This window comes from Uloborus diversus, chromosome 9, assembly GCF_026930045.1.
Source record: "Uloborus diversus isolate 005 chromosome 9, Udiv.v.3.1, whole genome shotgun sequence".
NCBI classification, from domain to species: domain Eukaryota; kingdom Metazoa; phylum Arthropoda; class Arachnida; order Araneae; family Uloboridae; genus Uloborus; species Uloborus diversus.
Window position 1 is genome coordinate 46,250,915 of NC_072739.1, and position 144,179 is coordinate 46,395,093.

At 34.1% G+C, this 144,179-nt stretch overlaps 1 protein-coding gene across 1 annotated transcript; it reads right to left on the minus strand.

Annotated features, from left to right (window-relative positions):
* Window positions 1-56,512: 56,512 nt before the first annotated feature.
* On the minus strand, window positions 56,513-119,366 carry LOC129229504 (palmitoyltransferase ZDHHC6-like). Its single transcript, XM_054863822.1, has 9 exons — window positions 119,080-119,366; window positions 111,621-111,712; window positions 110,320-110,476; window positions 90,048-90,179; window positions 69,186-69,239; window positions 63,101-63,253; window positions 59,571-59,758; window positions 58,430-58,473; window positions 56,513-58,156 (listed from the first exon to the last, which is right to left on the minus strand). The coding sequence occupies exons 1-9, from the start codon at window positions 119,317-119,319 to the stop codon at window positions 58,059-58,061; spliced, it is 1,158 nt and encodes a 385-aa protein (XP_054719797.1). The 5' UTR covers window positions 119,320-119,366; the 3' UTR covers window positions 56,513-58,058.
* Between the last annotated feature and the right edge of the window lie 24,813 nt (window positions 119,367-144,179).

Below are 144,179 nucleotides of genomic sequence, written 5' to 3' on the forward strand. Positions count from 1 at the left end.
TTTTGCACAAATGATATGTCTGAATGACGATAGGATGGCTATTATTATTGCAGCGAGTGATGGCTTCCATTGAACTCTTGGAGTCCGTGAATATTACCCACTTTTTGTAAACAGATTGGGCTATTGATTGTAGAGATGAAAATATAGCTTTTATTTCTGCAGTAAATACCGAGCAAGATGTATTTAAATTTTCTGCCGTAACTTGATCATTAATTATTGTGGAAAAGCCGACGTGATCGTTTGCTTTTGATCCGTCAGTGAAAATGTGTTTATAGCCAGCATACTTGTTTTTGATGTCATAAAAGACTTGTTGATAAACTGTTTCAGCAGTAGTTTGTTTTGGGAATTTTGAGAAATCATTGATTATAGAAGGTTTGACTTCGCACCATGGTACAATTAGTTCTATTTTGTTGACAGTTTTGAAATCTGATAGCTGCAGGTCTGAGAGTACCCGACGCATTCGGATCCCAAATGTTGGGGTCATCGAAGGTCGGTGTAGAAATAAAGCAACATTAGGTGGATTAAAAGTATGGAGATGTAGTGGGTGATTAGTGCAAGGTTTTATTTTGAAGTAAAAATTTAAAGAAAGTTTGAGGCGTCTATTGTTTAGAGATTGTTCGTGTGCAAGGATATAAAGACTGTTGATAGGCGAAGTTCGAAAGGCTCCTGTGCAGATGCGCAGTGCCTGATTATGTATTGGATCCAGACTTTTCAGATAGGTTTTAGCAGCGGAGCCATAAATTTGACATCCATAATCAAGTTTTGAGCGTATCAGAGACCTTTATATTCTTAACAGAGACTCAGTATCAGCACCCCAAGCAATATTCGCTAAGACTTTAAGGATATTTAATTTTAATGAACATTTCTTTTTTAACTCTTGTATATGCGGTATAAATTTCAGTTTATTGTCTAGTGTGAGACCAAGGAATTTTCCTTGATCTTTTACAGCTATTGGTTGACTATTAAGGAGGAGATATGGGTCAGGGTGAAGGCCTCTTTTACGGCAGAAGTGGATACAAAAGTTTTTTGGGCAGAGAAAGTGAAGCCATTTTCCTCCGCCCATTGTGATACTTTATTGATAGCAATTTGAAGTTGTCGTTCAATGATACTCATGTTAGATGAAGAGAAAGAAATTTGAAAGTCATGAACGAACATGGTGCCCTTGACAGCGGGAGGCAATTGGTCAATTAAGCTATTGATTGCTATTATGAATAGAGTTACGCTTAGTACATTTCCCTGGGGTTCTCCTTCTTCTTGAATGAAGGTATCCGACAGAACAGACTTGACACGTATGCGAAAAGAACGATGTTTCAGAAAATTGGAGAGAAAGATGGGTAAATTACCTCGCAACCCATACTCGTGCAGGGTTTTTGAAGATTGTGAGTGTGTAAGTATTTCTTGATGTTCAATTAGTCTCTCTCTCCGCCCCCCCTCCACATTCTTAGTTTTATTTCTTCACAAAATTCATCAAGTTAAAATTGTACAGAATTTTTTTTCTTTTCGGGAAGATAATATCATAATTTTTGAAATCAATGTTGCTGCTACATTACAGCAATTTTAAAAAATATTTTAAAAACAATAAAAAGGTGCATTTTAAAAATAATAATGTTTAAATAATAACTTCCAGCTATTTTCTAAATTTTAATCTTCATGTATTCTTATCTTCAATTTTCTTTAAGCCTTATAAATAACTCCTAATTACTCATATCACAATCCCTAATTTATCAAATACTAATCTATTTATTAATTAGATTAGTTTTCATCCTCAATTTAAGGATTTTCCTATACACATAAATTTAAGTAATTATTTGCATTAATTAATTTTTCTTTGTTCCGAGAACACCTGAAGAAATTTTTTTCACAAAAATATCAATTATGAATTTATGTTCATGCTGCCTGTAAAATAAAAAACAATATTTGAATATCATATTATCAAATAATTGATAACAAGTATTGTTCCTATTTAAAGTTTTTGTTTCATTATTATTTGTTTCATTATTTGTATTATTATAGACATTCTGAGAAAAAGAAATGATTAAAATAACCACACCAATTTATAAGAGAAAAAATTTATTACTGAAACATATATTACAGAAAACATATTACAATAGAAAAATTTAATCATAATTATGAAGATCCAGAAGTTGCATCACTCAACTTTTCTGTGCCTTTCATCAACCCTGGATAGATAGAAGAAATATAAAAACAAAATTAGTTAAATGCCTTGAAATAGTAAAATATAAAGAAGTTGGGTGGGGTGGGGAGGGAAAAAAAGGAATTAATTTTATAAACTTTCTTTTTTGCAAGTTTTTCTTTTCCTTTCTTTTTTTTTTTTTTTTTTTGAGAATTTCTTGACAAACATAGATAAATGTTGTTGGAGATATAATCCATCTTAAAAGAGAATAAAGTTTTGCATTTGCAATAAATACAGTTGGTTCTCTGTCTAACGACTTTCTCTATTTAAAGACGATTGTTCATGGACTCCACGCTCTGTGCATAATGTGCAGAACAACTCGTTACCAAATCATACCGATCAAAATCAGTCTTACAATCATATGGGCCACACTCAATCTTTTTCAAATGTTCGGAGTGAGCCTTTGTCACATGGCAAGACTTTCACCAGGGGAAACCATATGTCCAGACGTCCATACCACAGAAAAGGATACACGAAATATTGTTCTTTTTGTAAACCAAACACACATAATTTTAAATATTGTTTTTGACACAATGTGGCCATTAATCAATTTCCCATCTCTGGGACCACGCGACAAGGTCATCCTATAACATACTCACAGATGCTCTGTCAAAAAAGAAAAGTATCATCAACATTCAAAATTTAGACCACAAATGTTTGATATGGTTAGTTCTAGCTGCTTTACGTTCGGCGGAGCATAATGTGTCTCAACATGGCCACCCCACTTGTAAAGACGTAACAGAATACATCTCCGTTTTTAAATTTCATGACGTAGTGCCTGATCAGTCTCGCATTCCAGAGGTAATTTTTAAGACATAGTTATTTTTGCATCCCCCCTGTCGTGAAGCTCGACATATATTTTACGGATCTCCTCTATTTCTCCACTATCCTTGATCTCTATGTACGCAACGCTGACCTCCATTGCTCTCGGACAGAAGAAGAAGCACTTCGGTCGAAATGTTTTAAAATGTGTATGGCAACACAGAGTTGAGCTCGGCTGTGGCGCACGTGGGAAAAAAGTCAGTTGAGCCACATCCGTTGCCTGTATCGTCGTGTCTCTTTTTTTTCTCTTCTTCAACAATTATCATCACCCGTGTCTTTTTATAAAAATGGAACATCTATAAAATAAGTTCTACATCAGATGACCTGCGGACATGTAAGAATCGCCTGAACGCTCCACTACGGTCCTGAATAGTGATAAAAATGATCCGCGAGCGTGGAATTTCGTGTGGACTCTTCAACTGCGCTTCGTGAATGATAGAGATGTCCTCTAGGAATGGATCGGGCAGGGCTGCCCGCTGCTCACCGGGATCCGAATTGAGCCATGCGAACTGAACTATGCCCAAAGTGATGTATATGAAGCGTTCCATTGTGTGATCGTCCTTTTTTTCGGGAGTCAGGATATATGTGGAGTTAGTGGAAGGAGATCGCCGGCATCCGCACTAGGCAGTCAAGTCCCCAAAGTAACAGTAAATGAATCGTCTTTTTATCTACAATTTGTGTCCTCATTTCTCCAGGTACCTTTTTTTATATCTCCAATCCCAGATGATAAGTCACCATGGATACATTACCTTTTCTATGCACGTGCACAAACTGGGGAGGATCGTGATACGAATGGGTTATACATACATATTTCGCACAACGCAAAAAATCTAAGTTCTTTAACAATTACATTTAAAATTCTACTACAACTTCCCCATATAAATTTGGTGCCGTTGACCTTCCTCAACTGTTTGTTTGCGTGCACGGGAAAAGAAAATGAGTTTTTATAGAAATAATGAACAATAGTAAAATGAAAGAACTCTATGATAATATTTTTTTAAAATGAACATGATCTTATCAGTATTATATGTCATCGAGAATTTTTAAATGTGATATATGATGTTTTTTTTACATGTGATATGTTTTAATTATTATTTTAAATAAGGAATGTGTTTTGAGTACGATGTATTTCATCTAAATTTTTTTTAAAAAAAGGGGAAAATTTTATAAGACTTGTAAGTCTTAAGTAAGAATATGCCTAATACTAGAAATCAGACACGGGATAATATGCCAACGGATGTGACTCACTCTTCGGGGACACCCAGTTCCTCCGACCGGCCAGGTGTACACCCACACTTAAATATATCAATTCAAAATTTTGACGGAAGTGAGGATATGATTAAATTTTTTTCTCTCCCAACTTAATGATGTCCAAACATATAATAATTATACCCAAGGCATGATGATCAGTTTGATGAAATCAAAATTAACTGGTAATGCTTTAAAATATTTCCTTGAGTGCCCCGAATTCCAAGAAATTCAGACCATTAAAGAAGCTAAGATCATATTTGAGAAATTCTTCTCCTCGAATAACAAAATAGTATCAGTTACAGAGTTTAATAACATAAAATTGTTACCAGCGGAATCAATTAAGTCTTTAGCTCATAGGATTGATGCAATGGCGGTAAAAGTTTATTACAACTGTAATAAAAAGGCACAATCACAAATAAAGTTTGTGCAGTTTTCTAATGCGTTGCCCTCTGATATAAAATGTAAGCTGTTTGAAAAGGATGTAACTCAGTATGAGGAGGCAGTAACATTCGCACAGAAATGCCAGGATGCACAATTGTCTGCGTGTATGTCAGTAAACCCACATACATCCACTCAAAATGAATATGAAACTCAAATTAAGGCAATGCAAGAGCAGATTAACAATTTACAGGCGCAAAATCAAATTGAATGTCAATTATGCGAAAAGAAAGGTCATTCAGCTAAACAATGTCGCGGCTCACAAAGACAATTTTCGAATGGGGAAAAATTTCATGGGAACAGAAACAGATCTGAACCATATAATGTTAGGAATAGGTATAACAACCATCAACAAAATTTTGGTTCTGAAAATAGGGGAAACAGGCAGAATATTGGTCACAGGGGACAATTTCGAAATAATATTTTCTGTCAATTTTGTAGTCGTCAAGGGCACACTTTGTTTTCTTGTAGAGAGTATTTATGTTTGAACCAAAGTTCTTCAAATTATCAGAATAATTCAAACTATCAAGGTTCGTCAGGTCGACAAAATTTTAGGGGAAGGGGCAATTTTAGGCAAAATAGGGGAAACACTAGAAATTGGGCTAGTAATTCTCAAAATATTTCAAATGGGGAAAATTTAAACTAGAAAAGAGACCTGCACTGGCTGATGAGTCAGGCTCTCAAAATTTTTTTTCATCAGCATGTCAAACTTCTAAAAATAAAAAAAAGTGTAGTTCAACTAATGCCATCGAGAAAACTGATACGGATTCACAGACTGAAATTTCCACAAAATATGAGTTTATTTATAATGTGGCTAATCATGATAGTGTTAACTTGCCCTTAATTGAAGGTTCTTTTAATAATCACAAAGCTTTGTTTTTGATTGATTCAGGATCGACAATTTCAATTTTGGCTAAAAACACATTTGAAAGCATAAAATCTGAGGTAAAATATAGATTTCTTTCTCGTAAAGTGTCGATTGCTACCGTAAACTCTTCGGTGGATTTCTCAGCATGTGCTGAAGTATCATTTAAATTGAACAAAATACATTTCAGACACACTTTTTATATTGTTGAACTTCCAAAAGAATCTAAATATCGAGCAATTTTAGGTTTTGACTTCATGTCCCGCCATAATGTGTGTATGCACATAGACAAATATTTGATTTCCATCAACAATAAGGATATTCCACTTGTCGGTGCATACCATCCAAAAGAAATTCATGCTCGTCTTGTTAAGAAACTCATAATTCCCCCAAATGAATCATGCTATGCTTTGGTTTCAATGTCTGAAAGGGTGACTACTGAAAACTTTTTATTTGAACCATCATTAAAATCGGTTGATCTTGAATGTGATCTTACCATTTACTCTTCAAATGATAATAATGTTAATAAATATCTAAATGTGTTACAATTTGATCAAAACACTTTTCCAATATCAAATTCTTCAAACAAATTGAACTCTGATAAAATTAATAAATCATCAAACCAAATCTATGTGTATATCAAAAATTTGTCCAAAACAAAAAAAATTCACCTAAATAAGGGGCAGGTTATTGGAAACATAATTTCAGACATTGAATTTGGAGCAGAGAATGATAAGGACATTCAAAGGGAGTATTTGAATTTAATTACTGCTAATGAGGAGGTTTTACTGAAACGCAAAGAGGAGTTAAAAGAAACCGATTTCGACTTAACCCATTTAGACAATGCACAACAAGAACACCTAAAGGACATTTTATGTCACATTCTGCTGCATTTTCTAAAAATTTGTATACAATGGGATGTACTGATAAGGTAGTACCAAAATTAGACTTTATTCACAGGAACCCAATTAAGACATTACCTTTCCCAATTCCGCAGGCTCTACAAAAGGAAGCTTTAGAGCAAATTGAACAATTACAGGCCGCTGATTTGATTGCTCGAACAAATACCGAGTGGTCAGCACCTATGCTCCTGGTTCGTAAGAAGTGTGTAAACAAAAATGACCCACCAAAATATAGACTAGCTATGGATTTGAGGCTAATTAATAGCATTTTAAAATCTTCGTCTTACCCTCTTCCAAAAATAGCTACCATTCTTAGCAATATTGCTCAGTACAAGTTTTTCACTGTGTGTGACTTAAAGAATGCCTATTGGCAAATTAAACGTCCTGAAGAGTACCAAGATATTTTAGCATTTACTACGCCTTTTGGTACATTTAAAAATAAGAGATTAGTTTTCAGACTCAAAAATTCGAGTTCAATTTTTCAATCTCTGATGAACTCTATTTTAGAGGAATTAAATCTCCCAGCTTTGTTTGCTTATCAAGATGATGTATTGATTTGTGCCCAGAGTTTCCAAGAGTCTGTAGACAAAATTACAGCAGTTTTGAACATTTTCCAAAAGTATAACGTAACCCTATCTCCTGAAAAATGTATTTTTCATAAAACGAATATAGCTTATCTAGGATTTAGCATAACACAGGGTATGGTGTCACCGGTTAAGTCCAACATAGTAAAAGTAACTTCATTTCCTATTCCCAAAACTTCAAAGCAAGTCAAGAGATTTGTAGGATTATGTGGTTACTACAGACATTTGATTCCCTCATATGCGGAACTTACTAAACCACTTACTGAACTAACATCTCATAAAAATAAGTTTAAGTGGACTTCTGAACACACTAGAGCATTTAATTTGTTGCAAAGAAACTTTTTCACTGCTCCATTTGTTAAACTTCCTGACTGGAGTAAGGAATTTGTACTCAATACTGATGCTAGTGGCATAGCAATTGCTGCTGTACTAATGCAGGAACATGACGGGAAATTACACCCGGTTGCATATTTTAGCAAAGCACTCTCCAAACATGAGAAAAGATATCCTGCAATTAAACTTGAGTTAATGGCAATTGTAAAAGGGGTACAAGCATTTAAATACCATCTTTATTCACGTCATTTTTGTATATTGACTGATACTGATAGTCTACCACTGCAGCATTATAAAAAGATTTCATCGCCTGCTGATTTGACTACTAGATGGCTATTACAATTAAGTGAATATACATTTACCATGAAATTTATAAAAGGGGAATTAAATGTGCTTTCGGATTTTATCTCTAGAATTTCTGAACAGTTACCAAATGAAAGTCTAAAAGAAAATCAAGATCTTTTAAATTCTAGTGCAATTTTACCCATAATAAATATAGAGGATGAGGACGAAACCGAGGGTAGTCTAGATAATTGGCAGGAAAATTTTAGAAGTATGACTAGTAGCTCTAGGGAAACTCAAAATTGTAGTAATAACAATCAGGAAAATAATGACACCTATGAGTTTGTAAATCAGCTAAATGTTTCTAATCGGAACCCACATGACCCTAAATTAGAAATTTCTGATGAGTCATTTAGACAAGAACAGCAAAAAGATTCTGAATTAGCTGTAATTTTACAAAAAATGTCGTCAAAACGTAGAACTAAAAAAGTGGACCAATATTTTATCCACCCTTCAAGTAAGGTACTGATGTATGCTTTCAAGGACAAGAAAAATAATGAAGTAGTACATACAATTGTTGTTCCTAAGTCACTGAGACCTAAGGTTATGGCAATTGCTCACTTGGCTCATCAAGGGTTAGCAAAAACTTATGAGTTAATTAAACAAAAATATTTTTGGGTAGGAATGTATGCTGAAACATTGAATTGGGTTTATTCTTGTGATAAATGCATTAAATTGAAGCCTTATGCTATGCAAAAAGCTCCTTTAGGCAAAAATTTTATTCCTCATGAACCAGGTCATCAAATTTCTTACGACATTTTGGGCCCCCTAGGGAATGGACAATATGTACTTACTGTGCTTGACAATTTCAGTAGACATATGCAATTATACCAAATGTCGAACATTTCAGCGGAATCTGTTGCGAAGCATTTGTTTACATACATAAGTATTTTTGGGAGACCCTCTGTCAACTTAACAGATTTAGGCTCACAATTTACAGCTGAAATGTGTGAGACCTTGTCAAAAACATTGGGTATTAAACTAAGACACACTTCTTCAGGTAGACCACAAGCCAACGGAAAAAGTGAAAGGATAAATACCGGAATAAAGGCCACTATTTTAGCAATGCAAGAAGAAGGGTATAATTTTTCACATGCGCTAAAAATTCACCAGAATTTGTATAATGGTTCTGTACACAGCTCAACGGGTTTTACTCCTAATTCTCTTCACTTTGGTAGGGAATTGGCTTTGATTTTTGACACATATAACCCTGATATAAAATGTGTTCAATTGGACAAAACTCAATATATGGCACATGTCCTTGAAACCTTACAGAAACAGTATACCACAGCCTTTTCAAATTTAGAAAGAAAACAATATGAGCAAAATGTGAAGCAACATGAAAATGCTAAGCTCAGGGATATCAAGGAAGGGCAAATTGTATACTTAAGGTCTAAGGATAAATTTAAACCAAAATTTACTGGGCCTTATGAAATTATTAAAAGATGTAATGCAGTGAATTATTTAATTAGGTTTGCCAACAACTCTTTTGCAAATACATTTAAAGTTCATGTTGATAGATTAAGACCTGCAATCCACAGGAAACAACATTATCAGGGAAATAGCTCTAATGTCGAGGAACAAACTCAAGTGTATAAAACAAGGTATTACTTAAGAAGTTGTCAATAATTTTTTTCACTTTTCTTGAGTCAGGGTGCACACTGATCAGGTTAAGGTTTTCTCTTCAATTCAAACTTTATTTGTTTACGTTTGTTATTTTGATGCTGGCATCATATTTGTTTTGTTTACAGATCTTGTTTGTTTTGAATTTTGGTTGTTTTTTTTTTTGTTTAAAAAAAAAAATCCCTCTGGTGATGGCAGCTTAAATTTTCATTATGAAGGTAATTTCTTGGTTTTTATTTGGTTTCATATTTGTTTCATACACTTTAGTTTACCTCTTTTGCAAAATTTTTAAGGGGAGGATATTGTGATGTTCTCCAAATGATTAATGTGATTTGTGTTTACACATAATCAGTTTGAACTTACAAATACACATGGCTGTGTTGGAGTGATCTGAAAACTGGTGTCTTCGAATATTTTGTACATAGTTTTTTTCAATATTTTAATTTGCATTGTTTGTGTATAATTTTTAATGTGTCTTTACAAAATTTGATTGAAGTACAGTGTGTATAAAAAAAATTGGTAATTTACAATCAGATGACAGTTTAATTATGAGCAATTGTGACAATCATCTTTCAACATCAAAGCCAAATGAACTTTTCAAAAAAAATTTGTTTTCTTCAAAAAAAAATTTTAGTGACTGAAACTAAGAACTTTTTTTGGTGAACTGTCAAGATAGTGTTTGCCACTAATGCAAATTTTGCAATTAAAATGAATACAAAGGAGGAGTATACATTCATAACAATTGTGAAGCATAGTCGAATATACTTTGATTAAATGTTAGTAAAACTTATACACTATTTTCACCATTTGAAAATGTTTGGTTGTGAAGATTTCAAAAAAAAATTTTTCTCATGTTTGTTTTAAAATTGAAACTAATATGTTTTTTCTGTTGAAGTATCAAAAAAAAAAAAAAAAAAAAAAAAAAATCAGGATTAAGATTAAGTACAACGAGTTGAACCTTCTTGAGTGAAGTACTCGAGTTATCACTTGAGGGTATAGGCTTGTGGAAAAATAATAATAATAATAATTTGTCATCAACAAATTATTTTCTGACATACTGTTCTGATGCATATAAGTATGTATGAATTTCTAGATACTTCCTTTTTGTATATCATGTATATTTTTATGATTGTTTAATCAAGCTTTTTCAAAGGTACCGTCTGAGGTACTGGTTTATGTAAGCACCCATGTAAGTGACTGGTTAATGCGAGATGTTGGTTAGTGATAAGGTTTCATATACAAAAAATTTTTTTTGGGGTTTTCGTTTTTTGTTTCTTTGGCTTTAAATTTTTCTTAACTGTGTCAGGGGGGAGAATATGTCGTGAAGCTCGACATATATTTTACGGATCTCCTCTCTTTCTCCACTATCCTTGATCTCTATGTACGCAACGCTGACCTCCATTGCTCTCGGACTGAAGAAGAAGCACTTCGGTCGAAATGTTTTAAAATGTGTATGGCAACACAGAGTTGAGCACGGCTGTGGCGCACGTGGGAAAAAAGTCAGTTGAGCCACATCCGTTGCCTGTATCGTCGTGTCTCTTTTTTTCTCTTCTTCAACAATTATCATCACCCGTGTCTTTTTATAAAAATGGAACATCTATAAAATAAGTTCTACATCAGATGACCTGCGGACATGTAAGAATCGCCTGAACGCTCCACTACGGTCCTGAATAGTGATAAAAATGATCCGCGAGCGTGGAATTTCGTGTGGACTCTTCAACTGCGCTTCGTGAATGATAGAGATGTCCTCTAGGAATGGATCGGGCAGAGCTGCCCGCTGCTCACCGGGATCCGAATTGAGCCATGCGAACTGAACTATGCCCAAAGAGATGTATATAAAGCGTTCCATTGTGTGATCGTCCTTTTTTTCGGGAGTCAGGATATATGTGGAGTTAGTGGAAGGAGATCGCCGGCATCCGCACCAGCCAGTCAAGTCCCCAAAGTAACAGTAAATGAATCGTCTTTTTATCTACAATTTGTGTCCTCATTTCTCCAGGTACCTTTTTTTATATCTCTAATCCCAGATGATAAGTCACCATGGATACATTACCTTTTCTATGCACGTGCACAAACTGGGGAGGATCGTGATACGAATGGGTTATACATACATATTTCGCACAACGCAAAAAATCTAAGTTCTTTAACAATTACATTTAAAATTCTACTACAACTTCCCCATACCCCCCCCCCCCAAAAAAAAACAGCATGTGCCTACGTGAAAAAGAAGCAGAGTTTGGACAAGCGTCATTGTGAAGTTATAAGTACTCCGTTGGCAATGTGGTTTTGATCAAACGAGCGTCAGCGTTGACTGGGAGCAGCACAAAACTCAAGGCAAATATCGAGGTCCTTTCGTAATAATTAAACTCTTACCGTCGGATGTATGTCAAGTAGCGGACTTCGGAACACAAGGACGCAAAAGGTGACCTCCCACGAATACAGAGCATGCTCCAAAAATTAAATTATTTCACTCAGTGAGCGAGAAAGATAACCCACTAGAGTTGGGGCAAACCGTAACACTTCACAATGCTGCTAGGGTAGGTTTGCCTCAACTCTAGTCAATGTGACACGTAGCTATTCAGAGGTTGAATAAAGAACTAATGGTCTCATCTCCACAAAAAATTACAAAATGTTTGTAGACAGTGTGTGATATGGATCATTTAAGAATGTTTTAAATAAACGTGTATTTCAAATCAAACTATATATTTCTTGCATTTGACCCAAACTCTAAGTACGAAAGGATTTTTGAGCAATAAAAGTAAAAACGGAGAAAATAATAGAAGTATTTTTGCAGCTTGAACAAAAAGGAATTATATATATTTGAAATTTATACATTTATGACAACTTTTACCAGAAATTTCCGAGAAAGAAATGTGTAACGAAAGAGAAATTCAGATGCTCACAATGTACTAGGAAATTTTTTTACGAATGTAGTCTTCACGGACATGAAGAAACGAAACATTTCGAAGCGAATTTCTAGTGTGATCTATGTGAAAAAACCTTTAACAGAAAGGAAATTCTGGAAAGACAGAAAAAGGATTTAAGGGAATGATACTCTCTATGTAACGTAGTTTTATGGATTGTTGTCGTCATTTAAACGGGAGTTTTCAATGACAGATGTGCTTACTCTGATTTTAACGGGATTTCGACTACGATCTTTTAGATGTTTTGAACGGGACTGTTGACGTTATTTCTTGGAAACTGTTCATTTCCTTTTCATGGTCCTTTTTCATAACAGTTAAAATATTTTGATTTTAATACTTTTCAATCAAAGAATTGGATTAATAGCCAAAATAAACACGCTAAAAATGATTAAAACAAAAAAAGCAATGGAAACAATCAAAGAGAGTAAATGATAGGTTGGTTGTATTGGTTTTAATGACGCAAGAGCCTAATAGGCTATACTGCGCCAAACGGTAGTATTGAAGATCTAAGAGAGTGAAAATCTGCCGAACGTGTGAAATTACTTGAACTATAAAGGACATAAAATTTCAGGGATTTAGAAGGGAACTTCCGAAAGAAACAGGAAAAGGCAGACGTTTCAGCGTTGTATGCATCTTTTGTTCAATTCCCCAACTTAATAACAGCGGAATTTAGCGTTTATAACTCGAATTTTTCAAGGCTTCGCTGGTCTTCAGGCACTACTTTCTTCCTTTAAAACATCAATAAAAAGTAAACGAATTGTGCCACAGTTTTGTTCCACATTTTGATTGCCCTACAATATTTGCTTCACTCCACAGCACTGGAGTCGCCTTCGGTCCAGGAATGGATCTATACCAGCATAGCATCCTGCAGGTTGCCAAGATAGTCATCAAACTTCAGGGATTTAGAAGGGAACTTCCGAAAGAAACAGGAAAAGGCAGACGTTTTAGCGTTGTATGCATCTTTTGTTCAATTCTCCAACTTAATGACAGCGGAATTTAGCGTTTATAACTCGAATTTTTCAAGGTTTCGCTGGTCTTCAGGCACTACTTTCTTCCTTTAAAACATCAATAAAAAGTAAACGAATTGTGCCACAGTTTTGTTCCACATTTTCTGTTCCACTGCAATATTTGCTTCATTCCACAGCACTGGAGTCGCCATCGGCCCAGGAATGGATCTATACCAGCATACATCCTGCAGGTTGCCAAGATAGTCAACAGTATTCTGGCACAATTTAACGATAGCATTTTAACTCGTGGACAAGACATCAATCAATCAATCGCCCAAAATTGTACAAAAATGTGAAATAGAACAACCAGCAAGAATATTCTTTGCAACAATAGACACATTGTTTAAACACAAAATATTTCAGTTATCAGTAACAATTAAAAATCCATTGTTTACGTACTAATGCAAAACGCTGTTGAACCTCCTTTCACGCAAAACTTCAAAACCAGGAGCATCATCAAAAAAACTAAGAATTTGTTCACAAATATTTTGAGATATTCTACTTATTTTTGGCAGATTTTTACGGAGGTAAGTTAATTTGCTCCTAGAGTTCCGCTTGAATATTATTCCGTTTGGAAACATTACATATTCCGAATAAATCATGGCGCTAACTTACAAGTAATATTTGAATCAATGGCGACTTTTTTTTGCAACTAGCGTAAAAAAAAGAATGCTAATAATTAATAGGATACTGTATATACATAATATACATAACTTCTACGTGTGCTTTTGTTTTAAAGAAAATTGAATTTTGTAATAAAACTTTAAAAATATTTTCCAAATGCGCCTTCTTTTAATAAGCGCTATAGTAATCACAATACCGGTAATTGCGGTAATTTTTGCAGATGAAATATATATTTTAATTGATGAGTTTTCAATCATTTTTATTAGACATCTGCTGTTATTTTTAATATGACATTCTTTTCAATGAGACTACCAAAATCAATCTATTGATGTAAGAAGTCCGCTTCAAAAAGACGAATTAATAGAATATCCAATAAATAAAAGTAACTGAGAGAATACAAAACGATATTGAGCCATGAAACGATGCAAAAGAGGCTTCATTTTTGTAGATGTTGTGTCCCCAACGAAGGCTGTCAAAGTTTTAGAGGTTACCAAAGATAACGTTCACTCGGTAAAAAAGAAAATTAAAAAACTTAACAAGAAAAACAATGCTTTGAAGAAGAAAGTAACATCACTAAATGAAATGCTGCATGATCAGCAAAGTAAAAACTTGATATCAGATTCAGCTTCTTCAGTTTGAAATGTAATGCTTCTTCCGTAAATGTAATTTTTAACTTTGCTTTTTTAAAAATTTATTTTGTTTATAATTATTTGAAGACACAATTTTGAATGACAAATTCCAAGTCAAAAATGTTTTGCAGCCGCGAATTCCAATGATTCCAAAGACGTTACCAATTGAATTCAAATGCGTTAGTATTTTTTATTATTATAGAGGGTTTTTTTTCTTTTCTCAAACGATAGCTTTTCTCTAGTTGAATTATTTTTCATACGGGGTACGGGATTTCCTTTTTGTTCTAGATGCACCATGTTTTATAACTACGTTATTTTGCGGTTGGGAAATTTTCGTTTAAACATTTTCGCTAGAGAGATTGGATCACTTTTTGGCCGGAGTTCGCTTCGCTCGCTAATTGGAAGGGTTACTATAGCACGGTGGCTTGGCCAGTTTGGCGATAAACAATAGACTTGTGGGGTTATTTTACAATTAGAAAATTAATGTTAGTGTAATTTTTACCTTTTGTTTATTTCGCGAAACATTTTTAATTGCAAAAAAAATATCCGCTTCGCTCGCAAAAGGGCTGGGTTCCGGTAGAGTGGTCGCTTGACGCGTGAAGCGATAACTATACAGTTGGAGGAATGTTTTGTTTTAAAGCTATTGTAAATCTAATTTAAAGTTGATTTTGTCACGGTACAATAACCTACCTAGTAGAAAAAACTACTGGGATTCCAGTGATGACATGAAAAATTATATGATTTCTGATTGCATGCAGAGAGATCGCTTTTGTGTCAAAATGGGATTTCTACATTTTGTCGACAGCTTAAAGCCGGTTTTCTAAGACCAAATGTGGAAACTGCGACCATTAATGTCGTTACTCAACGCAAATTTTTTAAAGCATTTTGTTCCTTATTGAGAGCTTAGTTATGATGAATCCATGATTACTTCGGGCGGCATGGATGCAAGCAGTTCATTCGAACAAAGCCAATTCGATTTGGCTGTAAAATGAAGCCTCAACACCCCGAAGGGCTATCTGGGAAATTTTGAAGTTTACCAAGGCAAAAACACGTGCCATAACGCCAAGTATGAAAAAAATTGTCCGGAAATCTGCCGCACCGTTACTGAGTACGATAGATGACTTTCATCCTAACGTAAAACGTTTGAAATTTCACTTTTATTTGGACAACTTGTTCACATGTGTAAACCTGATATACTTTCTGAAAACAAATGGAAATGAAAGGAGCTTACGTTTAAATAGAATTCCAGAAGATTGCAAAATTGCTATAAAAAAAGTGTTAGAAACGAAGACGGAGGGTACTTTTATGTGTTCCATATCAGATGATGAAAGTCTAGTTGCCAGATGGTATGACAATGCAGTTGTGAGCGCTCTAATGGATGAAAATATAAAATAAAGATATAGAATTAGTATACGGGGGGAAAAGTGGTATTGGGCAATTTTTAGCTGGCTTGTTGAATGCAGCACTCACAAATATATGGCCTTTGCACAAAATGACTGACAAAAATACTTCTCAAATAAACTATAGAAGAGAAATTGTAAAGAGTTTGTTGCTGCAAAATAAATAACCTTTCTTGGGGGTGCAGGAAGGCAGTGTTCTTCGAATGATCGATCTGCTTGGTGCCAAGTATATTTTTGTGTTGATTGCTTTCAACCTTTCCATTCGAAACATTAAATAATGTATTCAACACCAGTAATAAATATTTTTTACTTTTTTTTTGTGTATTAAATGTTATAATTTGTATATTTATTTGCTATAAATTTGTGTTGCTTCATGTCAAGAAAGATATCCAATTTTGGTTCTCGCAGAATATTAGCAACCAAAAGGTTTCCTCTGTTTTTTTGCTCTAAAATTATCAAGATTTTTGTATAATTGACTTTTAAAATTGTAGATAAGTTTTAAATAATGAATTTTTTATTGACTTAGTTCAAAGTTATCAGTTGAAACTCGTAAAATGTAAATACTTGATATGTACAAAAAAATTTAAAAGTTTTTGAACGAACAACCTAGCGTGACAAATATGTTAAGCAACAAATTTGACTCTAGTTTCTAATATACATCTTTTTTTTTGGGGGGGGGGGGATTTCTGAACAATCATTAATCTTTGATCTGTTAAATGCTTACAAATGTCCAAGCTTACAAAAGATACAATGATTCCGCATATAAAGGAACGACAGAGTTCATCCAAATAATTAACAAATGGTGGAGCATTATGAATGTGAAAAATCCTCACAAAGGCTATGGCAACAAATAGATGACAATGGAAAACTTTTAAGCTTATTTCAGATGAGAGATCGATTTTTTTTTTGGAAAAATGTTTAGAATGGGTCAGTGAATGGAAAAGGGTTACGATTCCAGGACAGAAAATGAAACTTGAGAAAATGACATCGGAAACATTTTGTTCAATTGAACATACCACAAAAACTATTGAAGAAATAATAATTCATCAACTGACATTATTCTCTGATAGTTATGTTTTAACTGGAAAGTACCAAACTGACCGTTTGGAAGCTCGGTTTCGTCAATATTGCCAGTTATATGGTGTAAACTGCAGTATTTCTGTTTTGCAAGCAACAACAAAAAAAAAAAAAAAAAAAAAAAAGAAGAAAACAAAACAGCTTATTGAAATTGCATTCAAAAGAATAAGGCGATTTTCATTTGATTTTGCGTTAGTTTTCTGAAAAAGATACACCGGTAGATATGATTGATGTTTTCATAAAAGGTGCTGACTTTTGTGACATGACTGAAGAAAATTAATACCTCTCTATATTTACCTTTCTGGATACACTGTTCATAAATTAAAACCTCATGTACAGTGCAGTGTTACATCACTGCACTGTAATGTCATTTCATATCAAGGAGAAATTTATTAGCAGGGTCAAAAGAGTTATTATTTGAAGTAACAAATTCTATGACAAAAGAATATTTGCTTGATATAGATAGAAGTAAACTGACTTATCCAGATTCAGATATTGTGAAAATATTTGTGACAAGTTTCAAAAATTTTTCAATTTATTTTATCAAGCGATGAAAATTTTCTCCACCGTGAAAATAAAAGACAAGAACAATGTTGACAAAAATCATGTTGCACAAAATTCCTGATTTACAGACATTACAGGAATGTGAAACATACAACAGAACAAAGGAAGAACAGGGCAAAAAATTAAAAAAAATTTCATTAACATATTTTTGATCAATTATTCAAAACTGAAAACTAGTAATGCTAAATTAAGGGAAGGCAAAAAGAAACAGAAGTTTCATTTGGTTAATGCAATAATCTTTAAAACAAGCTGCGGTTATTAAAAGATACGCTTTAATTATTATCAGTTTAGAAGAGACAATATGAAAGTCTAACCCATGAAACAGAAAAAAAACAAAAAAAAAAAACAAAGGGGATTTTTTTTTTTTTTTTTTTTGTGACGCGAAGTCCAACCACACCTCCTCGTGGTGCTCCCTGGTAAACACTAATTTGTATCACAAAAAAGCACTTTTAACTCTTAAGAAATAAATAAATATACACCGATCGTGGTTAAATTATAAATGAGAGTCAATTAACGCAAAGGTAAATACAAAAAAATCTCAAACGTTTGAGCAAGCGATACGAGAGGGCGTCAACATTAAGTGCGGCGAAAAACAATCATCGCTTAGTGGTTTTGGCATCTGTTCCAGGCCCACTCGAAGAAGAATCGCGGAGGCTCGGCTTAGCGCGGTGTCTGATTTAATTATAGCTCCACCAACGAGGAACAAATATAGAGCTCCAAAAGATACCATTGAAGTTAATTCAGAAACTTGTAAGATTAAATGTTCAAGTTGGTTTTGCAAAGTTGATATTTGAGTAAAATGTTCTTCATCGCTGATCTTCAGTGATTCTGAAATTTTGCAAACTGATGGTCCTATTTTTATTTCATGAGTTTCATCAGCTAAAATGGATAGCTCCAATAATTCTGAGAATGTTTTGCCAAACATTAAAACGAAATTGTTTTTAAAAGTTCGTTTTTAACTGAACTTCATGAAAGCTCCTTCATTTGCTTAATAGATGGTTTTTTATCACCTAATTTGAGTTCACACAAAAGTTTCCGCATCTGGCTGCTCTTCAAACTTGCCATTATCATCGACTGATAATACTTATTGGCGAGAGCTCTTTAGACAGATACGGCGCTCGTATAAAGTTCCTACAAAGCATGAACTAACAGGCTTTTGGACACATGGGGAAAAATTTAAAAAATCGCTGGAAATTATAAATCATCTTGTGCTCCCATTCTTATGAAAAATGTTCGAATTTTCTCAGATCAAAGAAGTTGCCGACTGCTTGGGGACTCATTTGCAGAGTGCTCCAATTCGGATAACTATAAACTAAAATTTTTGCTCTCAAATCAATTAACGACAAACGATTAATTCATTTTCAATCAAACATTGTGGATTCATATAATACAAATTTTACTTTAAAAGAGCTCAACACAGCCTTACAAAAAACCAAAAACAACATACCCGGACCATACGAAATTCACAATAGCATGCTAAAAATTTTAAATCAATCTTCTTTAGAAAATATTCTACACCTGTTCGATAGAATTTGGACTGAACATACTTTTCCCACATTCTGTACACAAACAAAAATAGTTAAAATACTTAAACTCAATTAACCTCCAGACACACAGGAGAGCTATAGACCCATAGCTCTTACAAGTTGTTTTTGTAAATTGATGGAGCGGATGGTCAACGCCAGACTGATGTACATTCTGGAGTCGAATCATCTGCTATTTTCAAATCAAAGTGGATTCAGGAGCGGCAGATGCAACATTGACAACCTGCTGCTTCTTCAAACATCGATTAGAGAAGCAATTTTGAAAAGAAAACACCCCTAGTGAGCGTATTCTTCGACATGGAATGGATTTCGCTTAAGAAAAAACACTTTTGTTTTGCTTAGAAAGATTTTCTTTTCAAAAGCATTCCAACCCTTTCTTTGCTATGAGCTGACGAGGGTGAAGAAATTCGTCCTTCGACACACTGAAAGTTTGACCCCCTACTGTTTCTCCGTTTGACGCATAGAGTGTGACTAACTCCCCTAATGTTTACTTTGGTGTCCAATGAAGTGTAAATTTCTCCTCTCGTCTTTTTCACTGATAAAATGAAAGGGAGAAAGCACTTAGTGCAGAATTATATAACATGTTTTAAAAGGGGGAAAATTGTATTTCATGTGTGTTCAGACTCGCGCAGGGATTTATTATTTTTGGAAAATTGTATTTATGTGTTTTCAGATTCGCGATAGTATATTTTATTATGAAATGTATACTGTGTTAGATTACTTTGTTAGGATTTTCAGGTCTGTGTTTTGGTAAGTCAGATATTTGTGAGGATGTGATTTTTAACTTTCGTTAGACATTTAATGGGAAATAAGCGTATAGAATAGAATTTCGTTATAAACTTTGAGAATAGTTCCGTTAAGAATAAACGTAGAGAATAGCTTCCATGAGGAGTAAAAACTTTGCTTTAGTTAAAGCTTGATTTTCTGAAAAATGTATTTTGAGGGAATACTTTGCTTAAGTAAGCTTGATTCTAAGAGAGATTTTTTTTTTTGATAGGTGTGTTCAACATGCAACAAGGTATTCGCATCAAAGCCTAATTTGACTAGGCATATAAAGACTCATTTGGCTACGAAGCCGTTTAGTTGCGAGGAGTGCGGCAAAGGATTTACTCGAAACTCGGATCTGACTCGGCATAAGATGAGTCATGCCCCTGCAACTGCCCCCATCACTCTACAATGTAAAGATTGTGATATGACATTCACTAGATTGGACAATCTGAGGAGACATGAACGTGCGGCTCATGGAGAGCCTATTCACAAGTGTCTCCAGTGTGACCAGGTGTTTCACCAAAAATCAAATCTCAAACAGCATATTAGAGTTTCACATGCCGCAGGTCCCTCAAAACGCAAGGTTACAGATGAAGTAACCACCCCGACCAAACGCGTAAGGAAAACCAAACGTTCGGCGGCCTTAGGTGTCTTCACATCTGAATTTCTCACGCCTAGTGAAGAAAATGAAGGAGATGTAAAATTATCTTTTAACGAATTGAGGCCACAAATCCACGACCTCATCGTTGAAGAAATAAGGGAGAAGCGCGCCCTGAAATGGCGCATTGTATTGAAGGCGCAATACACCCGTCTTACAATAAACGGGGAAGTGGAAGTTATAACATCTTTTCATGGAAGCATCACGCAAGTGGAAATGACGGAATACACCATTCCTGATCACATTGAAGAGGTCATTGCAAAGGTGGAAGAATGCGTGGAGGCATTTTTACAGCTTGGTTTGGGGTGGATGTTTGATAAAACCCTTTCAGTGGAAGTTCAGATGGCGAAATACGCTCCACTTGCGGGGAAAAGTTATATTCCTCTCTCAAAAAAAATACAAGCAAAGAAGGCTGTTTTGAATATTCAAAACGAGGATTCCAAATGCCTGCTGTGGTGCTTATTAGCACATAAGAAGAATCTCCTTTGGAGTGTGAATCCTGAACGTGTTTCCCACTATATCCCTCACGAACATGAAATGAAGATGGAGGGGGTGGAATATCCGGTTCCGGTGAACAAAATCGGAGCCATTGAGAAGATGAATAATTTGAGAATCAATGTTTTCGGATGCGAGAACGATGAAATATTCCCCCTGGATGTTTTGGAGCGTGAAGACAGTGATGTTGTCAACCTTCTTCTCATAAGTATGAAGAAAGACAGCACTTCTGTCTCATTAGAAGCATGAGCAGACTGCTTGGAGATCTGACGGATCACGATGGCAAGCGTTTCTACTGCTACAGATGCCTCCATCGTTTCTCAGGCGAGTCACTACTGAAGGAACATCTACAGTACTGTAAAAATGTTGCTCCGCAACGAGAGAGGCTTCCAAAGCAGGGGGAAAATATTTTAAAGTTCGATAAAGAACACTTCCAGCATCCAGTCAGCTATTGCATCTATGCTGATTTCGAGTCATTGATCGTTCCCATTCACTCTTCTGAGCCATCCCCTTCCCACTCTTACACGGAGAAAGTTGCTAAGCATGAGGCCTGCGGGTATGCGTATCTCATCGTCGGTCCGGATGGGAGGCAGACAAAGCCTATTGCTGTTTATCGCGGAGTGGATGCTGCGAAACATTTCATTGAGAAACTGTTGGAGGAGCGTGAAGAAATTGCGGAAAAGCTAAATGAAATTGTCCCAATGGTGCTCTCCCCTCAAGAAGAAATAAATTACAAAGGGGCAACACAATGTCACATTTGTAGTGGAAGATTGGGCAGTGATAGAGTCAGAGATCACGATCATCTGACGGGGAAATATTGTGGTGCTGCCTATCGTCTCTGCAATTTGAAATATCGCGTGCGAAAGATGATCCCAGTGATCTTTCACAATTTGAAAAATTATGATGTCCATCACATCATAAAGACACTGGGGGATTTCCCGGGATATGAATATCAAATAATTCCAACCAACATGGAAAAATATATTTCTTTCACCATATCAAACAGAGAAGAAAAACGAGGGGAGCGAGTACCTTTGGTATTTTTGGATAGTTTGCAATTTCTGTCAACTTCGCTGGAAAAACTAGTAGGAAATCTGCCCCCATCCGATTTTCATCTACTTAATGAAAATATTCCGAAAAACAAGGTCCACCTTCTATTACAAAAAGGGGTCTATCCATACGAGTATATGACAGGTTTTGAAAAATTTGAAGAAAAAATTCTCCCACCAAAGTCTGGATTCAACAGCAGTCTGATGGAGGAAGAAATTAGTGATGAAGCCTTCACCCATGCACAGACTGTATGGAAAGAGTTTCATATTAAATCGATGGGAGAATACTATGATTTATATGTAGCATCAGATGTATATCAGCTGGGAGATATATTTCAAAAATTTCGAAAAATTTGTCTGATATACTATAAAATTGACCCCTGCCATACGTACACTGCCCATGGTCTGGCATGGCAGGCATGTCTAAAGATGACTGACCAGCCCCTCGAATTGCTTACGGATATCGATATGCATCTATTCGTTGAGCGTGGCATTCGTGGGGGCATTTCAACCATTTCAAAAAGGCATGCACTTATGACTGGGAGAGAGTGATTCACTAATTGTTACTCTTTTCTTATCTATGAGATACGAAACCAGTTCACAATGTAGGATTTATCTCTATGCTTTGGGAAAGAAGATTTTATGTTTGAGTGTGCAAGGCGTTGTAGTGAGAGAGAAAATTTTTGCATCTACAATGGAGAGGTTATATCAACATTTTATTGATGTTTGTGAAGAGGCGCTAAGTATTACTGATCGTTCTTGTTTCAACAGAATCACCAACGTTCTAAGTAAGATGGACTATATTATTTGGAAAATTGGAGCAATTCAAGATGAATCCGATGCTGGGAGATACTGCATGAATTATACAAGGTATGTGTAAAGCGATGAGAACGATTGCTGCAGCGTATGCCTGGAGCTTGATGCCAAGCCATACGCTAAGTTAAATTGTGGGCATATCATCCACGATTCATGCTTATTACTTTGGGGTGTGACGAACCCCACATGCCCGATGTGTCGGCATGAATTTAGTGGGGACTATCTTCAATACATTGAGTATATGAAAAAAATGTGCAAATGTCATATAATTTCATCAACCGTGTATCGAATGATTCGCATAATTAAGCGATTTGAACTCGCAGAATGTGAGTATGAACAGCTATACTATCTGTATTATTCATTGTATTTGTATTTTATGAAACAAGTCGTGAATGATAATTGCAATTATCACAAAATTCTAAAAATATTGTTGTTATTGTAAATAGTTTTTAATATAACGTATAAACAGTAAAATTTTAATATTATTTTTAATTAAAATTAATTTGTGAAGGTTAATTTTATTTTTTTAATTATCAAATTTAATATTTGTGATGGAAATGTGGATACAATTATAATCGAAAACATGAACGCGAGAGTGTTTTATTTAGTGCATTGAAAAAAAAAAAAACAGAAACATACAAATGTTTTCTTTGATAGCAGAAAATTAGAAAAAAAAAGTTTGATATGATTATGATTTTTATTTTAGATGAAAGCACTGTTAGGATTTTTTCAGATAAATTGTTTTTGAGTAATCTTCCATTTCAGCATGAGAAAAAAAAATTATATAGAGTTGCATTTTAACTTCCTCTAGATCGAAAGCATTGGTGGCTTAATTGGCATGCGCGCGTCAATTAAAGCGTCAATGCTTTTTGGTGGACGCGTGTTCGATTCTCGGCCGCGACATTCTGTAAAAATAAAAATAATTAAATTCGCAGAAATATTCAAAAGTCCGGAAATAAAAATCAACCTCTCAATAGATGGCGCCACGAACGTTAAACATAGCATAAGTTAAAGCATAGCAACAAGTGTTGCCAACTGAAAACTAAAAAACTCTGGTTGTCATAACAACCAAAAACTTTGACGTTGCCATTCAAAAAGTGAAAAACCTCCTAGTCTTCTATGACTAGAAAAACGACAAGTCCAAAAGCGCGGGAAAAAAAGCGCGCGAAAATACCCCTGTAACTTTTCACGGCAAAGTCCAAAAACGCGGGCGAAAACATGGGTGGGCGAAAACGCGGTGGTCAGATTCGCAACCCCAAGGTCAGAGGCGGTGGGGAGGGGGTGGGAGGAAGATTGGCAGGCGGTGGAGGGGGTGGGGAGGCGGCTATGAGCCGGAGAGCCGCCTCTTGCAGGTGAACTGTCCTTTTCTACCTACTCACCAAGCACTGTTAACCCTGCTAATTTCATTACCCGAGCAATGCCGGGTACGGGAATGCTAGTGTCTTATAAATACTGTCAGCCCCGCTTAATCGGGTAACGGATAAACAGATACCCGGCTTAATTGAATAATTATCTCGGATAATCAAATAGATCAGCTTTTGCAAATATTTTTCTGCGAAAATTATGGGTAAATTAGAAATAAGTGAAATATGTTGTATAATATATTCAGACATAATTGGTCTTGCCATTTAAACAACCCTCTATTGTCATCATAAATATATACGTATCAATTTTCTCATTGTTTGTCTCACTGTCCGGTAGATGGCGCCATGAGTAGACATCAACTGTGTTTTTTCTGTGGGATATAAGAAGTAAGATCACAGAGGGTTTGTGTGGTATTTGGTGTGTGGCTATCTTGTAACATGGTGCTTTCTTTTCCTCATGTCCGAATGGGTGTATTATATAGAATATTCACCTTACAGGTATGTAGTTAAACGTTCATCCATCCTGTTTTGCAACGTACATTGTAATTTCTTTAACTTACTAACTATTTTAGACTTTTAAATAAAAGCTTTTTATAGCAGAAGTATCTTTCCTTGTAATGTGTAATATTCACTCTGCTTAGTGTTAGACAGTATTAGAATATGTCAGATATCTTCGCTAATGGCGTTTGATATTCTGTACATAACATTTGGTTATGGGCAGTTATCATGCTAGTTCTAGTATTTATTTGTATAAGTAAGGAAGAATATTTTTGAATGACCTTCATTATTATCGCTAGTATTTTGAGTAAAAGTGAAATTATTATTTGTTTTCCACTTAAACATACACCTATTCGGACTTTGAAGAGAATTGCACAAGATGGCCGCCAAGTATATACAAGAATGAAACGATGTATGAAGATGGGGAGGCCATGTTTTATCCCCATATAAAAGTTTTTATTTTAATAGTAATAGTTATTTCTCACAATTTTTTGAGAAACATTGAAATTTTAATGAGGAATTTTTCGGAAATTTTAAAAAAAAGTAGAAATTGAACTTTAAATTTTTTTTGAATTTTTTTTTTTTTTTGCTGGACTTGTCTGTCATTTCCCAAATTGAAATATGGCACTAATTCAGCCTGCAATTGAAAAGCTGAGTGCAAATAACTACGCAAGTTGGGCAAGAGACATTAAATTCGTACTTATTGAAAGAGTATTTACGACTGTTAATACTGACATTCCTGGTTGTTGGTTGGTTGGTTTGATTTTTATGGCGCAAGAGCCCTTGAGGGCTATACTGCGCCAAACGATATTTTATTATATGCTATTTATTTTTCTTTAAAGAATAAGGTAAATAAAAGCATATTTTGAAGAAGAAAGCATAAAACTTCAAGTGCTAGTGTTAAAAAGTGCAGCCGATAAAAACATTTAAACAATTTGAAGATAAAGACAAAATGGGCAAAACAATATCTTGAAAAACAAAGGAAGGACGAAATCACATAATGTCGAGACAACCACTAAATTAAAAAGGAGAATCCAATCTCCTGGAGGAAGGAGTACAAATTGCGATGGGGCGGCTCCCCCAGCAACTCCTTCAAAGATGGGTTAAAATTAAAATATTTATAACGAATTAGATTAAAATTTGGGCAGTTGCATAAAATGTGCAACACTGTCTGATTTACATCACATGTAATGCATGTTGGAGCTGGTTCATGACATAAGAGATATTTATGAGTAAATCTGGTATGTCCAATGCGAAGTCGAGCTAATAAGACTTGTTCTCTCCTGGTGATATTTAATGATTTAAAACCTCTAGTGGAGGGCTGGATCGAATGCAATTTATTTTGGATTTCTGAATTCCACGTCCCCTGCCAATACGTGTTGAGGCTTACAACGACGGCGTTTTTGATGTCATCGAAAGGGACACTATTATCGACCAGGATACTTGCAGCTCTGGCAGCTGAGTCGGCTGCCTCATTGCCTGCAATGCCTACATGACCAGGGATCCAACAAAAAAGAACACGAAAATTATTTTGCATGAGGTTTTTTTACAAAAGATATGACTGGATGACTATAGGATAACTGTTATTATTGCAATGAGTGATGGCTTCCACTGAACTCTTTGAGTCAGTGAATATCACCCACTTTCTATGAACAGATTGGGCTATAGATTCTAGAGATGAAAATATAGCTTTTATTTCTGCAGTAAATACAGAGCAAGATGTGTTTAATTTTTCTGCCGTAACTTGATCATTAATTATTGTGGAAAAGCCGACGTAATCGTTGCTTTTGATCCGTCAGCGACAATGTGTTTATAACCAGAATACTTGCTTTTTATCTCATGAAACACTTGTTGATAAACTGTATTAGCGGTAGTTTGTTTTGGGAATTTTGAGAAATCATTGATTATAGAAGGTATGACTTCGCACCATGGTTCAATTAGTTTTGTTGTGTTAACGGTTTTGAAATCCGATAGCTGCAGGTCAGAGAGTACCCGACGCATTCGGATCCCAAATGTTGGGGTCATCGAAGGCCGGTGTAGAAATAAAGCAACATTAGATGGATTGAAAATGTGGAGGTGTAGTGGGTGATTGGTGCAGGGTTTTGTTTTGAAGTAAATATTTAAAGAAAGTTTGAGGCGTCTATTGTTTAGAGATTGTTCGTGTGCAAGGATATGAAGACTGTTGATAGGCGAAGTTCGAAACGCTCCTGTGCAGATGCGCAGTGCCTGATTATGTATTGGATCCAGACTTTTCAGATAGGTTTTTGCAGCAGAGCCATAAATTTGACATCCATAATCAAGTTTTGAGCGTATCAGAGCCCTGTATATTCTTAACAGAGACTCTGTATCAGCACCCCAAGAAGTGTTCGCTAAGACTTTAAGGATATTTAATTTTAATGAACATTTCTTTTTTAACTCTTGTATATGCGGTATAAATTTTAGTTTATTATCAAGGGTGAGACCAAGGAATTTTCCTTGATCTTTTACAGCTATTGGTTGATTATTGAGGAGAAGATTCGGATCAGGGTGAAGCCCTCTTTTACGGCAGAAGTGGATACAGAATGTTTTTTGAGCAGAGAAAGTGAACCCATTTTCTTCTGCCCATTGGGTTACTTTATTGATTGCAATTTGAAGTTGTCTTTCAATGATACTCATGTTCGTTGATGAGAAAGAAATTTGAAAATAATCCACGAACATGGTACCTTTTACAGCGGGAGGCAATTGGTCAATTAAGCTATTGATTGCTATAATGAATAGAGTTACGCTTAGTACACTTCCCTGGGGTACTCCTTCTTCTTGAATGAAGGTATCCGACAGAACAGACTTGACGCGTACACGAAAAGAACGATGTTTCAGAAAATTGGAGAGAAAGATGGGTAAATTACCTCGCAACCCATACTCATGAAGGGTTTTGAGGATCCCATACCTCCAGGTACGGTCGTATGCTTTTTCAATATCGAAAAATACGCTCACAAGATGTTTTCGTTTAAGAAATGCTTCTCTTACTGATGTTTCGAGAAGCATTAGATTGTCGATTGTGCATCTGCCACGCCTAAACCCACTTTGATATGAGGATATTAGATGGTGTGACTCCAGAATGTGCATCAGTCTGGCGTTTACCATCCGTTCCATGACTTTACATAGGCAACTAGTGAGAGCTATAGGTCTATAGCTCTCAGGTTTATCAGATTGTTTGTTTGGTTTAAGTATAGGGATAACTATTGCTTGACTCCAGGATTTTGGGAATCTATGTTCAGAATAAATTCTGTTAAAAAGCTGCAGAATATTTTCTAATGAAGACCTGCTTAGATTTTTTAACATGCTATTGTGAATTTGATCTGGACCACGTGATGAGTTTCTTGATTTTTGTAAGGCAGTATTTAGTTCATGAAGGGTGAATTTTGTGTTGTATTGATTAAAAATGTTTGAATTAAAATCTAGAACTTTTTGTTCTTTGCGTGATTTGATGGTTAAAAATTTTGAGCAATAGTATTTGCACTGGAGACTTCTGCCAGATAAGTCCCCATGCAGTCAGCCACCTCTTTGTAATCGGATAAAATACGACCATTATTCTCCAGAATGGGTGCACAAGATGTATTGTAGTTGCCAACGATTTTTTTTATTTTACCCCATACGGTCTTTGATGGGGTGGACGTCGTGATTGTGCTGACATAGGTCTGCCACGAGTCCCGCTGGCTCTTCCGTCGAATCTTTCGAGCTTCAGCACGAGCTCGTTTAAGTGCCACGAGATTTTGTGTGGTTGGATAACGACGAAACGTGCTCCATGCCTTTTTTTGTTTCTTATGTGCCTCCTGACAATTAAGGTTCCACCAAGGCTTAGGAAACTTGATCCTGCCTTTAGTGGTTTTTGGTATAGCAGCGTTAGCTGCGTTTAAGATGATGTCGGTTACTCGCTTTACCGCTACATCGATATCAATATCAGTCACGTCTTCTGATTTAATTTCTGCCAACTGGGTAAATGCTGTCCAATCAGCTCGATCAATGCGAAGTCGAGCTTGCTGATGCTGCTGGTAGCTGCAGCGTCCAGTATAAGTTATTTTGATTGGAAAGTGGCCACTGGTGTAGAGACCACCCTGCACCTGGAAATCCCAAAGTGGCAGAAAGGAAGGTGAGGATATTGCAAGATCGATGGCATGGTAGGTTTGTGTAGGAAGGTGGAAATAGGTATTTTCACCGTCGTTAAGAACACATAGATCATTGTCTTCAATCAAGTTTTCAATAATTAAACCTCTGCTGTTGGAGGCTGGGCTTCCCCAGAGAGGATTATGGCCATTAAAATCCCCCAAGAGGACAAATGGGGGAGGAAGTTGATCTACAAGTGTTTGCAATTCCACGCCTCTCAAATCGTAAGAAGGTGGAATATATATAGAACAGATTGTAAACAGTGAGTGAAGGTGAACGCGCGCAGCTACTGCTTGCAGGGATGTGTTGATATTGAGCTGGCTGGATGCATAATCATTAGCAATGCCACTCCTCCACAACGACGGTCACCTGACAAGCAGTCCTTGCGGTATATGTCAAAACCTTTCATCCTCGGTCTAGCAGCAGGGGACAGAAATGTTTCTTGCAGACAAAATATGGCCGGTTGGTGGTATTCGACAAGATCTTTGATGTCTGTGACATTATGCGAGTAACTCTGACAATTCCAAGAGAGAATGCTCAGGGCCATGGAGAAAAAAGGAAGGAGAAACGGCCGGAAAGAGAGGGAGCAGCTCATGAGGGAGGATGGTCCGTCCACCCTTCATCGTCGGATGGCGGAAGATCTTCAAAGTCAACATCCTCGTCCTCCTCCTGAGGAGGAGGTTGTTGGAGTGTTTCTATGTGTGATTTGGTCAATTTTACTTTCTTGCTAGAAAGCAAAAAGTCCTCCTTTCTAAAGTTATAAAATTTTGGGGGCCTCTGTTTAGAGGCTACCCCGATTTTTGTGCGCGTTTGTAAAAGTTTCTTTTTTTCAATTAGTTTTTTCGAGTTCTGACTGGATGGTTTGTTTTGATTAACAATAACAGATACATTATCTGTTTTTTTTATTTGCTGTTGATTTTGATTAGTTTTCTGAAAAGAAGATTTGGGGCTATTATTTTGTTTATTTGATTTGGTTGTGTTTACAGTTATAGCATTAGGTGAGTTCGGTATTTTATTGCTGTTTACTTTGTTTACTGGAGGTTCAGTTTGTGTGCTTATGGAGTTGATTACTTTTTTTACAGCAGCAGAATATGAAAGTCCAGTTGTAGGTGTACGAGATTGGACAATTTTTCTCGCGTCTGGATATGATATTTTTTGAATGGTTTTGATGACCTGTACTTCCTTTTCGGTTAGCCATTTAGGGCACTTTCTAGAGTATGATGGGTGGTCTCCTTTGCAGTTGACGCATTTAAATTCCTTTGAGCATTCATTGCTGTCGTGGCCGGGCTCAGCACATCTGGCACAGGTTCCTGTACCACGGCATGACAGCTTGGAATATCCAAAACGCTGGCAATTAAAACATCGTAGTGGATTTGGGATGTAAGGTCTCACTGGACAAGAGAGATAACCAGCTTTGACACGTGAAGGGAGGATAGGCGTATTAAAAGTCAGAATGATGTGCTTCGTATTCTGCATTTCGCCGTTGCGTTTGATAGTTATCCTCTTCACTCCACTTACGTGTTGATCTTGCATTTCCTCTAGAATTTCCTTCTCTGATGTAAATAGAAGGTCCGGCTCCGAAATGATTCCCCGAGAAAAGTTTAATGTTGAGTGTGCTGAAACTGTACAAAGGTATGGGCCTAGTTGTTTGATTGCAAGAATAGGATGAACTTGTTTAGGATGCTTTATTTCGACTAATAATTCGCCTGTACGTAATTTTTTAACCGATTGGAACTCACCGATGAGATTTATTAAAGCTTTGTTAATTAAGAATGGGGAGACAGCAGTAAATGTTAGGTTTTCATTTCTTTTGATTATAAAAAATTTTGCAGAGCTGAACGAGTCTTTCTGACGCTCCCCACAAGGGGGAGAAGTGTTCTTTGAGTTTTCATCCATAAACAAACCAGAGAACTAGGGGGAAAAGATGGGGTCTAGCCCCTGTGTAGCCCCCCACACAGAGGTAAGGCTGCGTACGACAGGGTTCGCCTGCTATCCCTGAAGTCTCCCGTTTGAGGCACCGACTACCCCCGGTACCACGCAGCCATCGGCACGGTTGACACGCCTTGGCTTAGGGGTTTTCGTCCGCATTTGGTAAGTGTGATGAGGGAAGGAAGGGAGAAAAATCCCCTCCCGCCGATATTCTGTTTGAGCAACTGGGGGTTCACGACTCCTCCCAAGAGCTCGCCCCGAACTCACCACACCGCAAGCCCCCCCCCCCCACCACGACAAGGTAAACGGACACGGGGGGGCTGACATTCCTGAAATAAATAAAGAGACAAATATTACGACTAAAGAAGTTGATGATTTTATATCTAAATCGCAGACTGCACTTGCTCTCATCTATTTGAGCATTACTCCATCATACAGACAAATCATTGAGTCATGTGATACAGCGAAGGAAGCCTGGATTCTACTGAAGACACATTACGAACCAGATAATCGGTCCAGACATATGCAGCTCTTCTCTGAACTATTAGTTTGCCGTCTACAACCTGAAGAGAAAATTGACTTATTTTCGTCAAGAATATGTCACATCGCCGAAAGCTGAAATCCATTAAGCAACCAGTTCCTGAAATTTACTTGACCTTTCAACTACTAAGACATCTGCCTGATGCATTCCAGCCAATCGTCCAAGCTATTCTCAGATGGGATGACCCTAAGTTTACCTACAGAGATGTGCTCCTTGAGCTGATTTCTGAGGAATCCCGCCTACTCCTTAGAGAACAGGACAGGACCGCCAATTTTCTTCCAGAGGTCCAGTACACCAAGAGGAGGATGAGATGCTACAGATCTGGACGATGGGGACACAGTAAACAGCAGTGCCGTGTTCTGACAAAAGCCAGGAGTGACGACTCATCTTCAACGGAAGCTGACCGTACTACAGGTACAGACAAGAATCTAAACAAGAAGAGTAGAAATAAGAGTTTCAAAACCAAGAAAAGGTCCAAGAAATCTTCCAAAGGGCATTTCGACTCCAGAAGTTCTTCCGATGAACATTCCGACTCCAGAGATTTTTCCAGTAAAACAGGAACTCTTTCACTTTTTACACAGGCTAGCTATACAAGCAGCAAACAAACCCAAAATGCATTTGTGTTTGATTCGGCTTCTTCTCATCATTTTGTAAAAGATAAATCTCTTTTTGTGGACTTTACTCCAATAAAAGAAGAAATGTCAGTAGCTGTAAAGGGTAATACTTTTCCAATTGAAGGTAAAGGAACTGTAAAATTGAAAATAGGTCATCAAATTTTTAAATTTACAAATGTCATGTATTGTCCAAAATTGCGTAGAAACCTGATTTCTGGTCCTCAACTTGATGTTAAAGGAGCAGAATTTGCAGGTGGTAAGGGTAAGTTAAAAGTAACTCGGCAAGGTCAGTATCTTTTTTCAGCCACACTAGATAATGGTGTTTATTATGTTTATCCAAAGGTTCTTAAGAATATCCCTAAAAAGGTTCATTTCGAAGCCTCTGTTGTTGAAAATAATGAAATGCATAAATGGCATAAACGTTTTTCTCATGTTAGTCCTGAATTGATTGTAAATACATGTAATCACGAATGTGTCAAAGGTCTTCCTAAACTTAAAAATAAGAATTTTTTTTGTGAAACATGTCAAATTAACAAGCAAAGGAGAGTATCCTTTAAATCTTTAGGGGAGGTTACAACTAAAAAACCACTGTCTCTTCTTGTAATGGACATTTGGGGACCTGCCAAAACTGTAGGTAAAAAGGGGAAAGATATTTTTTGAGCATAATTGATGATTTCTCACGTAAAACAGCAGTTTACCCCATACGTAGTAAAAGTGATGCATTTAGAATTTTCAAACAACATATAGCTAGAGCTGAGAGGTTTCTAAATAAAAAATGAAAGAAAATTAGAACTGATAATGGTCGCGAGTTTGACAATGAACAGTTTACACAATTTTGTAGGGAAAAGGGTATCAAACATGAATTTACAAACACATATAGTCCAGAAATGAACGGAATTTCTGAACGCTTTAATCAAACTATTATAAATGGTGTTCGTACAATTTTAGACGAAAGTGGGTTAGATAGAAGTTTTTGGCCCGAAGCGGCATTGTATTTTTCTTATTCATGGAACAGATTATGTCACAAAAACCTAACTAAAACTCCTTTTGAATTGTATGGAGGAAGACAACCCTCAGTAAAGCATTTAAAACCCTGGGGGGTACCTGTGTTTATGGGAATTCCAAAACAACACCGGGGTAAATTTGATGCAAAAGCAAAGAAAGGTGTGTTTGTCGGCTATGCATTCAGAACCAAAGGTTATCGCATATGGCTTCCTAAAGAAGACAAAATTGTTGAGACTGACAGAGTAATAGTGGAGCAGTGCTGGGTTCCAAATGTAATAATGAATCTGATAGTTATGATTCTAATAATAAGTCAGAGGTTGTGTCAAATGACAGGTATTATATCACTTCTCCTCTTAGGTACAGTAAATCACCTTCGGATGAAGTATTAAAATCCAAAACAAGTGAAAGTACAACCCCTTGTACAAGTTTAAGGAGGGTTACCTGGGAACGAGAAGCAAAACCTCGACCAGATGGAACACGTACTGATATATATTACTATGAACATGGGGAAAGAGAAAGATTAAGATCACACAAGGATGTTGAGTCATATTGCAAACGAAACAATATTTTATATGAAAAAGAACTGTTTGATTTCAAAGGTAGTAATACAAGCCAAGGTATTGTCTCAAATATCCAATCTGTATATTGTCACTCAGACATTTCAGACATTGATGGTGATTCAATCTTATCTAGTTCAGATTCTCCTTCTGCTAACAGTTTAGCATGACTAGGGGAGGTCACAGTTCCCAGAACTTATAAGAAAGCAATAAAATCTTTCCAAAAAGACAGGTGGTATCACGCAATGAAAGATGAGTTAGAAATTTTTGACAAGAGACAGGTCTGGGAATTGGTAAAATTACCGGAGAAAGTCATTCCATTAGGATGCAGATGGGTTTACTCTATTAAGAGAAATGACCAAGGGGAGATTGCTCGATATAAGGCAAGATTATGTGCACAGGGCTTTAAACAAGTACAAGGCGAGTCTTTTGATCTCTCTTTTAGCCCTGTTGTCAATATAAGTATCATTCGCTTCTTCTTCTCTCTACTTGTGTCATGTAAAGGTTGGACTCATTTGCAATGTGATGTGAAGTCGGCTTATCTGTATGCCCCTTTATCTGAAGAAATTTATCTTGTTCAACCACCGGGATTTTGTGTAAAGGGAAAGGAGGATTATGTTTACAGATTAAAAAAGGCATTGCATGGTCTCCATCAATCTGGAAGAGTCTGGTATTTTGAAATCAACAAAATTTTAACAGAATTAGGTTTTGAAAAGTATAATTGGTGTAATTGTGTATATATATTCAAAAGTGATGTCATATTACTACTTTATGTAGATGATATTATCTTATTTGGTAGATCTGAGAAACATATTAACAAGGTTCTAAATTTGTTGAAAAAACATTTTGATTTAAAAATACTTGGTCAAACTAAAAAGTTATTGGGAGTTGAATTCGAGGAAAATGATAATTCTATCTTAATTCATCAATTAAGTTACATAAATGAAATATATGATAAGTATAAAGAGTATAATCCTCCTATCTCTTCTCTCCCTATAGCCAAGGGTTCTGTTTTTTCCAAATCTCAATCTTCTCAATCACAAGATGAAATTAATGAAATGCAAAATTACCCTTATAGAAATCTTTTAGGCTGTTTATCTTTTCTGGCAAGCCGTACAAGACCAGATATTTCATACGCTGTAAATGTTTTTAGCCATTTCCAGAACAATCCTGGAATGGTTCATTGGTCAGGTCTGTTAAAATTATTAGGTTATGTTTATTTAACTAAGAATCTAAAATTAAATTTGACTTGTACAAACATTCATATAATTACATACAGTGATGCTGATTTTGCATCTAATCGTGATGATCGTACATCAATGGGAGGACAACTTATACTATTGGGTAAAGCCCCTATAATGTGGCGTACTTCTAAGCAAAAAAGTATTTGCTTGTCTACAATGAAATCAGAATTTGTCTGTATGACTGATGCTGTTAAAGAACTAATATGGTTTGATCGCATATTAAATGAATGCATAGATAGAAAAGTTATCAGTGACCGTAAAGTTCAATCTTGCCTGTATGTAGACAATTTAGCCACTATTGATTTTGTTAAATCTCCCATACAGAACCATCGTACAAAGCATATAGATGTCAAACTTTTCTTTGTTCGTGATTTGTTCTTTAAAGATATTTTCAGCATAAAATATGTAAAAAGTAAAAATAACCTTGCTGATGCTTTTACCAAACCTCTTACCAAAGGTGACCTGAACAAATTTTTGAGTGATATTTTTGTAATGACATGAAGTACAATGTTTTTTTTTTGATATTTAAGTGTTTATTACATATGAATCTCACTTTGATACATTAATACCTGATTTTGTATTAAATTGATTATCCATAATCTTTTTTCATCCAGTTTGATACTTAGTAAACCAATTTAATTTCCCGTCTGATTGTTTCAACTGTGCTTGGTTTGGCCTACTCCTTCTGGCTTGAGCAGCCTCGGGAAACGTTTCGTAGGGGTGTTTTATTGTAAATGCCAGAAAGTCATTGGGTGTGGATTATCCAAGTATCAGGGTTACATGAGGGCCTTGCGCGGGCATGTTATTTTTAATTTTGTAAGACCCTATTTTGATAATTGGCAATGTCACTAGGTCCCGGTTTAACAGTATTATTGCTGGCTCTGAATTTTTTTTAATTGTCATAGTATCAATATGTTTATACAAATACATTAGTGTTTTTTACAATCAAATATGTATTAAAATAATTTTTGAAGTATTAATGAAAGTCATGTTTTTCATGTATATGTGTTTGAACGCAGGATATCATGAATTCTCTTATCATGGAAAAGTAGCTAAACATAGTGCAATATTTAAGTATTGAAAAAAAAAAAGGTCTTGGTCATGATTGTCCTTTATGAAACATAATAGTCTTTCTATTTACAGAGCTTATATAAGTTATTTCAGGACTTGTCTATATGAACTTTTTTCAGAAAAATGCTATTTTTGCAGAAAGAAGACGTTTGTAAAATGTTTCAGATATTTCATATGGTTATCTTGATGTTACTTGGATTTTTTCCATGGTAATATTTGGAGTTTAGTGTTATACAAGTTGTTGGTAACTTATTTTTATATGGTTAGCAGGATTAACCAGTTATAATTATTTACAGTTAAAAAAATATATATATATAATTTTAGTATTGTTATATTTATATGTTATCATAATTGATATATATTATGTTAAGTTTTTTATCTTTCATATATCTGTATTAAATGTAATCAGGGTTGGATTGTTCGAAACAGTTGTATAAGCTTATGAATAGTATGAATAGTTTTTTTAAAGTGTCAAGAGGGGAGGCCATGTTGTATAATATATTCAGACATAATTGGTCTTGCCATTTAAACAACCCTCTATTGTCATCATAAATATATACGTATCAATTTTCTCATTGTTTGTCTCACTGTCCGGTAGATGGCGCCATGAGTAGACATCAACTGTGTTTTTTCTGTGGGATATAAGAAGTAAGATCACAGAGGGTTTGTGTGGTATTTGGTGTGTGGCTATCTTGTAACATGGTGCTTTCTTTTCCTCATGTCCGAATGGGTGTATTATATAGAATATTCACCTTACAGGTATGAAGTTAAATGTTCATCCATCCTGTTTTGCAACGTACATTGTAATTTCTTTAACTTACCAACTATTTTAGACTTTTAAATAAAAGCTTTTTATAGCAGAAGTATCTTTCCTTGTAATGTGTAATATTCACTCTGCTTAGTGTTAGACAGTATTAGAATATGTCAGATATCTTCGCTAATGGCGTTTGATATTCTGTACATAACAAAATAAGAAACAATTTTGACGTAAAATATTCAGCAACATTTTTCGTCATCAGCGGAGAGGAAAAACATTCATAGTCTACCCAAAATATTTCCTCTGTTCTATCTTATTGCTTTTGTGGTTGCCATTACAAAAAAAATAAATAAATAAACCACTTTTAAAGAGTACTAAAAAAAGTTGCTAAAACAAAGAATTCACAACTCAAGTTGTAAGTTAATCTTTTATCATTTTCATCAAAACCTTTTTACCCGTAACATTCATTATTTCCTTTATTGATTTATTATTGCCTTTTTCAACAAACGTTGTCAACTTTCAAAGTTGAAGAAAATTTTTCCGCTTAATCGAATAATATTTCTTGGAACTAATGATATTCAATTAAGCGGGAGGAAGGATGGAATAATGGAAATGCATATTCATGTTTTGCATTATACAAGATGCTTTTTAACTGGACACACCAGTCTATAGTTATTTATCAGTTTTATTTTCATTTCAGAAACAAGAGCTGGAGAAACGGATAAAAGCTCTTGAAGTCGAGAATATGGAATTAAAAGCTGATGTAGAAAGAAAAAATGTCAGCCTGTCATTTCTGTCTGATGAACAGATTCAGTTATCTGGAATAAACAAACGAAGCATCCCCCAATGGTCAAACAAAGGTGTAATCAAAGGCTTAAAACTTCAGTTTGCCCTTGGCAAGTTTGGCTACAACTTCCTTCGGTCAATCGATTATCCGACACCAGCTTATAGCACGTTAAATCGACGGATTCAGAGTTTGACCGTTGATTTTGGAATCTTGCGGAATTTTTGAAAACAAAAGTCCTGAGTATGCCTGTTCTTGGCAGGTTTTGCTGTGTCCTTATTGATGAGATGGAAATAGCACCCAACCTAGACTTTGACACATCATCAAAGACATTTCTGGGACAAGTCACCCGAGGTAACTTGGACACTGTCGGGAACCACTACACGGTGGTTATGCTTAGAGGATTGAAATCCCCATGGAAGCAAGTGATTGCTCACGAAGTAACTGGTCCTGCAACGTCAGGACCGGTGATGAAAGAGCTATTATCTGAAACAATAGCCGCTGTCAGCAATATCGGATTGGTTGTTAAAGTCTCAGTTTCTGATATGGGCTCAATCAATCAAGCATTATGGAAATCTCTAGGTGTTTTTATTACAAGAAATGAGCGGAAAACTATCTATGAAATGGAGGGCACTGCAGTCCATAGCATTGCGGATGTTCCTCATTTATTGAAGAATATGAGGATCGCTTTCTTAAGTAGGCTTATAATTATCCCGGAAGAAATTCGCAAAAAGGAAAATCTTCCTACAATCGGCATATCTTCTGGTTATGTGAAACAGCTGTGGATCACTGAGCTAAGGAAAAACATATTTACGGTCACTGCATCATTTAAAGAAAGATTTTTCCCTCCCATTTTTCAAAAATGAATGTTGCAACTGCAGTGCAGCTTTTCTCTATCAAAACAGCAGCTGCATTAGAAAAAGCTGTGCATCTAAATCAGATTTCTAATGAAGCTCTCACTACTGCCTGGTTCATCAGACTCCTATGCACCTGGTTCGAAATGATGACTGCTCGACACCGAAAGAAGAAGTATCACCAAAAGAAACTATGGAAAAAAATTAGAGTTCCTAAATTCATTTATTTCCATAATGCAGCAAATTAAATTAGGTATAAGCTGGAAGCCCCTTCAAACAGGGATGATAATGACGTCTCTAAGCATTATAAATTTGAGCACCGAGCTTTTTGAAGCTGGGTAAGACTTTCTTCTGCCTGGGAGAATGACCCAAGATGCATTGGAAAATGTTTTCTCCCAAGTACGAAGAAAATCCGCAATGAAGCCGACCTCATTACAAGCCAAAAGGGCAATTAAAATGATATGTGTATCACAGTTTATCACTGATTTGAAGAACACAAATTATTCTTCAGACAGTGATCACCATTCACTGGATTTCACAGACAAGAATGCCAATGCTAGTTTTGATACTAATATTGAAGAAATGGATGAAAACCTCCCTGCACCATTGTCCATTGTAAATAAAAATGACATATTTTATATTGCTGGGCAGCAGTGAACTATCTTTTAAAAGGAAAGTTATGCAACACCTGTGTTGGAATCCTCATTGATGTTGGAGGACGGAATGTTATCCCGAAAGAGATTAAAGTGCTGCAGGATCACTGCAACATGGGAGGCCTGAAAGAGGCCACTACTTTAGTTTTCAGCATTTGTGAGCAAGCTGAAATAAACTTGCAAGCACATAGGAACTCTTTGCTTCAGGGAAAAATATCTCTGCATGAAATAAAAGACATTTGCAAAAATACTCCACCTGAAAGCACAATCCTAAGCTGCTGCAGTCTGTTTGACAAATTAGTAATCAGGTATCTATGCATACGATGCACAGGCATAAAGAACGGCCTTATCCAAAAGAAAGCTGAGGAAGCTATTTTTGGATCAGCATCCGCTGCCAAAAAGCAAAAATCTGCCAAGAAGCAGAAAGTTTCATGAAAAAATTGTCAGCTGATTAATTGTAAATGTCTGTGTAAAATATGTAAGTAGCTGTACATAAAACTTGTAAGTGTCAAAAAAAAAGACCCCAAAATGGACCCCCTTTGTGCATCATTTGCAAGGAAAATGAGGGTTTTTATGACCCAAAATAGGTTTCTCGATTCATTTTGCAGATTTCTGTTAAACATTGTTGATTTCATTTTGAATGTTAATGATTCTTGTAAATATCTCAATGGAAAATATGTAAGTTACTGTATGATGTATAAATTGTAAATAGCTATGTAATGTCTAATTGTAAATATTATCATTGTTGATTTCATTTTGGAATGTTAATGATTCTTGTAAATATCTCTATGTAAAATATGTAAGTAGCTGTATGTAAAATTTGTAAATACCTCCAATACATGTAAATGGCTAAAATTACTTTAAATTCAAGTTCATTATTGAATACCTTTTTTAAATTTTAAATTGTTCATGTGTTATATGCTGTTTAACTTTGTGCATCATTTACAATGAAAATGAGGGTCTTTGTGACCCAAAATAGGTTTCTCGATTCATTTTGCAGATTTCTGTTAAACATCGTTGATATCATTTTGAATGTTAATGATTCTTGTAAATATATCTATGGGAAATATGTAAGTTACTATGTGTATAAATTGTAAATATCTATGTAATGTCTAATTGTAAATATTATCATTGTTGATTTCATTTTGGAATGTTAATGATTCTTGTAAATATCTATATAAAATATGTAAGTAGCTCTATGTAAAATTTGTAAATACCTCCAATACATGTAAATGGCTAAAATTATTTTAAATTCAAGTTCGTTATTGAATGCCTTTTTTTAACTTCAAGTTTTTCATGTGTTATATGCTGTTTACCTTTGTGCATCATTTGCAATGAAAAGGAGGGTCTTTGTGACCCAAAATAGGTTCCTCGATTCATTTTGCAGCTTTCTGTTAAACACTGTTGATTTCATTTTGAATGTTAATAATTCTTGTAAATATCTCTATGTAAAATATGTAAGTAACTGTATGTAAAAATTGTAAATATCTCTATAATATCGAATTGTAAATATTATCCTTGTTGATTTCATTTTGGAATGTTTCTCGTAAAAGTGTGTATGTAAAAATTGTGAATGCCTCTGTGAAACATGTAAATAGTTGTATGTAAAATTTATAAATATCTCCCTTTCCATGTAATACATGTGAATGGCTAAAATTGCTTTAAATTCATAGTCATTATTTGTTTTTTTTTTCCCGATTTTCAAATTGTTTATGTGCTATATGCTGTTTACCTTTGTGCATCTTTTAACAATGAAAAGGAGGACCTTTGTGACCCTTTAAAGGGTTTTTAAATTCATTTTTCAGTTTTTTGTTAAAAATTGTTGATTTAATTTTGAATGTTAATGATTCTTTAGCCAAAATCAGGGAAGGGGCTGGTACCTGGGTGAACAATAAAAACCCTGATTAATGAAGCTTTAGATGAGACTCCAGGTATCAGGCAATTGAGCCGGTAAAAGCCCAAGCACTTAATGCTAATTTGCAAATGCTTCAAATGGAATCCCATTTTCACAATGGCAGTTTATTATCCATTTTTTCCCCCTTCTATCTTCATTTGTAGGGAACCTAAACATTCAGATTTTGTGCTTAGAGTAATTGCTACAATTTATTGCAGCACAACCACGCATTTCTCTTAATATACACCTACAAATTAGCTAGATATTTATTAGCTGGAAACACAGCAAGCATACTCACTGACATCAAGTAGATAGCTGACGGATTAGCTCCTAGAAAAAGTAGCGATATTTGAGAAAGGCTATAAATTATTTTCTCTCATTCTTATGAGTCTGAAAAGATTTTATTTTTAAATACTAATCTCTCATCTTAGATTTCTCATTTTGTTAAAATTCTTAGATTTACATTACCTTGATCTAGGTGATGAAAAGTTTTAATAGTGAAATCTCTTATGGGATATGAATTGTGTTTATGTGTACAGTTATCCAAGTCTTATTATTAACAAGAGCTTAAATATATCATTTATGTTGTAATAAAATGCTGTTAATGCTTAAATTGTGTTCATTTGTTTCTGTTGGTACATATATAAAATCAGTGGTGTTCCCAAGCGTATACTCCCCATACGCTGTATACTCTAAACATTTTTTAGACATACAGCGTATACCCTTCAACTCCATACATTTTCATTTATGACATACTATGTCTATTGGAAGTATACCTTCAAGATTACTGGAAGTATACCCTCAAGATTACTGGGAGTACTCTCAGAAAAATTGATGGGAACTCGCTGTTTAAAACTCATTTTTAATTAATATTAACTTCTTATTGCTAGTGCAACATTTGTATCTGTTGAAACATTATTTTCAATCGGTAGCACTACTAGGAGGAGATTTAAGAGCTAACCTCCCCTCTCCTCGGAACTCATGCGTTTAACACATATATTGCAAATCCTTATGAATTATTTTATATACAAGCATAAAGGCAGTTTTATACGAAAACATCACTCCGAAGAAGGTTACTTCTGGCTGTGCTACTGTTTTCTACTTGAACCTTTGAAACAAATTATTGAAGATTATTTTCCCCTGGCCAGTTTTTATTAAATTTTCATCTTTTGAAAAGGTGTTCAGTTTTCATGCTCTACGTATAGACTTATAAATTGTTTTTAGTTTGATAATTTTGCTCTGAAGTAAATAGTAACTGAGATTGATGTATGCATAAATTGCTTTTTCAGGCAATTTATGAAAAGTTTTGGTTTCAAAAACAACGTCAATGAAGAAATGTACTTTAAAAAAGCTTCATCTAATATGTTAGTTATATATTTCATAACTATCTAAGTTTTATTTTCGGGCATAAGTTCATAAATTTTTTTAGTGGAGGTATTTACTTATTTAATCATTCAGTTTTAGTAGTTACATTTCATATGAACTCACAATCAGGTTTTAGAAAGCCATTTTACTTGCCCTGGAATTGAAAGAAATGATTGTTTCCAGCTAGGAATCAACATGATTCTGACAAAATAATCATTCCCTCAAAGCCATCATATTTGTAAAAATTTGAGCCCCATGAACTATTTGAATTTCATATATAAAAAGAAACAGAAGTATTTTGCAAAATTCGCAGAATCGCTATTTTAATTTTTAGTGCCACGATTCGGGGGGGGGGGGGGGAGTTAACGCCACCTCCACTTTTTATGTTTTTTTTTTTTTTTTTCAATTTATGAACCAAAACTAGAAACTATTAAAAAAGCAGAAATGCCAAAATTTTCAGAACATAATATTGAAGTTTTCGATTTTTCAATTTTATTTTTATATGATAGAGTAACATGTATGAACATCATTGGTGAAAAAATTTTTGCGATACGATAAGTAGTTTTTTTTTAATTAATTTTTAAAGTTCAAGCGCCTGTGACGTCAGATGGCATAGGAAGTGACGTCCGATAGGAGAGAAACGCTAGCGAACCGGTTCCCATGTCATGGGAGAAACCGAAGAACGTGCATTCGACTTCGAAGATGAAACGTAAAAGGCTTATCTCCTCGCGTTTCTGGAACATTAAACCTCTCATCCTCTCGGAAATATTCGAATATCACCATTGATATTATTTGAGGAAGATTATTTAGATTGTGCTTTAACGAATCCGGCCTCCATAGTGTGTTCAAAAGGATTATTGAATTTCTAAAAAATAAAAATATCAGCGCGCTCAAAATGTCCCTAACGAAAACAAGGGATCTTCGGCGGAAGGCTGCCCATTCGCGCCCTGTGACGTAGGCTCGTGACGTTTCAGAAGAGCGCACTTTTGCGCGTGGATTTTTAAAAATTCATTAAAAACCAACCACGGTGTTTTAAAATTCGGCGATGGTGAATTTTTTAGTTTTGAGGGTCAATTAACAATATGCAATAGCCAAAATATGAACATTTAATAGGTTGCAACTTCCCTATTATTTGTTTTTTGTTGTATATCTGTTTATGAAACATTATTTAGCAAAAGCAGTAACTTTTATTTTTTTATTCATTGCTTAGATATTAAGTAAATAATAAGAAACACATGAAAAGCATGAACAAGAGTAACGATACTCATGTTCGATGATGAAAAAGAGATCTAAAAATTATCTACGAACATGGTACCTTTGACAGCAGGGGGTAATTGTTCTATTAAGCTATTGATGGCTATTAGGAAAAGTTTTACACTCAGCACACTTCCCGGAGGGAACTCCTTCTTGAATGAAGTATCTAACAGAACAGACTTGACACGTACGCAAAAGGTTCAAAGGATTTTTAAGGACTATCGAGACTTACCTTACGGCTGACTTGAATCTACCCTCACCGGATCTAGAAGCTCGCACTTTTAGGTTGAATATGTCTATTATTTTGTGGATATGTCTATTCATCGTTCTAGGCATTTTATATTATGATATAAATTTTCCCGTCTTCATAACATTTTTTATTGCTGCTCCACTCCTATACGTCATAGTGTGATGTTATATAGCCTATAGCCTCCTTATCTTACTTTTTTCGACCATGGTGTAAATTTTTCATTACAACATTGCATTTTAATTTACACTATGAAAAAACTAAAATTTTATGCATGAATAGTTCATTAAAGTAAATAAGAAATACCGATCTTGTTATTCGGAAAAGAGAAAAAAAAAGCGTAGCTTCAAGTTTAAATTGTATATAAATAAAATCAAAATTTAATGAATAACACAACCTTCATAACTTGTTTTTTCGTATATAGCTTTCAAGAAAAATAGTAATTATTATAAAAAATTGATTTTACTTCAGATTTTAAGTTTGATTACATTATAATTATTTTCAAAATTTGGATGAAAAAGTTATGAGTTTTCATATAATTTGAATTGGAATACTTTTTTGTATGCTTATGGTTGTAGAAATAATGATTTTAATTTTTTGCTATTAAACCACACTAGAATTTTAATTCGTAAAACTTATGATTTTAAAATTCAATTTCTTCTAAAATTCTGGAATTTTAGTGACTAAAAGTCATGCATAAAAATTTGATTACCCAAAAGTTCTTCCAGCATTTTAACAAAAGTGTTTTTTAAAATATAACTTGCCGATAGACCAACAGACTTTCTTCAGGTCAAAGCAATGGATACGTTAACTCTTTTTCCGAAGAGAGAGCCCCTTTCTTCCTTCCGAGATAACGTTTGTGGGTAGACATTTAAATAATGACCCTCCCCCCCTAACCAGAACCAAGATCTGCTATTGCAAGCATGTCCTGGCAAATCGTAGGAGTACAATAAAGAACATTCATTTTAACAAACAGATTCAACTAAGATTAATAGAATAGCTTTGCCTAGGTGAATGAAAGTAACCTTAGAAAGAACTTTGAAATGAAAGAAAACAAAAATTTTGAGATTGATCATTTGTACTTTTTTTACACACATATCTTTTCTACTGCATATATTAAATGTTTCATATATGTAGAGAAGATTTTTCAGGGAAAATGAATTAAAACTAATAAATTACAAAATTATAACTTTTAAAATTTCTTTCTTTTTTTCCAGATGTCTTGGGTAACAAAATTGGTTGGTTGATTTCACAGATTTTAATGATGAAAGAAGCACAATAGGCCATACAGCACCAAATGATTATATTAAAAAGGATATAACAAATTGAAACTAGAAGATTGTGCTCACAAAATTGGCTCTTTTGCCCCGTCGATAAACATTAAGTCTTCATTGAAAGCTTGAAAAACCAATACTAGTTAAATAGATATCTTTTACGGCTTCTGCTAGTTTCTGCAGGATTATTAATGCTATTTGAGAAGGAATTGAGCAGAGTTGCGAGGCGTATGTTTTCTTTTTTCTTCCACATGTGCCATTTGTAGAGGAAATGGTGTAATTTTAATGTATCCTTCAGAATTTGATTAATGCTTAAGTATCCAAAACTAACCCCAAAATCAGCCAGGAATGAATGACTTAAATGCAATAATTTTGGTTGTTTTCTAAGCATGATATATATTCTTTTTTAGTAAAATAAAATGAATGAAGATAAAACATTTTTTGAAAAGCAGGCAGAAGTAAATATTCTCACAAAAACAAATTGATATTCCTAATATCTCATCTAAACTCATTCTGATCAAAACGGACATCCAGATGGCATTAAAGCAGATAGAACTGCTGAGCAGGAACTGCCGGAGCACTAATTAAAATATTAGTATTGTTGTTGACAGGCATATTGATGAAGCAGGGGGGGTACCCTGTCCTAAGGTTAATACATCACAAGTACTATTATAAATCAACTAAAATGATACAAATCCTCAGAGTTTCAGCTCACAAGCAATACTGAGAACAAAAGAGGAAAATCACTGGGGCTCTCGGGATCGTGAACCCCGTACACACCTAAAGAAGGTGTACCCCTGAGAGAAGTCAACCAGATAACTTATAAAAAAGTTTAAAACTTGGACAAAAGTTAATTTAATGTGAGCAATTAAAAAACAAAAAACAAACAAAAAAAAAAAAACATGAATAAACCAGAAATATATTGCAAAACAAATCTTTTTTGTAAAAAATATGCTAACTTTAAAAATGTTTCAATACCACTGATTATTTGTTCACTATTCATTTCTAGTAAAACCCATGGATGAACTAAAAGATCCACATTGGGATACTGCTTGTGTTTTAATGATTTCAACTACAACATGAAGAATTTTGCCAAAAGGATGTACAGTGAGTGGTTTATGCTGGATTGTGTGAAGGAAATATAAAAAAAAAAAAAGAAAAGTATTTCAATGAAAGATACTGTCTGACCATATTTGCAATGAATTTTGTTAAGCAGTCTGTTCAAACAATTATATCTGAATGAGAGGAGAAATGAAAAATTTTATGAGTGCTGCTGTCAAGGGTTGTCTATAAAGGATGCCACCCGTTGTAGGGTGGAAAGGGGTCATGAAACTGACAAGGGGCACTAACTAGAAGTGTGACATCACACAACTTGTTTGAAATAAAAGTTCGTTAATGTAATAAAAACCTTCAGACATAACAGTGTTACATAAGACAGGGAGGAATGGGCTAAGGTGAAGTGTGACACTTGGTAACCAATTATATCAAACATGTTGAAAAAAAAGATTCTCTGCAGCCAAATTTCTTCAGTTGCTTTTTTCAATAATTTAAATGCTAAGGATTTGTTTTTAACTTTTAAATAATATACAGAGAAGATAGTAATTCAAGACTTTTATTGTCATCAGAAGTTTGCATTGCAAAATGAAATAAAGCATAAAGTACACTAAAAAAGTTTTAGCTTTTCCTGTAGAGAGCATTTTCAGCAGGTATGTGTCTGTACAGCTCAGATGTTAAATATTCAAAGATGGCAGTTAACATGGAATACTAAGAGAGAAACCTTAGTTAACAATGTTGAAACTGGAAAAGTCAGCTGACAAGAGAAGCACTGATACATCTCCCCCCCCCCCCCTTATATGAAACCATTCTTTAGGAGTGAAAAGTGCCAAGCGACAAATGTCAGTCAAAGAGCATAGAACAGTTTCTAAGCAAAGACTATAAATGCAAAAGATTCAAGACATTCCATCCAGAAACAAAAAGGTTCCCGGTTGTTTAGATAGTGAAATTGTGTAACAACCAACTTCAAGCAACCGCAAATTTTGTTTGTTGTAACGGAAATTAAGCAACGTAATGGGAATTAAATGGGGACAGAAAATTAATTTTGCCGACATGGATTTGTTGTAACATAATCCCACTGTATCTGTTACTAACATTTGTGACCAAATTATGTATATAGTTCGCTAAACTTCCAATTTCCTACTAGGCCATTATTTCATAAAACACAGCAAAAATATTTATTTTTTTAGTAGAAAAAAGTTCAAACTAACAGTTTACATCAAACATCAATAACAAAAACTTGGAAAAAAAATTATCGAAATAAATTATATATTAACAACTTCCAAGATAAAAATATTCTTTTCTCTATTGACTTTCTTTCAAAAAGACAGCTTTTACAATAAGTCTAAAAGGAAAACACTGGAGTTCATAAAAAATGTATTTATTATCACAATTAAAATTTAATCAACCATATAAAACATGAGCATTTATACATTTATTTACAACAAAATATACAGTTATAAATAAGTTAAAATAGCACAACAAAGTATTGAACATTGCCATAGCATACTCATTAATATATATCTCTAACATCAAAATATTTTCAATTCCATGTAAGAATACATGAGAGGGGAACACTATATTTTTCACTCGTTAATAAGTTGAAGTATTGGCAAAAATATATTCAATTTTTTGGATAAAAAATTAAATTTTACTAAGCTTAGTCTTGGCAATACTTGGTTATAAAAAAGTCAGTTCATTATATTATAGGGTTGCCATCCAAATTTTGCTTCAAAATAGTTGCTTTAGTAGCCTAATTTGTAAAAAAAAGTCGCCTAAATAGTCTCCTCAGCACAATGATTAAGTTGCATTTTTCACCCATTTAGTTGCTTTTTCCAATTTCTTTTAACTATTTACTAACTCAAAAAATACTTAGTGTAACAAAATCACACAACAGAAAATCTTAAAACATAGCTATTTATAGTAAATGCAAAAAAAGAAAAAAATCAAAACTTAATTTCTCAGATCTAACATGTGTTTCAACATCATTCAACATTTTTTACTGGAACTACTACTTCAAAAAAGCAACTCTCAGAATAGTAATGAAGTTGGTATTTAAATTTTTTTTTAAATACTTACAAATTCAAAAAATACATTGTGTCACACAATCAAAAGATGACTACCTATAGTAACTACAAGAAAATAAAAACTTATTTTCCCAAACATAATATTTTTTTTTCAAGATTAACTTGGTTTATTCAGCATTTTTTAATGGTATTAATAATAATAGAATTTAATGAAGATTTTTTTTTTTAAGTCAAGACAAAAGAATTATAAATTGAGTTTGAACTTGTAAAACATATTCATGAGTCTTCAAAGTATTTAAGTTGGGAGACAGTATTGACACTTTCCCATGCATTTTAAATTTTAAATTGTCAATACATTTAAATGTTGATTTTTTTTTTTTCAATGCTGATCGTTGATTTGTGTATTTCAAAGTTTAGTCGTTTTTAAAAATTAAGAACTGTGAACTAAAATGAGACAGTTTTTTCATACTACTATTTAAATGTAATAATTAAGCAATAGCTGCATAGGGAAAGTAATTAATGTAATAGGTAAAATGGCTTCTGAAATAAGCCAAGTAAACAACAAACTAGTATAGGAGGGGGGGACACATGTGAACATGGCACCATGACAACGTCAAGCAAAACATCTTAAAAAATTCTTAAATAATGGCAGGGCCAGTTCTACTTCTTAGCCTAACTTTTAGGGCAAGGACCCAGTTTATGTTCCTGTAGTGACAGGTTTTTTATTTTAGCAGATGCTGATGTAATGTTATCAGACTTCTACATGTGAAAACATATTTTAAATTACCTAATAAGCTAAACTTAATTATTGCAAACCAATACATGAACATTCAAGTAAATTTATGAGTTGTTAATTGTTAAATCAATTTTCATTTCATTTTTTTACATTTTATATTTTAGTGCTATTAGTGATCACTTGAAGCAGTTTCCAGCTAAAGGAGTCAAATTTTCATTTTCATATGAATTTCTCCTAGAGTTCAATTTTTAGTTACGTTCATTTCTATGTGAACTTCAAAAAAAAAAAAGAAAAAAGAAAATTAAATTAGAGTAGCTTTGAAAATATTTATTTTGGGAATAAATTTGAAGATAAACAAGTTTGCTAGTTTGATATTTCGTTTTTGTCCGAAAATACGTAACTAATAACAACTTAAGAACAAAGCTTTAAAAAAATTAGAAATTATTGAAATAAAAATCAAAATAAATCGCTTTAAGATGGCATAAGTTAAAACATCTAAGACCATTTAAAAATATTAAAACACTAACTGGATGCTAAAAGATTAAAATTTCGAGCGCGGCAAGACATTTTCGGCGAAGCACGTATTCAACGCTTGAGTGTTTGTTCTCTATATTTTCATTTCTATGTGAACTTAAAAACAGGAAAATTCAGTTCAAGTAGCTTTGAAAATATTTATTTTTGACATAAATTTAAAAGTAAGGAAGTTTGCTAGTTTTAATTTTCGTATTTTTACGAAAATACGTAACTAATAACAACTTAAGAGCAAAGTTTTAAAAAAAATTAAGAAATTATTGAAATAAAAACCAAAATAAATTGCCCTAAGATTGCATAATTTAAAATATCTAAGACCTTTTAAAATAGTTCAAACACTAACCGGATGCTAAAAGATTTCAATTTCGAACACGGCATGCAATTTTCGGCGAAGCACGTGTTCAACGCTAGAATGTTAACAAACAAGAACGGCTTTAGTTTTTTGCCGTACATATTAGGATATCTTAAGTCAAAGCACTGGAGATCATTATTAATAATGCAATTTTATTACAGAAAACGAAAATTTTGCATTTGAATTCGACCTCAGTAGATCGACACGTTCGCCGCGCGGCGAAATGCTATTGGCTGAAAACTGTATGATGCAATCTCCATAGTGTGTTGGAATGCAACTGATTGGCTCAAAATCGTTCTTCCTATTTCTTTTTCAGTGAATTTCATAAAAGATGAAAAAAATAGTCGCTTTTTATTGCAAAAAGTCGCCGTTTTTTTAAAAACAGTCGTTTATGGCCTGTTTTTTGCCAAAAAAGTCGCCATAGTCGCCTAAGGTAAGAAATAGTCGCAAAAGTCGCCTTTTTAGTCGCCAATGGCAACCCTATATTAAGGCAGGGCTTCCTTAACTGGTCTGCGGGACCCCTTAGGGGTCCACAGGTCCTTGACAGGGGGTTTGCCACAAGCTTCAGGAAAAAATGTTTTTAACACATGAAATGATGTTTCTGCCATGGGCAGGTAAGCAGCGGTATCTGCAGAAATAAGTTTTCGATATATTTCAAGAAATGCGTTTTGGATTTAATACTAACAATACGAAAACGTTGGAACTTGACAATACTTTCTTGCTTTGTTTTCAGCGAACACCTAATAAACACGCTTGTACAATAAAGCTAGCGTACAATAGATAACGAAATAGTAATAAAAGTAAATATTTACAGTTATTGCCCTTTACCTACCCTCGACAGATTTTATATACTTCTATATTTGAAAACCGGAATTTTCACCTTCCAAGTGTGCAGCTTTGAAAATCAAACTATGGAGTTCCTTGAACACTACTTCCCAATACCTCGAGATACAATGTTGTTGGATCCTGCAGCCACCACACTGTAAAATCCTAGTGCATATTGGAAACACATTTGGAACACTTTAATTCACAAAAATAAATTCCAGTTGTGGGAAAGTGAACTAAAATGTGCTCTGGATTTACTCCGTTAAAAACAAAGTGTTCTGACATCTCCAAAGTTGTTCCGAATGTGTCCCGCTTGGGATATTTGTTCAACTTAAGATTGGGAGCACATTTGAGAGCAAGTTGGGAACACATTGTTTTCTTTCACATCAATATAATCTTAAAATCTACCTTAGCTACCAATCAATACAAACTCTCAATATGATACTACTGCGAATTTTGTTGCAATTAATTGCTGTAAAAAAAAAACTTTCCTGGTTGAAGATCGTTTTTTGCCAATGACAATTGACAGTTGCCCCAGGTTATTGCTGTAAAGTTAACAGCAAAAACAACTGGTATAAACAAAGGGGTGGTCCTTAAGTGCTGCAATAGTGCCCCAACACCTGTGTTACAGAGTGTTCTAAAAGAAGAGACAGGTGTAAATATTCAAAAAATGTTCTCAAATGCTGCCCCAAAAGTGTAAAAATCTGTGATGAATCAAATAAGTGTTTTGAAAAGTGTTCTCCAAAATGTTTCGAAAGTATTTCAAAAAAGTGTACTTCAAAATGTTCTAAAGGGGGGGGGGGGGGCAAGTTAAAAAAAAAGGTGCAAAACGTGTTCAAAAAGTGTCCATAGTATCAAAGCTATCTAAATTTTGAACCTGGTATTCAACTTCAACAGTCAAAAATTAAACCCAATACAGTAAAATTGTGCCAGATAAACCAACCTCACTATTTCCATTAATTCAATGTACAATTTTGAATTTTCATTGTTTTGTAACCAACTGGTTTCTGTCTGATTAATTTGATTTTTGAATTTCAGAGTTTAAAAATCAAGTTAGGTCTTGTAAACTACCTACCAAGAGATCATCCACAAATGATGCTACACTTTGAAGGGGGAGGGGGTTTGGGAAATAGTTTTTTAGTTTGTGACAAGGAAAGTGAGGGGGTAACAAGAGGGACATCACACATATTTGTATAACAATATGCTTATGAAAAAAATTGTGACCTGCAACAAAGGGAGGAGAGGGGGTAAGGTGAAGCATGATGCTTTGTGACAAATGGGGGGGGGGGTCAAGCATGTCGGGGAAAGAGCGACATCATTTATGGACGCCCCCAAGAACTTTTTTTTATTTTAAAGGGGTCCACCCTAAATATTGGTCTACGAAAGGGGTCCACTGGCTATAAAGTTTGGGAAGCCCTGTATTAAGGTAACAAAGGGGTAAGTGACTAGAGTATTTTGACTAATCTTCAGGAATAATTGGAAAGACTGACAAAGAAAATTTCTTGAAAAAAAAAATATTTAATATTCATACATAATCCTTTCATATTTTAGTCTTGATTTTATCAATTTTTCCCCCATTGATACAGTATTAACTAAAGGTCTTATCGAAAACTGAAAGTAACGCCTGTAAAAGAAAAACTCGAGAATACCGTGATGGATGTTTCGAGGGTCAACTGCCCAGAACTTTTGGTTTTAATACATATTGTCAACTAATCCAATATGACAGTTTATGTCCATGAAAGGACCTATGACCAAGCACTCTCCCTAAAAATAATTGCTGACTGTTTTAGAGCCTGGCATGAAGTTGAAAACTGTTTCTTTTAAGAAATATTGAAAAGTGCACAGGTAGAAATGAATTAACATTAAAACAAACTTTTTGAGAAAAAGATTTTAAAAAAAGAAAAAGAATTATTTTTAAAACCAAAATAGTTTTTTTTAAATGAATTTTCTTTTTCAGGTCAAGGTTTTATAAACACATTGTATGTTGGTGTAGGTCTAAAAAACACCAATGCTTTCAACTGAAAAGAATTCAGCAGATTTTTTGCTCTAATTTCAAGTATAAATATTTAACCTAAATTAGTACAGAAGAATCTTGTAAAGATTCGCCTCAGTCAAGTGTTATACCACAGGTACCATCTTATCTGATGTTTAAAATATATTTTAAAATCCAGTTTTATTTCTTTTGTAAAATTTATACAACCTTGTGCATGCATTTAAAAAAAATTCCCACATCTGCTTCTGCATTCCAAGCTCTTTATGTTTCACAAAAATGTACATGTCAGGCCTCTGATACAAGTTTCAACTGTATCTAGGCTATAACTACTGCTCTTATGTGTTTATACTTTTACACAAACGCAGTATACTAAAGCACTATGTGTAGTAATGCGCAACACAATTTCAATAAAATTTGATAGGATATTGAACTGAAGGTCTATTAGTACTGTATTTTATTATATCCCAGTAATAGATTCATTCAATAAAAAGTTAAATTTTATTATAATGTGGTGGTGTCAGGGTTTGCCAATGTATATCAGTCAGTCTATATATATCATGATATATATCTGATATTTATTTTGAAAATATCATGATGTTTTGATATTTATTTTTTGAAGTGACATTTGCAATATAAAAATTAAAAGTATTAACCATATTAATATTACTCATTCATTATTAAAAATAATCAAAAGTAATATACAATATTTATATAGCATATTAATACATCAATTATCTAATGTAAATAATATAATGCTCCTTTATTTTATATTCATAAATTTATTAGTAATTTATGAATTTTAATATAAATTAAAAATGTCAAGTTAAAAGTTCATCGGAAAAAAGGAAAATATTTTATGGATGTGTACAGACTAATGCATATTTTTTGTTTCCGAACTATATAAAATTCATAAAAGTAGTTTAGCAAAAAAAAAAGGGTTTAGCAGTTAATGCTTTAGTCCTTTATTTAAAATTAACAGAAATTTAAAGAAAAATATTAATTCTTAAATACATATAAGTATTACATAATACAATATAACACACAAAATAAAAAAAAGAGCATATGGTTTAAAATAACTTTTTCATGTTTTAATATTACAAGATATTTTATATTTATGAACATGACTATGATATATTTCCCTGATTTTTACAGGGCAGAAGTGATCAGTTTTAGTGATCAGTATATTTTATTTCTAATACATTAAATGATCACATTTCAAATGTTTAAAAACATCATTTATATTTAAATGCTATTCAAAGTACGTAAAATTTAACATAGCATTTTATGAATAAAAATAATTAATGAAACATTAATTTTTCAGTTGATGCATTATAATTATAATAAACAACAGTGATTTGAGGAAGCAGTTACTATTTAAACACTTAAGTTTGTGCTGATTGAAAATAATGGATATTTTCGATATTTACAAAAATATCATGATATTTTCAAACCATGGGTAGTGTTATAGCGAGGGCCCAAAACGTGTTAATACCCTGCTGTGTTACAATGGGGTTCCAGCGTCTATTTCTGCATTAAAATACTATGGACCTTTGAAAAATTTTGACTCAGCATACGGAAAATTAAATACTTGTATAAAATATTTGCTTGGATCGTGAGAAGTGGTTATTCAATAGTCTAAATGATCTCTAAAAAAAAAAGAAAAAAAAGGAAATTTTTGCAGTGTTTTTTTTTTGTCTGAACTGGTAATATAATACTTTATTAGATAAAATCATGGGGGAAAAAATCATTCCCACATTCTAAGTTAAAAATAAGCAGTATAATTTTTTTTTTATCATTATCAAATCAATATGTCTAAGCACACTAACAAGTTAATTTAAATATCCATAATCAATATTTAATTTAGCACTAGAAAGACAACATTTTCTGTATACCTAGAAAGACTAGCAGCGGTCATTTTGACCGCTATACTTAAAAATGTGAAAATGATTTATTTTCGGGATTTTTAATCATAGGAAAGATTTGTTTTGATGCATTATAAATTCATTTAACGATTTAATCATAATATAACCTGTAAATTAGTCTGAGACAGCTTTTTTTTAATTTAATTTTATGTTCTATCAATTGAAAAGCATATATACAGTAAGTAAATGATATTGTGAAAGATTAAATTTGTACAAAAGAGAGGACATTTTCTAAGCATGTAATCACTAACAAGTATTTTCAGCTATTCATGTGATTCATTTCTTAAATGCATAAATATCGTAGCATACTTACATTACTTTTCTTTACAATATTTACAAATAATCATCTTTATCACTTTGCCTGTACATGAGCCACAAAATGTCTTACTGCAATCAAAACAAATAATCATAGTTTTATTTCCGCATTATTTCATTTGACATTGTTTTTGTTTTTTCTCTCAGGTAGAAACTTTATCATCATCTTTTTGAGCAATACTAGGTTTCGAAAAATTATCCCAATCAACTGATGAAAGTATATTATTTTCATCGCTAGGAATGTCTTCCTCCTCAGATAATTCAGATTACGCATCCAAATCAGAATCAATTTCAGGCAAATCCTGCAACAGTTGCAGGAATTCATTTTCTGATAAGTTTTCCTTTACAACGGTCCTTCGCAACATCATAAAAAGAATAATTAGGCTCGACCTTTCAAGAACATCGAAGAAAAGAAACGCCTATGTTTCAAGCCAAACACATGTTTTGGTGCACAAAATAATACCAGCACAAGTTTTTAGAATCCACCTGTTATAAATAATTTCCTTTTCAAAACCAAAAGAATAATATGTGTCCGGTCCCATGCTTTTCAAATTCACCTTTCTCAACTTCGCCCCTGCTATAACAGCAGAAAAAAAAAGAAGCATGTGACCACTAGGTGTTTCGCATTTTCCTAACGGCTCAAAGAACTGCACCTGACCAGCAGATGCTACTCAAACCCGCTAATTACAAAAGAATGCTATTCACCGTGACTAATAACAAAAAATCCTTAGTGCACATATCTGATAAGAGAAAAGTGAACAAAACTGGAAGCATAAATAACAGCGGTCAAAATGACCGCCGTGAGTCTTTCTAGGTATAAACACTTATAGCGACTGTAATAATGGACCTAAAGATATAAAATTTTCTTTTGTGAGATCTTAATAGTTAGGAAAAGTCAATAAAGGGAAAAGAGTGAAAATAAAACGCAGTAAATATGAGCGCTTGAAAATCGTTTGCGGTCAAAATGACCGCCTCTGTCTTTCTACTGCTAAATCCCCTCTGTAAAATATAATCTAGCACACACATAGTTTTTTGGATTCAAGTTGAATGCAAATATTATTATTAATGACACTTTTGCTAATAGCATATACAAAACTAAATCTTCAATTATTTTGCATCCATATCAAGCATTTTTTTTTTCTCTCGCAAATAATTTTACAAAAATCTTTAAAGTGTTGTTGAACAATTTTTGAAATTATTTCTACTTATTTTTTTCAGTATACATCATTATATCGTTGTATCAGAACAACAATAAGATATCTTACTGTTTTTCTAGGATAAGATGTCTTACTGTTGCTCTGAGGCAACAATATGTGCAGAAACAAAATGGTGAATAGCTACAAAAATTAATAGATATCTTATTTAAAAAATATATTAGGAATATTTTGTAGTAAGTTACTACAAAATACCATGCCTTGCCATCAATCTGAGTTGAACAGCACCATTCCTGTGGTCACTCATCAGGTGTGCTAATTCTACATTAGCTACCAGTTTGTTTGGCTCTCTTGGCTCCCTTAAGAGGATTTTCGCCACCAGCTCATGTGATTCCTAGTCCGGGCTGATGAGTGCTAAAAAGCACGAAACTGCAGTCCTCATGATGGAATAACTAAGCTGGTGGTGTATTTTAAGTATATTAGGAATATTTAGTAAATTCAGTGATATATAAGCAATTTTTTTAAAATCTAGATACTGCTTTGGAAAAAACACAACATAGAATTCAAATTTGTATGGAAATAAACAAAATGCTGAATAGTCAAAGTTCTTTTTTTTTCTCACTCCAAAAATCTCTTACAGCAACTGCCCTGCATTTTAAATTTTAGTCCATTATAAGAGCTACGAATGCTGAAAAAAATACACAGGAAAGGAAATTGTCAAGCAGTATTCAGCACACTTTTAAACTTGCAAAAGTTTTCGTGACTGTACAGTAAGAACAAGAACAATTAGATTGCAAGAAAAACAGAAAAGTATCAAATAAAATATAAACCAACCTTTAGAAAGACATCACAACCAGCAATCACCCAACATAATAAATATTACTCTAACCAGTACTAGCAAATAAGTAATAGGTGATAAAAGAGACTTTAAAATGCCTCAAGGAAAACTATGGTATAACATTTGAAAAATAGAATAAATTACAGTCAAATCTCAATAACTCGAATATTTCTTTATTTCGAAGTTTTCATCGGGTCCCAAACTAGATATTGTTGCGGAAATTTCCTATTACTCAAACAACCAATAACTCGAACATTTCAGCCGGTCCTTTTAGACTTCCGAGTTATCGAGAGTTGACTGTATCTGCAAACATTTAAGAACAAAAATAACTTCCACGCAACATTTTGGCATTAAATAAGCAACACAGTACACTCATTATCCTTGGAAGGGTTATCCACATGCCTGAATTTTCCATTTCTTTCAATTCCTATCCTTCAGATGAAATTTATTTTAGTGAAGCAAGATGAGCTTTTGAATATTTATTTTAAAACCTTGTTCCATTCAGGGCTGATGAGAGGCCATGTCAGCCCAGTCGGAAACTAGGGGTCCCTCCCTTTGAGGGGTCCGGTTCGGAATAGGAGTAGCATAAATATGGCAAATTTTAGTTGAAAAGCGGGGCCCAGCAACCGAATTGACAAGGGCCTTGGCTCTCGAAGTCCTCGTATTCCATTTAAATAAAATCATTGGCAGATTCTGAAAATACATCTGCTTATGATTTAACAGAGAAATTTGTAGCTCATGGAGAAAATGCTGAGGAAGATAATCTAAGTGCTTTGTGACATTAATGATCGAGGCTTCAAGCATGCAACTAATGAAAAAATGGGTAAATGATATGGAAGGTAAAAATTTTAAGAAAGCGATTATAAGACGGGGAAGTTTAAAGGTCAGTGTGCTCAAGTGAGCTCACAATATAGCTTTAGCTCATGTTAAAAGCATATTCCGCATTAAGAAATCTACACATTTAATAGCAATGAAATTAATCCTCAATTACTAGTTAATGTTACCTATTGTGTCAAATTGTCCAAATGCATATATCTGTCGATTTGCTACCTGTAAGGATTATACGTGATAGACGATTCAGCCACTTCCGAGGAAAATTGGGAATGTACTAAATGTAAAACAGAAATAAATTTGGATTAAAAATTATAGCTTCATAGCTTCAAAAATGAAAAGTATGATTTACAGTGGGGAAAAATCCAAGGAACATTTGTAGCAAAACTTTATTAAAAAATATAGATTGCATATATAGATTGCATACATCTTTCAAGAGACAATGCAGATTTTTTGGAAGATATTTTTTGATCAAATTTCACAAATTTTTTCATTGCACATAGTTATTTTACACAGCACATTTGCCATCAAGAAATCTTTTTTGCCAATTTCCCTACTTCGCATTCTGTACTTGTAAACTCAACAGCACAGCACCTAGGAAACCAACCTTTTACCTCAACATCACCTAGAATTGAATTAGAAATGTTGCATTTGCAGATCAAAATATTTAGCCAAAAACTACATTTTTCATAGATGGTTAATTTCATTTGAAAAATTTAGAAATTAATTTCTAACAAATCTTAAAGAAAGCTTTCAATACAGCTAGTACAAAGTTACAGTGCAAGGCAAGATATTTCAACTCCAATATTTGCTAGATTTTTTTTTCTTTTAAAAATGTAATTAAAAAAAAATAAAAGTTGAAAACACAAAAACATAAATGAATAAATAAATGACTTACCCGATTCGGTAGCAAGATTACATTTTTCACCATACAACCACCTTCTGTAAAAATTTAATGACAATTTACTTAATGAAATTCACTGTAATATCTTTTAGCATTTATTTACATTCAAAATCTAGCAACAGTTCTAAAAAAGCAAAAATGAGTTCAAGTTTTATTGAACAATTACTGCTATACAAATACATATTTCCATTTAAAAAAATAGGAAAAATGTGTACAAAGCACAAAATACATTTAAAGACTGAAATTGGAGTATTTCAACATTCACCGGTGATTCACCAAAAATATTCAGTCTTTCAGCTATGTGTACGCTACATGCACGTTACACATACAATTGCTACATGCAAGTTGACATTCACTGGTAAATGTTGCCATTCATCAGGTTATCATTTGGTCATTCTGTATGTAGGCGGTTTCGACAAGGGTCTGTGCAAGTTCCTATTCAATCTCAAAGCTCAACAAAAGACCAGTGTTGTAACAGCCTCATCCAACGATCTTAAAACAGTACATGTTTAGTAAAATTAATTCAACAGATTAAATGATTTTAGATGAAGGATACGTGTTAAGCCTAGTCTGTGACTATTTTACCTCATCATACTTGAGCTGTTCCAAACTGTTATACACCAAATGAATCAAGCTTAGCTGCTAATGCAAACATGTTCTTGAAAAGAGTGTATAGCTCTCTAAACAGATAATCCATGAAAATTGTAATAGACAAAATTTTACAGAGATGTTAAAAGAGGTGTTTGATTTTAAAATGTTTCACAACCACAAGCAAAAAAAAATGACTTTCTTTGCGAAACAAAGAGTTGCCAATATTAAAATTCTGCATTGAAAACTTAATTCCCAATTGTTAAAAACTAGAATAAAACGCTTCCTCCATTTATTTCAATGATATGGCCTTTTATTTGATGTATGGTCACTTGACATACCACCAGACTCCACATTTGGTAATGTAACTGGTGGGGTCAGACACCACTGTAACTTTTAAGGGCATGTTTGCAAGAGTATTTTTTATTTCTCTGGGGAGAGAATGTCATTCTTGGAGAGCTGGGGGGGGGGGGTGCACTATTGTCTTGGGGGATGGGCAAGACACCCCTGAATATTCAAAAATAATCTTCATGAAATGAAAACATACTTTCGCCATCTTGTTACATAAACTGCATCTCCTACACGCAACGGAATACGTGATTCATCACTACATGGTGGCGAAAGACAGGTCCTAATTCCTTTTGAAATTGGAAACCATGATCCATTATAATTTTCAACAATGGTATATTGTTTTTTTCTTGCTCTTTTGTCATCTTTCTGAATAATCTGTTCTATCTGCAAGAAATAAAATACCAGTTTAGAAAAAATTATGACTCTAAAATGCAATTATAAATAGATTTACGAGTGAATATCAGGAAAACAGCTAATATTACTTCCAGATAAATTTCACAGACACTTCCGATTAAAAACATTTTATTTTTCATGTAGTACTCTGTCTCATATTCAATCCATGTCAAAGGCCGTAACCAGGATTCTATGTTAAATCTTCCCTTGTGGCTTTTTTTACTCGTACTTGAGGGATCATTTTGGTGTCGAATAAAAATAATTTAGCCAAATTTTCATCTCTTTATCTCAAACAACCTGCGAGTTTTTCAAAAAAAAAAAAAAAAAAACTTGTTTTTTTAGTTTAATTTTTTTTATAGTAAAATTCAAAATTAATGAATGGTAATTTTTTTTACTTATTCTTAGGAATAAAATACGTGAAAACTTATTATAGTCATAATTTTTAAACGAAAAGTTGATTTTTGGTGCCAGAAATAAAATTTAAATATTTTTTTTTTCAATGCTTTTCTGAAAAGTGACACTCACCAAATTTGTCAAAAAAGGTCTTTTATACTCCTCTACACTCAGGATTTTGTTCGAATTTTTTGATACGATGGAACAATACGAGAAAAATTAAAAAGTGATTTTTTCTCGTAATTTTGCGTTCAAACAAATTTTAATTTTTTTTGTCAAAAAAATTTGTCTGAACTAAGTCAGTAAAAAATTGTCTGTGAAGTAAAAAAGAACATTTAAAGAAAAAAAAAAGAAAAAAAATTCCAAAATACTATCTTACCAGAGAAAAAATATAAAGAAAACCATTAAAAAAAACAGAGACCTATCCTTTATGAAATTATTAGGAATGTAAAAAAAAATGATTAAAGAGTTTTTTAATAAATATTATTCAATGTAAAATTGTACATAAAGGCAATTGTATAATTTGTCCATGCTATTTAGAATCATTTTTCAGTTTTGATCCAATAAGGGCAGAAGTTTTGAATATTAAAGTAACTTCATTATAATTTAGACATCAATTAACATAATTATTTCAAATAACTGACAGTTAATACAATAATTTTCAACAAGTCATGACTATTTTTTTTAAGTAAGGTTAGTCTTCATTCACAGTGACATTAACTTTTTATCAATGAACAGACTCAATATTTCAGCAGATAAATAATTTTATTTATTTTTGCCAAAAATCGAGCATGATACAGAAAATATATATCCACTATGTCAAAATCACATCTAATATCATAAAACTTGAAGTGAGATAGCGACATATTAAGTCATTTTCTTGATTATAATTCAGATTAGAATGACATAACTGGGATTACTCGGTATTGTTGTGACTGTGCTAATGGTAGGCGCAATGTCGGATATTCCTCACACATTGCTGCGATCATATATTTTCTGTCTCATGCTCGATATTTAGAAAAAATAGTAAAGCACGCTGAAATATTGAGTTCTTTTCATAGATGAAAAAGTCAGTTGCGTTGTAAATGAAGACAGTAACAAAGAATAACCTTACTTAAAAAATCAATATTAATCGTTTAAATTTTTTTATCTAATGTCAGTTATTTTTAAAAAATTATGTTAAACGACGTAAAAAAGTTACATTAATATTTGAAATTTTTGTCTTTATTGGATCCAGACTGAAAAATTATTCAAAATTGAGTGGACAAATTATATAATCTTCTTTATGTACAATTCAAATTGAATAATATTTATTTAAAAACTCTTTAATCATTTTTTACAATTCTAATAACTTTTGTGTTTTTTCTGGTAGTATAAATTTTTGTTAGTATTTTCAAAATAAAAATTTTCTTTTTAAATTTTCTTTACTTTGCGGACTATTTTTTTCTCACTTGGTACAAATGAATTTTTTGGCAATAAAAAATATATAAATTTGTTTAAATGCAAAATTATGAAAAAAAAATCACTTTTTATTTATTTTTTTTCTGTTTTGTTCCACCACTTCAAAAAATTCGAAAAAAAGTCCTGAGTGGAGAGATGTTTTTCCGACATTTTCTGACAAAATTTGGCGAGTGACACTTTTTCAGAAAAGCATTGAAAAAAAATATTTAAATTTTGTTTCCGTCGTCAAAAATCAGCTTTTCGTTTAAAAATTATGACTATAATAATTTTTATGTATTTTATTCCAAAGAATAAGTAAAAAAACTACCATTTATTAATTATGAATTTTAATATGAAAAAAAATTAAAATCCAAAAAAATTTTTTTTTTTGAATAACTCTAAGGTTGTTCGAGATAAAGAGCTGAGAATTTGGCTAAATTATTTTTATTCGACACCAAAATTATCCCTCAAGTGCGTGTTGAAAAATCCGCGAGGGCAGATTTGACATAGAAACCCAACTATGGCCTTTTCGGGTTTTACTTTAATCTACGACACTAGAACTCTTTTTATTGCATCAAAGTCAGATAGGCAACATGTGTCTCACATTTGAATCTGTCTTCAACAGGCAGAGCCCAAAGTGGTTTTTTGGGGGGGAAATGTAGGAATAATGAATCAAAAATCAAAAAAGTAGGAAAAAAATAACTTTAAAAAGTAGGAAAAAATAGGAACAGATATGATTACAAGAGGAACCAAATTTAACATAAATTTCATTTTCAGAAGAAAAGATAAAGTTAATAAAATTAATATACAAATAATATTTAATATAATATACAAAATACAACAGATATGATTAAACACGTCAAGGGGAAACAATCAAGTTTAAGATAAATTTTATTGGCGGGACAAAATATATTTATTCTTTATAACATTAAATAACATGCAGAAACCGTGTTAAGAAATATAGAAATGTATTTGTATATTCAACTCAGTTAAATATACAAACAAATGTTTGATTCATGTCAGTCAGGTATTCACACGAAATATAAAATAAGATTAGATACTTGTTTTTATACCCTATAAATTAATATACGGATAAAGTAATTTGGTTTGATTTTTTTTTTGGCATAAGAGCCTTTTAGTGGGCTATACAGCATCAAATGATTGTTTCAATTTGAAAAAGGTGTCAAAGAAAAGAAATTGTTTAAGGAGTAAAAGACATAAAACTACTGCAATTTGGAAAATTTTTGCTCAAATAAGCGCACAAACTAATGGCATTCTTTAAATTTTGAATGACAAGTCAAAAGAGTAAATAGAAAAATAATTCAGAGTAACATGAAAAATTTCTAACAGAACTGAGCAGAGATGAAAACAGGGACAAAAGGAAAAACACAAAAATCGGGGGGGGGGGGGGGGACATCTTCTGAAGGAAAGAGAACAATTTAGTTGCACATAAGTCATCTTCATTACTACAATAAATACAACAAGACAATTAACACTTACCGTTAGCGAATATTGGTGACAACCATCCACAAGAGGCCAGTCTGTCATGCCATTCCCAAGTGAATCCCAGAAAACTTGTTTTATATTTCTCCACCATCCAATATTATATGGATAAACAAACTGACTGTATTCTGGTCTAGGTCTTACAAGAGCCTAGAAAGTAAAGAAAAATCAACCTTGAGACAAATTATTTCTATACTGCCAAGCGTAAAATAAAAATTAAAAACACACACACACACACACACCCCTTATTCATATTTTTGTAAAACAGTAGTAGAGTAAAATTTTGTTGATTCAGATCATATTTGTAGATGCATATATAAATAGTTTTAAATCATAATAGCAAGAGCATAACTACATGCCAAACATTTGCTTTTTATTTTGATTACATGCACTGTTCCAGCATAGATTGTGCAATAAATTATGGCAATTTAGGAAACACCAATGCAGCTGAACTCGAAAGATAAAGCTTTAGATTGACCTTACTTCAAATGACACACGCGTTTGAAACAAAAGACAGTTGATAAAGTCTATTGAGAAGAGATAAAATGGAGGGAGTGAAGACTTTCATTCATGAAACCCAGACACCAAGTCACGGGATAGAATTCAAAGCAAAGCATTAGAAGAAATCAGGTTTCTTTGGCTTGTTTCATGCAAAACGTGCCAACCATTCGTTGTTGTTGTTGAGTCACGTACGTGACTTGGGGTCTGGGTCAACTTTTGCTAAGCCAATGATTGGACGTGTTACCTCCATTTTAATTCCTGCTCTAAGATAAATTCTTTGTTAAGAAATTAAGTGAGTAAGTGTTTTGATATTTTTTTTCTTTTAAATATTTCTATGTAATTTCCCTGCAAAAGATATATTTTTGTTGTAAAGAACAATAAGTTTGTTTTTGGCAACAGTCTTTACTTTTATGTCTTAGAGGAATTTTATAAACAGTTTGCTAAAGTATTTTTTCAAGTAGTGAGCCACGGAGCTGCCATTCTGCTTGATGAATATTCCTTTAACGGCTACAACTACTGACAACTACGTAAAACTCGCATGTGACAACTCATTTTACAAGAACTGACCAAACCTGCCTTCTGCAAGAAGATGATTCTGAAAATGTTAGTTTACTTCACGTTCATGTTTATACTATTATGTGCTTAACTTTCAGTTATGATATATTATAAAATTTGTCAAGTTACAGAAGTGACAATTTTTATAATATTTGTACAAAAATGCTCCAACTAATATAATTTTTAAAAGGAAACTGTACAAAAAACATTAAAATAATGTAACATAATTATATTTGATTAATTATTTTCCAAAATTATACTTGATCTATTGAATCATTTCATCAACTTCAAATATTTAAATGGGATCTAATTTTGAAAATGACGCCGTAGCAGAGTGCGCGGTTGGTCTGCCTGGGGGAAATAAAATAATTTCTCCAAACATAGGAAAGGATTATACAAACAGAGAAATTGGGCTACTTGGTCCAAGGACATGAAAATGGTACATTATAGAAAGAGATTTATGAGGAGGTAACCCAAAAAAAAAAAAAAAAAAAATTAAGAGGGGGAATTCCGGCACTTGACAGGAAAAGATGTGGTCAAGGTTTGGCAAATATTTATTTGAATTTGGAATGTGATTTGAAAAGATTAATTGATGACATAGAAGACCCAAGTGAAGCTTGGAACACTTTGAAAAGAAATTTTGATCTCCCAACATTGGCCAGAATGGCCGCAGTATGAGAATCCTTTCTCTGATGTAGAGTATATGAAGATGAATCTGTTGTGTAATTTGCTGTCGGGCTGGGGGAAATTTACTAACAGTTAGTCAAGAACGGCTATATTATGGAAGAAAAAATTTATACTTTTCAATGAATTAGATTTCTACCCTCTAACTTTGACAGTATAGTCCAAGCTATTTCCCGGTGGGAAAAAGAGAAGTCATTAGTCAAAGACGAGTTATCAGCCGAGAAGAGTAGAATCAAGTATTTAACAAAAGAGCCGGATTTACAAAAGTGCAATGAATGTTTTTTTCAAAACAAAGTAAATTTAGAGTGGCAAATGGGAAAAGTAAACCTTTTTTCAAAAGTAAAATTTGTCATTATTGTAAGAAATAGGGCCATATTGCCTCATGATGTTGAAGTCGTAATAAAGATAATCAAAATAAGAATTTCAATGTAGAAATGAAACAAGACATTCAGGCTGGTATGTTTTGTTCAGTGACTGACTGGAGTGAGTGGAACGGCCATCACCACCATTCCAAAATGTTAAAATTCATGGCTCCTGTATTCCAGTAGTAGAGCACATTTTTGCCAGAACAAAAGTTTATTTGCTGAATTAAAGCCGGTTCAGAATACCCAATTGGAGGCAGCTGTTGGCAACATTATACATAAAGTAGAGTGCATAGGGATTCAAAATAGAATCAGATGGAAAAGTAGTAACAATTACTTTAAAAAACGTCTTTTTCGCTCCAACATTGCAATGCAATTTGTTTTCTGGATCATGTATTGACAGACAAGGTTTTAAATTAAGATGTTATCCGAGTAGAATTTGTGTCTTTAATTTTTAAAAATGTCCAATTATTTGCAGCAAAATTAATAAACAAACTTCATTATGTTAAACTTGGTTTTTACAAGAATTGTGAGAATACCCGTTATTTCAGTACCTCTAATACCAACGGTTATTCTGAAAAGGTCAATGCTGTGAATGTAGACATGGAGCTGTGGCAAACATTTTGCTCACACACAAATATGGACACTATTCATCAGACAAGGATGCTGGAAGCTGCCCATGATCTTTAAATGAAGAAGGGACTCAGACCTGAATGTGAATTTGGAAGCAGGGCAAAAAGAGGAAGTGCTCATTCAAACCTGTCATTGAATGGCATTTACAAGTCCCTCTTGCTCTAATTCATGTGGATTTGATAAGGCCTTTTCAGACTGAATCCTTCAAGGGAAAAAAATACATTTCTTGCATTATTGGTGACTTTTCTCGTAAATCCTATGTGTGTTTTCTAAAATGCAAGGATGAGGCATTCAATGTTTTTGCAAATTTGGGATGTTTGGCATATATTGCTGGGAAAACTTGTACCAACATTTCAAATGCCGTAAATATTTTCTCATAATTCCAAGCCAATCCAGCTAAAAAGCATTGCATTGTTTTTTGACCCCCCCCCCCCATTAAGCTAAGTTACTCAAAATATACCTGTGAATATAAATGAAAATTAAGTGCAATCGGCAGGATTGTTATTGAAGGTTTTTCAGATTCTGACTATGCTGTAAATCGATAAGATAGGGCCTCAATTGTCTGAATTGATAAATTCCATTTCAATGGAGAACCTCCAAACATAAATAAGCGTTATCTACAATGGAGCCGGAATATATATCTCATTAGGAGAGACTGCAAAAGAAATAGTCTGGCTGAAAAGAATTACTGCAGAAATAAACGAGTAAAAAAGTAAAAGCTTTCAGCTCAAAAGCACTGTGGTCTATTGTGATAACACTACCACAATTAAAGAAAAAAAAAAGACCTGATTTCTTTTAGTGTTTAATGATTGACTTTGTCTATGCCTTAGGCTTTATTTTCCATAAAATTTGTATTTGTCTGAAAAATCTGGCAATGCTGTGGAAACTTGGCTTGCTCATGCAACTTGTTTAGGCATAGTTTGCACTCTCACACAATGCAAACGTGGAACAAGAATTTTCAATGGCTCACAATTTTTCTATTCTTGTTCTCACTTGAAGTATGGCACCCAAACGCTACAAAAGTTAAACATCTAACTTCAACTTAAGTGTTGTATCTTGGGTGGAAAGTATCAGAAAGGGTTGCAGCTCTTAATTCAAAGTTGATGAGAGGTGCGTGCGACAGTGGCGTTCTGAGAAAAAGGACTTGGAAATATACCCAAGTTTAAACGAACGAAAAGGACCGGCACCGTTAAGTTGTCACAGAATAGGTGCTTGAGAAGTAGATAATGAAGCAACAGCACGAATAAAGGAAAAGCCTTTAAAGCAAAGGCCAGAATTTTATTTGTTCATGTTCGAGGGAAAAATGGCAACAAATCTTTCTTCTCAATGATTTTCTTCACGCCACAAATTTGGATACAAGTATTGTTGTGGAAAGTTGAGATGAAGCACTGAATAATAATTTGAATGTAGGAAAGTTTTGAAAAATATGAATTTTATTTTGAAATCAAAGGGTCACAATTAATAGTTTTTAATCGATATCTCCGCTAATTATAATCAGAAGATTATGTTAAATAGCCAAACATAAAGATGGGGAAAATAAGAATCTAACGATACCTAGTTCGGTGGTCAGTTCATTGACGTTCGGGAGAAGTAACTTGGACATTCATAAATACATCCACTCAGTTTTTAATTATACAAGATTGTAAATGATTGCAGTATATTATATGCTTGCACTTTTTTTATTGATTGCAAAATCTATCTTGGAACAATATTCAATTTTTTACAACTACTTGATATTGGCCGAGTATCTGATCAAAATTTGGCTGAGTACCGAGTAGTTATTGAGTTCTCGGTACGTCTCTAGTTCCAATTCCTTTGAGTAGGGATCTCTATGTATTTGCTTCTTCTCTATGTATTTGCTTCTTATTATGGGACAGTGACAGAGAAAAAGTGCAAAAATTAATGCATAAATGGATAAAAAATATATTCAATTTAAAGGTAAAAGTTTGAGATAAACATACACAAAGAAGTAAGTATGCATTCTAAAATTTTTGCTGAAGCCTACATGCATGCTTTTCCTTCTCCACAATTTAGTTACATGGGCTCAGTGCTTGACAGATAAAGCACAGAGAATGACAAGCTTTGTATAGAGAACTTGAAATGTGAACAGTTATTGTAATCAACGTAGTATATTGTAATGCTAATTACTTGACATCAAACAAATCCATAGTAAACTATTTTAAAACAATTCCCTTAAGTTACAACACTTTGCTATTGCTAAATTATTCATTGAATTTTCATTTTAAAATAACTTTTCTTTTAAATTAAAAAAAAAAACATTTTTAGTATTAATCAAACATAACTAGTTTACAATTATTATAATATTATCTGGTGTACAAATAAATTTTAAAGGATTTTTTTTTCAAGTTTGATGCTTTGTGAAAAAATGGTTTCATGTTCATTCTTTGAGCATTGTCCATCATCTCGAAAAAAGGATGCATCTTTTGATAATATCCACTAATCAAACAAATTTTGGACTTCATCAAATGAGGGGAAGTGCTGATCCTCAAGAGCATGCGTCATCGACAAAACCAAATAGTAGTCTAAAGGGGCAAGGTCTGGGCTATATGGCAGATGGGGTAGGACTTTCCATTTCAGCATATCAAGGAAGTTTTGACTGGCTGCGAGACAAGTGATCGAGCTTTATCATGTTGCAAAATTACCTTGTCGTGCCTCTCCTTATATTGTGGCCATTTTCCCCTCAATGCTCGGCTCAAATGCATCAATGGAGTTCGATAAAATTGTTTGGCACTAGTTTTCGTCTAATATAGCTACAAGTTCGGCATCCTCAAACATTTGTGGCCATTCATCGGACTCTTTGCCATTGGTATCAAAATCACTACTTTTAAAAGGTCTATATTAAAATTCACAGGTGGAAATCGATGAAGCATGTTCCCATATGCTTCTGACAGCATCCGATGCCCTTCAGATGCATTTTTCTTCAAATGACAGCAGAAAAGTGAATTTTCCTGCAAACTGAGTCTTGTTGGCTTGGTACAATAGTTGACATATTCAAAGCACACAAAAACTATGTTGTTTCTACTTCAGCAAAATGCCACACGAAAGCATAACGATGAGGTTATAAAATAAAATTAGTTGCAGCATTGTCTGTTTCAATTAAATACTAGTGAAGCCATCTCTTAAAAAACCTTTAAAACTTATTTATGCACCAGATATATTAAGTTTTAGTGCAATATCGTAATTGTAATGTAAATATATTACATTTGTTTACAATCCATAAAAAATGAAATTACTAATTTGTTGAAATTATATTAAATTCAAAAGGGTTCTATTATTTTTCACACAATGTACAACGTTCTTCAAAAAGTAAATCTATAAAAACGTACCTTGGTAACAATCCAATTTTCAATGCTGGTTTCATTTCGAATAATTTGCTTCATCTGAAAGGAAAGACAAGGATAAAATGCAAACATTAAATTAGGAAAGGATACAAATGTTCAAATTTCCATTAAGTTGGCTCTGAACAAGTACTAGGAGCCATACTGTTTAAACCATCATGCCAAGGAAAGTGACACAACTCAAAAACAGCATTGGAGAAAATCAAGGCTTTACGCAATGGTAGTTTTAAGCGACTTCGATTTCATCTCAAAAGTTGCAGTAAGATCCAAAACCATTATAATGTCATGTTTACTGGATTTTGCTGTCAAAATGAAACGGCTAATGAATAAATTAGCAATTAATCTCATGTTAGAAAAAATTTTTTATAAAATACAAATGTGACAACCAGAGCAACAGGCTCTGAGCCCAGCTAGGCTGTTCCTAATCAGTTTATCAGTCCCCAATGAAGATCAATGGCCCTCTTAAAGCTATCCACTCCCTTACTCATTATAGTTTCTTCTGGTAAGCTGTTCCAAGTACCCACAATCCTACTAAAGCTATCCCATACCTGCCACCCTCCGAGAAAAAAAAATCTGAATGATTTTTTTTTTAATTCAGAAGTTTTTTAACGCAAAGTAAAATTAAACAGTACACTTTTAAAACATTAGTCTACCCTCTTTGCATTTAAAAATATAAAGTTAGTTAAGAATCTCATATAAATTGAACTTACTTTCGTTTAGTAAAAATTACTTGTATAGCTTTCTTTAAACGATCGAAACGTATACTCACCTTTTAAAAAAAGAAAAAACGAAGCAAGAAACAATACAGACTGAGCGAGCAAGAAAATTGATTAAATGGCACTGGAAGTGTTGGCTTAGTTGCCCGTCGAGAGGCTTGCTTCGATTGGATCCCAAAGAAGTCAAGCGCTGTACCACTGAGTGACGTCATAATCTTGCCTAACCTCTTCTCCTGCGATTCTACTACAGTAACCTCTCCTTGGCTACTTGGCCCGAAACACTGTGAGGTGTTCCGCAAAGGTACCATTAGCACAAAAATTGGCGAGATACAATTTTGTTCCAACACAACATGAAAAATCCTGAAGATTTGGCTCGTAACTGGAAAAGAGCACGAAAAGTCCGTAACACTTCAGCGAAGTCCGCAAAAGTTGGCAGGTATGCTATACTATTGCTAATTTATTCATTAGCAGTTTCATTTTGACAGTAAAACGTATTTTACAGGATTTTTTGGAGAAATGAAATGCTATAACGGTTTCCGTGACTTTTCCTTGATTAAGTTCATCAAATTTCCCTGATTTACGTTATTAATGATAGTGATTATGACTTTCTTTGCCCTACTTGAAAACAGGGTTGGGTTTTGGACTGTCCAAAACTGGTTTAGGACAGGACAGGTGTGTTTTACTGTCCAAAACTGCCCGAAACTGTCTTAAAATGTACAAAACTATGCTAAAGCTTTTAAAGGGATGTAATATAATCAATTGGTATTTACTGAATATTCGTAATGCATAAATATTAATGAGGTTTAATAAAAAAAATGAGTATTTGATAATATTTTTCTCCAAAATGTGCATTGCCAATAACTATCACATAAAAACTTTCTTATGTAACAGTTGGTAGAGTTATGAAAGGAAATTCACAGCACAATGAAGATAACTAATTTCAGTTCCATTTATAGCTCAAAGGAATGTTTTATATTAAATGTCCAATATTTAAAAAGGTTTTCGCAAATAAGTTCTCATGATGTTTTAATAAAAATTATTTTTTAAATCATAGATTAAAAAACAAGAAATTGATGATTAAACACTTATATTTTAAAATGTGTGCATTCTTTTTTAATTTATATTTTAAATATAATACATGCTGTAACTACAGAAAAATTGTCATTTATTGCATTTAAAATCAATTATTGCACTATATCTTGAACACTCTCTTTTGCACACATGCATAAATGTCAAAAAATTTGGTTTATGGAAAGAAAAAGAAAAAACTCATGCACATACATACAAATTAAAATACTTAATTTCTACGTAACTAGATTAAAATCTGCTATATAAATAAGTTATACAGTCGATGCTCCTTATAATGACCACACATTATAAAGACCATTCCATTATAACGACCAGTGGTAATAGTCCCAACTTTACCCTTATACTCCATTTTAATTTGCTTGTGGTATAACGACCGTTTTGTATTGCTTAATCCAATATAGCGACCGAGTTCAGCGAACACTATTTCCGGTATTTTTCCTAGTAGAACATTTTTGCACTCTGAAATGACCTTGATTATTGTTTAGAGATAAGCTGCATGGAGTCTTAAGTGTTCAGTCTGACTTTGACAGGTGGGAGGGGAATTCCCACTCACCACAGCACAGAAAGAATAGAGGGAAAGGAAACATGAAATTTCCGGGTTCCTTAGGAAAAGGGGTTGACAAATGTATTGGTATGGTAGTTTAGTGTTTAAACCACATGAGTTTTAAGGGTTGATTCTCCAAAATAAGAGGAGCCTTGCTGTCAGTGCAGATGTCATGTCAGCTCAGATGTTCTGCTTCCAGAAATGTGATAAGAGGTTCGAGGACAAATAACCTGCTCTTCAACTTGAACCTGGACAGGATCTAGGTCATATGCCTTGGATTAGTCATCCTCTGCTGGGGGAAGGAGTGAAAAGACTTGGGTAGATTCTTTGGTGAAATACCAACTGACCAAACACTATGTATTTCTTCATAATTGAATGAGATGGCAGCTTCAAATACATGTAAAGCATTAAGTTTAGAAACTAAAATTGAAATCTTAAGAGAAGTAGATAAAAGAGTGCTGAAAAACTGTGAAATTGAGAAGGCTTTTGAAATTTCCTAAAGGGTTTTAAAAACCCTATTTGGCATCATTAAGAGCCGGGATTCAATTTTGAAAAAAAGAAGAAATAGGAGTCAAATCATCCAGAAATAGTTCCAGCGAAGGGAAATTTCAGAAGCTTGAAGAAGGATTATATGAATGGCTAAAAATATTGCGATCAAAAACTGTTCCAATAGATGAAAATTTGTTAAACTCAAAAGCTCTAAGTTTTGCTCAAAAAATGGACAATGAAGAAACTGCATTCAAAGCTTTGGACGGATGGTTACAGAAATTTAAAACCAGACATGGTCTTTCATTCCAGAAGCTTTGTGGCGAAAGTGGTTCAGTGAATAAAGAAGCAGTGAGCAGATGGAAAGAGGAAAAGCTGAAAGAAATTATCGAAAATTATGCCCCAGAAGAACGCAGATGAGACTGGACTGTTCTTTATGGTGAAGCCTCATAAATTTTGTTTTGAAAAACGAAACTGCAAGTGGAGGGAAAGAAGCCAAACAGAGACTAACAATTCTTTTATGTTAAAATATGTCTGGTACCGAGAAACTCCCACTCTTAGCGATAGGAAAATAAAAAAAGCCAAGTGTTTTAAAGGCCTCAAAACCATGCCAGTCACTTATAAAAACAACACCAAACCGTGGATGACATCTGTTAGTTTTGAGGAATGGCTACGTCGCTTGGATAAGCAAATGACAATTCAGTGGAGGAAAATTATTCTCGTGATTGATAACTGTTCAGTTCATCCCAAACTAAAGGGGTCAAAATCAATTAGTGTGTAATATTTTTCACCTAATGCCATGTCTGTTCTTCAGCCTCTAGACCAAGGGGTCATCATGAGCTTTAACCATAATTACAGAAAGTTACTGCTGCGAAGGATTGTTTCTGCACTCGACGAAGGTGAGAAGTACGAAGCGGATGCCCTCACAGCTTTGCATCTGTCTAAAACAGCGTGGAATGCCGTCTCAGACAAAACCATCACGAATTGCTTTCATCATACTGGTTTTAAAAAACCCGAGGAAACAAAATCTACTGCTGAAATGATTTTTAAGCAATCGAAAATTTCGATGAAGAAGAGGAAATGTTGCAAGAAATTTCTAACAAAATGCAATTGGAGGAAACGCTAAACTTGGAGGATCATGCTAAAATAGATGACTTAGAATGTGTCGAACATTTGTCAGAAGATGAATTAATTACTCGATATTGTAGACAGGAAGAAATTGCTGTATCATCAGATGAAGAAAATGAAATTGTGACCAAAGCTCCAAGTATAAAAAAGCTTCTAATGCTATAGAGACTTTTAAAATGTTTTTTTGAAAGGCAAAAAAAATACAGAACACTATTTAACATCTCTTGCTGAAATGGCAAACTATGTTCTGCAAAAATCCCATGTGCTAAAAAGGCAAATAACTATTTCTGATTTTTTTTATGAAAAAAAAAAGTGATTTGAAAAGTACAAAACAATTTTTTTATCTTTACATTTTAGAGTCTTTTTAATATTTTGTTGTAATATTTTGCACTCATTTTTAAAGATAAAAAATAATTTAAGCATTTAATTAAAATCCTTGAAAGTTGCCAATTTTAATGGAGCTACCAAACATTCATCACGCATGTGTATTTTGAAAAAATTCTATCCCTTATAGCGACCACTCGTTATAAAGACCTTTTTCCGTGGAACGGAGATGGTCGTTATATCAAGCGTCGACTATATATTTATACAGTGAAACCTGTGAAGCTGACCATCCTTGTAAGTTGACCACCTGTCTAAGTTGACCGCTTTTTTTCAGGCACGGAATTAGCCCTTATCATATAAATCAACCTTTGTAAGTTGACCACTAAAGTAGTGCACCGCAAGTGGTCAACTTACACAGGTTTCACTGTACTTAAATGTTCACATTGAATAAATATATTTTTAAAAATAACATAATTTTGTCACATCTTGTTCTGTTTTTGATATTTTCTCACAAAATATGGTTTCTCAATAGTTTTGGACACTTTCGGACAGTTTTGGACATGGGTTTTGAACCAGATGGTAAAAACTTTACCAACCCTGCTTTCATTTGCACACATGCACTATAGGTAAATTTGCTTACAAATATCAAAAATAAATAAGTAAAATAAACTCATGCAAACAAATTGAAATTTAAATCAAAAATTCAGCTTCTGTACTAGATGAAAATCAGCTACATAAATAAGTTGAATGTTCACATTAAATAAATGTTCAATACAAAACATTACTTTGATACATTTTATTCTGTTTTTGATCTTTTCTCACAAAACACAATTTTTCTAAAAATAGTTTTGGACAGGACAGTAAAAACCAGGGTTTTTACATGGATTTTACCATAGTGTCCAAAACCTTGCTAACTCTGCTTGAAAACCATCGCATATTTAAAAAATGCAGTGCTTAAAACCGTTTTTGCTGTTCATTAAAAATATTTTTTGAAAAGATGCTCCCTTTTTTTTTAAGTAAAATTAGTATATTAAATTGTTTACAAAGAAATATTATAGGAAATCTAAAATAAATACTTGACTTCCAGTAACTAGTTATCATAAGAATTCTAAGAAATTATTAAAACCATTCTTAATCTTATTATGATCACACTAAAAAGTTTATATGGAAATAATCATATAGCAGTATAATTGTTGCTGCATGAATAACAAGTGATAATGAAAGAACAGAAGTCATGTAGTTCAACTTACGTAAATAATAGACCTATTTATGTAAAACAAATAGTAACCTTTTAAAAACCAGTCATATTAAGTTATTCTCTAATCAAGAACTTAGATTTAAATGAATGAATACAGCATTTTATACATTAAAAAATAACTTCATAAACTTAATTTTGAAATGAAAAATATTTTTTTTTACCTTCATTTAATCAACTTTCCATGTATTTTGGTTATTTTTTCAGAACTCTGATATGTATTTCCCCTATTAATAAGGTTCCTTGACTTCTCCCTGTATTTCCTTATCTGCCGCCACCCTATAATTGCTTTTTTGCTATTTAAGCTGTCTGCTGTTCATTCTTGTTGCTTTTACGAGATCTGTTCACATCCAAAAGCTCACCAATTTTGCATTGAAAAAGTGGCTCCTTGAAACTCCGAAACATATGTATGAAGTAATCTGTATATTTGTGCTCTAATTATGTTGGCTTTCACCAGTTAGAATAGTTGGCACGTTTTTCCAAGAGTTGTATCACTTTCCTTGCCAGTGTGCGATACAGTTAAATCCCATGACAACAAACTTCAAGGGACTGCAAATTTTGTTCCTTGAAATGAAATGGAATTGCTGAAATTTGACCTTTTTCCGTGCTTCATTTTCAGCAGAAACCAAATAAGCAAGCTTGTAAAATGAAGCTGCTTCCCTCTTATAGCTGTATGCCAAGTAGATGAAAAGCGTGAATCTGTGATGCACATTGTAGATTATGAGAAGAGCAAGACTTATAATACCCAATAAGTTTATATAATAATCATGTCAACCTAATATGAGCACACATGATTGCCCTGACATTTGCAAATATAACATTAAAGTACTTGATTAAGCTTTAGAAGAACTTTTTTTTTTCTTTTTCTAATTTAAATATACTTTTATGAAATTTTAAAAGTTGTGCAATAGAAAAGCCCTGAATCTGTTCCACATATTTTTATTAAATAATAAAAACTGATGAATTTTATTTATTCATTTTATAAAAAAAAGCAAAATATTTTTATAAATTTAATACTTTTTTCAAAGATCAATTTACACTCATAATGATCTTGATGTCTACTAAAACACTGAATGGTATAAGGCAGATTGCTAGGCAGTTTTTTAGGTGAGGAGGAGGGATTAGTAATTAAATACTCTTACATTACAATTCAAGGAATTTTGAAATGCTTAGGGTTACAGAATAAGCAGCTGAAATTATGACCTAAAAGGATGTTGAAAACATCTAAAGCCAATTAATTTCCAGCATTAGCAAATACTTCTTAAGAAGTGGGGAAAATGTGCTTTGTTGGCATTTGGAAGGGGATCAGCTAACCAAGGGGGTCAAGCTGTTCTAAAAGCAAGTGCATTTTCTGGATGGCAAAGTGACATTTAATACTGAAGTGGGGGGCGGATACAGAAAACCATTTTAGACGGGCGGGGGTCATGCTGAGAAATGGCCCTGACCCCATGAACGAACGTACGATTTTGGGTACGAAAATTTTCTGAAACTGTTTGGGGGCCAATGAAAAGCACCCCCCAGGGATAAGGCGCTTTATTGGGGATAACCATAACAAATTGATTTCATAAGCAATGAAACTGTGGTATAATTGAACGAAATATTATCTCTTTGGCAACACTTAATTACTGTAGTCTTTTACTTTGGCAACACCTTGTTACCTACTTGTATGTTGACGATGTAGCATATATACTTTGTGGAGTTTTAGTTTAACAGAGCCTCTAATATGGTGACAAACTTGGTAATTGATTTATAACAATCTATTAAACTAGATTTCGCACAATTGTAACGTTAATTTAGCGTGATGGAGCAACTTCTAAAACCTGAAAGGTTTGACATAGACCCAATGTGTGCGAATGCTGAATCGAAGTGGAAGCACTGGAAGAGAACATTTGCTAATTTCCTGGGCCAAGTACCACAAATTACAGATGAAAATAAATTGAACCTACTATGTAATTATGTCTCTGCGTCTTTCGATATATCAGTGACTCTGAGAGCTACTTTGGCGCTGTCAGAGTCTCTGTAACGAAATGAAATCTTTTCAAGACATTGTCTAGCATCTAGAGCCCAGCGAACTGGAGAATCAATGAATACCTCCAAGTACTAAAACAAATAAGTAAAGATTGTGATGTAAAGCGGTAACAGCAGATCACTATAAAGACGAGTATATACGAGATGCTTTTGTTCGAGGTCTCCAGAGCCCATATATTCGTGAACGCCTCTTAGAAAATGTCACTATTGCGCTGGAGAAAGCCTACAACCAAGCTCGGTCACTTGAGCTAGCTGAATTGCATTCTGCAAACGTATTTGAATACAGTAAATCCAACTCCTGTGTCTGTGTTGGTATATATAATTTTCGGGCATTGTTTAAAATCTTCAAGAAGAAGATTATTGCCTCATGTATGTAAATTAGTTTCACTATATAAGAAGAGACATTTCTGTGTTTTGTTGTGATTGAGATTCTGAATTGCTAGTATGCTGCCTTTTATTTACGTTGTAGTTGTTTTTAATAAAAATGGTATTGTTGTATAAATGCTTGATGTTTGTTTTAAACGACGAGACTGCAACTCTGCTATGTTGGAAATTTTTCCAAGTCTGCCATCAAGCATATAGAAGATTGCTCTGAAGAAGCCACGTAAATTAGTGTTGCCTCGGCCCGATCTGAGAAATGCTTTTTCTGTGGAAACGAACATCATCGACGAAATTCTTGCCCAGCCAAGGAAGCTACCTGTAGAGGATGTGGAAAGAAACAATACCTCTGGGGCTGCTGGACCAGGGATTGCTGGGTGTCTGGTCTGGTTTAAAAAATCAGAGCTGTCTTCAGGGTCCCATCCAACTGGTTAAGCCACAAATAGTGGTAGGTATGAGGGACTCTGGAGTGTTAAAGTGTTAAGTGTGGGAAGAAAGGACATTATCAGAGACTAAATCAAGACCCGCACGTCCTTCCTTAAATGCTACAGATTCTGCCCTGCTTTTGGCTTCCATTTCACCTACATCTCAGTGTCTTCAGAAATTTATCACTAAAGTATTAGTGAATGAAATAGAGCTAAATGCCCTAATTGCCTCTGGTAGTTCTTAGTTTTCTATAACCAATGTTTTGTGGATAAATGTGGAATAAATGTGAAGCCGTATTCTGGCAAAATAACCATGGCTAACTCATCTTTGAGGTCAGATGTTACCGGATATGGCTAAATTACCTTAAAGATGCAGAATTTTACTTATCCCTATATCGAGGTGCTGATTATGAAAAATCTGAGTGCCAACTTCCTGATTTGACAGAATTTTCAAAAAAAAACACTATTTAGTAGAAATAAAGTTCCACGGTGACAATGTCCTTATGAATTTGCTCACTGGCTACTGCTTGAATTCTAGCTGTATCCCTCTTTGCCAACCTAACACCCGACTGCAAACCGATCATCACCAAATCCAGACATCAGACAGAAGAGGACAAATTATTCATTGCTGCTTACCGTATTTTCCTGCGTATTATTCACGGGCGTCCTATAATCCACAGGTCCAAAAATCAGCCTGAAGAAAAAAAGCTTCGTATAATCCGCGGATAATACGATGTAAAAAAAAATAAAGTTTGAATTAAACATACCATTTCAGCAACTAAGCTAAAAACGTTAAATGGTAATTACTTTAAAGGCATAATCAAAATTAATCTGAAATATAATCAAAAATATAATGATTTCTTCTTGAAATCAAGATTATAGTACTCTAATTACTTGAAAAACAGAGTGAAGACAAAGAAGCAAACGGTCTACTCTTGTGCAAATAGCTTCCTAATTTACTGTTTTGCATGCCTTTTATCGTGTAAGAGGAACATTCAACAAGCAATGTAAAATAGTCAACAATACAAGCAGGCAGCGAGGAAGAACATGCAAGCTTTGTAAAATAAACAACATTCAGTTGGCGTACAGTCTCAATGGTCTCTATCGGTGAATCCTACTGTAAATATTGAGGTTTAATGCATTGGTGTTAAGAAATAAATTTTTAAAAAAGGCACAGATAATCTGCACCTCATAAATTTTGCCTTTTTTAACAGATAACCCGCAGATTATACGCAGGAAAATACGGTAAGTGGAACGTTTACTCCTGGAAGGGGGTGATTGAGCCAAGCAACTCACCATGGCGAGCTCAGGTTTTTACAGCAAAGGGAGAAAGTCACAAGTCTAGGATGGTAGTCGACTACTCACGAACTATTAACAAATTTACAATGCTTGATGCCTACTCTCATCCAAAAATAGAAGAGTTGATTCAAAAGATATCACAATACGAGGTATTTAGCACAATTGACCTAAAAAGTGCCTATCATCAGGTACCTATCTTAGAATCTGATAAGCAATACACGAATTTTGAAGCGGCAGGAAAACTTTACCATTTTCAGTGAATTCTATTCGGAGTAACTAATGGAGTCTCTGCTTTCCAGAGACACATTGATAAAGTAATCAAAGAAGAAAAACTTGATAATGTAACTGTGTGTGGTCAGGACCAGGAAGAACATGACCAGAATTTGGACAGATTTCTTACAGCAGTCAAGAAGTAAAATTTGACACTAAATCCAGATAAGTGTAACTACTCGACGAAATGTATTAACATTTTAGGTTATCTGATTGAGGATAAGGTTATCAAGCCTGAATCTATCCCAAAAGACACAGCCACTCTACAAAGAACTCTGGGTATGTTCGCTCATTACTGCCGATGGTTTCCCAAGTTTTCAGAAAAAATTCGCCCTCTTGTGACCAGGGCCGTCCCGAAGGGGGGGGCGAGCAGGGCAATCGCCCTGGGCGCCACAAGGCACCCGTCGTTTCGACGGAACACGACGACATTCACACGTAGCGGTGCCTCTCTTCGTATAAAATGCCTCGATTGTATAAAATTAGTGGCGCCTTGCGGCGCCCCCTCATTTCAGGTATCATAGATACGCAGTCATAGACACACAAAATAGAGAGTCATTGCAATGGTTCTCTATTTTGTTCTATGACATTAAAATATTCCTGTCTCTCGGTCTCCAATGCATTCGTTTCCTTTGTATCATTGAAACAGATACAATTTCTGAGAATATAACTGTTTAGAATCAAACAAAAGGCTCTTCTCTTTTGTCTAGTTCTCACCAAATTTGCTTGAGTTCTGCCCCTGCATGCAGTGACGTAACGAGAAAATTTTTTTAAGGGGTCACTTTGAAAAAAAAATGTTTTTTTTATTTATCGGATAGGTAAAAATGTCAAAAGGTGTCCGGTAAAAATTTTGAAACTTTTAGTTTTAAAAACGAAATTTTAGCCTTAAAATGCGATTATAGGCCAGGTTTATTGACGTTAGGGTAAGGGAGGGAGTTCAGAGACTGTTTCCGATCGATTTTTTTTAAATAGATTAAAATTAATTCCTTCTCCCCCTGAAGTTTTCGAAATTGAAGTTTCAAAAACGCAGCTTTAGACAAACTTTGAAGATTTGATGGATAGGAGGATCTGGAGCATCTCCCAGGAAAATTGTTCAAAATTATGGTCAAAAAATTTAAGCAGTGTTTTACTTTCAGGAGCTATCCTACTTAAATTTTTTGTAAGTGTCGTTTGAAAAACCCATTGCTTGTGATATTAAAAAAAGGCGGCATGGGGGCGAATATTTTCTTAAACTCAATTCTTAAAAGGAATTTGTTTGGCCATATTTTGTAACATTAGGGCCAGTGATTTTTCGAAATTAGAGCTCAAAAACGCAATTCTGAGCAATTTTCGGTGTTGTTGAGTATTTGTGGGCTTCTCCCTAAAACTTACAAATATTTGATGCAAAAGAATAACATTTTTGTTTATAACATATAAGAAAACCAATATTAAGGTACAAGTAAAACCAAAAAACTCTTGAAAAGAATCATTAGATGAGTTCAGATCGAAATTTAATTTTGATGTAATTTACTTTGATAAATACATTTTCCCTTAAAAACCAGTAAATTATATTCGTGTTCTTAGTTTGATTAATATGAATAACCAATTCAATTTTAATTGTTTGTTTTTTATCTAGTGGGATAACATTTTCAGACCCCGAAGTGGTTTTTTGAGGGGAAAAAGTAGGAAATAAGGAATCAAAAATTAAAAAAGTAGGAAAAGTAGGAAAAAAATCACTTAAAAAAGTAGGAAAAAATAGGAAGAGATAGGACTACACACACGTCAAGACGACTGACAATCATTAGTATGGAAAATAAACTAGTGGAAACAAAGATAGTAATTACAAAAATATGAAAATAAAATCTAAACAAAGAAACACCTTTCACCAATACTGTAATAAAATTTTTAAGTGTGAAAGAATAAAATGCAATATAGCGATCACAAATAAATAAAAAAATAAATAAATAATAATAAAACTCCTATTTTGGTTCAATAAAACCATTTTTGTTTCAGATTTGTTGTGTCAAAAACGAAAACATTCCTTCAAGGGCATCCATGTATCATTTAAAAATACTATCACTTTCAGCTCCTGTTATCATAAACTATGATACAAAAGCAAAGCAAATATTAAATTAGTTTTAGTCAAAAATAATCAGCAGTTGACATGCATTCTTGCATAATCAGAGGCAGATGTTTGAATTTGAAAAAAAAAAAAAAAAGGAAAACGACTGAAAATACAGAACTAAAATAAATGTGTTCTTAAATATGGGGCATAAAATTTATAACAAAATAATTAAACTAAATAACGAAATAAGTCAACTAAAGGGTTCGTACTATGTTATGTATTTTTAGCATTCAACATACATTTTTGTTTCAGGCACATCATTTATAGGGGTTAATTTCTCCCCTCCCTGGCTTTGGAAAATTAATGCTTAGCTATACATGTTTGTGCGTTTTTTTTTTTGTTTGCAGATAAAATTTGCATTCAGTATACATCCTTCGCTAGCCACCTCCGGGGGGGGGGGGGGGGAATCAAAGTGATGAGTCAGTTCTAATTTTAATCAAGCAATAAAAACGAATATTGTTTTAATGGTTTGATGATTTTTACCTCCTTCTTGTTCCGAAATTTTTTGGCACGAATATAAAAGGAAACATCCATGCATGGTAAACATAACATTTTTATCAAAGACAAAGATCAGTTACTAATGTTTCTATGTACATAAAAGGGAAGGCAAATAGTTTATCTCAATCCTCACCATACAACAAAAATATTCATTCGGAAATTGTTCACGAAATTGAGAGGGGGGGGGGGGGGTGAAAGCACTTGGCATCAAATGCCTGCATATATCTCTTTCTCCCCCCTCCCTTTGATCAGGCGCAATAAGTACAATAACTTACAGTAAATACGCCGCATCGGTATAATTACCGCACCCCGAAAAAAGTTAAGAGTCTGTCAAAAAAATTTTAAATGCCCAGAAATGTCGCATTGCCAGAAACACAGCACATAAAAATGATGAGCAACTCCTCGATATTGATGATATATTAGAGTAGAAAATACCCATTAAAAAGAAAAAAAATACATATTAATTTGTAGCTCTATCCCCCAACTTTTAAAAATGAGAAGAAATAAAAACGAAATATTGCATTTAAATTGATTTCCGATTTTTCTCCAAAAATCGGGAACGTTTTGCCCATCCAGGTTTTGCCGCTTTATTTATTAATTTTTTTTTTTTGCAAATACACTCTTTGCAAGGAGAGAAAATGAAATTTTATAAATTTTATAATCATGTTTACGATTTAGAATGAACAATAATCATATTTATGTACGAAAAAAGTTTCCGCGATTATTTTTGAAGTGGTCCGTTTTTGCGAATTTCTGTTAGATGTCGCTTTTATGTTATACGAACATCAATAAAATATGTACAGTATACAAGTTTCTCAGTTTTTGCTTCCTTATGTCCTTTTAAGGTTTTACATTGCCTTTCTGTTTAAATAGAGCTCCATTTCACTTGTAATCATACAAAAAATTGGCGAATAGGAAATTCGGTTTTTCCCGCATTTTTTGAACAGTCGGCCGTTTACTGTAATTAAAGCTTCTAATTGATGGGTAAATAATATATAATTGCATCAGAAAGTGCCAGTATCTATTTTTTTTAGTTTCGTTAATACAGTAGGACTGAAGTCAGGGCGATAAAAAGAAAAGTCAATCATAAACGCCGCAACAGCAAAAAAAGTCACTTACAAATACAAATACAAATACAAATACAAATGTGACGACCAGCAACAGGCACTGGGCCCAGCTAGGCTGGTCCTAGTCAATTAATTAGTCCCCAATGAAGATCAATGGCCCTCTTAAAGCTATCCACTCCCTTGCTCATTACCGCCTCTTCCGGTAAGCTATTCCAAGTGCCCACGACCCTGCTAAAGTAGTAGTTTTTCCTGATTTCCAAGTTAGCCTGAGATTTAAATAGCTTAAAACAATGACCCCTTGTCCTGCTTTCCCCGCAAAAATTTAATCCATTTAAATCTTTCATTTTGATAAATTTAAATAACTGAATCATGTCCCCTCTGACTCTCCTTTGCTCCAGGCTATACATGTTAAGCCTATTAAGTCTGGTATCATAATCTAAATCTGAGAGTCCCCTTACTAATTTAGTTACCCTTCTTTGAACCCTTTCCAATACAAAAATATCTTTCTTCAGATAAGGCGACCAAAACTGAACAGCATACTCCAAATGAGGTCTTACTAAACTCCTATATAAAGGCAGAAGAACTTTCTTAGATTTGTTTGAAATAGATCTATTGATGAACCCAAGCATTTTGTTGGCTTTGTTACTAGCAATACTGCACTGTTGACTAAACTTGAAGTCCTGATTTATAAAGACACCCAGATCCATAACATTTTCTGCCTGATTTATGACTGAACCCTGTAAACGATATCTCATACGCTTATTTCCATGACCTAAGTGTAGCACTTGACATTTCCCTACATTAACTGCCATACCCCATTTATCTGCCCACTTAGTAATATGATCTAAATCCTCTTGCAGCTGTTTTACTTGTTCTTCATTTTCGACAATCCCCATAACTTTTACATCGTCAGCAAAACAATTCATGCTTCCAGAAATATTTTCATTGATGTCATTCATAAATATAATAAACAAAAGAGGCCCTAAAACTGATCCCTGAGGAACCCCACTTAAAACGTCACTCCAATTAGAATGATTTCCTCTCACAACTACTCTTTGCTTCCTACCAGTAAGCCAATTTCTAACCCAAAGTAAAGTTTTTCCTCCTATTCCAATGTCAGCTAACTTGCTGAGAAGAGCAACATGCGGTACCTTGTCAAAAGCTTTTTGAAAATCAATATAAACAACATCCACACATTTTTTGTTATCTAAAGCTGAGGTAACCTTGTCGTAGAAATGCAATAAATTAGTAGTACAGGATTTACCTTTCCTGAAACCATACTGCAAACTAGTCAACAGACTATTAGTCTCTAAGAACATCATGATCTTAATTTTGATCAAAGTTTCGAAAATCTTACAAATCACCGAAGTCAAACTTACAGGTCTATAATTCCCAGCAATACCTTTAGACCCCTTCTTGAAGAGTGGCGTTATGTTAGCCAGCTTCCAGTCCTCTGGCACCGTCCCCGAGTTATAAGAAGCATTGAAAATATTCAAAATAACATCCACTAATTCCTCTGCACATTCAACTAAAATTTTTGGATAAATATTATCTGGTCCCGGAGCTTTAGTTGCTTTAATCTTTTTCAAATGAAATAAAACCTCCTCCCTGGAAAATACAAAATCCTCAAGCTGTATAATAGCTTGTGTCTTGTTAGTGTCAACTGTTGAGATACAGTTATCGTTAAACACACTGGAAAAAAAGTTATTTAGAACATTTGCAATATCCCTATCGTTTTGGATTAAATTTCCATGCTCATCAACCAAAGGCCCAATTTGACTGTTTCGAGCTTTCCCAGAATTAGCGTAAGCAAAAAACCTCTTAGGGTTCCCATCAATGTCATCTGCCAGCCTTTGCTCCAATTCCCTTTTCTGAATCCGTACCAAATACTTAAAATTTCGCCTTGCCTTACCATACTGGAGCCTCTCCGCACTCTGACCAGTTTCTTTAAACTTACGAAAAGTGGCTTGCTTATAATTAAGAGCTTCTTTAGTCTCCCTGGAGAACCACATGGGCCAAATTTTGGTACTAACACCTTTTCTCCTAAATGGAACATAGTCCCCAACGGTTTTAGCAAGTTTATCCTTAAATTCCGTCCACTGCTGATCTATGTCGCTATTTTCCAACCCTGACGAAAAAACCTCTTTCAAGCTCTGCCTAAGTGCAACAAAATCGGTGTTTCTGAAATTGGGCACAAACCTAAAATTATCATCTTTGCACACTTCAAATTTAACCCGGAACCTAATGCTGTTATGATCACTATCTCCAATATGCTCCCCTACACTCAACCCCTGAACAAAACTACCTATGTCACAAAAAACTAGATCCAAAATGGCCTCCTCTCGAGTTCCCTGAGTTACAACTTGATCTAAGAAACAGTCACCAATTACTTTTAAAAATTCCTCTTCTTTGCCATTACCAGGATAAAAATTATTCCAATCAATACCCGGAAAATTGAAATCCCCCATTATGATAACGGATCCCTTACTGGACATGTCACTAATAATACGGTACATCTGTTCATCTTGTCCCTGGTTTGAATTAGGTGGCCTATAAATGTTTCCAAAGCGTAGCTTTATGCCCTTACTGCTCATCAACTCCAGCCAAACCATATCAATATCAGTAGGCTTATCATTTATGACCAATTCGTTGCAAATAAAATTGTCTCTAACATAAAATAAAACCCCACCACCTCTTTTACCTACTCTATCCTGTCTGAATAAATTATACCCAGAAATATGTAATAACTCTGCATCAGATTCGGTAGCCCATGTCTCTGTAATTCCGATAACATCCAACTTCTCATCCATAACTATGCTTTTCAATTCATCCATCTTGTTCCTAATACTGCGAGCATTGGTATAGAAAACTTTAAGCATGCCTAAGTTGCTTTTATTTAACACCCTGAAATTTCCTAAATTACAATTGTTAACATTACTACTCTTGTTTGTCACTTTATTTCCATTTCTAGCAATACCCAAAAACATTTCGTTCTCTCGATACCTGGTGCTTGAACCATGCCCCCCATTCCAACTTAGTTTTTTGACTCCGAAGCCCTTAAAATTAATCCACTAACCATTTTGACCCCTGTAGAGCTCAGATGCAGGCCATCCCTAGCAATCCAATCCCGTTTACAATGACTCCATACATCAATGAACCTGATACTGCGCTTTTCGCAAATTGACTTCAGTAGCAAGTTCATACACCTCGCACGTTGATTTAGCCAGCTCCTATGCACTCCATACCTGGGAAGCAAACCAACCACTTGGACATTCGTCGAAAAGCTGGTTGCTTTATCCAACAGGGATTCCCATTCCCTAGAAAACTCCTCATTTTTACTGTGGCCTACATCATTTGTTCCCACCCACAAAGTAACCATGTCCTCCTTATTCAATACTCCCTTCTTTTCAGCAACCATATTAACGTCTTTTACCCGAGCCCCTGGTAAACAACACCTAGCCACCTTACGCTTTACTCTCCCAACTGTGTTACCCACCTCCCTTACCATAGAGTCCCCCAAAATTACACCCTTAGTTTCCCAATCTAACTCCTCATTTGAAACTTCTCCCTGAATCTCTGAAACATTTATACCCTCTACAACTGGCTTACACCCTAATGCTAACTGGGCTTCCAAAACTAGCATCTTAAGTCTTAAGTCTGAGAGTTCAGCACATTTAGTGCAAATATAATCCTCTTCAAAAACAGACTCATTTTCCCCCTTATACAGGCAGAACATATGACATAAATCACAAGAGATCCACCTGTCCCCCTTCCCACTCTTTACCTCTTTCATAATGCATATAACACCCATTTCTACTCAGTGAATATGTTCCAAAAGGCAAAACAGAAAGATAAAAATGCAAAAAAACACAGAATAAATACTAAAAACAGCAGTAAATAAACAGAGTTGCTACACCCAATAAAGCACACAAGATCAAAAACCAGGAGATCACCACATGTTAGGCTTAGCTCCAAAAAATGCAAAAACACTTCAAGAATACAATAACAGCAAAAATGAGCCCCCAAAACACAATAAAACTAAATTACATGATAAAGTAAAGTAAAAAAACCTAAAACTAGACAGTAATAATGAAAAATTATAGTAAAAAAACACTTATCAAATTAGCAGCAAAAAACACTCCCTGCATCACAGGCGCCCTCTAGTGGCCAAAATGTTACGAAAATTTAAATTTTTAAACACACAAACGCCGCGGCGTTCCTTCCAGAAATTACTATAGTCTAGTCATTCAATGAAAAGCTAAGGATCCGCTTGTTCCTTTTACTTTTCAAAATCAAAACATGCAGAAAATTATCGGCGCGGCATTGTAAAAATAAGAATCAATGCACAATTGGAAGTGCTATACTAAAGAAAGAAAAAGTGGGAAAAAAAAGGAAAAAGTAGGAAAATAAGGAGAGAGCTCTAAAAAGTAGGAAAAAGTAGGAAAAATAGGAACTCTTCGGGGTCTGCATTTTACTAGATAAATATTTGAATTTTTAACATTTCCGTTTTTTGAAAAGTTTTTGGGGCATTGATGTTTCACAAATATCAAAAACAGATTCATTGCTTGTGTTTTAATTTGTATTATGCATAGCCCTTTGATTGTTCTGTTTATCAATATGCAAAATATTCAAGTATGTACTATGCACTGATGTTATAACTAACTTGATTTTTCTGTGTGTATAGGGGGGGGGGGGGCGCCAGAAAACTTTCGCCCCGGGTGCCGTCAGCTCTTCGGACGGCCCTGCTTGTGACAAAAGGGGGATTCCCACTCTCAGAGAAAGCTGTGAAAGCATTCAGTTCAATCAAGAAGGATATAGCAGAAGCATCCTTCTCTGCAATTGAGGATAATACCCCATTTAGAATGGAAACAGGCGCTTCAGAATATGCCATCGGAGCTACTTTCAGTCAAGCTGAACGACCAATAGCCTTCTTCTCAACAACACTTAACGCGTCTGAACAAAGACACTCCTCTGTCGAGAAAGAGGTTACCGCAATTGTAGAATTTCTGCGACACTGGAGACATAACATGATTGAAAAAACATGACCATAGTCTTTATGTTCGACCAGTATCATTTAAGTAAAATAAAAAACAAAAAGATCATGAGATGGTGACTAGATTTAGCAAATTTCAAATTTGACATTTACTGCCCTGGCTTCTGAAACACACTGCTGAAACTATGTCCAGGATTGTTGCATTGGTGCATTATGACATCCTGGAATAACACGAATGTATCACTGGTCTAGATCTAAAAACTTACCTTTTACATTTTATGATATTAAAAGAGCGACTAAAGCTTGCCCCTGCTGTAATGAGGTAAAACCTAGATTTTGTAGAAACGAAGGGCATCTAACAAGGGCAACATTTCCCTTTGAGAGACTAAACTTAGACTTCAAGGGTCCTCTACATACTACAACCAAGAATCTTTTTCTTCTGACTATAGTTGATGAATTTTCAAGATTCCCTTTTGCCTTCCATTGTGCAGATATCTCAGCATCAACCATAGTAAAAGTTTTAAGCCATGTGTTTTAAGCCTCTTTGGGACACCTGCATATATTCACTCAGATCGAGGATTTTCGTTTATGTCTCATGAACTAAAATTCTAAGTCACCTGATTAGGTGTAGCCACTAGTAGAACAATGGCATATAATCCGCGGGGGAATGGACAAGTTGAGAGGTATAATGGGATTATATGAAAGACTACTTTAAGCTTGAAGTCTAAAGCAGTGGGAGGAAGTGCTTCAGTCAGCACATCACTGCTTTTCACTGCTACAAATTCTACCCCACATGAATGCATGTTCACCCAACCTAGGAGATCTTTTAATGGTCAGTCTTTACCTAGATGGTTAACATAGCCTGGCCCTATTCTAATGAGGAACCATCTGCAGCAGAACAAATATGATCCAATTGTTCATGAAGTCGAGCTAATTGATGCTAACCCCGATTACTCATATGTAAAGTTTCCTGATGGACATGAGTCAAGTGTCTCTATTAGACATTTGGTCCCCAGAAGAGATTCAACAAGTAGACTCAACACACAACACATGAACCCTCACCATGTTGAACATGGAGCAGTGTCACCCAAAGATGCTCCTGAATCTTTAGGAAATATGAAATCTTGTGAAGATGAAAACTTAGATGCAACTGAGTCTGAGCCAACCAGCATGGATTGTTCCCTTGTAGACTCGGGAAAACGTTCTATAAAGAACATTTCCTTCCGTGGTCGACAGAGACGATCACCTGTCTACCTCAATGACTATGCTACTTAGTTAACTGACTTTTGAGGAGGGGTGAATGTGGTATAATTTAACGAAATATTATCTCTTGTGGCAACACATAATTACTGTGGTCTTAGTTTGGCAACACCTTGTTACCTACTTGTATGTTGACAATGTAGCATGTATGCTTCGTGGAGTTATAGTTCAAAAAAACCTCTGTCTAATATGGTGACAAACTTGGTAATTGATTTATAACAGAAACAAAGTAGTAGTTCAAATATTCACTTAAAAAAAAAATTAATGAATTGAAAGATACTGTTATGGTTAACATTTTATGCCCATAAAGTGTTTGAACACAATGAGGATGGATACTGCAGCCGACCGTTTAGGGGAGGGGGGTGACATGACCCCCATAACCTTCCCCTAGTATCCGCCATTGACTGAAGTTAGTGATGGTCATCGAAAGTGGAGAGGAGGGATCATGTTGCAGACTACATTGTCAAAATTTTTGTAAGGTGTTTTAAATTGTTAGTTCTTTTTTTTGTGTGTGTGTGGGGGGGGGGGGGCACCTCAATACTTGAGAGATGCATCATTGCTCTTGGGTGAGGGGGGTAACATCATATTAGGACCAGTCTAGCTGGGCCCAGAGCCTGTTGCTGGTCGTCACTTTTGTATTTGTATTTGTATTTATAATAAACAATGCATCTTTCAAAGAAAAGCATCCCACCCCTTTTTCCTCTAGACTGACCACTATGATGAAGAACGATCAAAAACATTTTTTCCCCCAATTTGTTTCGTCTCACCCCTTCTTCCCTAAATTCCTGGGTGATTTGATTTTTATCAGAAAATGACAGCTGGAGCACATATATTTTGTACCAAAAGTTACAGAACAATCAGTATCTGATTTTTCAAGAAAACCGAGAAAATATTAATTTTTAAGTATCCTACTACTTATTGTTATATAGTGTAACTTTCAACGTACTATGAATTAGTAAGCAAGAAATTATATTTAATTTAGGGCTTACCTGAACATAAAATAAACCCCCAACAGCAAGAACAACACCGAGAGCAAGACCAAAACTAAAGACAGTAAAGGCAAGCTGATAAATTGTCAAGTAAACAATGTATGTACGTTCTCCATGAAGAAAATACCATGTCTGAAAAGTAAAAAAAAACTTCAATGGAGTACTTTGAATGAAAATTATGCATAAATGACAAATATTATTACAAACCAAAATAACATGTGATATAACTTTTCAGCACATATTCATTGTGGGGGGGGGGGGGACTCTGTAAATCCTAAAATTTATTACAATTAGAATGTTAGAAAAATTACTAGTTCAGTAGTATTGTGAGCACTTGGAACAGCTTACCCAAAGAGGCTGTAATAAGCAACGGGGTAGATAGTTTTAAAAGGGCCACTGATATTCATTGTGGACTAATAAACTGACTAGGACCAGTCTAGTGAGGCTTAGACCCTGTTGCAGAATTGTCTTATTTGTATTTGTAATAAAAATTGTATTTGTATTTAGCTTTGTAATATTTTATACTCCTTTACGTTTTTTTAGACAAAGTCATGTTAATAAATTCATATTTTTGAACAAGGGTTGCAATAAAAATATTAACAGCATCCTCATATATATAATAGCCAATGATCGAGATTTCGAGTAACCCGCAAGTTTCAACAATGAAACTCGCACCACAGCATGATAATATGTTTTGGTAATGTTTAACATGCAGGGAAATGCTTTATTTTGACAAGGCTGAACGGGATTCGGTAATTAAACTGTTTTACCTGTTAAGACTCATTTTAGGGGAATGAAGAAACAAAAAAGTGGTCAACAGCTCAATGCTATCTACTGGAGTTTAAGGTTAATCCGCAGGAGTTAGGGTTAAAATTTCAACTATCAAAATATCACCAAACAGGCAATTGCTTCGTAAGAAACAATTTTCACTTGTCATACCATGATGGGCAATTTTCTAGTATTAAGAATAAGAGTATTTTATTTATTTGAAGAAAAAAAAACATCATAAATAATTTTGGACATTGAATAAAATATTTCTTAAATTAATAATTATTCAATGCTGTATTATAGAAAAATTGTATACTCTGTAACTGGGTATTTATTGGTATATCATTAGAACTTCTTTTACTTAGAAAAAATCGTTTTAATAAAGTCAAAAAAACATGATTGTAATCTACTTTTGTCAAAAACTTTATAAAATGTTTTATGTTCTTGCATATTGTTCTAGTAAACAGTGCTATAAAATCTGTTCTGAAATCAAGTAAAAATCAGAATTTTTAAGGCATCTTTTTCGAAGGAGGGACCTGATCAACCCGTTTGTCTAGGAGAATATCCCCAAACTTCCAGTATTGTTGCACCCCCCCCCCCCCCAGAATTTGCATCCTATATAGTGTGGCTTATCTAATCTTATATAATTAAAAACTGAGCATATGGACCTATGTATGCAACTTTGTATGTAACTAAGTATGTATGTCCAAGTTACTTCTCCTGAAGGACAGTGAACTGACCATCGAACCAGGTATCGATGGATTCGTAATCTTTCCGTCTTTATGTTTGGCTATTTAACGTAATCCTCTGATAATAATTGGCGGAGATATGAATTAAAAACTATTAATTATGACACTTAGATTTCAACAAAAAATCCTCATTTTTCTAAGGCTTTCCTTCATACAAATTATTATTCAGTGCTTCATCTGAACTTTCCCTAACAATACTTTTTTTAAAATTTGTAGCGTGAAGAAAATCATTCAATGAAAGATCTGTTGCTATTTTTTTTTCTCGAATATGAACAAATAAAACTCTGGTTTTTGTTTTGAGTCTTTTCCTACAATCGGGGGGATTTAAAATGCTTCCTTTTGGGGGGGATATTTTTCTGCAATCTGCTGCAAAATTTGATTTTTTTTTCTGTTCAAGTCTGATTGCTGAACACGTGTCACTTGACATAACTTTTATTTTCGAGGTAGACCACGCAAAGTCAAGCGACGCAGCTAGTAAACTATTATTTTATGTAAGGGCAAGCAAATATGGTAGGAAATATGCAAATGCCAAATTGTTAATGTGTGGTGTACCTTATTTAAATGCTTGATGATTTAAGAATACATGCATTCTTTTAAAATATAAACAAATATTTGTTTATATTAAATTAATTTTTTTTTATTTAAATCAGTTTTTTCTTTTCTTTTTTTCTTTTAATTTTTCAAACTGATTTCAAGAATTTTAAATTATGTTACACTTCAGGGCCCAATACAGGACGATTTTACTACCGTTTATCGGTACCTTCACAAAAATCCCTTTGGCAAAATCGGTACCTTCACAAAATTAATGTAAAAAAATCGGTATCTCACCGGCATTCTATTAAAAAAATCGGCGCTTTCACAAACATTCAAAAAATATAACTGGGGAATTTAAGGAAAGAAAAGCGTTTTGACGAAAATTCATTTACTCCCGGGTATTTCCCCTTTGGTTGCTTTTTTTTCCCTCCATTGCCAGTGGCATTTCCGCTTTAGCGAAGTTTGTGTTTGTTTATAGACCGGTAGCTACCGATCGGTTGATCACGTGACAAATAATGACGTCAGTTCTAATGCTTTAGCATGCGACTTGTAGCTGCCTGTCGAGGTCGGCGAACGTAGCCAATGTTGAAATGAAATCATTTCTGAAGAAGAGGTGGAACGAACTGAAATGAAGCGAGACCCGAAGAGTCCATCATTGGATTGTTTACTTCCAGGGAGCACGTGCATTTCATTTTTGACTCGGAGTTATATCAGCTTGTTTTTCAACTAAATTTTTGCCAATTGAGTAATAACTATGAAAAGAGGACGACCCGCGACTGGATCGGGAAGCTCCCGAAATAAAGATTACTACATAAAGCGCTTCAGACCGCAAGACAGACAACAGACGATTTCAATCAAGAGCTTTTTCCAAACGGATAAAATAGATGCTAGTACTAAATCAGTTAAAACAAATGCAGCAGCAATTGATCACAGCTTTTCTACTGACCAGGGTTGGCCGGATTGGACCCAATTGGGTTGGACCCAATGGGTTTTTTTGAAAAAACCCATTTAAAAAAACCCATTATTTAGCCCACTTTTGGGTTTTTAAAAAAATTTCTGAGAATTTTTTTTAAAAAATAATTAATTTAAATATTTTTACAATTTAAACTCCTTTTTTATTTCTTCTTCACAATAGGCAATGGACATAACAAATGAATTTTGAACTTTAATAGTATTTCTTAACTTAAGGGCATTAAAAAATGCTTCAAAGATTTTAACTAAATATATTTAACTTTTTTCCTTCAACTGGTCAATAAGGAACTCAAATTATCTTGACTAAGTCCTGTCACGTCAGATTTTCTCAATATTTGCAGATTGTACAAAGGATACTACTTTAGCTAAAAGGCTCTCATGTGAATTATTTTCTGCAAACCAACACGTCACAAAACTCGAATAAACGAGGTATATTTTTTAGAAATTAACAGGTTTTACAAATGGTCGGACAGAAAACGGAATAGGATGTACAGCATTTTCATTATCTTACGAAAAAGTTTAAAATTTCTTACTCTGTACACAGAAATAGAAAAACAGGCAACATAAAATTCAAAGAAATGTCTTGATTAAGCTGGAATTCAATAAAAAGGGATTTAAACTACTTGAGGTTTTACAATAGTTTTGCTTAACAAAATGAAATACAATAAAGTAAAATACAAAAAAAAAATGTCGAAATTAAAAACAAACAAATAAACAATAGATTTTATCACTCAAGAAGTAACTTTGCCTTAACTGTTGGTAATCATGGAAACTAAAAAAATCTGAAACTTCACCATTCTTGGGTTTCGTCGTCTTTTATACTTTTCTTCAGAAAACGCTGAATTTTCCAGCTTTTTTTATCAAGACAATTTTTGTGCTTTGTCCATATACTTATGCTACAATATGCTACGAGTACCCCACCTTTTTCCTAAAAAAAGACAAAAAAACCCACATTTCTTTTAAAAAACCCAGCTTTAGTTGGGTTTTTTTTTTTGGGTTTTATTTAAAAAAACCCAAAAAAACCCTGGGTCCATGGGCTTTTTTAAAAAAACCCGGGTTTTTGCCAACCCTGCTACTGACACCGCTGAAAGTGCAGCTAGCCTTAATAACAGCTATTCTGCTGGCGGAGTAACTTTAGTTGGTGCCGCTTCAACTGAAGAATATTCAAGACCCTTTAATGAAGGAGATACTATTGACCCTGCTATCAATGCTACTTCAAGTGAAGGGAATTCAAAACCCTTGGAAAACAATGAAGGAGTGTCTATTGACAATGATATTAATGCTACTTCAAGTGAAGAAAATTCAAGACCCTTTAAAAATATTGAAAGAGAGAGTACTGACAATGGGGCTAATACTCAAATATTAGAAAAATGTGCAGCTACTATCAATGAATATGATGTTGTTGATGATGCGGCTATCCTAAGTGATCAAAGTACAATAAGCAAAAAATAACCAGTTCTGAAGAAACTTATGACAAATGTCTTAAAATATGAGAAAAGTAAAAGTTGGGTATATTATAGCCCTTTAGCTGAAGGATTTTTGTGCAAAATTTGCTCCGTTATTTCTGCAAAGAAAGAACCTTGGACAACAGTTGGTGTAAATTTCAAAGGGCATCCTACTCGATCTATAAAATCCCACGAAGAAAGTAGAATGCACCAAAATTCAGTGAGTTCGACGAAAGTTTCTAAGGTGTCTGTTTTTCAGAATTTAAAAGAAAAAGAGTGCAAAGAAAAAGAAAAAAAACAAGAGCAAAATGCTGTACTAATGACAAAATTTATTAGAGCAATTCATTTTATGGTACACAAGTAATGGGCCGTTTCGGATAATTTTGAAAGTGTAATTAGATTTTTGGGCTGTGATCTGGGAGATGCAGACATAAAGTTACACTTAGATACATGTGCAAAAAATACAACTTACCTTTCTTGTTTTTCTGTACAGAATTTATTAGGTTGTATATCAGAATATGTTGAAGAATGTTCACTAGCAATGTTAAAAGATTGTGATGCATATGCATTATTTGCAGATGAGAGCAAAGACAAAGCTCAGAGAGAGCAGTTGGCCTTAATTGCCAAATTCAAAATTCCAAAAGGTGAAATTAACCTTTTACCTGCCGATGTTCCCAAATGGGAACATTTTTTTTGTGAATTTTTTTAGTAACCTAATTATTTGTTTAGACTTGTCATATTTTCTGAAATGACACATAACAGTATGAATTTATTTTAGGTGTTCTTAATTTTTAAAGTACGTTTAACCTTTATCTTGAAATTAAAGTCAAATTTACTGAATTTCTGAACTTAGAATTTGTCTAAGTTTTTCTGACTCTGCTTTTAAAGAAAAAGATGTAAGAAATATTTTATTAGCGTTATTTAGTAGCCAGAGGACATATATTTTATTTTAACTTAACAAAATATTTCCAATTATTAATTCTTGTGAGTTATTTCCATAAGAACCGACACGTTCCCATTTGGGAACATCGGCGTTTAGAGTATAGTATTTGAGGGGGGATTTTCGTCAATCGCGGAATTTGAGTGTGATTCCTCTTTATTTCAAATATTTTGTTGTGGAAGATTTGTTTTGTGTTGAATACGCATGTTCGGTTCTTTCATTCATGAACATACCTTTTTTATCAATCAGCTTGCACTTCACACCACTATTCTATTGTAAATATGACCTTCACACTCGCCTTCATGCATTCTCTCTATTATAAGTAAATCGCGTTTTCAGGGTTGGAATTCTTGTTTTCTAGCCTACTTACTTTCTAAGAATTGTATGTGTTTCACACTTTTGAAATGTATCTCGTGACTGACGGGTAGATAAAGATAAGGACCTTTTATGAACTTTGACCAGTCTCATTTCATCATTTCATTTCATTACTCGGCTCACGTGCGTTCTGTTTCTTTTAGCGAGTCTCATACGTACCAAAGATTTTGTTTTTAGACTCAGAATAATGTAGTTTTAATCTATTTAGTGTTTTTGAACTATCATTCCGTATAAACAGCAATCTAGAGATGCCTCGCAAGTTTTAAACGTTAGAAGCTGCGTTAGATTATTTCCACAACTTATCCGACAGCGAACTTGACGACGAACACGAGCATGAACTTTGTATTTTGCTACCTGATAAACACGCGAGTCTGAGTGATGAAGAACACATAAACGATGAAGCCTTAAATGAAGTTTATCCTAAAGATGTCTGCGGTCATGTTGACTTGATGCTTAGCGAAGAAGATACAGGTTCAAATAGTTCAGATGATCAGCTTCACAATTCAGGATATCAAAAGGGAAACACAACCTCATGCTCAACTCCAAAAGCAAAGAAGCGGAAACAAGAACCCTATCCCAGGTGGAAAAAATATGCTAAGTTTGAAGAAAATCTTCCGGGAAAAAAACTCGAAAAATTAGCTGAAAAACTCCCCGAGCTTCAGGCAATGAATCTTCTGCAGTTATTTTTCAAAATACTTCCTCTGGATTATATGCAACATCTAGCTGATATCATATTAACTCTCAGTGAAGGTGTCATGCAGACCTGAACCTAAATCACATCTTCCTGTTCTGAATTTAGAAACAGATAACCATTATCTTGTCCCCTTCACTCAGAGACATTGTACGGTTTGTCAGAAGAACGTGCGAAAACGGGCATTGAATGTGAAACGAGACTCCGCTGATCTCGCTTCCGCCAATATACCATGGACAATAAGGAAGAAAAAGTGTCATTCAGAAGAGAAAAGTACAATAGTATGTAAAATAAACAAAAATATTCATATTTTTTTCATCCATTTCGAAGTAATAAAGTTTCAAGATCAATCCTCCCGTTTACTTCATTCCAAACGCCGATGTTCCCAAATGGGAACATCCTGAAATTCCTATTTAGAAATTTTTTTCCGCCAAAACATGTTTAGGTTAGCTATACTAGAGGTAAATTGAGACATTTAAGCAAAAAATTAAAAGTAAAAATTAAAAATTTGAATTATGGCGTTTAAAAGGTTAGAGAAATATGCCTTGGAGTTCTAGCTTTATCTGAAACAACTGCTTTCAATATTATGCAGAAAATTGAGCAGTTTATGGTCGCAAAAGGGATTGACCTAAATAAGTGTCTGTTTATTTCTTTAGATGGCGCTAATGTCTTGAGTGGTGAAATATCTGGTTTACAGCGTCGAATAAGGCAATATTCACCCCATTGTATTTACATTAATTGTCGGAACCATCATTTAGCTCTTATATTTACACATTTGTTAAAAAAATATTCTATTTTGAAGTGTATGGATGTTCTGTTGATTTCATTGTGGAAAATGTTCCACTACAATCCGCAAAAATATCACATATTAAAAAACATCCATGAGAATGTTCACAACTTGGAATCCTTGAAAATGTTGAAAGTATCGACAACCAGATGGTTATCACATGGACATGCCTGTCAGAGAGTAGCACCAAGGTATAAAGAGATAGTTGAAACTCTTGATGCTACATTCGAGAAAAATAAAGAACCCGAAGTTAAAGGGGTCAGAGAACAGTTGTTGTGCTCGGATGTCTTTTTGAAGATTTTGTTTTTGGCTGATCTTTTAAGCATTGTGGATAAATTAAATTTATGGCTCCAAAAAAGACAGAATAAACTTCAGCTGCATCCAAAGCAAAGTTGAAACAATTGTAAAGGAGACAGAGGATCTCTGTAACAACTTGCAGAAAGCAACTTTCTTCAGTAACAGCAGAGTTTTTGCTTTTTGCAGAAGAAAGAACAATCTTAAGTCGCAAACTGCGAAAAACTCAGAAGTCTTCCATCGCAGATGATGTTCTTTTAGACTTTAAGGAAACTTTTATTAATCCATTTTTTGAAGATTTTAAAAAAGAAGTCAGGGAAGCATTTAAAATAAATGATGGATCACCGTTATTGTCGTTCGATGTTTTCACAGAAGGACCTAACGATGATTTATTTCATAAAGAATTGATGGAAAAGAAATGGGTTGATCTAATTTCTTACTATGGACAGAAGCAAATTGCTGAATTCCAAGGGCAAGTATCAGAATCAGCACCATTTATTGATGAAATAGTAGCAAAAAAGGAATTGAAGAGCTTTGAAATAGAGATAGAAGAAGCTAGGCTGACTTTTTCCATTGAAAATATGGAGAATGCAAAGCTACTTATAAGAAAAAATGAAAAAGAAAAGGCAAATCTAATCCTTGGAAAAAAATGACGCCTTCAGATTTATTATCTATTTTGGAGAAAAAATCAACTATTTGGGACCAATTTCCAAATATGATGAAGTTGCTAACCCTATATGTGATCATTCCCTCTTCTACAGCATGTGTAGAAAGATTGTTTTCAAGAATGAATTTGATATGCACAAAACAAAGGAGTAGTCTTTCGCAAAAATCATTCAACTGGGATTTGAATATCATACTGAATGGTCCAGAAAAATTAAGGTATGCGACTACCCTAAAATCGTCAGTTTTTTCAAAATTTTCGAATTTTTTCCTTTGATAGACAATATATTTAGGATTCCAAAACCGTTTTAGTTTTCATTCTACGCTTACTAGAAGCGAAGTTATAGCAGAAATAGTAAACCGGAAGTTGATTTTCGCTGACCGGAAGTGGGCGTTTAAAGAGTCATAGAAACGTAAACAATGAATTTCCGCCGCTGTATCACAACTTTTTTTCATTAATAAATGCCAAATGATTTACTACATAAACATTCAAGCTTCCCACTTTTATTTTTAACTCTTTTATTTTAGTATGGCAACTATTTATTTGATAAAATTTGAATTCTGAACGTGTTACGTGTTATTAGTTATGCCTGAGTGGCAACATTCCTGTATTCCAGAGATGTAAATAAATTCACAGATTTAGTTGGTTTTGTACTATAGGAGTTTAAGTATCTCTTTACTAAATATTTTAAGACTATATAACATGAAACATGGTGGCAGCGGGAAAAATAAGTAAATTATTATTCTCTTAAATAACTTTGAAGAAGTTACTTAGATCGAAATTCTAATTAGCCGCAATGAGCACGGACGCTGCTAAGCCTATTATCAAAGCTCCTGAACCGTTGTTGTTCGATAGTGATCTATGCACAAGATGGAAGTTGTTCAAGCAAAAATGGATGAATTATGCGATTCTTACCAATTTAGAAAAGCAGACTATGAAGTATCAAGTAGCGCTATTATTACATACACTGGGTGACGCTGCATTACAAAGATACAATGGTTTTTCGTTTTCGACAGATGATGAAGCAAGAACAACTGAAGAAATAATTGACAAGTTCGATGAATATGTAGTCGGTGAAATTAATGATTTATGTTCAATAATAGAAAACAAGGAGATGGTGAAACATTTGATGAATTTTTATCTGCCATAAGAGTGTTAATCAAAACTTGCAATTATTGTGAAGACTGTATTGATTCTTTACTTCGAGATAGAATTATTTTAGGTTTAAAGGACTCCCAGTTACAAGAACTACTTTTGAGAGAAAGAACATTAACCTTAGAGAAATGCATCGATACTTGCAGAGCTGCAGAATATGCACAAAGTAAACGAAAAGAATTTCATCCAGAAATAGTGAACAAAATTCAGCAAAACAAAAAATTTGAAGCTAAAAAGTTTTTTGAAAGCGAGAAACAAGAAAAATCATGTAAGTTTTGTGGTAAAAAGCATAAATTTGTGAAAGAACTTTGTCCAGCTTGGGGAAAAAACATGTTCGAAATGTAAAAAGAAGAACCATTTTGCAAAAAAATGTGTATCATCATTCAAAATGAAGAAAGAAAGTATTCATCATTTAGATTCAGATCACGAGAGTGAAGAATGGGTGAATAAAGTTGAAGACAAAGGTAAAGACATAAAATGTCTGATGTTAATTAATGGAAAAGAAGTAACTTTTCAGGTAGACACTGGAGCTACAGTAAATATTTTGCCCAAACATTATGCTACTGGCATAGATCCATGTCATAAAGTTCTAAAGATGTGGAACGGTAGTACTTTAGAACCAGTTGGAGTTCATCGTGAACATGTAATCAATCCGAAGAACAACAAAAGGTATAATATTGAGTTTACTATTGTTGACAAGGAACATATACAACCACTTCTAGGGTTGAAGGCTATTCAAGCTATGAAATTGATTACGATCCAAGAGAAAGAATTCCAGTCTGTAAACATAGTAAACATAACTGATTATAATAATATATTTTCTGAAGGAATTGGAGACTTGCCTGGTATTGTTCATCTACAGACTGACCCTAATATCTCACCTTCTACTATGCCTGTACACAGAGTGCCTATTGCTTTGCGAGATAAACTTAAAAAGGAACTGGACCAACTTGAAGAAAAAGGAATTATCCGGAAAATAACTGAACCAACTTCTTGGACTAGTAACATTGTCTGTGTAGAAAAACCAAACGGTAAGTTGAGAATTTGTTTAAATCCGCTTGAATTGAATAAAGCTCTTAAAAGACCAAGATATATTATGCCTAGTTTAGAAGAAGTGCTACATGAATTAAATGGTACTACAGTTTTTAGCAAATTTGATTTGCAGAATGGCTACTGGCACATTTCTCTTGATGAAGCATCAAGTATACTAACAACATTCCAAACTATTTTTGGACGATATTGTTTTCTGCGCTTGCCTTTTGGCTTGAATGTAGCTTCGGAAATTTTCCAAATTAAGATGAAACAGTCATTTGAAGGTCTTCCTGGACTCATCAATATTGCTGATGATGTAGTAATTTTTGGAAAAGACAGAAAAGAACATGATGAAAATGTACAACTTTTTCTACAGAGATGCAAAGATCTGAATGTGAAGCTCAATAAGGAAAAAATGGAACTGCAATGTGATGAAATTATTTTTATGGGTCACAAAATCTCCAAAGAAGGCGTGAAACCTGATGTAAAGAAAATTCAAGCAATTATTGATCTTAAAAAGCCTAATAATAAAGAAGAATTGAAACGATTCTTGGGAATGTGTAATTATCAGATGAAGTTTCTAAAAGATTATGCTACTATTAGTGAACCATTGTATACTCTTTTAAAGAATGATATTCCATGGAATTGGACAGAGAAACAAGATGCAGCCCTAATGAAGCTGAAGAGTCTACTCACAGAAGCACCAACTTTGAAAATTTTTGATTTTACAAAACCTGTTCAAGTAGAATGTCATGCAAGCCAATTTGGGCTTGGTGCAGTATTAATGCAAGACTCGGGTACAATTGCCTATGCAAGTAGAACACTAAATGCTGCGGAGCGTAACTATGCTCAAATTGAAAAAGAAATGTTAGCTGTTATATGGAGTTTAGAAAAATTTCACCATTATGTATATGGAAGAAAAATAACTGTATACAATGACCACAAACCTTTAGAAGCTATTAGAAAGAAACCCTTACACAAGGCACCGAAGCGCTTGCAGAGTATGTTACTTAGAGCTCAACGTTACAATTTTGATTTAGTCTACAAGCCCGGAACACAAAGCCTTGTGTCAGATACTTTGTCTAGGGCGCCACTGAATACAACAGAACAGGACAATAAGAAAATTGATATAGTTTGCAGTGTTCACACTCTGCCAATTAAAGGAACCTGTTTAGAGAAAATACAAGATGAATCAAATAAAGATGAAGAAATTCTCGCTTTAAAAGAAATGATTACAAAAGGATGGCCAGAGGACAAAATTGATGTTCCTCCAAATATAAGAAATTATTTTGACTATAGAGATGAAATTGGAATTCAAGAAGGTGTTGTAGTAAGAGGAGAAAGAATAGTAATTCCAAAAGCGATGAGAAGAGAAATGAAAGACAAAATTCATCTAGGACACCAAGGTATTAATTCATGCTTAAGAAGAGCAAGAGAGCTTATTTTTTGGCCTGGTATGTCATCTGAAATTAGACAATTCATAAGTGGATGCCATACATGCTTATCATATAGTGATCGTAGACCTCAAGAAGCAATAAAGTGGCATGAAGTAGCAGAAAGACCTTTTCAGAAAGTTGGAATTGATTTATTTGTTTTACGAGATAGAAATTACTTAGTTACTGTGGACTATTTTAGTCAATTTATAGAAGTGGATTATCTACCAGACACGACATCAACAACTGTTATAGGAAAAGTCAAACATCATTTTGCAAGATATGGTATACCAGAAATAGTTGAAACTGGAAATGATTCACAGCTGAAATCTTCTGAATTTGACAAATTTTGTGAAGCTTGGGATATTAAACACAAGCAGACCAGTCCATACAATAGTAAATCAAATGGTCAAGTTGAATCTGCCGTAAAAATTGTGAAGAGGATTATGAAAAGGAGTCTCTTTGCAAAAGAAGATCCCTACTTAGGTCTATTGAATTATAGGAATACTCCAATTGAAAACATTTCAAAAAGTCCAGCACAGTTACTTCTTGGAAAAAGGACAAGGACTCTAGTACCCACTACAAATAATTTATTTAAGCCATCTTTCAATTCCTATCCTGAAATTACTCATCGTAAAGAAGATCTAAGACAGAGGAAGTCTGAAGCTGATTACAAGAAATCTGTTCTGCCTGAATTTCAGTATGGAGATATAGTGTACATGCAGCCTCAAAAGAAAAATGATACCTGGAAGAAAGCTGTGGTTACAAAGACTTTAACACCTAGAAGATTATAGGTCACCACGGATAATGGACAAAAATATGTCAGAAATAGAAGGTTTATTCGAGGAATACCCAAAACAACACACACGAAAAAAAAATTCGAGACACCAATACCAAATACGCCAACCAAGCAGATACCAGAAAGTGTACCAACAGAAAATATAAATACAAAAAATAAAACTTGTATACCATCTTTACTACAAAAAATGGGTACTGATTCAAAAAGAGACAATACAGAATATAAAACAAAATCAGGACGCGTTGTGAAATTGCCATCAAGATACATAGACTAGAACTGCTACTTTTCTTTAATTTTTTTCTCTCTCTCAGAATTTAATTTACCTTATTCTGCTTAGTGATTTTTTAAGTTTATTTCTTTAATTTTGAAGAGAGAACTTTTGTGACGTTTTAAAAAATTTTTTGATTCTAGTATAATATTGTGTTGTGATTTTATTTTGAGGGGGAAAATAACTGTTTGAAAGTTCTGTAAAAAGGGAAGGATGTTACGTGTTATTAGTTATGCCTGAGTGGCAACATTCCTGTATTCCAGAGATGTAAATAAATTCACAGATTTAGTTGGTTTTGTACTATAGGAGTTTAAGTATCTCTTTACTAAATATTTTAAGACTATATAACATGAAACAGAACGGCAACGCTATGCAAAGTGTGTTTTGTTTACATTCGCTTTTCGACAACGTTGTTTGATCTTATCGCTGTTTTTAAATTTCTAATTTTTATTATTCTTGCTGCTTTGGAGCTGGTTTAACTTTTAAATAGTGTCAAAATGAAAAAGGCAAGGTCTAAAAAAGCCAAAAAACGTGTTTTTCACGGCAATCTACACACACTTGCAAGTGCAAAAAAATCAAATGCTACAATGCTGCCACATCAGCCCGAAACTGCAAGTTCGTTGAAATTAAATATTTGTGATGTTGCAGATGAAAACCAAAGTACTCTGCAAGGAAACAGAATTATCGATATTCAAATTTTGTTTCACATGTTTTCAATTCTTTGCTGCCCAGAATGTTTGGTGACGGGGTTAAAGTTGAGCGAAGACTCTAAGGAAGGACTGAACTCTAACTTTAGTGTAACATGTGTCTGCGGATTTGTCACTGGATTTGCATTGAACATCAAAGAAACTAAAAAATCCACCTTAAATACCTTACTAGTGCTGGGGTTAAGGTTGATTGGCAAGGGATTTGCAGCTGGTAAGAAATTACTATTCACTTTAAAGTTGCCATATGTTTCAAAAGAAACATTTCGAAAGCACAAATTGAAACTCTTAGAGGCTGTGGAACTTGCTTCGGAAAAAAATATGCAAGCTGCTTCTGAAGAAGTACGTAAGCGTAAAAAAGTTGAATCTTGTGGAGTGTCAGTGGATGGCACATGGCAACGAAGGGGCTACATGTCGCTCAATGGTTGTGTCTCAGCAATCTCGATCGACACCGGAAAAATCTTAGACATTGAGGTCATGACACAGTACTGCAGGTATTGTGAAACTAATGCGGAAAGCGATAATCATGAATGCTGTAATTATAAAGGATCGTCAGGAAATATGGAAGCTGTCGGAGCTTTGAGGATTTTTACACGATCTGTGGTGGAACGTGGGCTACAATATACCGAATACTACGGCGACGGGGACTCGAAGGCATTTTCGAAGGTAGAACACGTTTATGGTTCCAACTCCGTGACAAAGCTAGAGTGCATAGGACATGTGCAGAAACGAGTTGGTTCTCGGCTAAGAAAATTGAAAAAGAAGACTGCTGGACTGGGTGGAAGGGGGAAATTGACAGATAAAATTATTGATAAATTACAAAACTATTACGGAATAGCAATTAGGTCCAACGTAGGTAATCTCAAGAGTATGCAAGAAGCAGTGATTGCTGCTTTCTTTCACTGCTGCTCAAGCAAGGAGAAGCCAATGCATGGGCAATGTCCAAACGGGCCAGAGAGCTGGTGTAAATTTAAACGTTCAGAGCACAGTGGAGCACAAAAACAATTGTCGGACAAATCATTGGGTCTCCCTGCCTCAGTAATTAAGGTCATTAAGCCTACATATCTTGAACTGTGTGATCAAAAACTCCTAAAGAAATGCCTACATGGCTTGACCTAAAACAATAATGAGTCGTTCAACAATGTGTTGTGGAGCATTTTGCTGAAAGACACTTTTGTCGAGCAAAAAACATTAATTTTAGGAGCTCGTATTGCTGTTCTATTATTTAACTCAGGCTGGTCGGGACTGTTTCCAGTTTTTGAACTTTTAGGTGTAGAAGTAAATTCATCAATGATGAAACATTACTTAGAATTCGACAAAGTACGAGTTCAGGTGTCAAGACGCCAGTCACTACCTGAAACAAAGTTGGCCAGAAAAAAACAAAAGGCTAGGAAAAAGGCAAAATTAACAAAAAATGAGGCTAAAGAGGGTGTAACCTACAAGTATGGAGAATTTTAAGGCTCTAAACTTGGTAGAAACTTTTTTGTTTTGCTTTTAAATGTTTAAACTCGCTTTCTGAGAAATCGTATTTTTCGTTATTTTGCTTTACTATAATTGCCATAACTCAAAAAGTTTTTAAATTTTTGACATAAATTTTGTCACAATGCTTTACATCCTCCTAGCTGTGTTTCAAACTAAAATCTTCATTGTGTGTATATATGTTTTCATTTTATAGTTATTTTCTTCAGAAAAACAAGTTTAATACAATAATAAAAATGGATTTTTGTATAAATATTACTATATTTCAGTACTTTTGGTAAATAATACAATTCTTTTAGTACAAAACAGAAACAAGTATGTAATGCATGTACTGTATAAAAATTATTGCAATATATTCATTAAAAAATATTGTAGGGGGTAAATGCAAATTATCGCTAAAAAATTACTAAAAATCACCCAAATTCTGAACTTTTCTAAAAAATTGTATGCAAATTGAGCTACATTTCATTGTTTTATGCTCCATTTCAACTAAAAACATGCATATTTCTGTGAATATTTGAATTTTTCAAAAAAAGTGCTCCGAAGGTAGTCGCATACCTTCTCATGAGCAAACTGCTCTAATACTTAATATTCTTAAATGTTCTGAAAATTGCAGGATTATTTTTTAAAGTTTTTCTTCTTTTCCATTCTTTTTGGGCCATACCATAGTAATAAATTTGCAGAACTTTGCTGATTTGATACTCTTTTAAATAAAATTAATTGTTCATGGCTTGAAAAATTGTGCATATGTGAGAAGTTTTTTTTTTAATTGCTACAAGTCTGATTATTTTTAGGTTGACTGTTGACACATTAAAAAATTGATCTCTCAGTTTTATCATGATTAATTTTTTTCATACATTAATTTTATTTATCATTTGAATTTAAAAAAAAAAAGGCTAGACCATTAAAAAAGAATGAAAAAAAAATCTAGTTCCATGGCCTTATGAACCAATTTTTTTTATCCAACTCATTTAAATAGCTCAGGAACTTGTTTGCCTTCTGCACCATCGAATGGCCCTTTTGTGGATTTTTTTTTTTTTTTAATTTGAGAAGGACTCATTTTAGGGCATTTCAATGAGGGTTTGGATTAATTTTACCTACATTTTTATTCTTTCAATTGTCTCGTTTGAAAAGTACAGTCCTTTCCAAGCTATTCAGTGGTGCAAAATTGAAAAAAAAATTACAAGAACAAACTAGAACACTTCTTTCATCATTTCTATTGATTAGAATTTAAAGTTGTTTGCAATTATGAAAGGAGGAAAAATAGTCTTCACATTTCTCTCAGGTATGTTGATTCTACATTCTTTTTGTTGAGTATTAGTCTTTTTTCATATTTTTAATAATTTATAATTCTTGTTGACAACATAAGTTCTTTTACGTATTAATAGTATAAATATGGCATGGTTTTTTTGTTCAAATTAAGTAGCTTAATTTTTACTGTTTTAAAAAAAAAAGGACAGTGAATATTGTTCATTAATATAAGATTAAATATATTCACAAAAGTAGGATGACGATTAAATATATTCGCAAAAATAGGATGACCTTTAAATATATTCACAAAAATAGATAGTAAGATAAAAATACTGGAATGGCCCCTGCACTTTAAAAAATGCTTGATATTTTAAACACTATGAAAACATATAATTTTAGTTAATTTCATGTTAGTAACTATTTTATAATATTAGATAAAGATAAGCCGATTGCAATGCAAAATGCATGATTCAAATCACATTAAAGATTTACTAAGATGAATAATAGCACACTAAGTGTAGAGAAGATGAGCAATTTTAATTAGAATTTTCTTTAACTTTTGAAATAAGAAATAAATCAAATGATTGTGTCATGTTATATTAACGCTTACTCTTTTTGCATGAAATAAACTTTGTAATTTTTCTGTTTTATTTTTTTTTTTCGTAACTTATTCATTTAGTGAAATTGCATGTTCACTAACTACATCATCAAATATAGATTTATTTTTTTTTGCCAAACATATTGAAAATTTGAAACATGTAAATATTTTACAAGAAAACCCTTGCGATACTATGGTATAGGAATGAAACATTTCTAATAAGGGCTTATATTCTAAATTGTGTATATGATATTCTTGTAAACCTTAACTTTCTGGAAAGGATGGCAGTCTAACATTGAAATTTTTAGGAACTCTTCATCTTTTGTGAGAGGAGGGTCATATTCTTGGGAGATCGGATGTCGCTATTGAGGAGGAAGGAGAAGGAAAATCAGAGGATTGTAAAAAAAATTCTAGACTACTCATTGGAGATATGGTGGTAGCTATTCAATGGACCTAAAGCAAATAAAAATAATTATTATCGTGAATAGCAATATAAGTAGTTGGTTGAATCATGTTTTACTACTAAATGTTTGAAAAGAAAACAAAGGTTTCAGCAGCAACACTAGATCGTACATTATTACAGGGAATCAAACCAAATGCCTTTTTTTTTAAACATAAATGGGCGACTTTCTCAATTCATTAACTTGTGTTTCCTAATGCTATATCTTTCAACTAAAAATTTATTTTCAACATTTAATGACCTATTTTATTTCAAATACTCACAAAAAGTACTAACGATATGAATCAGCCACATTTTGTGTTTAAATTTTATTTTTTAAAAATAAAATATAGGCGAAATGTAATTTCTATCCCTTGTCCTCAACACACATCTGTCAACTTTTGAACAAATTTATTGTGTTATGAAAGGGTCACAAAAATAAATACATATGCATTATGATATAGCATAACTGTCTACTTGAATGTGCCATAGCAATTCTCTTCAACTTATTTAAATACATTTCAAAAACATCATTTTGTATGTGTTCCCAGGTTTTGTGTTAATAGTACGCCAAGTAGAAAAAAGGGTGATAAAGTTCTATAGGCGGCGCTAGTTGGCTAAAAAATAACTTCCAGAATACAAAGAACATTCTTCTCTGCAGAAAAACAAAACATCTTTAAGGGTCTGTGAGTCTTGTTTTATCTTGAAAACTTCACGTGTGACTTTATTCAATGTCACCATCTTCCAAAAAATTGAAAAGAAGTTTTAAAAAATGGTTTGCAGAAAGTGTAATAGCATACATTTATAAGCTATGAATAGTTACATTAAATTAATGAAAAATGTTTTCCCCTGTTGGGCCAAAAAATAACTATTTTGTCACCTCTGTACCCTCTTCATAAGCAGTTCCAGGTGACAGTAATTACTTTAGTGAAATACACCGCCAGCTCAGTCAATTCTAGCTGAGGAATGCAGTTTTATGCTTATTAGCACTCATCAGCCCGGCATAGGAAGTGACTGAGCTGGAGGTGGAAAACCTCTTAAGGAAGCCAAGAGTGCCAAACAAACTGGTAGAAAATACAGAATTAGCGCTGACCAGACGAGTGACAAAAGCAATGGTTCAGTTCAACTTCGGAACCAAACCATTGCTTTGGTTTCACCTCCAGCTGAGTCACTTCCTATGCCGGGCTGATTTGTGATAATAAGCACGAAACTGCAGTCCTCGGCTGAAATTGACTGGGGCTGGCGGTGTATTTCATGTATTTCTACCTTAGCCTTGGCTATAGGGCGGTAACTTACTGAATTACTTAGTGGTTTAGAAAGCTTTTAAAGTGCTTGATTTATTTGGTTAAGTCATTTTTTAATTCATTTCTTGAATTTCAAATAGTAATAAGTTAAGAATACTGATCATAATATTTAAGATTTAAAGATATTTAGTTACATCTAAAGTTATTAGTTGTTTGTTAGTTACATGATATAGTTTTAAAACTTATACAAGTAAACTTTTAACAGTTTATTATTATTCTTAATGTGAAATTGAAATTTTCTCATCAATATTTAAGTTGTTTAAAATATTTAATGTTCGAAAATTGTTATCATTTACAGAATAGAGCAAAATAAAACAGTATTTTTTTTTTCAAAAGTTAACTGCATTTTTAGTGCTGTGAAATTCTTTCATTTTAGTTTTAACAACTTTGTTTTCTTTATTATTCTCAGTAAATTTCAAACCTTTGTACAATTGTTTTAACTAGGTTATGGCTTAAAATAGATCCATATGAGTTTTTAATTTCATATTTGGATTTTGTTTGATCTTTATTTTAAAAAATGCTGTTGTAAAGCAAACCAGTGTCAGATGAAAAAGATCAAATAAGTTTTGTGCTACAATATGATTGAATTGAAAAAAAAAAAAAAAAACGTAAATAAAGCACAAATTAACACAAAAATAAAGCATATAGCTATTTCAAGGCAACAATGGAACCTCTTCATCAGTGCAAAAAACTCAGCACACAACCAGAAAGTTGTGGGAGGGCTGAACGTCAACTAGATGGTCACCGGTATTTATACTAAACAAGTCAATGAATAGGAATTCACGACAGGAGATGACAACCAGCCAATCAACATACTGCATGTCCCCCCCCCCCACTGTGGTGCACAGCAAGGAGAAGAGACCAATCAGAAGCCTAGAAACAAAAAGAGTGGGAGAAAACGAAACCGTAGAAGCAAATTACAAAAACTGCTTCTAAATATCACGAAAAAAAAGAGTGTTAGAAAAATCATTGACTAGAGAAAGAGAATTTTTCCAAACATAGTAAGCGTTCCAAAAATCGAGGTCATAGACCAGAACATTTACAAATAATTCTGGCAGAGAAATGAAGAAAGTAAATTTCTATTTGGTGTGCTGCACCTTATTTTGATTTAAAACAGGTCAAGTCACTCGAAAATATTGTCCCTTGTCACACAGGTAACATAGAGGTGATTGAAGTAACTTAACTTTTCTTTATACAGTATAACTTCGACTAAAGGATTTCCTTAATTGGTTTTCCTCAATAATACATTTTACTGGTCCGGTCTGACTGCATTGAATGTTGATGCTTCTCGATTTAACGATATCCTTGATATAGCAATAACTTTCTCCAGTCCCATGAAAACTGTTAAATCGGGGATATACTGAATCATGTTTTCATATTTGAATACATTTAGTGGTTATAGGCAAAATTCAGAAATTGATCTCTTAATTTTCTCTACATTGAAGGATTTTTCACCATACAAAGAGGTCACACAGGCAACACAAATTCAAAATTGCTTTAAATTAAAAAAAAAATGAATTAATTTTTCTTGTAAAATTATTCAAGATTTTTTAGCTGCATGTAAATAGAAATCAAAAAAACATATATTTACCACTCGAAAAGCTCTATACAAGCCCAAGAAAAGTAAAACTGAGGACTGCACACAACCACAGACAGCAGATATTAAGAACAATGTGAATTTGGCATGGTTCAAGTGCCCACAACAGTTATTGATCCATGGGCAGTGGTGATCCATCTTCATAACACACCTGAAATGTACTTAACATTAGAAGATGGGAACAAGTCAGAAAAAAAACAACTCGCTATTAGTTCAAACATACTTACTGTATATATTCGCAGGAGCCAACGAGAGGCCATGTCGATCTAGTCTGAAACTAGGGGCCTTGGAATTGGAGTAGTATAAGTTTTATATGTTTGGGTAGGGGAGACCCGCCGATCAAACTGACAAGGAGTTTGCTTTGGCTCTCTGCAGTCCTGTACACTTTACGAGCAGAATTGAAATAAGAGTAGGGATCGGGGAGAGGGGGAGCAGACACACCTAAAATTTATCTATGAGTTTGAAATATATAAAACTTTCCTTTCTGAAAATTTCTATAATATTTTACATTATGCACAGTCCATCAAACCCAGTAAGGGGGCAGGGTCAACCCCCCCCCCCTTAGGATAAAGCAGGGTTTGAAATAGGGTTCAATTTCTGGGGGGGGGGAATGTCCCCCTTAACTTCAGATTCCAGGGGGTTTTTTTGAATTTGGGGAAGAATTTTTATAAGTTCTGAAAATTTGTTGAGAATTTTTTTATAATTCATTTTTATTTCATTTTTCTATTTATTCATTTTTAAATTAAAATTTTTTTTAGTGTAATATCAACCCCATTTTCAAATAATTATTCAGTAATTTTGCAATTTTATTTTATTACCTCATTTTTAATAAAATATTTTACAACTAAGTAACATACACATACACTCAATTATTTTTTTAAGTAGACCATTTTCTAGATCTAATTATCCAAATGGGGTTCGGTCCCCATTGTTTAGAATAATATTTCTACTGCACAAAGACTTTTTTTCTGTCGAGCTCGCTCGGTTAATGTCGGCGGATCGGAATCGGTTGATGCCAGCGAATCGGAATTCGTCGATGTAACTCGAATTGCTTTGAATTGACGGACGCTTTATTAAATTTTTTTCATCTTTCCAAAATAAAAATGGATGTTGAAATTTTTTTTCTTTTCTTCGCTTTTCCGATATAGAGTTCGTTTTCGAGTTTAAGAATTTACAAAGGGAAATCCCGCATGGACCTTTGGATTGCGTGGGATTTACCGATTTTGTGCGCGTTTCGCGCAATCCCGCGCTCTATTTCAAACCCCTGGGATAGAGACATACAAATAAACACATACCTTTTGCATTTACGACAATGATGAGCTCTAGGAGCTTTATATCCATGGCACAAAGTACAAAATTGAAGATAGCGACAATCTTCTACATTCTCCTGTAAAAAAGGATTTTAATTTAATTTTAAAAAATGACTCATTTTTGTAAAAACATTGCAAATAGAATTCTGTAATGTATATTTTTAAAGCAATAAACTTTATTGCTTTAAAAATATACATTACAGAATTCTATTTGCAATGTTTTTACACACACAGATTATTTTTTTGAAGATGCAGAATTTTAATAGTGGACATCCACATTTTTATTCAATAGAACTGAAATTTCAAATATGTAAATAAAAAAAAGGAACTAATTGAGGAATCTGGAAAAAAGTAAGTGGGTAAAATCTATGGAAAGTAAAATTAAAACATAGATTCAAGGCCATAAAACTTAAGAGCCCCAAAAAGTATAAAATTAGAGAAAAAAAAAACACTACAATTTCTTGCAAGTTATTATTAAGTTAAGTATTATTGGAAACAAGAAGCCAGTATTAAGTTTTTTAAATTATTTTATTTTAGGGATGTGAGCTTTCAGAAAACTATATGTTTGGATAATATAGAATGCAAATTTTATAGGCCTAATTTTGTGTTTATAATGTAGGTACATAATTCCATAATCAAACATCCTATATAATGTAACATTTCTTATATTTTACCTTAATATAAAGCAGGAGGGTGGGGCTACTATACTACAGGAAAAACACTGGAATTTATTTTTCAGTTTTCAACGATACAATTTTTGATGAAGTGTTTAAATGTGGATTATAATTTTATATAATAAATCAACACCTTCTTCAATACTATTATTCTGTATTACAGCAGTGCGCAATGAGAAAAGTTACGAAGAAAGTTCTATTTCAGTATCCAGGAGATACAACGGTGAAAGCAATCGATGCAGTTCGGAATGAGGGAATGAGCAAAAAAGCAGCTGCACTCTTTTGCATGTTCCTCAAGTTGCTCTTATTTGTAAGTTGATGGGAACAGTTTCAGAAAATTGCAGAATGGGGCCTTGCACAGTTTTAACAACAGCAGAAGAAACACTGATAGAAACATGGATTTTAGGGGTAGCGAGGGAGGGATTTCTAGTTACCAAAAATATGTTGTGCACAGCTGTAAAGCATGATAGAAGAACAAATCCTTTTAAGAATAATATGGGGGCAGTTCTCAAAAGGTGGGAACAAAAAAGTTAACTTTGAGCAATTTCAAAAATTTTCGAATTTGACATCAATTTTGATTTTATTCTATAGTATGCATACCTAGAACACAATATATGAACATGAAAAGACAGCAGGTATTTGTAAAAATTGTTAATTAGCAAATTAAATCAGCAATCTGTAGGTAACAGATTTTGGACATTGCTTTCCTGTAGGTAACGGATTTTGGACATCATCATAACGTAAGTTTCATCATTTTTGACAATTGTTAATCTGATTTTTAACTTTTCCAATGAAAATTTTATTTATTACTTTTTAAATTTTGCAATTTAATAATAAAGAGGATATTAATGAAATACTTGAATGGCTATACATGCTGCTCCTTACATTTAATAAAGTTTTGGAATGATTTTGAAGAAATTGATGCAAAGTTAAAAAAAAGCTTCAAATTAAAAATAATACAATTGTAAAAAGTGACATCAGTTTTAATAATGAATATTTTTTCTAATGTCATAAGAATTAAAATGATGTCTAAAAAAATTATTGAAGAAAGAAATTCGTATTTCTATTTGGAGATCGTTAAATTATGTTTCCAAAAGACAGAAGAGAAAAAGAATTCTAAAATAATAAAAGCGGGAAAAAAAAAAAAAATGCTAGCGCAGGTGATAAAGTCGCCAAAAGTGGTACAGCTGACGATAAACTACATTTGTCAGACTGGAATTCCCCTCTGGTAACCTTTAGCGTATCGTATACTGTGTTGTCGCTAATGTCGCCAGCGGAAGTTTGCTTGGCGATGTTAGCGCAAAATGGCTTTCGTTCGATCATAGAAAGCCATGTTGCTACTGTAATTTATGCATTGTTCAAGTGTAACGTATTAATTATGCAAAATACCAATGGATTAAAAAAGATAACATTATAATAACCTTTTTTATTGAGGTTAGAAGACAGTGGATCATCAAAAATTATGAATAAACGGACAGAATTATCGGCATCAAGATCGTAACGCCATTTGGACATCTCACATGTATGTTTAAGAAAAATCATTTTTCTTCTAAGATACTGCATAAAAGCTTATGAAAACACTTTTAAACAATTAAAAATTGATTCTGAGGATCGATAAATACCTTTAAAACAAAAACATCATATACTTAGTTCTCAAATAATAGCATTTTAAAGATCGCAACTTTTGGACATACATCAAATTTCAAAGTTACGTTTTTTTTAAATCGTTTACAAAGTAAATAATCTATCTTTATTTTTGTTATCTGTGTAAAATATTAACAAAAAGTTATTCAGTGTAAGATTCATACCTTTAATTTTTTTTTGAAACGTATGGAAATAATTAAAAAAAATTTTTTTTAATGGTACATTTGCTCAGTTAACGTTTTAGTATGTCCAAAATTGTGCCTTTTAGCAAAGAAAATATTTTTTAAAGGGCATTTGAAGAGCATTTTTTCCATAATTTATGTCAATTCTTGTCTCTATACAGTATTATAGTTTAACTCAAAAATTTTTGAGTTAATTAAAATGAAAGTTATTTGGTGTTGAAGCTTCAAAGTTGAGGTCTGTGTTTGTTCCCACCTTTTGAGAACTGCCCATGGGGGATATTTGGATAATTGGGAATCTGGCACAGATATCTTATTTTGGCATAAATAATTTTATGTAACCCTATGTGAATAGATGTTTCTGTGTTTGATTTGCAATGAAAAATACCTCTCGAGCAGGTGTTGGAGCCAAAAATTGACGCCAATGAAGAATGATCGCCAGATTCCCAATTATTGAAATCCTCCCATAATATGCCGGGTCAAACATGGTTTAAAGCAATGTTAAGAAGGCATCCAAAAATATCTGTAAAGCATGCAGAATGCTTAACATCTGCACATGCATCAGTCACTAAAGAGTGTATTTGTCAATGGTTTAAAGAAGTAGATGAGATAGTTAAGGAAGATGGAATAAAAGATGTGTGTTGAATCATGCTGATCGTTTATTCAATGCAGATAAATCAAGTTTCAGGCTTTGTCTCAAAAGTAAAAAAGTTCTTGGTCCACATTCTAGTGGTGATTTTTTTTTTTGTGTGAAGGTCTAAATAACAAGGAACAAATAACTGTAATGGGTTGTTTTTCTGCTAGTGGGGAAACTGTCCCACCCATGGTGATTTTCCCATATTAACGGTTGTTTCAGAGGTAGTGTAATATTGTTTTGCGATTATTAAAACTTGCATATTTATAATTTATCAAAGTTCAGAAATCCTTAATGGCATCCACTACTGGCACAGGTACCCTGTATAGAAATGACAGTTTTCATGTCCAATACATAAAACACATGAAAGTGAAATTTCTTCGACCATCTCTGAAATTTAATTTCTGTAACCTAATTCAAAATTCCAATGAAAAGCCCTAAATTATGCAGTTAATATGAGGTTTTCTAAATGGTAATAAGCAGTCCTTACCCACGGTTTGATGGGGGGAGATGCAGAAAAGCGTGCGCAGAGCTTCAGTAATGGGGGTATTACTGTTGGTTTTGACCTTTGCATTTAGGCCCGTCATTTAAGGGGGTCAGGGAGAGTGCAATTATCACTCAACTAGCTTTTACCCGCGGCTTCACTCACGTTGATGTATTTTTTTTTCAATCGATTCAAGTTAATGGTTAACACAGGGAGAGGTCAAATAGTTACCAAAAAATGGTTTCTCCCCAGTTTTGCCGACATTTAAAACGGCCTCCCCCCTTTAATATATCAAAAGATGAAAACTAAAAATCAAGGGGGGGGGGGAATGAAATGTCGGCGAAACTGGGAAGACACCCAAAAAATCACACAACATAAATCAGGAAAATGTTCAGGAGTTGTAATGTTGTTTGGGTAATTCTCAAAAATTCCAATTCGAGTGAGGTCAACAATTCTCAAATAAAGTCAACCATTTCTCTTATAATCCCCATCCCCGTTAAATGGTGACCAGCGTTACACCTGCTATCTAAATTATTGTTTAGCTTCTTACCGGAGAAATCGTCCCAAAATATGGTCAACAGTCACTACAAATCCTGATTCTAATAATGTCCCTTTAGAGTGAGAACATCAAACCTTTAAAATCCCCAGGAGAAGGAAATCAACTGTTTCTAAATAACGTAAACGGTCCTGATTAAAATACTAAAAAGTTCAAAGTAAAAATACCATTAAAATCAGAGTAAGCACAACATTTTTTTTTTAAGTTCCCATTTAAATGAGGACAATAGTACAAAAAACTTCTCATTTCGGAAAGAGAAACATTCCCTAAAGTCTCTATTAGAATGGTGATATCAGAGTTTTCAAATAACATCTCCCTCTGAAGATCTCCTTCATGATTAATTCCAAAAATCTTCATCAATACAGGTCCGATAGCATAAAAACAAATTTAAAAAAAAAAAAGAACAATACTCTCTGTTGTCGCTATTAAAGTAGGGATATTAATTCACAAAATCCTAATTAGCATCATTAATCCTTAAAAATACTCGCAAAAAAAATTTAATTAAAAGTTTCATTCAAATTTTAAAAAATTCGACAATGTGCTTACGTAGTCACCTGGTAAGTCTGGAGGTATAAAATGGATTAATTTGAATTTTAATTCATTATCTATTTTTGTACTTAAAAGCAGCATAAAAATGTAAAATAGTCCAAATCCATTATTTATCGGAAAAAGGACCACAGTGCCATACATTCGCCAGAGACTTGCCAAGTTTATAAAACTGCGTAAAATGTTTGCTTAATCTACATTCATAAGATATGAATTTTAATACCGAACAGAAGATGCTACAAAGAAAATGTTTTGCATGTATTTGGCTTTTCCTGGTAAAAAATAAATATTTTTTCGGCGGTAACTGGGAGTAGGGTGGCAGACTCTATTTAATAACTTTCTTTATTTAGTTACCAGATTGTTGTACATAGCAAAAATACCCGGCGTTGCCTGGGTGTGCAATAATTATGAGAAACAATATATAGTTACATTTATTCATTTTCTTCTGTAACTGAAATAACTCAAAACACACTGCTTTGATGTGATTAAAAATCCAGTTTTTTCCTTACCCATTAAAGTAAAATGGCAATAAATACGAAGGACAAAATAGCACTTTTTTAGAAACGAAAAAACGACATTTAAGAATACACAAAGTTGAGGAATTTCCAAAATACGAATTTAAACTTCACTTGTTTAAAACGATTTACCTCTCTCTCTTTTTTTTTGAACATATTCTAAAATTGTCTCTGTATTGCTACTGAAGTACAAACTTTTAAAAATCTAGCCGTCCGTGATCACTTACTGCGATGTAAAAAGTTACGAAATTTGCGGTAATCGTTTTGGGATACCTTGGATAAGCCTCCCCCTCCCTACTTTGTAAAACTGGGTGTAACTAATTTTATAGAAGAGATAGTGTTGCCAAATATTGAAATAGTTCTGGTGACAATGAAATGACGCTATCCGAAATGTTTCCAAAATAAGTAGTAAAGTTTGGCAACTGTGTTTGAAATTGTGCTGTTTATGAATTTGATTAATTTAGTTGGCGGATCATTTTACATGTTAACAAATGATATAAGGAAGGAAATATTAAAGAAATAGCGATATTTTGGTTACGTGGGGAAAACTGAGAAACAGTATTCGCGTAGTTTTTAGCTTCAAAAACAGAGACAATTGGAAAAATTGCCACATGCCTTAGGTATTAAAATGATTCCGCAAAAAAAGTTTGGCAAGATTCCTGCTGGTCGATCAAGCACCCAGTCAACACAAATAAATTTTAAAAAAAAACATTAATTACCTCAAAGTTGAGTAAAAATTGGGAAATAATCAGCTAAATCCAAATAGTCAACAATACAACAATTGTCGCTATATCGACAGGGAGTTGAGATGATATCCTAAATACTATATTGTGTTGAGGAAAGCCTTCGAACATGGAACTAAAAAGATAAAAACTCATTTTTTTATCTACTTAGAAATTTGGAACAGGTGCCATCTTCAGCAGAAAAAACAGAGCTTTCAATGGACGTATAATGTTAATTTGTGCAAGCATTTTTTCATCCCCATATTAGAGAATTTATACGAAAATTGTATTTTATCGCTTCCCTATGGAAGTTTTGCCCCCATAACGGGATGAAAACTACCCCGTGTGTTATTCTGATGCATAAACTATATTATTGTAAAGTTCCATCAAAATCCATTCAGTAGTTTTTGCGTGAAAGAGTAACAAACATCTATCCATACATCCATACAGACAAACTTTCGCATATATAATAGTAGTAAGATTCCTTCCCCGACAGCAATGGCGTTACTGCATCTTAAATTTTTTGCTATGGTTTTTGCTTTTTCATTTTTTTCCCTTTTCTTTCTTTTTTCCTTTGAGCTAATGGGGGTACTGCAGGACCCCTGTGGGCACGCCTATGGATACAGAGGCCTGCCAGCTCTTTGTTTCCTGAAAATCACCCTTTTATTAGTGATATGACACCCTTCTCGTCTTTTTGTTTATAAACCGGCGCCCCGTCGATTTGGGATAAGGACTACATTAAGTGCAGAAAAAGTATTTAGGTGGCCTCTCCCTACTCAACTTCGACTCATTGAGCTAGCTGACCATGAAAAATGCATGATGCCTTCCTTATCTGTAACCCAAGGGGTGCCCAACAGATCATGGCGCAGACTGCAGCATTGTAATTTTTAGGGGGTTGTTTAAAGAGATGTTTACTCTATTGAGGTGGGGGGGGGGGCTCACTCTTGGGGATGGGGAACTACTTTGATATACCCCACCAAATCGGAAATTTGGCGACTTCCAAAAATTGTTGTCACAAAACTTGAAAAAAATAAACTCAAAAAATGTTACAAAATACGAGAAAATACTAAATTTGGCAACAGCAAAAACCTAAAAGCTGAAAAAACCTAAATTGGCAAAACCAAAATAAGAAACAGCAACCCTAAAAAGTCCGTAGGGAGTGCCAGATTTGGAGTTAATTTTTTTTTTTTTTTTTTTTGGGGGGGGGTATATCAAAGTTATACCGGGGGTTAGATGTGAGATTTAGGGGTGTACCCTTGCTCTTTTGGGGGGGATGGGCACCAATGTGTAACCCAAAGGAACAAACTGTACTCTGGATATCCAAAGGGCTAAAAAATGCTCTTTCACCACTCTCCACTTCGAGAAAAATGACTGAACAAGTGCACTTCAGCTTTTTCCTTTCTACTGTGCAACTTTTTGCGTAACAAGACAAATTAAATAAACATAACACTTTTGAGAACTTCAATAAAATTATGGAAACAAATACTTACTGGTTTCCATCCATGGGGAACGTACCCAGGACCAATGAACATTGCACAAAAAAAATTGTATAATGTAGCACCAACGAAAAATAGAAACAAAAAGTAATTAAACGTAGCATTCCATGATGAGAAAACGGGAAGCCACATAGAGGTAACCTGAAGAGTGGAAAATGTAATGCAATTTATAATGCATATTGCAATGATTGGACCCCAATGGCATATACGATTGAACAGTTCTCTAGCACTCATCGCAAAATTTACTCATATTCCAATGAGTATGAAAATATGCTTCAAAATGAATGGACTGTTAAACAAAAAAAAATTGATAAAACTGTGTTGCAGTTAAGAGAAAATAGGTTCATTCCAATAAAAAGCCTTTCAAGATTTTAACGAATAACGAATCAAACTTTATTAGTAGTACATTTAAAATGGCTATTAGAAATCTTCTAAAACGGCTTAAAAAAAACTTATTTCAGAGGTTTTAAAACAATTATAGCGACTCTCACACAATTTCTTATTAAAAATAAAGTTTGAAGAGGCAATGTTATCAAGATTTTACTTCGTAAAATAAGAATATTTACTTTCCGGCAAAATTGAAAGAAAAAAATTACGAGTTTTTCTATTACACAGTTGCAATCACAGTGAACCGTAGCCTACGCGAATCTGTGCTGGACAGCGGCAGGGAATTTCGCCCCTAGATGGCGCTTATAGCGAGGCAACAAAGCTCTCTGACAGGTAAACACAATGTGTTTTGGACTGTCAAACTTATTAGATATCTTGCTATAAAACGCATACTTTTTCAAATTTTCAACTTTCAAGCATCTAAGGCAACCCAGTTTAATCTTCTTTAACACCTGGAAATGGAAAATATTATCCTTTGAGTCACAATAGCGCGAGGAAAACAAACATTTTGTTTTTGCCAAATGTATTTTTATACTTTCAATACGTTTTTCTTTCCTTTTTTCTCTCTTTTTTTTCTTTTTTTTTGTTTGTTTTTTGTTTTGTTTTGTTTTATTGGAAGCTAAAACCTATCTTTCTGAAAGCAGTTTTCTTTAAACATATGAAATCCACTGGCCGTGGTAGCCTGATCGGTAGGGCATTGGACTCGGGGCCGGAGGGCCTCGGGTTCGATCCCCGCTGGTCGAAGACCCACCGTCGTCATTAAAGGGGACTGGGCGACGTTAAATATGCTCGTGGTCTCAATGTCCTCCAAGTGAAACGATACCTCTGGGGGTGCTAGTTCCAGGTAGCTATTAGCTCTTGGACTAGTTCTAAATTCTCATTAACTGTTCGATCCGGTGATGGTGCTGCCATCTATCGGTAGATAAAATAATGGAGGCAAAGCACTTAGTATGCAGTCCTCGACATAAATACAGTTGTAGTCAGTTGTGACTCTTGAATAGAATAGAATAGAATATGAAATCCAGGGGTGCCTCCCCCCCCCCCAAAGCTCACTAACAAATATCACCCCCTCCCCCCAAAAAATAATCTCGACCCTTTTTCCTTTCGTATTTTTGCTCTCTTTTTTTTTTTAAATATTTTATGATTATTTATTTTTAATTATTATTATAATTTTATTAGAAAAGTTCTGTGCTACGCAAATGACATACACAGACACGCAAACCAACTAAATAAAAAAAGTATAAACAGTTTTTTAAAAAAAATTAAATCAAAAATAAATAAATTAAAACAAAAAAACTTTTGATTCCCCCCGCCCGCATTTAGATGGCATTTTCTTACAATTGTGAGATTCAACAAAATGAGGTCAAAAACCTTTTTTACCCCCCCCCCCAGAAATTGTTGATGGTACAGGCTACGTTATGACCCCCCCCCCCCCTTGTGGTCACTCCTGACGTATATAGCAATCCGAAGAAGCATAGTGTAAGACTGTGATAAAAAATATGTATGACCTTTTAGAGAATTGATTTCAATGTGAAAAGAAACAGGCGGGTGGAGGGGGGGGGGGGGGTCTGGTGCAGACAGTGCTGAAATTTTTAGGAGGTAGTTTAAGAATTTTATTTGACCTCGTGGCACATGATTTAATCTCATTAACTGTCTTAACCCGGATTCACGCCGCCCCGCTTTGAGTTTCGCTGTATGCTTTGTTCCACACTGAAATTAATTCTCTCAAGGTCATGCATCTTTTTATCAGAGCCATAAAATACAAGCTTTTGCTTATGATTTTTCAGATAGTTATGTATGGATGCCTAGTGAGGATAGGGGCGGTAGGTGTAGCACCGAGAACATTGAAATTTTCAGGGGGGGGGGAGTAATTGAAGAAGGTTTTCGATCTTGTTTCATGCAGTCCCCTTTTGGGGGGTGGAGGGAGCTCCGTGCAATGGAAAGGGTGCGTTATCGTTCTTGGGTAGATGGGCAACGCATCGCCCCTTCGAACGCTAAGGAGCGCCCTTCAATGACAAGACTCCCCAAAATGAAATTTTAAAAAACTCTAAAATTACCCCCTATTAATTTAAGTGAAAAAGACTACCCTCGTACCCCCGTTTCCACCCAAATGAGAAACATCCCCCCCCCCCCTTAGGAGGAAGGCATGCACCTTCAAATGCAAAAAGCACGCCCCGTTAACGAGACTCCCTCCCCCCCAATCCGATTTGAAAATCTCCTAAAATCCCCTCCCCCTTTTTATACTAATGGCGCAGGTCTCTGCCAGGAGTCCCCATCCTCCACGACTCCTATTTTCTTTCCACACAGAAATGAACTCTCTCAAGGTCATGCGTCTTTTTATGAGAGCCATAAAATAGAAGCACTTGCTTATGCCTTTTCAGATAGTCATTTTATAAAAAAAACCTCTAGAAAGTATTTTGATCAAAAAAAAAAAAAAACTCCAGAAGGTATTTCTGGCTGCGTTAGTGCCACAGTTCAAAGAATAATGTAAGGGAAAAAATGAAAAATCCAAATTTTGGTCGATTTTTCTCATTTTAAAACTTTATTGTAGCCTTAAACAATTTTTATTTTGGATGGCAGGGGGGCAGTTGCCCTCCCCTCCCTTGCCCTTGCCCCTTCTAGCTGCGCCCATGATGACCAATAAAATGAAGTTCCGTAACTTAAATTGACTTTGAACTGCAATTCATTTTCCTGCTACGACTTCGTATAGTTTGCTTTCATTATTTAGTATAAATTCATTTTACATGTAAGAATTTTTTCGAAAGGCATTTGAGAAAATTTACCCCCAGGGGTGCCCTCCTAGAAAAGGGGGGTCAAGGCGGCGCAGACTGCACCATTAAAATTTTTACGGAGGGTGCTCTGATGGATATTTTTCTCATTTGGGAAGGGGATCTTGCTTTTTTTTGGGAGGGGGGGGAGTTTTTGTGATATTTAGGGGGGGTGCCCTTACTCTTAGAGGGGGTGAGCAGCCCTGGGTGCGCAGTGCCCGATTAAGTTATCTGGAACCTAAGTAAAACGCTCTTTCGCTTCGGCCCTTTTGTATTTAAGTCTAAACCTCACAATTTTTGTCGTTGGCTGAAACAGTTTAAGGCATTTGAAGGCCCCTAAAAAGTGGGGGGCTCTATAGTTAGTCAGTCTATTCAGTAATCAGGCTCTGCGTGCGACCGGCATGTTAGCATGTGCCCTTTGGTATAAAAAGGTTGGGGACCGCTGGTATCAGAGCCCGATCATTCTGATACTTTACATGGGGCACATTTCTATTTCAGGGCCCCGTAGAGCCCGACTAAGATTTTTGAAGACACTGGGCATGAAAGTAATTTCGTTCCCCTTCCCCCTATTTCCACTTATTCTGAAGCTACTAAGTATTTCGATACTTGCGTATTAACACAACCATGCTAAATTTGGTGGTACCTCATATCACAACATTTTACACGATAATTAGACAAAATGTGGTTAAACTTTGCTTGTTACAGTTTATCGTAAATATCAAAGTTATCTACGATATAACTTTTAATAGTAAATACAGATCAAGCTGGGAATGATTTTGGGATTTGCAAAGAGATCAAATTTTTAAGAGGAATTTTTATAAGATATTTTTTGTTTGTGTTGTCATTTGCAAAAATATCAATGATAGTATTATACTCTAGATTCTGAGTGAAATCATTATTTATTTTTATTTAGCATGATAAATTAAGGGAATTTTGGGCCCCCTGAAATCTAAGAGGAGGGGCCTGTGCCCGCATGCCCCTGCGGTAATCAGGCTCCAGTTGGTATAGAATATTGTTAAAAATATCTGAAACTCAAAAATGCTACTTAAATTATGAATCATAGTGTATTAATCTGTTTTGTATGTCCTCGTAATCTTCGACCATAGAAAGCAATGAATGACATTCGAAAGCCAAATTTAATGCAATCGGTGTTTTTTTGAGCAATCATGATTGCTTATTGTTCTCACTTGACTGTTTTTGGCGTCTTTTGATTTTTCCCACCGCCACCCTCCGCACCATTATCACCGTCGACCGGCTCCTCACGATGCTGCTCCTACAGCGAAAGCCGTCTCCAGGATGCGTCAATATCCTACACACACGCGCATATACATACACAACTACACACATGCACGCACACACACACAAACACATACACACACGCATACATACAGACACCCACACATACACACACAAAAACATACACACAACTACCCACACATTCATGCCTGCCCACAGACACAAACACACATGCCTACACACACATACACATAACCCCTACACACAAACACATACCCCCACACACAAACACACACGCCTACATGCACACACTCGTGATTGCGAAAAACATAATTTGAATTCAAGATGTCAAAATTCAAATTAATTTTTTTTTTTTTAGATTAGATTTCTGAGCTGAATAGAGGGTAATACGGGATCCGGACAAAACGTCCAGATCCAAAACGTCCACCGGACATAACATCCACGACCAAAACGTCCAACGGACAAAACATCCGAGGGACAGAACGTCCGACGGACATAACGTCCAGCGGACATAACGTCCAACGGACACAATGTCCGACGGACAAAAGGTCCAAGGATAGAACGTCCACATTTTTGGACAGCTAGGACATAACGTCCAGTTTTCTGAGCAGGCTGGACAAAACGTCCGGATTTTAAAGTTTTTCCTTTGTCTCAACTAATTTTGTTGAATATATTTGTGTTTGTGTGATATGTGATGAAATCACCAGCAAAAAACGAGTTTTTAATGTAGAATGATTCTTCCAAATTGAGCAATCGAGTACTCGGATAAAAGAAAAGTTGATAACAAGTGTCTTTCCTACAACCTTCTTGTCGTTCATTGGGTGGTGTGTCATTGAAAGAATTTCCCCGAAAACCCCATTGTCAATCGCTTTGTACTCTACTAGGCGTTCCTCCCCCGGCATCAAAGCACACACTTAACCTTCAGAAAGGAGAAAGGAAAACAAAGAGGTTTGCAGTTGGAGAAACATGTATTGTCTTTTAACAACTGAAATGTCTTTGAAGATTGCAGCTTCTTTTAACAACTGAAATGTCTTTGAAGATTGCAGCTTCTTTTAACAACTGAAATGTCTTTGAAGATTGCAGCTCATGAGAGTTCGAATATTTTTCGATATGTTTGGTTAGTTTTATTTAATCAGTACACTATTTTAAAATATCGATTGAAAATTACGTTACTTCATATTCACAAGTAATCCTTCAAAAGTGGGAATTAACGATTGGAATAAAACTTTGCATATCCTTCGGTACAACACTTAAATATATTGAACACGTGTTTTTTTTATCGGCAACAAACAGCTTTAACGGGATGAAATTTACCCCTAAATATTGGATAGTTGGGATATAAGAGGGTACAATATATTCTTTCACTTGTAATTTTGAATACTAAAATTCAAATAATGATTGGCAGTTTGAAAAACACTAAACAAACTAAAATTGACGTGTTTTTGGATTTTTCTTGTTGCCTATGAACAATTCCATGTCAGAAAAATCGCCTTCTTGACTAGTGGCGGATTTACTGGGGGGGGGGGGGCGACCGCCCCCTCCGTGACCGTCGTTTTCTAAAACTAATAATATAGAATTGAAGGAATTATAAGCAATCGCTACTAATTTTTTTCCAGTACATTCCACAAATTTGCTTTAAATTAAAATCAGACAGTTAGTGTAGTGAGGATGAACAGCGTTACCCATTTTTTTGTTTGAACCAGAGCTTGCCCCTCCCTCCTTTTTTGAACTTTATTAATTTTTATATTTCTATATGTGTCTTCCAACCAATTTTCAATCATAATTTGAATTTTTGTAGTTAAAAATTGAAAAAAAAAAAAAATATATTGTACTTTCTAATATCCGAATTATTCAGTACTGTCGGCCCCGCTGTCGAATATCTTCGGTTCTAAGAAATTTTATTCGAGTAAGCGGGGTATTTGATTAAGGGGTGAAATGTTCTTTACCTTTCTAAATTGACAACATTTGTCTTAAGCGTAACAATGTTTTTGGTAAAACGTTTTTGAAATAAGATAAATAAAGGACAAAAAAGTTTCATAATTAATCTCAAGTCCGTATGAGAAAAAAAAAAGTAACTAACAACTTGGGTTATGAAAATTTTGCCATCTTTTCTCACTTCATTATTTTTTGAATTAAGTCCATAATAGTGGATAGCTTGTTCAAGGTCTTTTGGGATCGCATTTTCTGACTCTCTTTTTCCCCTCCTCGTCGTGTACCGTGCTTTGCATTTAATTTTCATTAATCTTAATTATTGTTGAAAATGTGTATTCTTTTTTTTTTTGAGCAATCACGATTGTTTATTGCTTTCATTTGACTGTTTTGATGAGCTATCATTTTATTTTCCCGCCAGCACCCTCTGCCAGCACCACCGTCGACCGGCTCCTCACGATGCTGCTTCTATAGCGAAAACCGCCTCCAGGTTGCGTCCATATGCTACACACAAGCGCATACATACACAACTACACACACATGCACACTCAAATACATACACCTACACAAACATACACAAACACATACACACACACAAACACATACACACACAAACACATACACGCACACAAACACACACACACACAAACACATACATACACACACGCATACATACAGACACCTACACATACACAAACACATACACACACACATACACACACACATACACACAATTACCCACACATTCATGCCTGCACACAGACACAAACACATATGCCTACACACACATACACATACCCCGCCCTCAAGCACACAAACACTCATACACACAACTACCAATACTCATGCCTGCACACAGACACAAACACACATGCCTACACAAACTTACACATACCCCTACACATAAACACACATACCCCCCGCCCACACACACACAAACACACACGCCTACATACACACACACTAGTGATTATGAAAAACATCATTTGAATTCAAGATGACGAAATTCAAATTAATTTTTAACTTTTTTTTTGTTATTCAATTTAATTCTCGAATGCGCTTCTTTTTTTGTAATGACAAAGACAAAAGAAATTTGATAGAATAGTGGACATGTTTCGATGTAATATGCAAGTTGTTTTTCTCGTCCGTTTTGTCGGCGAAAACTATTGCTTCATATTTTTAAGTCAATAATTTTCCTTACTTAATTTATTTCTAATTTTTTTTAAAAAATGTCAACAAGAATATTTTCGAAAGCTGATCAATATTATTCGATAAATCGGAGAAAATATTCGATTAAGTGGGGATCTTTAACATTGCGTCTATGGGGAAATATTCTATTCCGGGAGGTTTTATTCGAAAAGCGAGGTATTCGTTTATCCGTTTCCCGCTTAAGTGGAGCTGACAGTATTTAGCGATTAATTTCACCCCATTAAAAGTATTTATTGACGATAAAAAAGTACGTGTTTAATATTCTCAAGTGTTCTGTCGATGTGCAAAGTTTTAATTCAAATCGGCATTCAACACTAGGTCAATGTTACTTGTCAGCTTATTTCGTCTTTCATAGAATCCCTCATTTCGGGGGCAGGGAGCCTCTAACTGCGCCCTTGTGTGTATGGGCCCCTTTAGTTACAATAAAAGAAATTGGTGAGGAAGATAACTCTGCAAACGACATTTCCTTCCTCTGGCATAGGCAGGATTCTGCTTCGGGAGGGCCCAAATGCTTACATTAAAAGCACTACCAGATTATCCATTTCTCATTAAATATGTTGAGCTATGCCATGAACATTTAAACTTTTACCAAATCGTCAATAAATTGAGAAATTAAAGCAAACGTCAACTAATCAATTTCTTTACATTTTATATTTATTTATTTTTTTCCTTTAAATATTTTCCAATTTAAGGGTGGGGGGCAACTGCTCTTCCTTGCTCCCTCCCCCCTCTTGGCATGCCCGTGGTAATAATGCAGTTCGATTAAAAATATGTTCTTTATTCTAAGTAATTTAAAATATGTCACACATGGTTGGATCCGGTAAAACATTTCGTTTAAAACTTCTTTTATTTTCTCGGTGCATTTACCAAATGGCATTGGCATTGTTTTTGCTAAATGTAGAAATTTTCTAGCTTTTGGGAAGAGAGAGAAAGACAGCTGCAGTGTTTTTCTACCCTCTCTAAGCGGATCTGCTGACAGGTTTTGGCTGAATTCTTATCCCTCTAAACGACTGTCTATGCTCAAAATTTATTGTTTGTTTTCTAAATTTGATTTATTAAAATGCTCTCACAGTCTGCTTTTTATGCAAGAAGGATATGCAGTAAGTTCATAAACATTTTGTTTTCGCGCAAAATGCAACATTAACATTATCATTCTGAAAATCAAAAGCAGACACAGGGTTGATAAAGTAAATTACAGATCTCCCCACCCCTCCCCCCACTTATCGATACGGCAATGAAATTATCAGGGAACGTATTATTTGGACTTAAACATGCTGATTTCATAATTCATTGAAGAATAAAAATAAATATTCAGAATAAATTTTAGAATTAGCAAAATATTCGAAAACAAAAATTTAAATTGTTTCAAACAAAGTTTTTGCAATCTTTTTTTTTTTTTTTTTTTGAATTTATTCGTAGTACAGCGGAATTTTTTTTTTTTAAGTATAATAGTTTTGAATAAATTTCAGGTTTTCTTTTCAGTTTTTTTGTTTACGCTAAATGTTTCACAAAGAACCCTAATGAATCGAAACAGTGTAAAAGTAAAACCATAAGAACAGTGATTAATGAGGACTATAAAATAGCGCTTTTTTCGACCTGTAAACTTCAACAAAACGCCTGTAAATAACGTTTGAGCAAAAAAAGTCAATAAGATATGGGGTGCGTCCTTCCTTCCGGGAACATGATAATTCTAAAAGGGGGCATGAGCAAAACCAAAAAAAAAAAAAAAAAAAATCGAAAATTTGCACGAATCCAATACTTTCTTCTATATATTAGATATAGAAGAAAGTAAAAAAGTTTGAAAATTGTTAAATTTTCTGAAGGAATATACTCTGACGTAATGAGATGTCATTCACATTTATACTGAAATAATCTTCCTATTAACCAACAAATAGTCTAAAAATGTGTTCCTAACAAAAAATTTCAGGGAATGCCCAACAACTCTCCTACTACTCTCCTACTTATGTGCGAATGTTAAACAGCTCAAACAAAAAAATCCAATAATATCTTCAAATTTTATTTACAAATGCAATATTTGTATTTCATTGTGTTCGGTACGAAGAGTGGCAAAAAAGTAGTCATCTTGACACTGCAACCTTTCGTTCATAAGGAAAAAAGTACAATTGAGGACCTAAACGGCTACTGAAAATACTTCACGAGTCCTCAAACAAATTAAGAGTTAAAGGGTTTAATTTGGATAATGGATCATGATCCAGACCAGGATCTAGAATATTAGTAGGAGAAATCTTCCCTTTTTTTTCTTTCAATTTTTTATTCTTCGTGCTTGAAACACAACTTTCTTCAAACCCTTTGAATCATTACATATTTTGAAAGAAAAAAAAGAAAAAACACGTCATGCTTCAGTTAATAAAGTTTGGGAAATTTTTATTTTCGTAAGTCGATTCCCCCTCTAATAATGCATGACTCATTCGCCCCTCCCAACAGGATCGTCTGGATCCGCCACTGAGATCATGCGCTATGTATTGAATCGCCCATTCGAACGCTATGGAGCGGTCCCCAATGACAAGACTACCCAAATTACCCCCTGTCAATTTCAGGGGAAAAGACTGCACTTGTACCCCCGTGTGCACCCAAATCAGAAGTATTTCCCCAGGATGACTCTCAAATGCTATGGAGCACGACCCGATAACAAGCCCCCTCCCCCGAAAAATGAGATTTTTAAAATTTTTAACCCCCCCCCCCCAGCAATTTCTGCCAGGAGTCCCCATCATGGCACTCCTATCTTTTTCCACACAGAAATGAACTATCTCAAGGTCATACATCTTTTTATCAGAGCCGCTCATCTTGCACTATTTAAAAAGGATAACATTTTTGGATAGTGCGGGAGATATAGTGTGGAATATGTTAGGAGAACCCACTGGGGCTCATAACTGAGATTGCACTATAAAAAACCTTCAAAAATTACCCACATCCCCTACTCTGGAAAAAAATAAGCTCAATGAGGCAGTCTGCGTTAATAACCCTCTTGCTTTAGGAGGGTCATTTTAGAGGGTTTGGACAGCTTCGTTCTGTGGGAGTGTTTCATAGCAGTTGAGAGGTCTGTATAGGGCGGATGGGCTTTGTAGTAGCAATAAAATAAGATTGAAATCTTTCTAATATTACCCCCCCCCCCCCACTTCAAAAAGAAAGAAACAGCGGTGCGGTCTGTTTGTGTCAGAAGTGCCTATGAAGGGGCACTCATGGTGCCAGTTCCGCCATTTTAATTTTGAAGGAGGATAATTTTTATAGGGAAGCTAATTTCATCAGTACTGTGGTGGGGGGGGGGGGGGGGGCGTTGAGATCCCTGTGGCCATGTATATGTACTGAATGAAATTGCTAAATAACATCATATCTTATGCTTTGGCATAGGATTTCCTTTAAGCTCCAAAAATTAAAATGTATTTAAAATAAAAAATATTTGCACCTCTTTAAAAACATTAAATTTTAAGGGGGAAGCAGGAGGTTACGATAATTCAGCTAATTTAGTAGAGAGATTTTATAGTTGCTTTTCACTTTCTCCTACCCTCTGAAATAGCGGACCTATTTAGATAATCAAAATTTTCATTTTTTAGTGAGAATCCAAGCCAATCAGGGGTGATCCCCCCCCCCACTACTAAAAAAATCTCGACTCTCTGTTCCTTTTTTGCAGCTGAAGTTTTTTCTGTTTATTTATTTACTAGTGGTACCCGCACGGCTTTGCCCGTAATAGAAAAATTAAAAGGTCTTTTGGTTCGCCTGTATATTTACAAATAATGTATGGTGAATTTTCTCGCCAATTGGTTTGTACCCATGTTACGGTTCCACGTTATGATAATTTCGTAATTTACTCGTCCATCTTATGATATTTTTGTTCTTAAAATTGGAGCTGAAAAAGAACAAAATCGAATTTTCGAAAAATCGCTTCGAGGTGCACACCCCTATGTTACAAACTAACTTTGTGCCAAATTTCATGAAAATCGGCAGAACGGTCTAGGCGCTATGCGCGTCACAGAGATCCAAGCACCCATACAGAGAGACTTTCATGTTTGTTATTTAAAAAGGAAAGAAAAGAAGAAAGATAAAGAAGTAAAGAAAAGAAAGATAAAAAAAGATAATTTTCAGAACAAATTCTGAATTTCTGTGAAAAATGGACTTAAAATTGGAATAGAAAAAGAACAAAATCGGACTTTCGAAAAATCGCTTTGAGGTGCACACCCCCATGCTACAAACTAACTTCGCCAAATTTCATGAAAATTGGCCGAACGATCTAGGCGCTCTGCCTGTCACAGAGATCCAAACATCCATACAGAGAGACTTTCCGGTTTGTTATTTAAAAAGAAAAAAAAAAAAAGAATAAAGATAAAGAAGTAAAGAAGTTGGCAATTACGTTAGGTAGTAGTTTATAGGAGGCCCCGACTTCAAAAGGTTATTACAAATTAAGAAATCGTATATAATTAGTTAGGTATTAAAATAATTCATCGTACAGTGATAAAAATCAGTGTTTAATTTATAATTGGGTGTTTAGTTTTGTTGATTTTTGTACAGGAATTGTAAAATAAATTTGATTCATACGTTTGGGTAAAAAATCGTATGTAAGTATGATCCATTATTTTTTACTTTTCAGTTCCTTTTTGTTTCTTGAAGTCGGTTCTTTTTTTTTTATTTAAAAAAATATATATATATATATATATATATATATATATATATATATATTTTTTTTTTTTTTTTTCAATAAACACAAATTTCAACGCTTAAGTTCACCAGAAACAGCAGACGATTCTTTCAAAATGAAGATGAACTTCGTTTTACAATATGAAATCAACTTAAAATGAAGAATTAGTGGGTGTTCTAGTTATTGCTTAAACTTCAAGTAAAGTGCATATTGTGCAACTTTTTAACGGTTTTAAAATGCTGAAAAAATAAATATGACTTTCTATCGCTGAGATACTCGCAAATGAATGATTTTTATAAAATTGAATTAAAAATCTTAGAAAAAAAATTTTTTTGTTTTTTTTTTGGATGATAAGTAGACTATATTCTATTCTGTACTCTTGACAATATGTATGCAAAATTTCATGAAGATCGTTTGAGTAGTTAAGGCGTGATGGAATTATACTAACAAGCAAACAAATGTACAAACAAGCAAATTCACTTACTCATTTATATTAGCAAGGATATAAATACTATATAGGTTGCTTAAATGCAAGAACTCGGGGTTAGCGTTCCCAGAGTCCCTTGCTCTCACACGACTCTGAGGATAAATTATTATTTACTATTTTAGTTGACCATAGTAGTTCATGTGACTCCAAGCACATTTTTATCTTCAAATACATTTCCAGTTGGAGGGAGGAAAAAAAAATCTCCTTTATTTTAAAGGCCGTTTTCGGCATTTTGAAGTGGCCGTTTCCATGTCAATTTCCTTTATCTTTTTCACCGTGACAACTCATTTTTTTTTTATGCTTCAAAGAGCCAAACTGTGGATCGATTGGGGGAAAAAACGTGAGCAGAAAAATGAAGTGAAGGAATTCTTATCCTGTTCCTGGAAGAGTCCCGAAAAATGGAATGGCCTCTTTTCTGTGCAGAAGAATTGTCTATTTTTACTCATTGCTTCTTAAACAAAATGACGGATCGATGCCAGAGAGGATATTGAGTTCTAGATTTCTCTTTGAAATGGGAATTTTTCCTTTCCTACAAATATATTTTTGCATCAGCATTTTTTGGCCGTGGTGTAGAGAGGAAGTGGAATAAGGGGTTCCAATCCCTCTCATGATGAAACAAAATTTATAACGGTATAGCGCCAATCAAAATATTTCTTTTCTAAATAAATCCTCTTATATATGCCATATAGTGCAGTTCCGGTTAGTTGAGCTGTGACCTTGGCTATGTTTACCTGTTTTAGGGGAGCTTAGTGAAAAATAAACGTGTTATTGGCTCGGATTTTAGTTGGAATATTTTTGAAAAACTACTAAGAAAGTTTCTGCACTCAACTTAGCACCAATTACCCCTCCCTATTTACCGAAACAGAGGTAAACATTGTCCGAGTCGGAGCTCAACTTCTCAGATCCTCACAATATAATAGCCGATGATCGAGTAACGTGCGTGTTTCAACAATGAAACTCGCGCCATGGCATGATAATTTGATAATATGTTTTGGTAATGTTTAACATGCAGGGAAAGGCTTTATTGTGACAAGGCAGAAATCAATCCGCTCACTTAACTGTTTTACTGGTAAGACTGTGTCATTTCAGGGGAATGAAGAAACGAAAACAATGAATGCTACCTACTGGAGTTAAGAGTTAATCCACTGGAGTTTGGCTACAATTTCAACTATCAAAGTATCACCAATCAGACAATGGCTTTGTTCAAATGCAGAAGCAATTTTCACCCGTCATACCTTGACGGGCGATTTTCTAGTAAATAAATAAAATGCAATTTAACTAGCTCTTCCCATTTATCTATCACTCTACTTATCTCTATAATTTGTAAATCTGGTTTATATTTACCTACCTATATCTATCTGTACATATCTACCTACTTTCTATTTATATTGTGTATCTATTTTTACGCCATAAGCTAACCAGCTGATACACAGAGGACCGCGCACGAAGAGCTTTCTCCTCCGGATAAACATAGAAAAGATTTACCACACAAATATAACTAAACACCGGTGGGAATCGAACCCACAACCCCCCGGAGTCCTATGCAAAGCTTCTACCACATAGCCACGGAGAGGCTCTACCACTTTATCTATAATTTGCCTATCCATTTATATTTAACTATCTTTGTACATATTCTGCCTATATCTACCCCCTTTATGTCTAGTTATTTACCAATATACAGTGGCTCCCAAAAGTGTTCGTACACCTTGAAATTTTGTAGTAAAACCAAAATAACGCAAAACTGAATTCGAATAAGAAGTCCAATTTTTTTCACATCATTCCTATGCCATTCTAAATAAATCCCAGCAGTTTTTTTCAAAATATTCCCAGATTTTATTTTTGAAATTTCTCAAAAAACGAAGAGACAGAAAAAATACGCCACAAAAGTCATCGTACACTGAAATATTTTCGAATAACTTCATGACTAAAATTATCTTATGTGGTTTTTTTATTGATTTTTTATTGTAATGACACTGTAAAATCATTTGCCTTTAATTTTTTGTTTATTTATTCCCTAATATTCTGCTTATTATTTTAAAATGGCAGGTACGCGTAGAAAACAACAAACATGATTCGAAATTTGATTTTTTTCCCTCACAGTAGCCATAAATTGGTTTGAAATTTCTCTAAATTAGTTAATTTATACCATTCCATAGTGAAGTGCTCGATAAAATGCTTTAAATACAAGAATCGGATCGAAAACAAGGTTAGAAAAGGTCAACTGGCAAAGTTAACAAAGCGTGATCGGAGGTTTACAGTTAAAAAAAATATGAAAAATACACATTTGAGTGCTGAAAAAGTTTCTGCAGTATTGAATGAAACATTTTACGCTTAGTTTTCACGTAAAATTGTTCGCCAAGTTCTCTGATAAGCTGGATAAAAGGGGACCTCTTCCCGCAGAAATTTTCTTGTTCCTGCGAAAAACAGTAAGCTTACGCTTTCCGTCGTAAAATCAATGATAAATAAGCTCAAAACGTTTTGGAACACCGTCTTACTTAAAGATGAAAATAAATTTCATATTTTGGGTTAAGTTGTTGTATAATTGTCAAGAGAAGAAAAAATGAGGAATTTAATCTTAAGAACTTAGTTGGATCAGTTAATCAGAACGGTGAAGATGTTCTTGTGTGAGGGTGCATAACAGCATCAGGACTTGGAAATTTGGAATTTTTTGATGCAATAATAAATCATGCTGTTCATTTAAATATTTTAAAAAAGAATTTTAAACTATTAGCCCAAAATTTGGTAATCGGAAACAACTTTGTTTTTTTTTAAATCAAAATAACGATAAGAAGCACACGCTTGCGTTTGGCGCCTTAAGCTTAGAAATATCTCCTCAATCGCCAGATTTAAACTTAATGGAACATATTTGGAGATATCTGGTGGCTTAATTACGAAAATACACCATTGAAACGAAAAGCAAACTAGAAACAGCAAGACTCGAAGTGCGTCTGAACACTTACTCAGGAATTGCACAAAAAAAGAAAGAAAAAACAATGAAATCTATTCTCAGACGTTTAAAAGCTGTTGTTGATACTGCATGATATTCTACTAAATAATAACTTTGTAAAAAGTTAGATTATTTACTAATTTTTTGACATTTTTTCAAAGTGTACGAAGATTTTTGTGAGATAAAATTTCCGGCAATTTTTGGTTTTTGATTTTTTAAAAATTATGTTTTAATGTTTTATTAAAAACTTTCATGTAGTTTTGTGAAAAATAGATCATAGATCTTATAATAAAATACCTATTCCGAAATATTAATTCTAACGAATGGATAATGGCCAATTTCATTGAAAATCGTAGGTGTACGAACACTTTTGGGAGCCACTGTATATCTATTGATTTGTATCTACGTATCATTTACTTATTTATGTTAACATACCTATAATCTATACACTAAAATAATTTGAAAAGTTCCTGGAAAATAATGGGCAGTTAATGTGAATAATTTCTGTCAACAGCTTATCTGGCAGGAAAAAAAGGAAAGTTTCCCGCTAAAAGCCAGTAACCTTCCTGAAATTAACCTGGAATCTTTTTGCAGAATTCAGAAACCTTCCTAATCGAAGCCAGTTATGTTTTTGAAAAAATTCAGGGACGTTCAACGAAAACTTATTCTATTTATATTAACAGCTCCTAAGGAAAATAGAGCCGATGCTAAGACGGAATTACAAGCAAATCCGGAACAGGTTATTTAGCTTGCAATTGGAAACCTACAGCTTCCAGAGATGCATTTACGTCCTTGTTTCAGTGAATTCGGAAAGGTCGTAACTGAACTGAAGGCCTAAAGCTGAGTACATTTTTACCAGCACCATATATTATTTATCCATACTCAACTAAAGCTGAGTATATTTTTACACTGGTAGCTGAAAATGTTTTCTACAAAAGTGAGCTGGCCGTATTCAAGGAACTCGTTGCAATTCAGGAAACTTTTTCGGTAAAATAATTGTTTTCTCAGGAAACTGGTGTATACCCGTAAAATCGCGGAACGTTGCTCGGAAATAATCAGTGACGTTTCACAATTTTTTTTAGTGTGCATGTGTACCAATATGCGTTGGTTTGAAAATAAATAAAACCTCCCTCCATAAAAAATTGCTAGCTGCTTTACTGTTTTTAGGATATAACGTTGCTGCTTGTTTTTTGCTTTTTTTTGTTTTTGTTTAAAACAGCGCTGAATGACCAAGTGTTAAGCCCTGGTTTCCTAGGAGCAAATCACCGATCTTCGACGTCGCTCCTCGCCGTGACGCTGAAATCAAAGTCAAGTGGATTCCGGCGTGGCCATTCACGACGGCGATTTAGCTCGGGCGCGCATGCGCAGAAGAATCAAGTTTTCTCCTCGGCGAGGAGCGACGCCGACGATCGGCGAGTTGGCTCCTAGGAAACCAAGGCTTAGACAGTTAGAACACGTAGAATACCAGTGCACAGTTTCGCCACTTCTCATTCAGAACAAAATTTAACCTTAACAATTTATTCAAGAACACGTGCGCAGTCAGTTTCCTCATGCGGTTCAGGACGGTGTATTTAACTTATTTGTGTTGGCAATGGGCTTAAAACCAAGAGGTTTTGCGAGGAGTAAAACCGTTATCATGTTTCTTTCGACGGTAGAAGTTGAACCCAACCGTCATATTGGTTGCGTGCGGCACTGCCGAATAAAATTATTTCATGCAAAGACAACATTTTATTTTAATGTAGTGTTGCAAATCGCTATACTATAAGTATACAGCTATATTCTTTGCATAAATAAATACACAAGCAAACAAACACAATACAAACGTACACGCATACGTGCAACGTGTATACATACGCACATACAGACTTCAAGAGAAAACTCGTTATTCATATTAACTCGGCGATCGTCAAAATGATCATTATGACTGTACATACGTTCAGTGTTGGGCATTAATCAACTAAACCCTCAATCGACTAAAGTAATCTGACTCACATTTAGTTCCGACTAATATTTTAAAAATTTAATTCAATTGCAGACGAAGATTAACGTTAGTTTAAACTAACGCGTTAGTTGATTAAAAAAACTAATTTAGTTCAGATTGATTTAGTTCAGATTAAATTAATCAAATTGAATTTAGTCAGATTAAAAGTAATCAGATTAAAAGTAATCAAATTAATTTGATTAAATTTTTAATTCAGATTAAATTCGTAAAATATAAATGTCACATGAACAGAGACACATTTGTATTTCTACGTGTATGTACATATTTACGCAAGCATACACGAGTTAATACGTGTATATACGACTATGTGCGTAAATATATGTATATAAACGTGTTATCCCGCGTATGTTCGTGTACGGAGGTATATTTGAATTTTTAAGTGAATATACATATTTATGTGTGCATACACGAGTAAATACATATATACGATTATGTACGAGTGCACACGATAGTATGCGTATAGATACGTGTTACCCCGAGTATACTCGTGTACAGAGGGTAAAATTGCTTTTAATTGTGAAAACACATACTTATGCGTGCACGCAAGCGAAAATACGTGTATGTACGTGTACTCAGGAGGATATGCGTATAGATATGTTTTACCCCGAGTATACTCGTGTAAAGAGGTACATTTGTATTTCTACGTGTTCATGCATACTTAAGCGTGCATATACGAGAAAGTACGTGTATATACAAGTATGTTCGTGTACACACGATAATATGCGTATAGATATTTGTTACTCCGAGTATACTCGTGTAAAGAGGCACATTTGTATTTGAACGTGTATATACATATTTGTGCGTGCATATAGGAGAAGGTACGTGTATATACAAGTACGTTCTTGTACACACGAGAATATATGTAAACATACGTGTTACTCCGAGTATACTCGTGTACAGAGGTAAATTTCTATTTAAACGTGTATAAATATATAGAGGCATGCATATAAGAGAAAATACGTGTATATACGAGTAAGTACATGTAAACACGACAAATAAGTGTTTAACCCGAGTATACTCGTGTACGAAGGCACATTTGTATTTCTACGTGTGTATGCATATTTATGGGTTTATAAACGAGTAAATACATATGTACGATTATGTACGAGTACACACGATAGTATGCGTATAGATACGTGTTACCACGAGTATACTCGTGTACAGAGGTAAATTTGCTTTTAATTGTGAAAACACATACTTATGCGTGCACGCAAGCGAAAATACGTGTATGTACGTGTACACATGAGAATATGCGTATAGATACGTTTTACCCCGAGTATACTCGTGTAAAGAGGTACATTTGTATTTCTACGTGTTCATGCATATTTAAGCGTGCATATACGAGAAAGTACGTGTATATACAAGTATGTTCGTGTACACACGAGAATATGCGTATAGATATTTGTTACCCCGAGTATACTCGTGTAAAGAGGTACATTTGTATTTGTACGTGTATATACATATTTGTGCGTGCATATAGGAGAAGGTACGTGTATATTACAAGTACGTTCATGTACACACGAGAATATAGATAATTAATTTAATGAGATTTAATTGAGAATATATGTAAACATACGTGTTACTCCGAGTATACTCGTGTACAGAGGTAAATTTCTATTTAAACGTGTATAAATATATAGATGCGTGCATATAAGAGAAAATACGTGTATATACGAGTAAGTACATGTAAACACGACAAATAAGTGTTTAACCCGAGTATACTCGTGTACGAAGGCACATTTGTATTTCTACGTGTGTATGCATATTTATGGGTTTATAAACAAGTAAATACATATATACGATTATGTACGAGCACACACGATATTATGCGTATAGATACGTGTTACCCCGAGTATACTCGTGTACAGAGATAAATTTGCTTTTAATTGTGAAAACACATACTTATGCGTGCACACAAGCGAAAATACGTGTATGTACGTGTACACATGAGAATATGCGTATAGATACGTTTTACCCCGAGTATACTCGAGTAAAGAGGTACATTTGTATTTCTACGTGTTCTTGCATATTTAAGCGTGCATATACGAGAAAGTACGTGTATATACAAGTATGTTCGTGTACACACGAGTATATGCGTATAGATATTTGTTACCCCGAGTATACTCGTGTAAAGGGGTACATTTGTATTTGTACGTGTATATACATATTTGTGCGTGCATATAGGAGAAGGTACGTGTATATACAAGTACGTTCATGTACACACGAGAATATATGTAAACATACGTGTTACCCCGAGTATACTCGTGTACAGAGGTAAATTTCAATTTAAACGTGTATATACATATAGATGCATGCATATAAGAGAAAATACGTGTATATACGAGTAAGTACGTGTACACACGAAATATAAGTGTTTAACCCGAGTATACTCGTGTACGAAGGCACATTTGTATTTCTACGTGTGTATGCATATCTATGCGTTTATAAAGGAGTAAATACATATATATACGATTATGTACGAGTACACACGATAGTATGCGTATAGATACGTGTTACCCCGAGTATACTCGTGTACAGAGGTAAATTTCCTTTTAATTGTGTATATACATACTTATGCGTGCACACAAGCGAAAATACGTGTATGTACGTGTACACATGAGAATATGCGTATAGATACGTGTTACCCCGAGTATACTCGTGTAAAGAGCTGCATTTGTATTTCTACATGTTCATGCATATTTAAGCGTGCATAAACGAGAAGGTACGTATTTATACAAGCATGTTCGTGTACACGCGAGAATATATGTAAACATACGTGTTATCCCGAGTATACTCGTGTAAAGAGCTACATTTGTATTTCTACGTGTAGATACGTATTTAAGCGTGCATATACGAGAAAGTACGTGTATATACAAGTGTGTTCGTGTACACATGAGAATATGCGTATAGATGCGTGTTAACCCGAGTATACTCGTGCACAGAGGAAAATTTGTATTTATGATTGTACATACACTTTTATGCGTGCATGTAAGAGAAAAGACACGTATATACGAGTATGTACGTGTACGCACTAGAATATGCGTTTAAACCAGTGTTGTGCATTAATCAACTAAATCCTCAATCGACTAAAATAATCTGACTCACATTTAGTTCAGATTATATTTAATCTGATTTTTTCAATTGCAGACGACGATTAACGTTAGTTTAAACTAACTTGGTTAGTTGTAGGGAAAAAAAACTAATTTAGTTCAGATTGATTTAGTTCAGACTAATTTAATCAGATTGATTTAGTCAAACTAATTTAATCAGATTGATTTAGTCAAACTAATTTAATCAGATTGATTTAGTCAACTAAAGTAAGCAGATTAAACTTCGTCAGATTAAACTTTATACTAAATCTAGAGAGATTGAAATAAATCTAGACCGTATGTTCTTGTATTTTTTCATGTATGCACGCATAAAAATGTATGTACAATCTTAAATACAAATGTACCTCTACACACGAGTATACTCGGTGTAACATTTATCTACACGCATATTCTCGTGTGAACACGTACATACTCGTATTCTCTTATATGCACACATAAATATGTATATACACGTTTAAAAGCAAATTTCTCTGTGCACAAGTATAGTCGGCGTAACAAGTATCTATACGCATATTCTCTCGTGTGTTCACATACATAATCGTATATACATGCATTTACCTATGTATAAGCGCATAAATATGCATATACACACAGAAATTCAAATGTACCATTGTACACTACTCGGGGGGCTAAAAAGGAATATATACGTCTATTCTCGTGTGTACATGAACTTACTCGAATATACACGTATTTTCTCGTATATGCATGAATATATATATATATATATATATATATATATATATATATATATATATATATATATATATATATATATATATATATATATATATATATATATATATATATATATATATATATACCTCTGTGTTAATCCGAGTATACTCGGATTAACAAGTATCCATACGCATATTTTTTGTGTACACGTACATACCGTGTAATCACGTATTTACTCGTGTATGCACAAATAAATTTGTACATACACTTAGAAATTACACATACCTCCGTCCACGAATATACTCGGGATAACAGGTAGAAATGCAAAAAAAAAAAAAAATGGGTTTACACTTATCTACTCGTATATACGAGTATTTACTTGTGTTTACACGTACTTATAGGTATATACACGTAGAAATACAAAATTTCCAGTATAAACGAATATTCGGGATAACACGTATATATACGGATATGCACAAAACTACTCGTTAATACATGTTTTTACTCGTATATACAAGTGTATGCGAGCATAAATATGTTTTTTAACGTATTAACGTACAAATACAGATGTACCTCTGTACACGAGTATACTCGGGTTATACGTATCTATTCGCATATTCTCTTGTGTACACGAACATACTCGTACATACTTGTCTTTCCTCGTATATGCTCGCATAAAATTGTATGTACAATCTTAAATACAAATTCTCCTCTCTGCACGAGTATACTCGGGTTAACACGCACCTATATGCATATTCTCGTGTGTACACGAACATACTTGTATATACAAATACTTTCCCGTATATGCAAGCTTAAATAGGCATGAACACGTAGAAATACAAATGTACCTCTTTACACGACTATACTCGGGGTAACACGTATCTATACGCATATTATCGTGTGTACACGTACATACTCGTATATACACGTATTTCCCCGTTTATAAACGCATAAATATGCATATACACGTAGAAATACAAATGTGCCATCGTACACGAGTATACTCGGGTGAAACAAGTATCTATATACCTATTGTCGTGTGTACACGTACTTACTCGTATATACACGTATTTTCTCGTATACGCATGCATCAGTATGTACATACACGTTTAAATAGAAATTTACCTCTGCGCACGAGTATACTCGGGGGTAACACGTATGTTTACATATATTCTCGTGTGTACATGAACATACTTGTATATACACGTACCTTCTCTTTTATGCACGCATAAATATCTATACACACATAAAAATACACATACAAATGTAGCTCTTTACACGAGTACACTCGGGGGTAACACATATCTATACAGTTATTCTCCTGTGTACACGAACATACTTGTATGTACACGTGCTTTCTCGTATATGCATGCTTGAATATGTATATACACGTCGAAATACAAATGTACCTCTTTACACGAGTATACTCGGGGGTAACACGTATCTATACGCATATTTTCATGTGTACACGTACATACTCGTATATACACGTATTTACTCGTTTATAAACGCATAAATATGCATATACACGTAGAAATACAAATGTGCCATCGTACACGAGTATACTCGGGTTAAACCAGTATCTATATACCTATTGTCGTGTGTACACGTACTTACTCGTATATACACGTATTTTCTCGTATAAGCATGCATCAATGTGTGTATACACGTTTAAATAGAAATTTACCTCTGTGCACGAATATACTCGGGGTAACACGTATGTTTACATATATTCTCGTGTGTACATGAACATACTTGTATATACACGTACCTTCTCGTTTATGCACGCATAAATATCTATATACACGTACAAATACAAATGTAGCTTTTTACACGAGTATACTCGGGGTAACAAATATCTATACGCATATTCTCGTGTGTACACGAACATACTTGTATGTACACGTGCTTTCTCGTATATGCATGCTTGAATATGTATATACACGTCGAAATACAAATGTACCTCTTTACACGAGTATACTCGGGGTAACACGTATCTATACGCATATTTTCATGTTTACACGTACATACTCGTATATACACGCATTTACTCGTTTATAAACGCATAAATATGCATATACACGTTGAAATACAAATGTGCCATCGTACACGAGTATACTCGGGTTAAACCAGTATCGATATACCTATTGTCGTGTGTACACGTACTTACTCGTATATACACGTATTTTCTCGTATACGCATGCATCAGTATGTACATACACGTTTAAATAGAAATTTACCTCTGCGCACGAGTATACTCGGGTTAACACGTATGTTTACATATATTCTCGTGTGTACATGAACATACTTGTATATACACGTACCTTCTCGTTTATACACGCATAAATATCTACACACACATAAAAATACACATACAAATGCAGCTCTTTACACGAGTATACTCGGGGTAACACATATCTATACAGTTATTCTCCTGTGTACACGAACATACTTGTATGTACACGTGCTTTCTCGTATATGCATGCTTGAATATGTATATACACGTCGAAACACAAATGTACCTCTTTACACGAGTATACTCGGGGTAACACGTATCTATACGCATATTTTCATGTGTACACGTACATACTCGTATATACACGTATTTACTCGTTTATAAACGCATAAATATGCATATACACGTAGAAATAGAAATGTGCCATTGTACACGAGTATACTCGGGTTAAACAAGTATCTATATACCTATTGTCGTGTGTACACGTACTTACTCGTATATACACGTATTTTCTCGTATATGCATGCATCAATGTGTGTATACACGTTTAAATAGAAATTTACCTCTGTGCACGAATATACTCGCGGTAACACGTATGTTTACATATATTCTCGTGTGTACATGAACATACTTGTATATACACGTACCTTCTCGTTTATGCACGCATAAATATCTATATACACGTACAAATACAAATGTAGCTTTTTGCACGAGTATACTCGGGGTAACACGTATCTATACGCATATTCTCATGTGTACACGTACATACTCGTATATACACGTATTTACTCGTTTATAAAAGCATAAATATGCATAAAAACGTAGAAATACAAATGTTCCATCCTACACGAGTATACTCGGGTTAAGCAAGTATCTATATACCTATTGTCATGCGTACACGAACTTACTCGTATATACACGTATTTTCTTGTATATGCATGCCTCAATGTGTATATACACGTTTAAATAGAAATTTACCTCTGTGCACGAGTATACTCGGGGCAACACGTATGTTTACATATATTCTCGTGTGTACATGAACATACTTTTATATACACGTACCTTCTCGTTTATGCACGCATACATATCTATATACACGTACAAATACAAATGTAGCTTTTTACACGAGTATACTCGGGGTAACACATATCTATACGCATATTCTCGTGTGTACACCAACATACTTGTATGTACAAGTACTTTCTCGTATATGCATGTTTGAATATGTATATACACGTCGAAATACAAATGTACCTCTTTACACGAGTATACTCGGGGTAACACGTATCTATACGCATATTCTCATGTATACACGTATATAAACGTATTTTCGCTTGTGTGCACGCATAAGTATGTGTATACACAATTAAAAGCAAATTTACCTCTGTACACGAGTATACTCGGGGTTACACGTATCCATATGCATATTCTCTTGT

Bases quoted from the DNA above. Each gene is read 5' to 3' on its own strand.
- LOC129229504 (XM_054863822.1), bottom strand. From the start codon at position 119,319: ATGAGTGCTAGAGAACTGTTCAATCGTATATGCCATTGGGGTCCAATC. The intron at 90,180-110,319 runs GTAAATATATGT...TTTACTTTTCAG, and splicing joins TGTATAGAGCTTTTCGAGTG to ACATGGTATTTTCTTCATGG. The intron at 58,157-58,429 runs GTAAGTCATTTA...ATTCAATTCTAG, and splicing joins TAATCTTGCTACCGAATCGG to GTGATGTTGAGGTAAAAGGT.